This window comes from Mirounga angustirostris, unplaced genomic scaffold, assembly GCF_029215605.1.
Source record: "Mirounga angustirostris isolate CCGP_5_RB_7025 unplaced genomic scaffold, mMirAng1.0.hap1 SCAF_6, whole genome shotgun sequence".
Taxonomy (NCBI): Eukaryota; Metazoa; Chordata; class Mammalia; order Carnivora; family Phocidae; genus Mirounga; species Mirounga angustirostris.
This window is the reverse complement of record NW_026991714.1, coordinates 28841310-28969730: the sequence shown is the minus strand read 5'-3', so window position 1 is coordinate 28969730 and position 128421 is coordinate 28841310. Positions and strand designations below refer to the sequence as shown.

Here is a 128421-nt window from a genome sequence, read left to right as displayed (position 1 = left end):
CAGCTGCCCTCCCTTCCCACACTTCAACCAGCTCCCTCCCCTGGAAAGAGCCCAAGGGGAGGACCCAGCTGCAGCTCCAGATGTGGATCATGCTCTCTGGGGGGGGGGGGGGGGGGACGGGAGTCAGACTCCAAGCCTCTTGCATCACCCTCCAGTGATGATGAAACTATGTCAGAGATTTTGGCAAGGGTGTGGGTTAGGGTCTGAGGATGTATCCGTTGGTGCCATCCTCCTCCCTTCTCTCCCCTACTCACCCGCACAGATAACGTCTCCATCCAAAGTCAAACCAAAACAATGATAACTTCAAGGGCAAATTTCAAGGGCAAATCAACACCCCTCTCTCCAACCTGATGGAAAACAGGGCACCACCAGCAGTGCCCCAAGGGTGGAGGAGGAGAGGGAGGAGACTCTGGTGGCATCCTGCACCTTTTATTAGCATTTGAACCTAGAGGAAGCTCTTTCTGGGGCCAGTAGGTCACCCCTCCCAGAGCAGCAGGCACGCAGAGTGTTGAGTCAGATCCTGGATAGTCTCTCCCCATCTTCCAACCAAAATAAGAGGTAGGGAGGTAGCTAACATTTATGGACCATCTATGAGAACCAGGTACTTTATATGCATATTCTCATTTCATTCTCCTAAACTTGTGAGCTGGGCTTTATTATTATTTTTCAGTTTTGCAGGGGGACAGGGGATGAGTCTCACCCCGCATGTAAGCAACAGACCCAGGATTTGAACTCCTATGTCTTGTTCCAGATTTCCCAGATCACCTCCAGGCAACTGCCCAGAGGGAAGGAAGCTGGGCTGACCCAGGCTTTTGCTCCAGGTGTAGCCCTCCTGGATGATAGTGCTGCCTTTTGCAAAGCTGCTGTCCCGCCCACCAGCCCCTGGATTTCTCTGGGGCTCATCTCTGGTTTCCTGCCTCTAGGAGGTCCCCTCTGACTTCCGAGAGTAGGTGACCCTTCTGACTCACAGCTTCACTGCTGGGAAATGGCGCCAGAGGGGCTGCACCAACTACCCCTCCCCCGCGCCCATTCCTCCAGGCTAAAGGATGTCCAGCCTGAAGGAGCAGGGAGGCGCACGGGGCTGGCAACTCGGGCCACCTTGGCAGCTCCTTCCTGGACCTCCAGGGCAGCAAGATGTCCAGACCCGGCCTCCTGGGCACTGCTGCCCAGAGGTGAGGAGGCAAACTGGGCACAGAGGTCAGAGGGGAATCCAAGTGGCAGGAAGAGGCTTAAACTGTAACTTGGGGAGATTGAGGTTAGATGGGTGACGGGAGGCCGGGGACAATCCCTGCCCTCCTCAGTCTCCCTGCAGCTTCAGCTCAGCCTCTGCTTCCTCTCTCTGGTTTGTTCCCACCCCCACCCTTTCCCACCACTTCTCCCTCCTCCCAGCTGCTCATCTTTCCTTCGCTAACCCTGAAGTTTCTCAGGGAGCTGCTTATACGCCTATCTCCCCCAAACCCCACCCCTTCCCTCTCTGCCTGACAGAAACAGGCAAACACACATACACACTATCCCGGGTTTGGCCCAGAGTCCCCTATTTGGACCGGGGTTTGAGCCCTAGTTCTCGTCCTGAGCTGAGGCCTTTCCTCACCGGGCGTCTAGGGGCCTCCATCATTTCTCTTGACAGGAGCTGTGGGTGTCTGGGCAGATGGGAATGTGGGGGAGCTGAGGAGGACCCTCTCCGAGGCAGGAAGCTCCCACTCATGTAGTTAAAATACTCCTGCAGCAACTTGAGGAAGCCATCTGGCCCAGATCTCTCAGGCACCGCCTAGCTCTCGACAGCAACCCTACAGTAACAAATCAATATACCTAAGAGACACCCTTAGGCTCTAGAAATGTCTCCAGAGGTGGCCCGAACTTGAGTCCTGTTCCCTTTTATCTTCTTTAGGATTAGCACTAGGCATTGACATTTGCAGAAACTAGCTGAGCATTGTCCTAAAGTTCTGGGGGTGGAAAGTACAGAGTTCTGGACCTCCAGTCCTAAGTGCCGGCCCCACCCCAGCAGCTGTGCTTGGTTCCATGGGATAATGGGCATGAGCCCATCCTGCCAGTCCAGCCATGCCCTCCAGTGCCCACCTGAAGAGGGAGCTCAGCTCTGCCACCAACAGGCACTCAGAGCCCTAGAGAGGGTCTACTGGGGTGCAGATTCAGAGGTCTTAGCTCAGGCTTGGGCTCAGCCTAACTTCCTCTGTTACAGAAGGAGACAGACTTAGCCTTAGAGGAAACCAGAATTTGTTATAAATAGAAGGGAGAGAGAGAACTGCTGTGGATTATAAACACCCTGTCAGTCCTAAAAAACCCTACCTATTTTTGGTTTCAAATGTTAATGACAGTTTAATTAATACTCCGTATAACCTCAGACATGGGCTCTTCATCCGCTTTCGACTTTGCCATGCTGCCTGTGAGGGCCAAAGGCAGGAAGAGCAGGTGTGGGCAAATTCTCAATGTCACAGAATGCTAGGGTTGAAAAGAACCCGAAGATCATCTAGTTTTACAGCTTTGTTTTCAGGTGAAGAAACCAAGGCCCAGACAGGTAAAGAGACTTGTCCACAGTTGTACGATAAGCTGGTGAGCGGGGACCATGGGACTAAACGCATGGTCCCATAGTCCCAGAGCAGGGCAGCTCCCTCAACAGCATGGAAGGACCCAGAGGCCACATGTGAGTTTATGGTTTGGATAAAAGCTAAGATTGTGCAAAATAACAGATAGCTTGGAAGCCCACATGTGGCACTCCGAGTCAGAGATCTGGGTTCAGATTCCGGCTCTGCCACTCACTAGCTATGTAACCCTTGGTGAGTTACGGAGCTACTGCAAACGTCCATTCCCTCACCTCAAAATGAGGATAATCACCCTCGCCTCATCGCAGGACTATGACGAGGTTGAGATAAGGTAACCTGGATCGAGCGCCCAGTACTATGCTCGGCACAAAGTGGATGGTAATTTCCTTCACGTTGCCCATGGATTCTCTGCCCCTTCTTCAGTGGGCCTCTGTCCTCAAAGTGGGCATAAAGAAGTTTCTTGCAGGACAGGGAGTCTCCAAGATGAGTGTGGATGAGGCTGGTGCAGACAAGGTGAGGAGGTTTGGCTGGCCTGGGTGCTCCTTGTTGATCCAGGGAGGTGGGAGAGTTACTCAGCCTCTGCTGGCCACTCAGTGGGGCGGCCCAGGGAGGGGGGCCAGGGGAAGCGTTTGCAGAATGCAGGAAGGAGCCTGGCATGCTGGATCCCTTCTGTACACAAACAGTCCTGGTCTCAGCCTCACTGGGGGTTAGCTGGAGGGCAGCTCAGCTTCATTTTACTCACCCCGTGTGCTACGCTGTGCCAAGGATGTTACATAAGACTTCTCATTTAATCCTCACAACAATCTCCGAGGTAAATACTGTCATTGTCCCCATTTTGCAGAAGAGGAAATGGGCTCAGAGGTCACTTGGCCAGAGCAATGGTCGTTAATGCTGTGCACGAAATATTTCCGGCCCTCTGGTTCTGTCACAAGGCAGGACTCATGTCCTCTGTGTTAGCGATGGCCATGTGACTGACTTTGACCAGTGACGTGCAGGCCAAACTGACACGTATCACTTCTCGGTGGACTTTAGGAGCTCCCCGTGCCCTCACACCACTTGATGTTTTGTATGGAGTTTAAGTGAGAAATAAACTTTTATTGCGTTCAGAAATTACGGGCTTATATGTTACCTTGGCATAGCCTAGCCTAAAGTCAGTAAAGGGGCAGAGCCAGAATTCAGAGCCTTGGTCCATAAAGATCCCAAAGGGCCCCAGGACCTTCTAGGACTCCACCTGCATGTCTAGGACCCACAGAAGCCCTGTGGGGCCGTAGGAAGGGGCAGGCAGCCTCTCTGCCTCCGCTTATCTCTACTCCCTATGATTTGACTAAGCTATGGCCATGTTTCCAGATTGCTGGGTACCAAATGAGCGTGGTTCCATAGTAACCGCTTGGGGGCTTGGGGGTCTCCTGGCAGCGGTGCCGAGCTATCCCTTGGGGGTCAGGAGCCACTCTGAGAAGTGGCCCATTGCTTGCCTGGGAAACTGTTCTCAAGTTGGGTATCAGGACGCACCTGTGTGAACCCCAGTTCAGAGCTCCTGGAGGAAGCCGATCGTGGAGTGGATAGATGCTCTCAGGGCACATGCCGAGCAATGACAGCTACCATTTCAGAGTATTGTGTCAGGCATTGTTTAAATGCTTCATGTAGTGCTCACAGCAACCCTAGGAAGTAGGAACAGCTATCATCCCTGTATTAACAGAGGACACCAGGAGTTGCCCAAGGTCACACCACAAGTGATAGAGCAGGGGTTGAACCCATCCAGGCAAGCTGATTTCCTGTTTCATCCTGTGTTGGATTACAGTGAAGAATAAGGATGGATCTAGGCCTTGGCGGCTGCTGAGCTCAAAAAACGAGCGGAGCCCCCTGAGAAGTCACCTGCTTCATAGGTCCACACAATGCCTTGCACACAAATGTTCATAGAAGCTTTATTTGTCATAGCCCCAGACTAGAAACAACCCAAATGTCCATCGACAGATGAATGGATAAACTGATGTAGGTCAAATAATAGAATACTATCAGCAGTAAGAAGGAAAACTATTGGGGATGCCTGGTGGCTCAGTTGGTTAAGCGTCTGCCTTCAGCTCAGGTCATGATCTCGGGGTCCTGGGATCGAGCCTCACATCGGGCTCCCTGCTCAGTGGGGAGTCTGCTTCTCCCTCTCCCTCTGCTCCTCCCCCTGCTTGTACTCTCTCTCTCTCTCTGGCAAATTAATAAATAAAATCTTAAAAAGAAAAAAAGGAAAACTACCAATGGTACAGCATGGATGAACCTCAAAATAATTATGCTGAGTGAAAGAAGCCAGACCTGGGCCCGGGGGGCGGTGAGGGTGCAGAGAGGAGGGAGGCAGGGGCAGTGAACAGAGCAGGGAGCAGCAGAGGAGGGATTACTAATAAGCACCAAGAAATTTGGGGGGTGGTGGATAGATCTATTATCTTGATGGTGGTGTTGGTTCCACGGCTGTGTATACATCTTTCAGAAATAATCAAATCGAGCACATAGACTATGTGCAGTTTATTATATATTAATTATAACTCAACAAACCTTTTTTTAAAAGGTAACTTGCTCCAACTTCTTTGCTCCAACAGGGGTGCAGAGCAGCTGGTAACTGTTCCTGGGTCCTCGGGACAATGAACTGCAGTCCTGGCTACCTAAGGGCAGTTGAGCCCTGTGCCCTGCCTCAGGTGGCCTGTGGGCTCACTGAGGGTCCCCTCTCCCCCAGAAGGGACAGGGGTGGGGAATTAGCAGACACAAAAGGAACAAGCAGGGAGCCAAGCAGGGAAAGCAAAAGAGAGGGGAAAAAAAGAGATGATGCCAAGGAAGGAGGAAGGAAAGGGGCAGAACCCCCAGCCCCAAACGTGGTGGTCAGGAGGGGGCCTCCGAGGCAGTCCTAGCCAGGAACCCAGAGAAGCCATGTTCCCTTGCTTCAGATGCCACCCTGGTAAGCCCCTTCCCTCTGATTAAGTTGACAAGTAAGCCCCACCCTGCCTAGGAGCTAGTGATTTCCAGTCCCCAAGGATGCAGCATTGCCTTGGATTTTAATACATATTTGCTTCACCCAGACCACGCAGAGGAAATTGCCAGCAAACAAACATTTAACACTTTAAAAATAGGAGGAGATGGGCGGGGGGGGGGGGGGGGGGGGGCTGGTGGTGTTAGAGACTTGGAGGGAGGTGGTAGGGGAGATCACAGAAGATTAACCTCTGAAGGACGTCTTTACACAAATATACCAGGTCGGGAATTTTATGGGACAGTAATGAATGCCAGCACACCAGGCTGTGTGTGTGTGTGTGTGCTGAATCTCATGGGATGATTTTAGGAGAATTTCAAAGGCCCTTTGACAATGACAGCCTGCATTGGCCTGAGGTGACATAATCTCTTGAAAAATTAATCTGTGTCTTTTCCCCCACGCCTGTGCTTCCTGACACTTGTCCAGCTGACAGAGAAGACACTTCACCTTGAGGAGAATTAGCCGGGCCTGGGAGGATGCAAAGAGCGTGAAAAGAACTTTTTCTTCCTCTTGAACTTCCAAACTAGGTTGGAGGATCCAAAGAAGAGTTAGACGTCGTAACCCAAATTAGAATGAACTCAGAGGGAGAGGCCATAATCTGTCTCCCCTGCCCCCAGGCTTCCCCACCCCAGATTGACGAGCGGCCCTAGGGCTGGCCAAGACGGGAGGCCCAGCCTGGGGGGAGGTCAAACTCCAAGACCAGAAGACCAGACATGGGGGCACCTGGAGAGACAGCTTCTGAGGGAGCCTGGCACTAGGGCCACTGAGTCCCCACCTGCAGACCCCTCCTTGTGGTTGCTGGGGTGAGCCCTCACCTCCCCGCTCAGAGGGGACATCTCAGAGATGACAAGTGCTGAAAGCTGCCCCCCTCCAATCAACCTTGCTCTGCATGCTGCCTGAGAACAGTCCCACATGGGACACCCACCTCATTGAGCCCTCATCCAGACCGAAAGCAAAAGGTGGGGTCTCTGCCTCCCCCCTCCCCAGAGAGGCAGTGGTGGTACTTGGGTGTCACAGGACGGTGGGGCAACCACCCTCATTATAGTAAGTTAGACATAAAATTGCTGTTTTATAGACAAAAGAGACAGAATATCAGCAATTTCAAATGATTCAATCTAAGACACATGATTTAGCAGTTGACGCGGTGTGCTGTCATGCATTCACCCTCCCTCCCTCCCCTTCTCATCTCTCCCTTTCTCCCCTCCTTCCTTCCTCCCTTCCTTCCTTTGCCCCTTGCTGGGGATACAAACTTGATAAAGAAATTCACTGTCCTTGAGGAACTCTCAGTAGAAAAAACAAACTTTAAACTCCTAGTTACACTACAGGGTAATAAATGCCATAATAATAGTTACAACATAAGAGCACTAAGGAAGAGGCAACAGAGTGTACCCAGGCCGTCGGGGAAGACGGAGGTCGATCACGGAGGCATTTGCTGGGTGCAGAAAGGCACCGCGAGTGGGGGCTTGTGAGTGGGGCCTGGGCCAGGAGGGGCTGCGTTGAGGGTGGGGCCCACTTGGCAGGGTGCGGGAAGGGTCTTGGGCCAGGTAAGCCGGGGACAAGGTGGGGGTTGGGGGGCATTGTCGGGGGGATCCTCACAACAATGCAAGAAGTCAGCAGCTCAAGAAGAGTGTCCAGTGGTCTCCCAGAACCCTGCTATAGCCAGAGATCAATAAAGAAGGGAGACCAGGAAAAAAAAAAAAAAGAGTGTCCAGGCTCTTGTCTGGCCCCTAGTGTCACTATTTCTTGGCCAGGTGACTCTGGGTAATTCACTGAGTGTTTCTGAAGGTGTGTTTCCATCGCAGAATGGGATTCACAAGGACGCCTAGTTTACGGACGGTGCTGAAAGACTGAATGAGATGTCGCCGGCCGGGCACTCAGTGAACTGGGCTCCCTGAATACCAGATCTTACTGTTCTACAGATGAGGAAACCGACATTTCACTGGCCTTTCTGAAGTTCAACAGAGGCCAAGGTCTCTTCCTGTCTCCTCCCACTGATGTGGAAAGTTGGGTGTCTATGGCTCTTTCCTTCTCTGGGGCTTGGTTTGCTTTCGCTGCATGGAAAGAGTCACCTGGCTCCATCAGCTGTCAGCCCCACGGCAGGAATGACATGTTATTGGGATCAGATGCCAGAAAAATGGGGGTCAAGGTCAGCTCTGGGTTGGCAGTGCCTTCCATAGTGGCTTCTCCGGAACCAGGCAGGGCCTGTGGGGGATGCGGTCTGGTGCAGAGATTCCCTGGGCTGACAGTCACATTGCCTGGCTTTCCCTAAGAGGCCCAGGACGTCCCCTGAGCTCAGTGTCCTCCCAACTTAAGGGTCTGGCTCTCTCACTAGCCAGCATTGGACAGAATCAAAGCAACAGCTTCTTACCAAGGGCTGGGTCTTTACATGGTCACCCTCACACCTTTCAACACCCTGGAAGTAGGAACTAGTCCCGCATTTTATGGAAGGAGGAGCAGAAGCTTAAGAGGATTGTGTGAACTGCCTGACATCACAGCATGGAGGTAGGTGAATGGGATTCAGGTGTAAATGGGTCTGGCTTCCAACCAAGTCTATGCTCTGAAACCCGTTGCAGAGAGTAGCCATATGTTTCCTTTAAGAATCACTCAGCCCCATCGAGAGCAGGGTCTACACATGCACCGAGACCAGAGCCAGGGAGCTCCTCCCTACACTGAAGATAGTCTGGAACTGGGCCCACCCTCACTGGTTTTCAGAGACCGTCCATCTGAGCTTCACACCTTCCAGATGGGAGGGTTCTTCTAGTCTCCACGGCCGGCATGAGGCTTTGTGCCCATTCCCTCCCACCAGCGGCACCCCCGCCCCTTTTGGCAGACCCCGCACCCAGCAGCTGGGCCCCAAGTCTGCAGGGAATCAACAAGGAGAAGATAGGGGTCCAGCAGACACTGCCTCTGGCCTGTGTCCCCCGGCGACAGAAGGTGGCCCCCCCCAGCCCCTCCGGGTACACCGTCTCTGACAGTCCTGCTGAGCAGAGGGGACTGTCTCCCCGCACACCGGCCTGCTCCCCTCTGCTCCCACCTCCGCCCTCCTCCTTCCACACTGTTCTTTTCAGGCTTTATGGGAGCAGCCTGGCAGCTAGGTGTGTGTAGGGCTGAGGTGAAGTCCAGCTTGTTACCCCCTAGAGGCAGAGCCCCTCCTCCCTGCCTTCCCTGCGCCTGGACAGACAGCCAGTGTGGCTGGAGAACCCGGGCAGGTGACACGGGGCAGGGAGCCTGTGGAGGGAAGGGTTCGCGCTGCTCACCCTCGTCCTGCATTTATTAACAGTTACGGAGCCACTGGTCTGGGTTGACAAGCGCTCAGCTGTGGGGGGATAACTTCGAATAAAGTGGACCCGCTCCTGAGTTCATGAAGCTAGCCTCTCGCTAGGGTAACAATAAACAAGCAGTTATGATCCCCACTGTACTGGGGGAGGGAGGGCGCCGTGTTTCTGGGTCAGGCTTCAGAGGGCTGTTCAGGGAAAGCTTTCTGCAGGAAGCCATAGCAAAGCTGAGAATTGAAAGATGACTAGGGAGGGATCCGTGGGCTGAGGGTTCTGGCGGCGGGGGGGGGGGAGACCAGGCCCTGTGTGAGGGCCAGGCCCGGGGGGGGGGGGGGCGGGGGGGAGACGTGTAAGCAGAGGCAAGGGTTTGCATGACATTCTGAGGATTTGGGGGTGCCTTTAAGGCTTTTAAGCAAAGGAATAAGACAACAGGCTTCTCCTTTCAGAAAGATCAGAGACAGACTGGGGGGAAGAGAAGAGAGGAGGCCAGGAGGGCAGGCCAGAGGCTCTTGCGATAGAAGAAGTGTGAAACAGGGCTGCCTGGGTGGCTCAGTCGTTAAGCATCTGCCTTCGGCTCTCAGGTCATGATCTCAGGGTCTTGGGATCGAGCCCCGCATTGGGCTCCTTGCTCAGCGGGGAGCCTGCTTCTCCCTCTCCCTCCATCCCTTTCCCTCCACCCCACCCCACTTGTGCTCTCTCTCTCAAATAAATAAATAAAGATGTTAAAGAAAAAAGAAGAGGCATGAAACGCTGATTGAACATATCAGGAAAGTCACTGTAGACACAAAGACAAGCTTGGGAACTGCTTAGGAGGATGAGTCTGTGGGAGCAAGCTGGGAGCCCAGGACAACACCCAGACTTCTGGTTTGAACAGTGGGTGGGTTTCTTTGAGACCAGCAACACCGGAGTAGCAGCCGTCTATGGGGAAAGGACAGCAAGGCTGAATTTGGACACGATGTGCTTTGGGCACTGGTAGGACATACGTGAGTTGTCAGGGAGAAGGATATAGAGATGTGGAGTTCGCTCTAGCCATATGGAATTGGGAATTATCAACACAGACACAGCTGAGAGCATCCAGAGACACTTCCCAGGTAGAAAGAGGGATCAAGGACACAGACCCCTGAGGAATCAGTCCCCCACTGGAGAGGTAGCTGGGCCAGGCGAGAGCTCACAGGGAACCGAGGGGTTGGAGCACTTGAAAGGTAGGAGGAGGGGCGCCTGGGTGGCTCAGTCGGTTAAGCGACTGCCTTCGGCTCAGGTCATGATCCTGGAGTCCCGGGATCGAGTCCCGCATCGGGCTCCCTGCTTGGCAGGGAGTCTGCTTCTCCCTCTGACCCTCCTCACTCTCATGCTCTCTGTCTCTCATTCTCTCTGTCTCAAATAAATAAATAAAATCTTTAAAAAAAAAAAAAAAGAAAGGTAGGAGGAAATTCGGGAGAACCAGGGGTGCAGGCATGTCAGGAAGGAGAGAGAGGTAAGTCGTTCCTAATGCTGCCTAGAAATCAAGGAAGGTAAGGACTTGGGGTCCCCTAGATTGGCAACAAGATTGTGGGAGATACTGGTGAATGATGGGCAGAAGGCAGGCTGCATGGGGATGAGAAATGGGAACTAGGAATGAAAATGTGGATGAGGAGACAACCCAGGGAAGAAGTTTGGCCTTCAGAAATGCACTAGACAGACAGACCGACAGATAGACAGACCGACAGACAGACCGACCCCCTGTAGGTAGACAGGACGGCTGCAAGGACATGTTGTTAAGAGGGAAACACCTCAAACGTGACCTACAGACAGAGGGAGGAGGAGCCGAGGGGGAGACAGGAGACTGGCTGGGGAACAATCCGAGGAGGGGTCAGGAGGGAGGGAGGAGAGCAAGAGACAAAGGGGGCAAGTTCCTCGGTTTGGTAAGAGGAGCTGAGGGAGGGACCCTGTGGCGGCGAACAGCAAGCTGTTGAAGGGGGGCGTGGGGGAAGCCGCTGGTGCTGCGGCTTGAGGAGAGGAGCCCTGACAGAGCCCAGGACCCAGCTCTGCAGCCAGTGGGCGTCTCCCTGCCCTCAGTCTGGGGCCGGCCACGGAGCCAGCGGACCCCACCTGGGGCTTTGCCAGGGGGCTGTGGGGCGGCCCAGCGGTCACCGCGGCCACGGCCAGTGCCGGGCGAGCTCGCCACGCCACCTCTCGGGGCCGCCACTGCCGTATCCTTAAAACCCTTTAACTGCTTAGAGAAGACCTGCTTCGCGAGGCTGGGATAAGAACGAGATGGACATGGTGTGGAAATGCTTTGTACGCAGAAATGCCCGACTGCCCCGGGCACAGGGGAGCGTGGGGCGCCGGCGGATGGGAGCCACTTGGTAAATCGTAGCCACGGGTACCCAGTACCGCTTGGTGCGGGTAAGAGGAGCCGCGGAAACTTTGATCTTTGAAATCCGAGGGTACAAACACTTGAGGGACCCAAGGCCTATGTCAGCAGCGGGCTCTGGCCAAAGAGACATGGTCATAGCTTTAAAGAAGGTTGGCCTTGGCGTGACCCGGGATGTGGGGCCGTGACTTGTAAGGCCACTGGTCCTTCCTGGGGCTACAGGGCCCCAGTGAGTGGAACTGGTGGCAGACCTCCAGGAGAATCCACATTCTCCACGATGGGCCCCTCTTGGCCGCATGCGGGATAACAATCCAGATGGCCCTTCGGTCCTCCCAGGCCCAGGCTCCCCAGCCCATGAGCAGGAAATGGAATGGGGAAGAGGGAAGAGTGAGGAGAAGAAGAGTAGGAAACGTTTCCAAAAAAGGAGACAAGCAGGGGCCAGGTGCCAATGTCATAGGCCTGGAGCCTTTAACGTCCTGCTGGTGGGAGCGGCCTTCTGCCAGCCAGACACTGGCACTGACGGGCCTATTTGAAAGATGTTAGAGGCTCCATCCAACCGTGCTTCTTGCTGGTGAGGAGAGAGGCCTGTCAATCTACTTCTTTTTTTTTTTTTTTTATAAGATTTTATTTATTTATTTGACAGAGAGAGAGACAGCGAGAACAGGAACACAAGCAGGGGGAGTGGGAGAGGGAGAAGCAGGCTTCCCGTGGAGCAGGGAGCCCGATGCGGGGCTCGATCCCAGGACCCTGGGATCACGACCTGAGCCGAAGGCAGACGCTTAACGACTGAGCCACCCAGGCGCCCCATGTCAATCTACTTCTTCCCGACTTTTTGCAGTGGTTCCTGACTGCCCCTACTAAGCCCATCCATTGAGCTGGGGAGAGAGTGCGGGGCCACCATGCTGGGCTAACCCTTCTCTGCCCCAGCAACCCCTCCCTCGCTGTGGGGCTTGCTAGGTCTAAGCCCATGCTGCTGCTGGGCGGGCCTTCACAGCCTGGGGGGGATCAGGGTCTCCTGGGAGCCCTGATGCAGGTCAAGGCTGCCCAGAGAGGACCTGAGGCTCCAGCGTCCAAGGGCACTGGCCAGACCCTCTGGGGACCCTTGTCTTTTCAGTAGCTCTGTGGCTGCCACCTCCACTTCCTCTGGTGCCATCTGGCAGGCATCTGCCAGGGCCTGGCCGGTCGCCAGGACAAAGTCAGCATCAGCCGCCAAGGTGTCCAGGCCCCCTCGAACCAGAGCCTGCAGGGAAGACAGAGGCTGGGTGGGCTCTCCTGCGGAGCTGCCTCAGGGGTCTGCCTCTACCTGCCCGCCCAGGCCAGCCCAGGGCCAGCCCTGAATGCCGCCCATGGCTCTGTCCCCACCCCCACCTCACCTCTTGAATCAGCTGGGCTGTCGCTGGAGTCTGGCACCGAGGACTGCTCTCCTTCGTCCTACGGCTGTGGGTTGCTTCCTCAGGCAGAGACCCTGGGGTGGGGCTCCTCCTCTCCTCAGGCAGGGGAGACTCGGCCCTGGCACGCTGTTCCAAATGCACAAAAGTGAAGACCCCAACAGGGATGCTGGAGCCCACTGGGATCCAGTGAAACTCCAGCTCTTCAGAGGGAGCCTCTGCCAAGACCCACAGAGAGGGGAGGACCCAGGAGTCCGGCCCTTTCTGTTATTAATGGGCAAATTACGGTGGCCCCCTTCCTCTGTATAGAGTTTCTTCCCAGGCTTCTGCCCCATTACCTGGCAAGGGGCAGGAAATGCCTGGGATCTGGTCATTTCTCTCTGGGTCAGCTGTCCTTTTAGCTTTTCCACACAGGATTTGCTGTGGGGTCCTGTGGGCAATACAGAGCAAGGGCAAGAGGGGCTGCTGAGTCCCGCCAGGACCCCTGCGAGCTGAGAGCCTCAGGGCTGTGGAAGGCATCCTAGAGGGGGTACACATGCTGACACCCAACCAAGTCCAGGCCAGGCAGGACCCTGTGTTGTCCCCTGGCCCCTCTACTTGCCCTGGTCTCTGTCCTTGTGGGTCGGGCAGTGGGGTTGGCGGGGGAGGGATCAGGGCCAGAGTTTGACCAGATCTGGTCAAGCTCTTCTTCAGTGTGTCCATGTGTGCTTGTGTGCAGAAGCGTGCGTGCGTGTATTGTGTGTGTGTTGTGTGTATTATGTGCACGCGCATACTCTGGGGAGGGGGGCGAGTGCCCTTGAACTCGGGCATCCTCAGGACACCTGCTGTCACACACAGCGGTCTAGGACTTGCTGGGAGATGGCCAGACCATCTGCTGAAGGGCCCCAGGGCCAAGGGGTCAGTGCGGCCAGGGGCTGTCCTTCGGAGGGGGGGTGCGCGGCAGGTGGGAGTTTCCTGGCACGCCCCTTTCCCACCTCACTCAGTTACCGAGATGGCTCGCTTCTCCTCTGCCTGGATGAGGAGCTGGCCCTGACAACTCTTCCATCCCAGGCCCAGCTGACTCCCATTGTGACAGGCTCCCAAGCCAGATTCCCCAAGGGTAAGGGGAGAGCCAGGCTCCCCAGGCCGCTCTGGGAGGCTCAGCTTCTAGGGCGCACAGAGAAGACTGACCCAGGACCCTTCGGGGTTGGCCAAAGGCTCCTCCTCTGGCAGCAGGCGTCTCTGTCTCTCCAGGGAACTCCCTTTCGTAGTGGATGCTGAAACGGAAGCAAAGCTGGTGAGCCAGAGCAGGCTGCTGGTCCTCCCGCCATCCTGCCCCTCTGTGGCCCCTCAGGGTCTGGCCCCATCATTGGTGTCGTCTTGACTCCAGGGCTGGTGCTCAGCCCGCTCTCTGCCCAGCCAGTCCTGGCCCTCTAAGAGAAAGAAGCCAAATTCGTCCCCTCCTCCTCTCCTTTGCCCAATGGATGTCCTTCCCTCACCCTTTCCACATTCTGTTCATCTTCCGAGGCCCAGCCCCAGCCTCACACCCTCTAGGACACTGGTTCTCAACCTTGGCAGCATACTGGGTCACCTGGGGGGCTTTAAAAACTAGTAGTGGCCGTGTCCCATCCCCAGAATCTGCGGTGAAGCCCCAGGCACTGCAATTTTGGAAGCTCTCTAGATGCTTCTCATGCTCAGCGGAGGCTGAGAAACATTGCTTAGCTCCGTTCTAGGCCTTTCCAGCCCTTGGCGATCAGGATGCCTGCAGTCTCAGGGCACCTGCTCTTTGTGATTATTTGGTCACAGTCACGTCACAGGATACATGTCGCAAGATGACTACAGTCCTTTCAGGGCAGGGCCCAGGTCTGGCGCTTCTGTGTCCCCACCATGGTGACCCAGGGCACAGGGACCCTTCTGGGACTGCGGGTCTCTGAAAGGAAGGGGGTTTAGGCAGCTCTGGCCCCAGGGGAGTAGCTGCTCATGGGGCATCTGCCCTGTCCTGCCCATTTCTGATGGTGTGTGACAGCCATTCCAGGTCCTCCTATCTAGAACGGAAGCTCTGCTGGGACCTCAGCCCACAGGTGCTGATTTCCGAGAAGCTCTCCCCCCATCCTGCTGTTTTTCATGACACTTATGTAACCGCAGATTATATTTAGTCTACAGCTCAGCATGGGAGAGAGAGGACCCACTCAGCAGTGAGATCTCCCTGGAACCCAAATCCAACAGTTAAACTTTAATTTCCCACAGTTTTTTGTAGTAACTCTTCTTGTAGTAACTCTCTCTTCCTAACCTACTACGTTCAATGGGTCCCAGCTCCTAGACCTGCTGCAGAGAAAGAGGAACCACAGAGCATTTGTGCCAATGCTGCCCTCTGCTGGCCAAAGGAGTCTCTGCAGTCCAGGCCCGCGTCTTGCATTAAGGTGGAGGATGGATCCCAGAGGACACAAAGGCAAGCAAAAGGCAATGTATACATTTCAGAATATCCCCCTCCCAAGAGCCTGGAACCCACTAACCATGTCTTCCCAGCCCTACCCCAGGGCCCCTACATCCAAAGCTGGCAGTTGCTGCCACTACCTGGAAAACACCTGCCTGTTGCTATGGTTGCTGTTGCCATAGGCGATGTTGGCGTTGGCATTGTTGGTATTGGCATGAGCAAGAGGGTTGGTGCTTGGATCTTGAGGGAAATCCTCCAAGAAGACAGGCGATTCCAGCTCTTCCATCTCTATCTCAGCAAACTGGAGGGGTCTCTGGTTGGCCATGACAGGGGGCAGGGAGTTGGTCCTTTCCAGGAAGTTGTCCACCTGGCCAAAGAGGCCTCCAGTCCTCTAGGGGCAAGGAGGAGAGAGTAAGGGCTGAGAGCAGTGACGGGGGGATGGGAACTGAGAGTGCCTGGGGACTGCCATCCTGGCATGACGTACTGGGAACAAGTGATATATTAGAAGACAAATCCTGTAAGGCCAGAGGAGAATGGACTGGGCTATAAGGTCAGAGAAGAGATCACGATCTCCCTCTTCAGAGAGTTCTCAATTGAATAGGGTAGACAGGATGCAACTAAGGAACTACATCGGAGACACAGACATCCAGATAGAGAAATACGTTGTCATGGAAAGAGCACCGGATCGGGAGTCTGGAGAACTGGTTCTAGTCCCACGTCTAAAACTAACTTGCTAAGTGATATTGGATATCTCCTATCATCTCTTTGGGTCACTGTTTCCTCAGGGAAAACCCAAAGGCATTCACCACTAGGTGGTCATTAAGGACCCTTTAGTTTTACAGTGTCATAAAAAACACTAGACAGAGCTAAAGACTGAGGACCAGTTAACTGGAAGCAGGTGGGGCATTTGGTATTGAAGGGATTCCAGGAGATGAATGTCAACTAGGGCTTTGGGGGAGATGAGGACAGGAGTGAGGCTTGGTAGAGGAAGGGAAGAGAGTATGTGTCATATTTGACAACTCCAGCAGCTTGGGTCCAGTAGGATTCTGAGTCCCAAGAGATGTGGGCTATGGGTGTCTTCAGTTTCCAAATTCCCCTCCTGTATGGCTGGGCTCCTGGCCCTTGTATCTATGGGATGTTGCTGCTCCCCGTGCCTAGAACACACGAGGTGGTCACAGTCTTCACTTACCCGGAATATCCCTTCCTCCATCGCAGCCTCCACCATGGCTCTCTCCAGCTCCTCTTCCGCTGTCAGGTCTCCTGAGATGGTGCGGCGGATCTCTGGGGCTGCCTCTTCCTCAATGGTCCGCAGTCCGGCCTGGGGACAGAAAACACAGTGACCCCTCCAGTCTAGTGGGGGAGACCAGACTGCTTCCCATGGCCTCACTCATTTCTAGCCCCAGCTCCAGCCCCACTCTCTCCTGGACATTCAATGACCCAGGGCTCCATGAGGCCCTGCTCTGACCTCTGGGATGGTCCAAACCCTAATGGCTCCCAAGGAATCTTCTCTCAACCTCATGGGTGATCTCACACCCTCCCAGGCCTCCAGGTGGAAAAATCTTTTTACTCAGTACAGTCTTCTAGACAAATGATCTCTTTTGATTGAACATGTCATTCATATAATTTTTTGAGTTGATCAAAGCAATGGGACGACTGCATCATTTCTGTGGCATTCCTGTCCAAGATATGTACCCTAAATCTATCATGAAGAAACAGCACATGAACTCAAACTGAAGGATATCCTGGCAATCTTCAAAAGTGTCAAGGTCATGTCAAGGAAAGACTGGGGAACTGTTCTGGATGGAAGAGTCAAAAGAGATATAGAAACTAACTATGTGTGATTCTGGATTGGATCCTTTTACTATAAAGGACATTATTAGGACAACTGGTGAAATTGACATGAAGCCTGAGGATCTGATGGTAGTAAAGTCTCAATGTTTTTTGTTTTTGTTTTTGTTTTTAAAGATTTTATTTATTCATTTGACAGAGAGAGAGAGAGAGAGCACAAGTATGCAGAGTGGCAGGCAGAGGTAGAGGGAGAAGCAGGCTCTCCGCTGAGCAGGGAGCCAGACGTGGGGCTCGATCCCAGGACCCCAGGATCATGACCTGAGCCAAAGGCAGCCACTTAACCGACTAAGCCACCCAGGCACCCCCAGAAGTCTCAATGTTAATTTCCTGATTCTGGTGGTTGCATTGTGATTATGTAGGAGCATTATGGAGGAGAATGCCCTTGTTGCCTATGAAAATGTTCTGGGTTGATGGAACATTATGTTGGGAATTACTCTTAAATGGTTCAGAAAAAAAGGTGTTTGTATTATACATGCAACTTTTAAAATTGTGAGATTGTTTTAAAGTAAAAATTGCAATTGAAATAAGTTTTTGAGCACATAGCTCAAATGCATGTATATTTTTGAATTTGTAAATTGTGTGCATTATGATTAACACCAAAAAATAGAAATAAAAAACAGATGAGATGAAACAAAGTTTTAAATTTCTTTGTGCACCAGTGGATCATTTTAATCACTCAAATTTCTCTTTTGAACAAATCCCATTTCTTTTGGTCCTATCATCCAGAGATGGAGGAGCTCTGGCTCTTCTCCTCACTCACCCTGGCTCCCTCCTTCCCTCTGTGCCTCCATCACTGGCCTTCAAAGCCATGAAGAGGGAGCTGGAGCCTGGAGACCTGGCTCAGTGGAGTCCCTTGGAGTTCAGGTTGAGCTTACCTGGATCTGTATAGTGTCCTTCTTGGGCCGATACCCATAATACTCTTCCTGGCGCTTCATGAACTTCCGGAAGTGCTCCTGGATGAGAAATGTGGCGTAGAACTTCCCTACAGTCACCTCATCATCTGCAGAGGAGTCAACAAGGGATGTCCTGAAGGTGGGTAAAAATCTGAACTGGGTTCATAGTGGGAGCCAGGGGTAGCCAGGACCGGGCCATTCAGGACATTCCTCTCCTTGCTGACTTGGACAGTGGGCAGTTTCCATCCTAAGTCTAGTGCCTGCCCTGATGGCCACCATGGGGTCTATCCAGGTATTTACAAAGGGTCTGGGCTATTCTCAGATTCTCATAGGGCTTCCTGGAGAAGTTCCTTGTTCCTTCTCCTCAGCTGCTTCTGGACTCTGGTCTCCCAAAGCAGCACCCACCTCCTATTGGAGGAATGACCTGGTCCAGGAGCTTCATGCTGGTTCTCTTCCAGATCTTCTTGATGATGGCCCTCAGCTCCTCATTGGCCTGCTCAAAGTTACCTGGGGGCAAGGGACAGGCAGAGGCGGTCTAAAGTCACCCAGCCCAAGTCAATGGCACTTGACAAAGCCACCTAGGATTCTCTGAACACCTCACTCAACAAATGTTGGCTGAGGTTTTGTTTGTTTGTTTGTTTTGTTGGTTGGTTTTGGCAGCTGCTGTGCTGAGCACTGACCATGGGGGGAGGGCATCACCATCCCCCTGGGGTAGCCCAACCCTTGGGTCATGTATTCACGTCCCACAAGCCTTGACGTGTTCAGAGTGGCTGGTTTTGAAGGCTGTCTGTCATCTCCTGCTCTTCTCCCTTTCCCCTCAAAAGCCCTCAAATCCCCATGCCCTATGGTCTTCCCAAGGACCCCCAGGCAGCCTTCCTGCTGCCCTAACTTGGTTTCTCCAATTCTTGACTCTTGGCCTTCCTCTCCTTGCCTTCCTGAGGAAACCTTCCCTGGGGCTGTCTCAGATGCTGACAGAGGTCCTGATGGCCTTCGGGGATGGCTCTGGTAGAGCTGAGCCCTAAGTGAGGGCTCAGGAACAATACCAAGACCCCCACCCTGACTCCTTTCCCTGCTCCCACCACGTCTGCCTTCCTGGAACGGGGGGACCTGCGGGGTTAGTGGAACTGTGTGTGGACTGCCTGTCCAGTGCAACCTGAGGAGCTTCTCTGCTCCCGCCCAGAGCCAGACCTCAGGTGGCCCTCCCCTCTGTGCTAACGCTGCCATTTCTCTGGCCCCATTCAGACATAGCTGTGTGGGAACAGATCCTTAGTGACCTTTGCCCTGTAGAGAATTTTCCAGCTCTCTCGAAGCCCTGAAAGGCATGAGAATGTTGTGGTCATGGTCTGGGGTCCTCCTTCTACTTTTTCCCATGGCTATTGGTTCCAACCTTTAGCTCTGAGAATCTGGTAGAATCTGTACCAGAAAACTCATCCTCTGAGAGAAGGGAGGGGGCTGCACACCAGAAAACCCTCACCTTCCGTCTTGATCTTGAGTGCCGTGCGGACCAGAGCGAAGAGTGTGGCATTGAAGGTGACCGTGCCATCGCTGTTCAAGGGCATGTTCATACCCACCAGCCGCTGTGAGGGGAGGGGCAGGGGCTGGCTGCTGAGTTGGGACGAGGCCAGGCTTGGCAGGCCATCCCAGCCTGGTCTGTGGACCGGGAGGGGATGGGACATGAAGCCTGGGGGTGTGGGTGATTCAGGACACCCTTCACGAGAGAATGGAAAGATGAGTTGGGGGACACTGTTGAGACTTGAGATCCTCAGGGAGGGATTTGGGGACCCAAGAGATGACTGCTCTAAAATGACTCATCCAATCAGGCCCTCCCTCACCAGCTTCCCTGTCCCAAGGTACCTGAGCCTCTCCTTTCCCAAAAGCCACCCCCCCCGGCAGCACTGGTTACCTTACATGCCACCCGGTGGGGGCAGAACTTCCCGAAGCCCAGAGGGGGCTGGATCCGTCTCAGCAGAGTCACCACATCCAAGTGTTTGATTCTGCCCCTGCAGGAGGACACACAGACTTGTATCCCTGCAACCCCACCCAGAACCACCCTCCCTGCTCAGAGAACAGGCCAAGGAGAAGAGAGCCAGGCCACGGGGGAACACTTCCTATTTTCCAAGGAGGTAAAAGCTGAGCTCACTCTTTAAAGAAGAAACAATGTTTGGGTTCACTATTGCCCACCACCAGGAATGGGCTGTTCTTTTTTGGGCAAATGTCCTTTTGAGAGCAGAATTCCCTCAGATGTGGGATCTCCAGGTCTAGAATTTGGACTTCATTTTCCCCATGGCAGAGCCTTCCTTGGGTTCTGTTTGAGCTGACTGGGGGGCTCTTGGGTTATATTAACAGAAGTAGAGACTGTGGATCATTGGAGGTAGAAGCTCACTTCCAGGGACTGGTAGAGAGCTGGAGAGCTGCATCATAGATTGTTGTAAGGATTAAATGAGATAATGAATGCAGTGGCTAGCACAGTGCCTGACGCCTGGGCAACATTCATCAAATATGAGCTTGTTACCTTTTTAGAAAGAATGTAAAGCAGTAGTGCTTCTCAAGGTTTAACATGCATACAAATGCCCTGAGGATGAGGCTAATAACGCAGTGTCTGATTCAGTCAGTCTGGGGTGGGGCGGGGGGCTCTGCATTTTAATCAAGCTAGCACACTGTTGGTCAGTGGACTACAACTCTGACTAGCCAGGGCCTGCTGAGGTGCTGAGTTCCCTGCTCCTGGATGTGTCCAAGCAAAAGCTGGATGATCATTTCCCAGTGAAGTCAAGGGGTTTTCTGCCCTGGGAGGCTGTGGGATCCCTCCAACCCTAAGAAACTCCAATTTTCTGATCTGGAACCTCAGATAATGGAGGGAGAAGAAGCCCACTCATTCTTATGAAACTGGAGAGTGACTACATATAGGACACCAGGATGGGGTCTAGGATGGAAGGGGGGACAGTTGAGGGACGGCCCCGCACAAAGCCTACAGACTGGACTCACTTCGCCTCTGGGTCATACTCTGCCCAAATGGCCTTGAACTCATCCAGGTGATGAGGGCCCAGGATGGACCAGTCCCGTGTGAGGTAGTCAAAGTTGTCCATGATGACAGCAACAAAGAGGTTGATGATCTATAAGAGGAGAACCGAGGGCTCCCAGCATGGAAAAGCGGGTGATAATGGGGATAGGGATGGGGGCTGGGAGGTGTCCACTGGGTAAGGGGGCCAGAGCTCCTTCCTCCCTGGGCCCTTCCTTGCAGCCCTTCTGAATGACCTACACCCCCCACACAAGTAACCTGTCACACCTTTCGCTCCTGCATGGGCAGTATCCTCTGACGGGGATCTTAGGGCTCATCCCTGAAAACCCAGCTCAAGCTCTTCCAATCTCAGCCTCTTGCCCCCAGCCCAGAGAGGTGATCCCCCTCAGTGTCCTCACGGAACCATGCCCCATCACTGCTCTTGCCTTGTCTGTGTATAGCTGGTGTCCCTTTGAACGGCAAGATTTGCTTACACATGGATTCCCCAGGGACCCAGTGAGCTCCTTCAGGGCCAGACTGGGTGTTGGCATGTTTCTGCCCTTTGCACTGAGCCCAGGGGCACACAGATGCTCACACAACAGTTTTGACCGAATATAGGAAAGAAGAAAGAGTGAAGGAGCGACAGTCCCATGGACACCGCTGGCTCTTTGCCTTCCACATGTAACAGACAGCAACCCCGGGGTCTGGGAACAATCTGCGCTCTGCTTCTAACCCCATTAGGGACCTCCTCTGGGACCCTGTTTCCAGAGCCTCATCCCCCACACGGTGGGGCAACTTTCTCTTTGGAGGAATAGGAAGGGGCAAGTGGCTTTATTGGGAGCCCCTATCTATTTAGGACAGAGCCCCATTAGATTCTTCTGATTACTAATTGCGAATCAAAAAAGGTAAAACTTTTTAGCAACCCCTCCGGAGCATGATAAAGCTCTCAGAAAATCAAGTCACGCCCAGGATATGCGGAACAAGGGGCCGTCTAACCAGAGTCTCCTGGGTCCTGGGTCCCCAAGGCCCACCCCTGAGGGACAGAAGCTGACTGGCGGGGCAGGCCCCTCTCCTGGCGCCTCACCAGGAAAGCACAGAGCATGTAGAAGCTGATGAAGTAGTAGTAGGCGAAGTTGGTGCCGCACGTGGACTCCTCACCCGGGGCGTAATCCGACTCAGGGTCACACAACTTGCCGTAGCTGCAGGCCAGCAGGATCTCCTGCCATGCCTCTCCTGTCGCACACCTGGAAGAGACAGGATCCTACTGGTGGGGCAAGGTCGCAGGCCACGGAGGCCCCACCGCTCCTGTGAAGGGACCTTTGCCCCGTCTCCTGCTTCGGCGGGATGACAGCCGGGGGGGCCAGGCCATACTCCACTCAGGACCAGCTACGTCATCTCTGGGGCCCAGTGCAAAATGAAGATGTGGGGCCACTTGTCCAAAACGGATTTAAAAAATGGCATTGGTTGTGCAGTGGGGAGCTCAGCTGACTTCTAGAAGCGATTAGCCATTTCAAGACGGGGACGGCAGAGCCTCAGCGGGTCCGGGCGCAGGGCGCTCTGTAGCCACACGGGCCCCGGGGCCAGGAGGCCGGGGCCTTGCCTCTGGGGCAGAGTAGAGCAAAGCGAAGGCCAAGGGCAGGGGGTGGGGAGGGGGAGGGGGCAGCAGGAGCCTCGCACCTGAAAAGCAGTAGCACAGCTTGTGGAAAGGTCTGGAAGTTGTTGTTGCGGTTTACTTGGGTCCCGTCCACCATGGCGATCTTACCAAACATCTGCAAATCACAGAAGGCTCCCACCTTGGGACCTAGATCACAGCCTCCCCTCAGTCCAGGCCCCACTATCCTCTCCCACCTCACCTCCTCCCCTCTTTCACCCCTACCTCCTCCAAGTCCCCTTCACCGCAGGCCACAGCAGACCGGGAGTCAAATTAATCGGATTATTTTCAAGGTTGGGTGAAGTTCTTCCCATCAAGCCAAGGGGAAGCAGGAGGGCAGACGGCTTTTCCCAGCTCAAGCCAACTTAGGGACTCCATGGGGAACGGGGGGAGACGGCTCGCCAGAGGGTAGACTGAGGCCACCTGAGGCCCTTGTCATGTGGCCCCTGCTGTCCACCCGCATGCCAAGGCTCCTCCTGGGTGGCTCCCAGCCCACCAGTCCTGCGGCCGCTGGGGATAAGGTGCCCAGCGTCCTTCCTCAGTCCTGTGTCTGACACCTTGGTGGCCAGGAGGGAAGAGGCAGGGAGGGTGGAGGGTCCAGCCTCCACGATGATTAGGCCTCTCTTGAGGGCCCCCAGAAGCCCCCTGTCACGTGGCCGAGATCCCTCCTTTGACCTGGGCCCCCCTGTCTCTCACCTGCATGCCGATGACCGCGTAGATGAAGAAGAGCATGACGATGAGCAGAGCCACATAGGGCAGGGCCTGGCAGCGAGGAGGGAGGGTCAGTGCGCAGGGCTCGGCACACCTGCTTGGCAGCCGGTCCCCTCCCTGAGCTCACTGTGCACCCCGTGGCCACCCCGGGGCTCTACCCTGGGCTAACCGGACGTCCCCGACAGCCTCTCTGGGTCCTCCGTGCCGACCTGGCCTGGACCCTGGTCAGGAGGGCTGGGCAGGCACACCTGGAAGGACTTGATGAAGGTCCACAGTAGAGTGCGCACTCCCTCCGCCCGGCTCAGCAGCTTGATCAGCCTCATGACCCGGAACAGGCGAAAGAAGGCGCTGGAGATGCGGGCACTCTCGTCTGGATCCTGCGGGCCAGCAGCCCCAGAGGTCAGTCTGGAGGTGGCACCTCAGAGGGGTAGGGAGCAGGCGGGGTGGGAGGGACAATGTGTGTGTGCCGGGGAGATGCCCATGGCAGAGAGGAGCTCCAGCCCCACCTCATGACCCCTGCTGGGCACTAAGTGCCCGATCCTCCTCAGGCTCTGGGCTCTGGTCTTATTGGGCCAAAAGGAGGGACGTGGGCCAAGCAGAACGCTAAGCCCGTTCTCAGGACAGGCAGCAGGAACTGGGCCCTGGGCCCAGTGAGGCTGCAGCCAGGCCCAATGCCTGTCCTTCTGGGGCCTCCTACCTCATCTCACCTCGTCCTCAAGCTGCCACTGAGCGGAGGACACTTTCAGTGCAGTTTCCCTAGAGTGTGGGTGCTCTGTCCCCGTCAATTCAACACAGCCACTCCACCACCCCACCCAGCACATGGCTGTCCTAAGCCAGGCAAGCCTAGCCTCAGACACCGGGATAACTCTGGGAGGGGAGAGCCCTGCCAGGCTTCCTGTGTCCCCAGAGACCTTGCGCCAGCGAACTGTCACTAAGGTCCTGCACCAGCTAGCAGTCACAGTCCTCTCTGGATGCTCCCATCTGGACGGAGGGTGCCAGAGTGACCCCTCACCCCGTCTCCCAGGGCTCTGAGAAAGCCACTGCATCCATGCACGTTCTGCCGCAGGGCCCCCGCCCCCACCCTCACCCGAACCCTCCAGGGCGCCTGCTCTAGGGAAGGAAGCCCTCGGGCCGGATCCACCCCATGCAAAGCTATGGCCAGGCCTGAGCATGCAAGCTGCAGGGCGGAGAGCTGGCGGGCGTGCGGGGCAGACTCATGCAGCCCGGAATTACAACGTTCCCGCAGCCTCCACCCAGGCAATACAGTCCTCCGCTGGAGGCCAGGAAAGTCTGTGGAGAGAAGAGACCAGGGGAGGGGCAGGGGAGGAGAGGGAGGAGGAGGGACACGGGGGGAGGGGGCAGGTGAGGAGAGGCATCAGAAAGGACACACAGAAGAGTTAAAGAGAGAAAAAGAGCGGCAGGGGATGAAGACCCCAGGTGGCTGCCAATCAGGGGCAGGGGTGGGTGGGTGTGAGGACCAAGCTGTGGGGACAGTGAGGCAACAGGCTGGGGACAAGGGAGCAAGAAGGGGAGGGAAGTACAGACGGGGACAGGTCCCGTCCTGTCTCTGGGACGTGCCTACAGCTGACAAGGGGCCCAGGTTCTTCCTGTGTGTCTGGGTTATGAGATGCTGGGGACACATCCCTGAGGGGACGCATTATGGTGCCGGCCCATCACTCTGAGTGGGCTCACACCCCTGTATCTCCCTGGGTCCAAGGAGGCTGCCAGCTCCCTTGTGGAAGGGCCGCCCAGGCCCTTATGGAAGTCCCATCCTGCAGGGGCAAAGACCCTCCGCGGGAGTCTGAGCCGCCCGCTGTAGGCGTCTCTCTGCCCCTGGCCCGCGAGCACGACCAAGGTTTGCATCCCAGTGGCCAGGTTCTTAAGAACAGGAGCTGCACGTGTGCGAGCAGCAGTTTTTCCTATTTACTCAGCTTCTCTCTTAGGCCACCTTTCAGGAGAAACCCTTGTCCTGGAGTCACGGGACAGGGGAAGTCATTGTTTTATCTTGCCATTATTTGTGGGTGAACCGGTTCCCAGTACACCGGTTTCCCCACCAAGCAACATTCTCTTTCCCCCGGGGCCACTGGTTCTCAAGCCTGCCGGCATATTGGAATCCCACAGAGAACCTCAATAGATGCCTTTGCTGGGTTCTCCACCCAAGCCAATTTAGTCAGCTTCTAGGGAATGGGCCTGGCTTCAGACGTTTCAATGCATCCCAGGGCATTTTAATATGCAGCCAAGGATGACCACCAGTGTTCTAGACCTGCGCTGCCCGTATGGTAGCTTCCAGTCACATGTGGCTCTCTGAGTTACAGTGAAAATTAAATCAAACGAGGAATTCATTTGTTAATTTGCACTCGCCACATTTCAAGTGACCAAAAGACACGAGTGCCCAGCGGCTACCGTACTGGATGGAGCAGAAGATTTCTATCATTGCCGAAAGTTCTAACAGACAGTGTTGCCCTAGTCTGCTCCCTGGTTTGTATGTCAGGAATAGAAATCAAGATCTAAATTTAAAGCCTTAACATGACTTCAAGGAAACATTACTGGTATCTCCGCTCCTAAAAATCAAATAATGACCGACACCCTCTGGGTCCTCCATCCCCAAAGAATTGTTTTGATCTATCCAGGTTTCCTCTACACGGACCCCAAACCTCAAGAAGTAATTACCTTTAATTTGGGCTGTTTATTTTGGCTCTTTAGAGTTCTCCTAACTTTGCTTTCAAACCCTGGGGCCTTTGGGATGCTATTCCCTCCCCAGTGGAAACTGAACATAGATGGAAATATACAACATCCACACACCCACGCACACACATGTGCACACTGGTTTTGCCCAGGACCCACCCTGCCCTTCATCTGCCCCACCCTCTCGGGATCTGAGCAGACAGAGTTCTGTCACTGTCTTTCTGTACATGGGGCTGAACAGGATTCCCAGGCCAAGCCCTCCCCCAGACGGTCTGCGAGGCAGCCAAGTCCCCAGAAGGTGCTACTGCTGCCAGGGCTGAGCCTAAAGGAATCGCAGGCCGAGGGCTTCTTCCTCACGGGCTCCAGACTTTTCCTGAGCTGTCCACCCCCCACCCTGACCCCTCTCAGGTGCCTCTAATGCCAGTCCTCTTCACCTCCCTACCCACCATAGGGTTCACCCCTGGGCTGGCAGAGTCTGAAGTGCTTATCATCGGGCCAGCAGGAAGTTCAGAAGGAAGCCCTCTACATGGGGGAGGCTCTGGCTTTGGGGCTAGTCCCCAGCCACCCCTGAACAGAAGCCCACCATGGCCATGGTTAGGGAGCCTCAGAAGGCTGAGTGCTCTTCTCCACGCCCTTCCCGGGATACAGCTCATCAGGCACTCTGCCCAGAGGGCAGCCATCTTTTGATTTCAGCCTCTGATTCTTGGATCTCTTCTTCCCTGCCCCCCTGCTCCCCTCTTTCACCCTGCAGTGACCCCGCCCCCCACCCGAGCTTCAAATCTGCAGGGAGGCCAGCCTGGAGAGTCCGGCTTCGAAGATCTCAAACACAGACCTCTCTGGCTGAAACCTCCTGCCTGCCCCAGCGCTGTTTCTCACTCCACCCCCGGGGGCCTCATCCCCTCCACCCCACTTCTCTTGGTCCAGCTCCTGGGGCCATATGCCTCCCCGCTCAGCCTGGACCCTTGTCCTGCCATTTCGACAACGCCCTTGCTTGCACTAAGATGCTCCATGCAACGTGCCGCCCTCAAGACCACACCTGGTGTCTGGTCCCTTTCCCCAAGCTCCAGGGCCACCGAGCATGACTCCAGGGTGAAACTGAGCTCACTAGGCCCACCCCAGCCCCATCATTCTTCCTGCAGATGGATTCATCACATCGGCTAGTCCTCAAGAGTCAGTTCCCACCCTCATGCCCACTGTCCTGTCCTCCCTTCCAGTGGAAGATTCTGCCTGCTGCCTTGGACACTCCCATGGCTGCCCAGGGTGAATACCCTCTTCCCTCCTCCCCACCCCCCTGCTCCCTTGCACCCTTCACACTTCTTATGACCTCTGCTCACGCACTTCCTCTTCCAGTGGTCTGACTTGTGTCCTTTGCTGTCACCCCTGAAAATGATCCCTTCCTCAACAATCTGTTCTCACATTGTGGATTTCTCCTCTGCACGGGCTCCACCTGTAGTCTCCCTTTCCCTGAATTAATCAACACCCCGCCACTTTGCAGCAACTATCTCTACTGAACTCCTTGCAAAAGCTGTTTCCTGTGCGCTTGGCCATTTTTTCTCACTTTCTGGTCACTGACTGCTCCATCCTTATCATTGGCTTTGACGCCACAGTCTACCCTGCTCAATGGATGGCTTCGTCATCGAAGACCAAGTGGCTTTGCTGGCTTGAACTCTGCGGGAATCTCAACTCCGCAGCTGGCTGGTCCCACCCAAGGCTTCGACCATCACTTCTGTGCATCAGACACCAGCCCCTGTGGTTGGAGCTGCTCCCCTGATGGATGCAGAGCGACACTCAGCCCCTCTCCTGCATTTCCAACCACTCGCTACCCATTTCCACTTGTGTATCCAGCACCCAAACCCACAGCACTGGAACAGAATCATGGTGAGTGCTCCCTCCAAGTCTTTCTTTTTGGGAGGTACTGAGTCACCCTGACTCCTTCCTTCCTGTGGCTCCAGGTCACCAAATCCTCTTGCCTCTGAAATTTTCTGTTCCTCGCCTGCCATCTGAGCCCCAACTCTCATCGCTTCATGCCCATTTGTTTTGCATCCCCTCTTGCTACCATGGATGAACTGTGGCTTTCTTAAATCCAGCTTCTCCCCTGGGACACTGGGTCTTAAACACTTTCATTTATTCAAAGGCTTTGCTCCTATAGTTACATCCTCACAACCAGATATTTGCAGAGCCTGAGGATATGCTGTCATTTCTCCCATTTTCTTTTCTTTTCTTTTTTTTTAGAAGATTTTATTTATTTTTTTGACAGAGAGGGTGATAGCAAGAGAGGGAACACAAGCAAGAGGGAGTGTGAGAGGGAGAAGCAGGCCTCCCGTCGAGCAGGGAGCCTGATGTGGGGCCCGATCCCAGGACCCTGAGATCATGACCTGAGCCAAAGGCAGACGCTTATCGACTGAGCCACCCAGGCGCCCCTATTTCTCCCATTTTCAAGGAAACCCTCCTTGGCTCCACATTCTCCCCCAGCCTCTATCCTATTTCTCTCTGTAGAGAGAAACACCCTAAAGGAATTGCCCCTCTTTGCATTCTTTGCTCTCCCTCCCTGGTCCACTGCAACCAGGCATTCTTCCCCATAATTCCAATGAAACTGCTCTTGCCAAGGTCCCCCTTGATCTTCCCATTGCCAAAATCAAATCAATGCTCGGCTCTCATCTTCCTCGACTCTTCTGTTCTCCTTTATCTCAGGACACCACTCTCTTTGGGTTCGCCTGCCTCAGCAGCGGCCAATGCTTCCTCAGTCCATTCGCTGGTTCCTCCTCGTCTCTCCAATCACTAAACATGGGAGCATTCCAGGGCTCAGACTTCGGACCCTTTCTCTCTAGATACCTTCTCCCTTCTCAGCAGATGTCATCCCTCCCCCACGACTTTAAAATACCATCTTCAAATTTAGACACCCCCAACCTACCCTAACCTATAAGCTCAACTCATAAATCCCAGCCTACTTGGTGTCTCCATCCAGATGCCTCGTAAGCATCCTAAATAACCATGTCTAAAATAGAAATCTTGGTTTCTGCCCCACACCTGCTTTTCTAGCAGTTTCCATATCTCAGTAAACAGAAGCTCAATTCCTTGGACAAAAATCCTTGCAGTCACCTTCAGTTTGTTTTTTCGCTCTCACTCTAAATCAAGGCCATGTGAAAATTCTGTCAGCGCAACCTCCCAAACAGATTGCCACAATTCTTGCTACATTCACAGCTAGCTGCCAAGTCACCATCACCTCTCATGGACAATCACAACACCCTCCTGACTGCCCTCCCTGGGCCAGCCCCGTGTCCCCAACAGCTTGCTCTCAACACAGCAGCCAGGGGGATCCTTTTAGAACTAAAGTCAGACAAGGGTTAAGCCCTCCAAACGGCTCTCATCTCTCTCAGAATAAAATGCAAGATCGTAACCATGGCCTTCAAGGGACTAAGCCATCTGGCCCCTGGCCTTCTGTGTCTGAACTCATGTCCAGCATTCTCCACGCCAGCCACGAGGGTTTCCTGCAATCCCTCAAACTCACTCGTTTGCACTCACTCGTTTTTCTGTCCCAACTATCCCAACACCTACATGGCTCACTCCTTTGCTTTATTCACATCGTCACTCAAATATCTTCCTGACACCAACGCTTCACTCCCTTCCCTTCTAAGCTTTTATCCTGCTTTATTTTTCTTTGGAATACACACTGGGCCTGCCCACCATGTTAGAGATTTTTTTATTGTCTGCTTGCCCCATGTTCTTGTTCATTGCTGTATCTCTAGCATGGGTAGGAGGTACTCGACAAATATTATGTAATAAGTAAATAAATGACCTACTCCCTAACTGGGCGCTCTCATTTTAATCATTCTTACCTCTTGCCCCTTGCCTCTAGATTAATTTTTTAGAAGAATAGCTTTAATCCTTCTACTGCTCGGTTCAAACACCTCCTGTGACTTCCCATTGCCCGCTACATAAAATTCAAGGCCCCCTTGCCACCCCTTCCCTCTCTAGTCGTACCCCCTCTCCCTTCCTCCGCATGCTCATGTGCTTCTGCTAAACAGGACCTCTCAGTGCCCTGAATCTTCAATCATTCATCTCCTACTCCGTGCCCCTCCTACAGCAGCCTGCGTGTGGTGCTTGCTCTTCCCTCCACCTCCAATCACCAGCGCCCCTTCCTTCAGGACCCACTTCAGTTTGTGCCACCTCCATGAAGCCTTCCCTGACCACTCCATCCAGAGACGACCTTTCCCTTCCACAAGAGCTCTTGCCTTGGGCAGCCTGGCACATGGGTTATGTCCGCCTGGAATCTGAGTTATCTGTCCATTCTGTAGGCTTGTGGCTCCTGGCATTTCCATCTTTGTAAGTCCCCAGGGTGCCATGCTGCACACACAGTGGGTACCCCACACATTTTTGGGGACCGAACAAGTGCCTGCACCCCACCCCAGTGATGGCTCTGTTTGCCTGATACTCACATCGATTTCACTGAGGATGACGTCGATGATGCTGCCGATGACAATCAAGAAGTCAAACACATTCCAGGGGTCTCCAAAATAGCCCTAGAAGGACAGTGATGGGAGAATCAGGGGGTGAGCTTTAGGGGGGAAGGAGTTTGGGTGGCCAGCAGGTGGTGGTGGTCCCCAGCCGAGGTAATGCAGAATGGCCAAGCCGGGGCAAGGTGGGGTGCACGTGGCTCTACTTTCTACCAGGGCTCCCTCATGCCCCCACACCCTGCTACCTCCTCTCCCTTGGGCTCTGTATTTCTCTCCCTCCAGAGCATGATGCGGTTGGAGGGGAGGGAGAAAATGTTGAGAACTCAGGATTCGGGGTCCTGGTCCGGATGGGGAGCTCTTTTTCATCCTCCCCAGCTCGAAGCCCTGTCTGGGGCTCGATGGTGTGGACCTGCCAGCGGCTGGCCAGGTGGGCTGGGTGCAGTGGGAGTGGACTGGGGAACCAAAGACACAGCAAAATACTCCCCCAGCCCTGGGCCTCTTCTTCAGAAGCTGAAGGGGAGGCAGGGCACATAAGACACGCTCAACAGAGGGCGCAGGAAAGAGGCAGCCAACACCTGTTATCATCACCAGTTCTGGCAGCCTGAATATCTTGCGTGCCCTATGTTTGGAGGTGGAAATGGGCCAAGGAGTAAGCAGAGTGGGAGCAGAAGTGCTGGATGAAGGAGCCCTTCAGTAGAACAAGACTGGGGTGGGGGTGCTCCATGAGAAGACCCCCATCCCGCCAGGCTCCACCTGCTCATCTTGTCCTGTATCCCAGGGCTCACCCTGGCCTTGAACGCCATGAGCTTGAGGACCATCTCCAGGGTGAAGATGATGGTGAAGGCCACATTGAGGATGTCCGAGATGTGGTTCATCTCCTCTGACTGGTTGTAATGCTGTGGAGAGGCACAGGAGACGGGGCTGCAAGGACCCGGCTTCCCCGCTCTGCGGGCTGCATCCCAGAGCTCCATGCTCTTCCCAGGCCGCCCCCGATCCTCTTCCTCGGGCTTCCTGCCCAATTTCTTTTAAATCTCAGAATACTAGGTGCCTGCTTTAGCCATTCCCTGAACTCCACCAAGTCTGATGGATCCCCCTCTCCCCCAAAGAGATGGTGCAAGGAGGAGGCGAGAGTCCTGCTGAGCAGGCTGGTCCACACGTGGGCTACAAGGCCAGAGCTCACTTCCAGATCTGTTACGGGACGGCCAGGAGGAGAGGCCCCCAGCAGGGCTCTGGGACAGGTTCCATCTAGTCATCCGAGCACAGGACCAGGAGAGAAGATCATTGGTTCTAGAGCTGGTATTATCAGCAACTGCTGGTACACTGGTGGGCCGCTGAGCTCACCAGGCTGACTATCTGCACACTGCCCCCCACCCCCTGCCCCGTGATGGCGAGGCAGTCGAAGCAAGGACCTCAGCCCCCGTGCCCCACCACTGTGATCCTCCTTCAATCTATTTCCTTATAACAGTTGCCAGGAACCTCTTACTCTTTTTGGAAAGTTGACAAAATCCCACTTTTCCCACAAAACCTTCCCAGGTAGTTCAGAAGGATCTGGTGGCTGCCCCCACCCTACCGTGTCTTGGCAGGACTGCCTAAGTCTGTGCCCAGTTCAGACCCAAACTTGAGCCACTGCTCACGATCTTCTGTAGGACCTGGGCCTGCTGGCTCCGTGATTCCTTTTCCATGTCCTCATCACAGGGCAATGCGGAGTCCCGCGGCCGGGTGTGTCTCAGGGAGCCTAGCTGCGCAATTCTATTTATACAGGCCTCGTGGGATCCGATGCTTAATTAAGCTTTGCTAACAATGCTGCTGATTATGATACTGTCTATAAAGTACGCTCAACTCCTCAGAGACACCTGTTCTGTGAATATTAAATCCATTTTTCTCGAGACCGGAGCCAAAATGCCAACCAACTCCATCGTCCACATTTGCAATAGCAGAACATAAACCGAGAAGGCACTCTCTACTTCCTACGCTGCCTTGTCCTTCTGCTTAGCCATCTCCTGTTTACAGAACTGGGTAGCTATTTGTGTGTGTGCATTCCTTCTTAATAAACCGGTGGGTGCCTGGCAACAAGGCCTGGGCCCAGGGCGCTTCTCTGTCCCCCACGGCACCTAGCAGGTGCCAGGAAAAGTATCTTGGGGGGCGGTGGGGGGGCAAGAGAGAGGAACCCTGCCCTACCCACCTGCCCTGTCCCGGTGCCGGTCCATCAGACCCTTGTCGGCCGGGGGCCGGGGGCCCTTACCTGCATGCCCAGGCAGATGGTGTTGAGCATGATGAGGGCAAACATCAGGTATTCGAAGTAGGAGGAGGTGACGACATACCATACCTGGTACTGGTATGGGTTTTTGGGGATGTAGCACCTCAGCGGGCGGGCCTTCAGGGCGTACTGCACACATTGCCGCTGAGACACAACACCAGAGGGCGGGTCAGCACGGAGGGCCCCTCCCTCGCTCTCACACTCACATGCATGGGCTGGAGGGCCCCCTGCATTCTGGTCAGCCAGGAGCAGCTGTGGCCAGGAGCTCGTGGCCGATGGGCTCTGCTGGCCTGTTTAGGGGAAGAGTCCCAGTGGGCCCGTGGGCTCCCCCTGTGTTCCCCCCAGCCTATTTCAAACATGGCCCTAGCCCCACTCAGGGCTCTGAAGGGCCTCCTCGGGGCATGATGAGGGTTTCATGAGCGGACTCCCACACCACCAACTTGTGTTGCTTCATGTTGGGGATGGGTCAGAGATGGGGTAGAGTGTGCGGAGGCTGGGTCTGGGCATGAAATGGAAGTTCTGGGGTCATCCTTGGCCCCAGGACTCTCACAGTCCAGAGCCTAGGGCTCAGGCTGGCAGAAGGTCTGCTGGAGCTCCGCTCTCCACCTCAGCCCAGGCACCTGGTTCTTGTTCAGCTCACAGTTCTTGTACTCAGTCTCCCCCTGCTCCTGGAAGGTGACGATGACGAAGCCCACAAAGATGTTCATCATGAAGAAGGCAATGAGGATGATGTAGATGATGAAGAAGATGGCCATCTCCACCCGGTTGTTGTAGACAGGACCCATGTCCTCCTTGTATGAGTCTATGGCCTGGTAAAGTAGCCTTGGGATGGGCAGAGAAAAGTCTGGGCTGGACTGGGGTGATGAGGCAGAGTGTCAGTCCAGGAAGGTTGGGTTTTACCCCACTGGCCATGGGGAGCCAAGGGAGCTTTCTGAACCATCAAGCGAAAGGAGGGAAATTAGGACCATGCCAGAAAATGCTGGAACAGGTCCTGGAAAGGGACCGCTTTTCAGTGGGATGCCCCATCTACCCTAATCAACGAGTAGGGCTCCCCATGCAGGCAGAGAGGCCTACACCTGTTGGGGGACGAGGGACATTTTGTCAGCACCGCCAGGCCAGGATGTCTTTGGGGTGGCCAGTCAACATACTAGTCTTCCAAACCCTCCAAGCTGGTGGGTCTGTTGAGCGCTTACCACAGGCCTGGCATCACAGCGCAGCGAGGGCTGCAGAAGGGCAAGATGGCTCCCTGGCATTGCCCGCACCGTGCCCGTGTGGGACCCAGGCCCCAGCCCTCACTCACTGAGGCCATCCCTCAAAGGTGGACACCGTGAAGAGTGACATCATGGCCGAAAGCACATTGTCAAAGTGGAAATCGCTGTGTATCCACTGGCGCGGACGCAGCTCCATCTGCGTGGGGTCCCCATCCTTGTACACGTAGTAATAGCCCCTGAGGTAGGGAGGCTCAGTCACTCCACTGTGCAAGGCTGGGCCGCCTCCTCCCCTCCCACATCCTCTGGGCCTGGGCAGTGAGCACGCAGGAGAAATGAAGGCCAAGATCGGGGACCAGAGGAGACACTGCTGGGCACTCCCTCACTGCAGTTACCCAAGGAATGACACTTTAGGACACCCCTGCTGGGCCTAGGGGCTCAGGTTCCCCAGGTCCCCCTCACACAAGGTCCCCCATCCAGTGGCCGTCCCACCATGTGCCCTCAGCCAGCAGCGCTCAGCCCACCTGCACTCCTTCTCCGTCATCTTGGATAAGTCATTGCAGCTGAAGAACTTCCCCTGTGTCCCAAGAAGGAGGGAGGGAGGGAGGGACACACATGGTCACGGAAACATCATTCCACGGGCTACGGAGGTGACTAGTGGAAGGGAGAGGGGAAGGCAGGGCATGTGGAAGGAGGAGCCTTTTTCTTTCAGAGGGGGCAGGGCCCCAGAATGGTCTTTCTCCTTCCCCGTCATCCGTCATCCGTTCCCTCAGCTACCCTGTGGGCTTCCCCACCAGGCCTGAGGCTCCCAAGGCTGGGAAGCCAGTTCCTTAGCAGGAGCCTTGGCTGCGAGCCCCAGGCTGGGCCTGAGGGGAAGGGAATATGGATACAGCTTGGCCCTGATCCTCCCTCAGGCAGAACCCTGTCCCCCACTGTTTAGGACGCCCTCTTGGGGTCTCCCCACTACAGACCAAAAAGAAGGGTTGCCCCACCTCCCACCTTCCCTCTCCTGCCAATGGGGTGGCCACAGGGCTGCTGTGGGAATGAGAGCTACAGGGATGGAGCCCATTGGGCCGTGATGGTGCAAAGTGGAACAGGGGTCCCAGCACGCCCCTGCCCAAGGGCCTGAACAGACCCCAGCGCTGTGCCCCCCTATACTGATTTCAGGCAGAGCGGTTTCTTTTTTTATCTACATCACAGGCTGGGCACCCACAGTGCCCAGTTTGTTTGAAGAAAACAAGTTGATTGCTAGGTCTTCATGTGGCTAAATGAAGTTTGCAATCCATGGAATCTGGTCGGGTTCCCTCAGAGGCCCCCTGAGGGAAGTGCTTCGGTCGAGGACAGGGGACTAGTCAAAGTCACAGCTGTCCTACCCGCTGCAGGTGCCTACTCTTCCCACCCCCTTTCCAGTCGCCGGAGCAGAAGGGCCAGCACAGGGGAGGCAGGTGACATTGGGGGAGAAGCAGGGAGAGGACATACCTGCCACCGGGCAGGTTTGAGGGGACTTGAAACCAAACACTCAATTTCATATAGAAAGCAAACTCTTGTTGTGATGGGGAATGCATGCGACAAGGGTCCGCGGGGGAAAATGGGAGGTAAAATGCCACTTGGAACTGATGTCTGACCATTACCGGAATGGGCAGTAGCTGGGGGTCTTTTGATAAGAGACTAAAACACAGGGGGTGTTTGGGGTTTGCAGGACAACTGCTCTTGCTTGGAAGGGACACAGGAGCCAAAGGAAGGGGTTGCTTATTCATTCCTTAAGGGAGTGTATCCTGTGGGCTGTCTACAGGCCAGGCCCAGGCTGGGTGCCCGGGTCAGGGATGAGTCAGACACAGACTCTGCCCTCAGGAGGACCCAGGGCCCCTGGCCTGGCAGTGGAGGGGGCAGGAGGATGAGGGAAGGGGGCAGCCCTCTGCTGGAGCTAGGAGAAGGTCCCACGCAGATCACAGTAAGCACTGTTTTGAGGCTCAGCTATCTCAATCTCGACGCGGTTTCCTGGGTGATGCCCCCTCCGCCGCTCCAGAACAGTAACCCACAGGACCCATCTCCCTTCAGGTCATCTGGGAACCCCATCCTGACTGCTCTCCCCAAAGCCTGCTCCCTGCCCACAGGGAGAGACTTGTGAGGTTTGCTTCATGACCCCTGACCCCTTCTCAGCCTTAGCAGAGGCCCTGGCCCAGAGACAATGCTCCATAAATGTTGTTGAATGAGTGAATGATTGTAAGAGGATGCCATTGCCTAAGTCTGACTGAGGTGACATCATCGTGATTATCATGCTCCGGGGGGCAGGAGAAGATCGCGTCGCGAGAGACAGTGTCAAGGGTGTTGGGAAATGTACTCAGATACCAATTTCTGTGTGAAAGCCGGAGGCATCCAGAAATCAGCTGGGTGGGAGGGGACATCCTTGCAGGGCTGATTCCTAGAGAGGAACTGCAGAGCTGTGTCCTCCCAGGAAGGTGAGAACAGAATGAGGCAGCTCCCAGACTAGAATGATGGCCTCCCTCCCTCAGAGGCTCCTGGTAGATAGGAATGATGCCAGACATAGCAGCCGGGAGAATGGGGTGCAGAAGCCTAGCTGACTCAAGAAAGTGGAGTGGACGGGGCTGGAGTGAGGAGCATGTTTAGACAAGCTTGGCAGGATGGGAGGGGCGGCAGGGGTGCTCACAGGGCCCGGCAGGTAGGGGAGGGGCCTCCATCCTCAAGGAGAAGCCACGGAGAGCCAGGAAGACAGCAGGTGCAATGGCCATGGCGGCCAGCAGAGCCACGGGGGCCAGGGAGGGGTATCACCCAGGAAACCGCATCCAGACTCCAGATGGCTTAGCCTCACAACCCTGTGCACTCAAGGACATCTGTTTGCACAGTTTGGGGCTCCCTTTGCTTAGAGGCAAGGAACAGACCAGCTCTGGCCTTGGCCTGACAGCTGGCCCCAGAGCTGGGGAAGGGAGGCAGGTTTCCTCGCGCTGGCGGGGCTCACCTTGAAGAGCTGGACGCCAATGCAGGCGAACATGAACTGCAGGAGGGTGGTGACCAGGACGATGTTCCCGATGGTGCGGATGGCCACAAACACGCACTGCACCACGTGCTGCGGAGGGAGACCGGGTCGGCACCATCCCACCCTTGCTATCCCTTGCTACCTCCCAGCTAGGTGGAGGCAGAGAGACGTTCCTGGGGGACACAGGGCTGCCCAGCCTCCTCCTCCTCCCCCCCACTCCCATTTGGCAAAGGGGATGGAACACACGCTGGGCTGAGGTTTCTAGAGTCAGGCCCTTGCAGCCCCTCTTTCCTGCTCCTGGGGTCTTGCACACGCCCTCTCACCTTCAGGCCTTTGGCTCTGTTGATGGCCCGGAGGGGTCTGAGCACCCTCAGCACTCTCAGGATTTTCACCACGGAGATGGCGCTGGACCTGGGGGAGGGCAGCCGAGGGGTGGGGGCTGAGGACAGCTAGCTCTGGCCTGGCCTAGCCCCCCCCCATCTGCTGCCTCTCCACCTGAAAGCCCTCCCACCGTTCCCCACCCTCCCGTAGGCTGCCCGTGTGCTCTGCCCCAGGGTAAAGCCGCCTTGTGCTAACGGTAAGGGACTCCTCCCCCGCTGGCTACAGGCTCTGTTTCTCCCATCAGAGTGGGGCCCCCCCAAAGGTAGGGGCTGTGCTCCCCGCAGTTGCTGGAGGAATGCCTTCTCCTCGCTGCATCCCCTCCTACTTTCCAGGACACTGCTCTGCCCACTGAGCACAGTCCCTTCAGTCCACTTGGTGACACCCCTGGGGGCCCTGGACCCCCATCCCCGGCCCTGAGAATCCCTCCCCTTGCAGCTTGGGGCCCATCAGCATGCAGTGGGTGGGGCTCCACTCCAAGGAGGGGACCCCCCTCCCCAGGCCGGCCCCTGCCCCTGGCTCACTCGAGTCCCATTGAGATGAGTGACACGGCCACCACCAGCAGGTCCAGGATGTTGAAGTAGTTGCGGCAGAAGGAGCCCTTGTGCAGGAAGGCGCCATAGGTCGTCATCTGGGGGCAGAGGCAGCATCCTGGGTGGGGGGGGGGGCTTGGGAACAGGCCTGTCCCCACAAAGAAGGGTTTCTCGAGGCAAGAGCCACCTGTCTGCTCACAAGGCACTCGCTGAGGCAAATAGCTGCCAGGGGTCTCTGTCCTTCACTCCACTCCTTGCTGCGTCCTCGGGGCTGTTTCTCCCATTCTCTGCTCCCAGTTCTGGAAACAGGACTTCTCACGGGCTGTTATGCCACACTTGACTCTCTGAGCTCATCTCTCTGCTCAGAGGCCATAGGGCGCCCCAGTCTCCTGTCCCCTGGGGCCACAGAGTGGGGAAGCCCCGGCCCCTTTTTTCCCCTGCACAACATGATGAAATGCCTATTCCTCCTCCCCAGAAGGCTTCTTCAGAAGTCGCCTCTGCCCTGAGGATTGCTGAGTCGGGCTGAACAACCCGGCAAGGACCAGAAGAACTTCACAGGCCCCTGACCCCTCCTGTCCCCGTTGCCCCACTTTCTCGCTGGTCTCTCAGCTTCTTTCCTGTGCTCTGTGATAATCTCCCAGGCCCTTTGCACCAACACATTATACCCTTGAAGTCTGATGAGCTCAAAGCCTTTCCAGGCATTGAAGGTGATTTCATCTCAACTTGCCTTCCTGACTTCTGAAGCCAGGCCTCCCGTGCGTTCTGTGCTATGTCCCAGCCCAAAGGGACCACTTTCTCCTCTCTGAGCACATCCCAAACCCCTTCTCACAATGCATGTGCTGTTGTTCTGTCCTCTCGGACTGGCCCTGCTATCTCTCCCTAATGAAGTCCTGTCCAACCTCAAGGTCTAACTCTAATGCCACCACCTCCAGGAAGCCCTCTCGGACCTCAGGGAAGCCACCGTCCCTCTGCTCAACTCCTTTAGTATTCAAGGGCCCTGATGTAAGGAACTGTTCTGAATTCATATTGCATCTACTCTGGGCTATTCTTCCTGCAAAGCCCCCCTCTCCCCTCTTCAGTCATGAAGGTAAAGGCTGGGGCTACTGGGTCTCAGTCACAGATGGGCCCTCCCTCTGCCTCCCACACCCTCTACGGTGGTGAGGGTAACGGTGTGAACTCCGTGTGTCTGCCCGAGAATGGGAGAGCAGTGATGTGCTATGGGTAAGGAGGGGGAGGGCCATGATAGGGCAGAGCTGCCAGAAACCCACCCAGGGTGGAGGTCACTTCTCTGGGGACTCCTGGAGAGGTCATGTGTCACAAAGGTCTGGGAACAAATCACAGCTCCCTGGGTCTATTCTTAGGCTAACTGTGCCTTCCCTCTGGGGGAAAAATGCCCAAGGCTTCATAGGGATGGGTTGTGCTCGCTGAGAGGTGCTGAGAGGTGCACAGGCTGCAGGTTGGTTGTACTTCATGTCCCCACCTGGCCACCTGCTCACCTGCTTGCCCAGCTTACGAGCAACAACCCCATCTGCTCTCCTGGGTCTGGTGAGTCCTTCCCTGATGTTCTCCGCTTTCCTCTTGCTTTTCCCTGCAACCCGGCCTCTGAGTAAGGGCAGCGTGTGTAAGTTGGAGCCACGTCAGGTCTGTTTCCTGGCCTGTAGACACCGCTCACCCAGGCTATCCTACAGCCTTCACTCACCTTGAGGACAATCTCCACAGTGAAGACAGAGGTGAACGCGATGTCAAAATACCCAAGGATCTGGTGACAGCGTAGGGGGGACAGAAGTCAATGAGAGGAAGGGCTGAACAATGATATCATTATTATCTTCAACACCGTCACCACCACCACCACCATCATTGCCATTACCAACACCACCATTACCACAGTCATCATCATTATCACCATTACCACCACCACCACCATCATCATCACCACCACCATCATCATCGCTGTCACCACCACCACCATCACCATCACCACCACTACCATCATTGCCATTACCATCACCACCATCATCATCATCACTATCACCATCACCATCATCACCACCACCATCATCATCACCACCATCATCATCGCTGTCACCATCACCACCACCACCACCACCATCATCACCACCACCATCACCACCATCACCATCACCACCACTACCATCATTGCCATTACCATCACCACCATCATCATCACTATCACCATCACCATCATCACCACCACCATCATCATCACCACCATCATCATCATCACTATCACCATCACCACCACCATCACCATCACCACCATCACCACCACCACCACCCCCATCACCATCACCACCACCATCATCATCGCTGTCACCACCACCACCATCACCATCACCACCACCATCACCATCATCATCACCATCATCATCACCAGCACCATCATCATCGCTGTCACCACCACCACCATCACCACCATCATCATCGCTGTCACCATCATCATCGCTGTCACCATCACCATCATCATCACCACCACCATCATCATCGCTGTCACCATCACCATCATCATCACTACCACCATCATCATCGCTGTCACCATCACCACCACTACCATCATTGCCATTACCATCACCACCATCATCATCATCACTATCACCATCACCACCACCACCACCATCATCACCACCACCATCATCATCGCTGTCACCACCACCACCATCACCACCATCACCATCATCATCACCATCATCATCACCAGCACCATCATCAACGCTGTCACCACCACCACCATCACCACCATTATCATTGCTGTCACCATCATCATCGCTGTCACCATCACATCATCATCACCACCACCATCATCATCGCTGTCACCACCATCATCATCACCACCACCACCACTACCATCATCATCACCAGCACCATCATCATCACCAGCACCATCATCACCGCTGTCACCACCACCACCATCACCATCACCACCACCACCATCACCACCATCATCATCGCTGTCACCATCACCATCATCATCACCACCACCATCACTACCATCATCACCATCACCATCACCACTACCACCACGACTACCACCATTAAAACCATCACCATCATCATTAAAACTCGGCATCAAGAGCCTGTCTGTGCTGCATGCTGTGACAACACTGTTCAGAAGGAGTGGTTTGGGCAGTCTTGGCCCTCCAGGGACTTAAACTCTAAGAGACTCTGATGGCCTACGGCCGCGTAGAGCATACATTGAACTCTGAGCATCAGAGTGAAGTGTGCGGGTGGCTGAGGCCTGGGGTGGGGAGGGGTGCTGTGCTGGCAGAAAGCAGGGGTCCACCATCACCTGATTCCTCACAGACTCGGCCCGGATGGGGTCCTCAGCGGCCAGTGCAGCACTGCTGAGCAGGATGAAGAGCAGGATGAAGTTGGTGAACCAGGTAGCATTGACAATACGATGACACAAGACACGGATCCTGTTGGGGGGACGGCAAGGGGATCAGGAGAGCTGTGAGCTCTCGGGCACTCAGGCCTCTCCAGCCTCTGTCTGGCAGAGAGACACTGGAACCCCCCCTCCCGGGTCAGTGGAGAAGGATGGCCTACATCTGAACAGTCCTCTGGCTGGACACGCGGGACCCCCGCCCCTCATTCGGTTCCTGCAGCCTCAGTCCCCTCTCCTAACCAAACCCTTCCCCCCACCCACCCCAGTACTCCTCCGCCACCCTGTGGTTTTCAGCCAAACAAATGGGGCAGGCTGATCTCCATCCATGAAGCAGACAGATGAAACTCTGTGATGACTATAGTCTATGCATATTTTAAAGGTGTAAAACTGTGAAGCCAGTAAGAACTACAGCTTCACCTGGTTCTCATTCCCTTGTCCTGTCTAAATTTGCCCTCAGAAAGGAACCAAAATATACAAAATATACACCGCTTAGGTGTAAGTAACTGCTAAGGTTTCAAGCACTACTTCTCCCAGAGAAACTAGCATTTTAAACAGGGCGCAAGATCTTAGTTAAGGGAGTCAGTTTCTCACGGTGTAATTGTAAGCCCAGAGAATCAGGAGAAAGGGGTCTTTTCAGAGCAGAAACCAGCCCTTTTTGAGAGCCCCATCAGTCACCCAACACAGCAGCCATGGGGCCACCCACTTGTTGGTGGGGCTGAAGATGAAGAAGGAGCTGGCTTCTGGAATGGGTACTGCCTTCTCTTTCAGCTGCAGCTCAGCTAGGGGGCGTGGTCGAGGGCTCACGGGAATCTCAGGCTCATCTTCTTCATCATCGCCTGTGGGGAGGGGAGAAAGAGAAATCGGGGGCATCTTTACATACTTTACTGCTCCCCAGGCTTCTGTGCTCTGAATGCAGCCATGAACCCCCAGCAACCAGAAAGTGAGGGTGGTAGCAGGTCAATGCTGGCCACGAGGATGTCAGCAGAGTCCAGCCCAGGCATCTCCCTTTCCCCTCAGGGAGTAGGTGTGAACTGTCAGGGAAAAGTGTCGGTCCCAGAACCCTCCTGAAGTGGGGCCAGGAGCAAAGTCAAGGAGCCTTGCTGTTTCATCTTCTGCCTCAGGGCTGGACTCACACCATCCCAAATGCTCGCAGCTGGGAAGTAGAGAGGGGACCCTGCTTCAGTTGAGACCTGAGGTGTGGTCCAGGCTCTGCCCCTAACTTGCTGAGCCATCTAGGCAAGTCACTGTCCTTCTTGGGCTTCAACTTCTCAATTTGTGAAATTGATTAGGGGCAGGAGGCTTGTTGAAATAAATAGACTCTGAGTTCCTCTCCTGGGCTAGGATTCTAAAAATAATCATTTCAGAGAGGAACTGCCAGCATGAAAAAAAAAAAAAATCAATATTCCTTGAGCTTCAGCCAGTCGCCAGTACGGAGGCAGATACCAGGGTGGGAGGGGTAGAGGAGGAAGAGATGGACCCTCTAGGTTTATTGGTAGGTCTTATGGCCTTATGAGACAGCTGACTACCTGAGCTCCTCAGGGAGAAGGGGGAGGCGAGGATTCAGTGATCAAACTGGAGGGCACTGTCAAAAGTCGGGGTGCCCCTCATTGTGCAGGTCTTGCCCAGTCTCTTGTTGCCCTCACCCCATAGTCACCTCATCCCTACCTCTACTGGCCCCCTGACAGAGCCCCTTGGGGAAGCCCAGAAAGAGCCACTATATTCTGCTCTCTCCACTCGATTCTGCTCTCCGCACAGGCTCTCAGCTTCACCACCCTTTCTCCTTCCAGTGTCCTAATGTGACACTTCCCATCTTGCCCTGGGTGCCAAGGACCCTGAAACACATCTTCTGCTTAATGGAAGAAACTGTTCATTCTTAGAGTTAGTATATTTGCTTTCTTTTTTCCCTTGTCTATGCCCATTTTGTTAATTTCATTGTACATATATTTTGTCCTAAGCTTAAGCCATTTCAAGTGGTCTTTGGAAAGAAGCAGGATAAACATATTCAACCTCCTTGGTGAGAACTCTCTTCCAACTGCCCACCCCACATCCCCTTGACCCTCTACCCTCCCCCTTCTTTCTAACCCTTTTCCCTTTCCTTAACCTCCCATTTCCTGGGTCAGCCATTTTCCCCGGCACACCAGCCACGCTCATCTGCTAGGTCATGGTCCTTAGATGAAACAGCTTGAGATGAATTATTTTAAAACCCAAATATTCATTGCTAGCAGACATTTGAAGAAATATTATTAGTCCTGTCTCTATCAACTCCATGCTCCCCACACATTCACTTTGCAAAATCCTTGCATGTGTCCATTCATTCTATTTATTGAGTGCCTACGTGGGTGCCATTTGGAGTACAAAAAGTCCCCCTGGAGCTTAAGAGTCACTGGGGCAAACAGATGCTAATCAGCCAATTCCACAAATAGCCGTGAAATTGCACCAGTGACCCTGTGCTTCGAGGACCCGTGAGTGAGCTAAGAGAGAACCTCAGAGCTCTGGGGCTTTCAGGCCTCTTCCACGTGGCTCTTTCACATGAGCCCAGCCTGGTTCTGCTCTTCCCAAGGTGTTCTCTCCTTGGCACAGATGAATGGTTTTCTGCGGCAGCCACGGTTATTTGCATTTGGGAGACGTTCATAGTTCATCTGTGGCTGTGTATTACCCTCCTGCCCACCCTACCCTTGTCTCCTTCATTTTGATTTTCCCATAGTGCAAGTCAAGATTCTATTTATTCATGTGTCAGTCTAGCCCCCAGCACTGCCGGACACTTTGGGGGCGAGGAACCTGTCCATCTCCTACCCCATATAGACAGACATGTCCTCGTCTGTAGTCTGCTCTGTGTGGCCAGAATGGAAAACTTGAAAATGGAGTCCTCAGCGCTGAAGTACATAATGCACACTCAACAAATACTAGCTGAATTAAATGAAAATAGAATGTGTGGGGTTTTCGATCATGTGTATTGTAGGGAGAGGCAGGCTGGCAGATGGCTTACATGTGTGACTAGGTCAGAAGGGATGTCTCTGTGTCGTGATCCCCTCATGGAAGTGTCCAGGTAGGGGACACGCAAGAGATTGCCCCTGGAGAGAAATCAGCCCCAGGATACACCCCTGACAGTCCCAGGATCCTCACCTGGGAAGTCAGCTGAAGGGTAGGGATCCTTCTCTTCATTGACATTAGATTCAAATTCATCGATTTTCAGCTGTCGGAAGGAATACAATGAAGATGACGAAAGCAAACCTGCAGTTTCCGCTTACTGAGCATTTACTGGAGGGTCAGTGTGGGCGGTAGCTCAATCCTCCCTACAGCCTGGGGAGTAGGGAATATTAGGATCATTCCCTCTTTACAAATGAGAAGCCAGGCCCAGAATGGTCAGATGAGTTGCCAAGACCTCAGCCTGTCTGAGCCTGTGCATGGCACTCCGAGTTTAGTTCTCTGGGGCCCATCTCCCCAACCCTCTGACCTCTGCTTCCTCAGCTTCCAGAAGGGTTGAGCAGAGCGAGGCTGGAGCAAGCAGGAAGTGGTGGGCATCCTGTCTGGGTCTCACAATGGAACAGGAGGTGTCAAGTGGGGCAGGAGACACCCTGACTGGGGTAGGAAGCTGGGACTCTGAGGAATTCTGGTTCCCAGACTGGGGCATCTGTGCCTCTCAGTACAAAGGATTCCTTGTGGGAGTGTAGCCATTGACTTTCTCTCCAGTAGAGTGGAGACAGATGCCCTCACCTGGCTGATAACCAAGCAGATAGTCCCTCTCCACCTCCCTACCCACCCACCAGTACCCTAAGTCATGGGGGTGACCCAGAGGACTTGCAGAGTTCCTCCCCATCCTGCCTCTGAAAATACCCCACATGATACGCTCACCTTGGCGGTGGTAGGGATGCCCTCACCCTTGGGTTTCTGTTCCAGCTTCTTGGCCATCACTGATTTCTCCTCCTCTGACTTGTCTGGGAGACCCCTGAGTTAAAAAACCGAGGAAGCCCACAGTGGAAGCCCAACCAGACAGTTCTCGGGGATTTGCTTAGTCTGATGGCACCCTCAGGGGGATCCTGCACCAAGGGCTCAGGGGGCTCTGTGGAGGATGGAACAGTGTAGGCTGCCAAAAGGGAAAGGTTGCAGGCCTGGGCAAGTCTGTGATGAGAGGGCATGATGCCCAGCTTGGGCCTGTGGCTAAATATGGCTCACTGGTCAGCCACACTCAGTGTTCATTGATGGGTAAATGGGTGGAAAGTGGCTTTGCACCTTTTTCATAAAGAATTCAGTGTGGGAGCATGGTTTGGTCCAAGGTGGGGCTCAACCATTGCTGGTCTTTCTCTCTTTCTCTTCCCAGCCTGCCTCCCAGGAATGGGCATACCATTCCTGCAGGCATGGACACTGGAGGAAGCAGGCCTTTGTCTAGAGCCACTCAGTATGGTTCTCCAGCCCGCAGCATCCACGCCACCTGGGAGCTTGTTAGAAATGTAGACCATCAACCCCACCCCAGACTTCCTGAATCAGAGTCAGTATTTTAACAAGATCCCCAGGTGATTCATTTGCAATTAGAGTTTGAGAAACACTGTCTGGGAGACCTGTCTCCTCCTAGAGGAGAGTCTCAGACTCCGGAGAGTTACACAACCAACTCGCAGAGGGAGAGAATTGTAACAGACCAGAGAAGCCAACCACCACTTCACATTTGACATGCCCCCGGCTCAGCAGAAGGAAAGCAAGAAGCACGGTGACTCAGTGGCAGGGCCGGCTGAATTCCTAGAACTCCCTACTAGGGTTCCCTGGTCCAACCCGCCTGGCTCTGCCGTCACATTTCCTGAGGCCACCTCCAGTTCTGCGCCCAGGGACACCTCATAGGACATCAGCCATCCCTAGATGTGCTGGTTGCAGAAGGCTGCCCCCTGGGGCAGGGGTCATGGTGGCAGAACCCCTGCTCATCAGGCTCCAAGGAGCCGCCTGTGCAGAGCTGGGAGACCACCACCAAGCACGCCACGTCCCTCCCTGCTGGGGATGTAGCACTCACTTGGACATCTTCCTGCGCTTTCTCTCCTCAGCCTTGGCCTTCTGGGCAGAAGTCAGGCTCTCGGCCTCAGCCAGGTTGTCCACAGCAATGGCCAGGAAGACATTGAGCAGGATATCTGAGGGCATCCCGCTAAGGAGTCTTGGGTTGTGGATGAAAGGGAACCTCTGGGGCCAGGATCCCACCCTGCCCAGGGGTTGGCAGGACTTAACCCCACTCCCTTGGTGGGCTTGTCAGAGAACCTCTTGCCAGAACTACCACATGGGATGGCATGGGCACGAGGACATGGGCGAGCATCCTCAGGGAAGCCTGGCTGCACAGGGGTGCCCATGATGAGCCTTGAGGGCCCCCCATTTCCCATCCAGGACTGATCCCCCCTCCCACACGGGGCTGTGTGGGGAGCCAGTGAGGCATTGTCCGTGAGCGTCATGCTCGGCACACATGAGCTCAAGGAACACTGGTTCCCTCCCCACCCCCTCTACTCATAATACCAAATTCCATGTGCAGACATCAGAACCCCCGGGGAACTGCTGGCTCTTCCTGCCCCATCCACCTCACCTCCCATCTGCTTGCCTCATTCTCGGGCTCCTCTTTGCTCATTCCTCCCTCCCTCCCTCCCAAACCTTTGGACCAGGCTGCCCACCATCTTCATGGCCCCACAGCCAAAACTTGTCCTTCCTCCTGCCTGCTCCAGGCTCACCAGCCTCTCTGGGATGAAATCCTTCCGCCTATAACCAGTCACCTCTGTAGTCCTTGAACTTTCCCAGTGGAAGGAATTATCCTGCACTTGCTATATGCTATGTCCTAGCCCCTGCCCCGCACCATGAGTCTGGGGGCGCCCCTCCAGCCAGAGGGCCTGCTGCCTGGCATATGCGTGCCCTTGACCCCCTGTTTTCAGACCGTCTCTCCCACCCCCTCCCTCAGCTCTTTTCTGTGCCCTCTTCCTCCCAAGGGGATACAATTGCCACAGACGAAAAGGATGATGAAATAAACACACACTAGCACCCCCGGGTAGGACGGTCCGCCGTAGGCCATGATCCCGTTATACATCATGGAGTTCCAGTCTTCACCTGTCAGGACCTAGAGGGAGAAGGAACACAGTGGGGGGTGGCACAGAGGGACTCGAGGGTCTTCTCTCGGGACCACATGGCCCAAAATGCCCCTAGACCTTTCCTCTCTTCATCCACGGCCAGGATGAAAGGTCCCGGCTCTCCTCCTGGAACCTCTTCCAATGGTCAGAAATATTACTGCTGCCTCTCCAGGGCCAAGGAGTTTGACTGTGGGGTCACCACCTCCCTGTCTCTGTTCCTAATGCCCAGGCTTAACTGTACTGAGCCCACCCAGGCCTCCCGGCCTCCCAGCCTCCAGAACTAGTGTGAAATGTCAAGTGCCTTGTCAGACGTGATGGCCGACCAGCCATGGGGTGAATGGAAGAGAGGGTGAGGTCATCTATAAGACCAGCTGATGGCCACACACTGCCCTTCTCACTGGTGCCAACAAGGTGATGTTCCTCGTGAGTGCCGGCTCTAACATAGGGGAGCATTTCTCTGCCCTACACTGAGGAAGCTCCTCCCGGAGGCCCGTGGCTCTGGAGGCCTCAGGTAAGTCACAGCCACGCTCCTTTGGTAGCTTCTAGAGAACATTAGCTGAGCCATGTCTTCACAGTGAGAAACGGTTGGTATTTCTCTGGGGCTTTTTCAGTCTTGTTGGGGGAGAGCTCACTGTCTGACTCTACGCTCAGAGAGAGGAGTAGTGCATGGGAGAGAAACAGGCCCCTGGACGCCATTCAGTCAGCATCAGTGACCCTGCTATGGGCCAGAACTCTGCTAGGTACCAGGGACAGAGACAAATAGGTCAAATTGGGCGCAGCTCCTAGGTTGGAGGGTGGAGGAGACAAATAGCAACTATTGCAATGGAGAGGAGCACAGGGGAAGACGGAGCCTGGATAGGGACCTTGAACTCAAACCAGCAGATCCGAGAAGGCTTCCTGGAGGAGGTGATGCCCACCCTACTCCTGAAGGACAGAAGTGCGATTCAGCACCTGCAGCACCGCCTACCTGGAAGACACTGATGAGGGCCTGCGGGAAGTTGTCAAAGTTGCTGCGCCGTACCTCCATGTCCTCAAAGTCATACCTGCCCCCGAAGAGCTGCATGCCCAGCAGGGCGAAGATGATGATGAAGAGGAAGAGTAGCAGCAGTAAGGAGGCGATAGAGCGGATGGAGTTGAGCAGGGACGCCACCAGGTTGCTCAGAGATGTCCAGTACCTGAAGGCAGAGGGTCACAGGTAGAGAGGAGCAGCGCCCCCCTCCAGCGCCCCCTCCGTGGACTGCCTGAGGTCTGGCCAGGCTAGGGCAAAGGCTCAGGCCTGAGGGGACACAGAGGGAGAAGGGGCGTCACACCACCAGACTGCAGACCCCATGAGAGTAAGGACCACGTCTCTCCCATGCACCCCTGCACCCCCTGTGCCTAGCACAGTCCCCAGCTCAGGAGGGTGCCCAATAAACCCTGGGAAACCGATGAGCACGTCTCTGCTCCCTCACCACGCTCCCTCCCTCCTTATTCATTCCGCCTCCTCATTTCCATCGCCTTTCCCCACTTCTCCTTTCCTCTCATCTTCCTCTCCTTCCTCCCTCTCCCACGCTCTTCTTATCCTCTTTCCTCTCTCCTCTCCACGCCCCCCAGCATCCCGGCCCTGCCACAAGATGGTAAGAGGTAAGGAGGAAAAAATAAAGGAATGAGGTCAACAGGGGAAAGTCATTTCTTTCAAGGAGGGAGGGAAGTCCTGGGCAAGAGGCCACATGTGAACTTGCCCAGACCCCAGACCACAGGGAATGAGCCCGTGCGGACCAGACCAGGCACGCTGTCCTCTTGGGTCCCCCCGGGAGCCGCGCCTGCCCGCCGCCCGGAGCTCACTTGGTGATCTTGAAGATCCTAAGGAGGCGGATGCAGCGCAGCACGGAGATGCCCAGGGGGCTCATGGCGCCCCATTCCACGAGCAGGATCTCCAGGATGCCGCTGCACACCACGAAGCAGTCGAAGCGGTTGAAGATGGACATGAAGTACTGGTGCAGTCCCAGCCCGTATATCTTCATCAGCATCTCGATGGTGAAGAGGGCCAGCAGCACCCGGTTGGCCACGTCTGCAGGGTGGGCGACCCAGCCTCAGCGCTGCTCTCTCCCTCCCTCCCCGCCCTGCCTCCAGGCCTCTGCCTTGGCCGAGCCCTCCGCCCCAAGCACCCTCACCATGTTTCCAAAACATCATCCCTTTTCCACTCCCAAAATCCGTAAAACCTGGCGAATGTTTGCCCACTGAAGGAACGCTGATGTAAATTTCTCAAACGCTAAACCATACCACATTTAACTCAAGTGAGTCTTATTACTTTTAATTTCACTTAAGTTAATTAAGCTCTGCCACTCTCTCATTACTGTACACGTCCTTCTCTCCTGCTGGAGGAGGGGGTCCTCCACCTATCCAAAGCCAACCTGTCCACCTATGCTTTGCCCACCCCCCAACCCCCACCTCACAAAATCCACTGTCAATGATCCCTTTTCTTTCTTGTGTGTTTAACTTCTTTCAACTGGATTCTCCCATCACCATTTTTAAATGCCCAAGTCCCCATTTTCCCCGTAGCTGCTGCCCTAGCTCTCTCCTCCCTATCACAGCCAAACTTCCAGAGAGTTATCTACTTGGATCCCTTCACTTCTGCCCACCCTGCCCTGCCCTATTTGCTCTCTAATTCATACCTAACTGGGTCCACCTGATCACACCACCAACAAACTCTCTCAGGCTTACCAATGACTTCCAGGTCACTAAATCCAATGGGCATTTTAACCCTCATTTTTTCCTGACCTCCCAGAAGCCCTGGGCACAGTTGACCAGCTTTGCTTTTTCAAATATTCTCTTTCCTTAGCTTCTGTGACCCCATATCCCTCTGGATTTCTTCTGCTTCTCCTGCTTTTCCCAAGCTTCCTCTGCAGATGCAATTCTTTACCTAATCTTTGGATGCTGACCTTGAGCTGTACATTTAGCATATGCTATCCTCTGCTGGTCTGGTGCTATCTTCTAAGACTGTCGCTTCAATGGCCATCCCTGCCAATGACTCCTGAATTTTAATTCTTCAACTCAGACCTCTCCATTGAGTTCCAGACCTGTTTTTCCATCTGCCTTCTTGACATTTCCATTGGGATATCTCAAAGGTACCTCAAACTCAACATGCCCAAGACTAAGTTGCTGAGTACTGCCCATCCTCCCCCACCCCCAAACACACCCAGCCATTGATTGCCTTCCCCATCTCAGTAAGTGGCGCTACCACCCATTTATCTGCATAGGTCAGGAACCTCAAATCTCTGACTCCTTTTGGTGGACAGTATTCACATCTTGTCCACATTTGGGCATTGACAATGCATTGGCAATGCTTGGCAAAGTCAAGGGGATCTCGAGAAGATTGGTGGCAATGAATGCATGCATGCATGCATCTCATCTAGTGCATTTTTCCCTAGCGCCTTCCCATAGGAAAAGACAGTCTTCTTTTCTCGTTATATCCCTTCTTTTATCTTTTTCATCACTTTAAGCATAGTGTCTTTTGTACTGTTCTACTACTTTAGGCTCCTGGGGTTGCTAACTCCTGTTGGTTGTGCTTGATAATTCTTCCTCAGGGTGGCCCTCTTCCTAATTTGGTTTGCGATTGTTTTGTTGTGAGCTCTTCTTTGGGAAACATTTTCCCTGCAGGAATTCTGTATGCCTTGGGTTGAGAAGCATCCCTAAGGGGTGGCTTGTGTTTGCTTCTGCTGGGCACCACAGGGGTTTCACTTGCCTGTGACTAGTTTTTTATGTTACTATCTTAGCTTAGGGTCCCTATACCATATGGAACAGTGCAAATTGGACCCCATACTTATACAGGGCATAGATTGGGTTTCAATTTTTCACCTGAGACATTTTTCCTTATTCCCAGAGCCTCCAGCACGGATAAACTTCCACCTTCTTTCCCTGGCCCAATGTGGTGAAATTTTTGCTTCCCTCACATAAGGGCAGCCCTAGGCTCTGGCTCTATGCAGGGGGTCAGTTCTGTTCCTCACCTCACCCAGGCTGTGGGACCAGTCTCCTGTCCCTGCATGCGCATTAAGAACCCAACCACCACCCTTTAGAGTTTAGCTCTAGGTCTAGAATGTTCCTGGAAATCAACTCATGAGCTCCTGCTCTGGCTTTCAGTGGTTTCTTTATTTCTGCCATCCAGAGACTTCCTTGCCTTTCTTTGAAATATTGTTATTATGACTTAGGCAGCATTGCTATGTGTCTACAGTGGGGAGCGCACTTAGTTGGTCCACCATGTTGGGACTGGTCTCCCGGTTCTCTTAGTCTCTGCCTTTTCGCAGTCCAGAGCTCCACATGCAGAGGCACATCTATCATGGGGATGAGGCTGACTTGACTTCCACCAAAGCTGATCTTTCAGAAACTCCAGTCTGATCGTGTTCTATTCCTGCTGACAACTTTTCATTAGCTTCCCATCACCTGAGGCTTAAAGTCCCCACATTTTACTCAAGTATTTAAGGGCCTCTATGAGCAAACACCCCTCCTGCTGCTCTCAGTCACATATGAAGTTCTTACAGCTCCCTGAATTCTCCATACTGTTCTATATCTGCACATCTTTGCACATGCTGTTCCTTCTGTGGGAATCCTCCCCTCCCTTTGACTGCTGGGGGGCTCATCTACTTATTCTTTAAGATCCATGGAGCTCCAACATTCCTCCCCTGTAATCCTTCTCTTACTACCTCATATTTGCCTCTATTGTTGCCGTCCCTATATGGATTTGACATTATTCGTGAGCATCTATCTTCTCCTCTGGCTAAGAACGCTCCTGGAAGGCAAAAGCAGTATATTAATTCTCTCCGCATCTGAGTTCTTTTTCTATGCCTTACATATAGTATGCATGCAATAAATAGTTGGTGAAAGATTGCTGTTTTGGGAGTAGAATTTGAACGTGGATGCTTGGAGATCTAGATTGCTCGTAATCCTTATGTTCGGTATCCGAAATTGTGATCCTCTACCCAGACGCCTGGGCTTCCCAAAGCGTTGCTCTATCCCCTGGTAATGCCACGAGGAAAGAAGTACTACCAGCCTGTAATTTCTAGAAAACAATGTCAATATCTGCCTGACGTCTTCTGCCAAACCTGAGCTGCTACTGGCTGGCTTTGGCCATTGGCCTCATCTGTCCTCTTCCCGGCTTCACTCTGTTGTGTCTCACCTTGCAAGTGGGTCAGCCACAGAGGCTGGTTGTGGTGCTCGGAGGCGATTGACAGGGTGTTGAGGGCAATGACCAGGATCACCAGCCAATAGAAGACCTTGGACTTGATCACGTCATGGCACTTCCAGCGAAAGATGCGGTTCCACTGCCTCCAGTGGCGACTGGGAGAGGAGACACGGGAGGCTGGAGGCAAAGAGCGGACTCACTCCGCGCACCCGCCTTTCTGGGAGCGCCTCCAGACGGACTCCAGCCAGACTTGGTCCGGTGGTCCCACAGGGGAGACGCTGTGGGCAGGAGCCGCAGGGCCAGACCGATTTAAAGTCTTGCCTCTTACTGGTGAAGTTCTTCCTCTTGCAAAGGAGAACGATAGCGATGCCAGCCTCGGGGGGGAGTTAGAGATAAGGCAAGCGCCCTGCTTAGCACCGTGCCTGCCAAACAGCAGGGGCCCCCCACACTTCCATTTTAATTAAAGCCCACGGCGGGGGTGGGGTGGGGGGCGTGTTGCTCATGATAAAAGCAATTCTGTAATGGATTAATCATATCTGGTGTTGGTGAGGGTGTGTGGAAAGGGCACTGTCATAGTCATTGTAGCCTTTTTGGAGAACAGTTTGGCAGCGTTGACCAAGGTTTAAAATTATACACGCTTTGACCCAGCAATTCCATTTCTAGGAATCTGCCTGGTGGAAATGTTCATACTTATGCACGACTGTTCCTGTGGTGTTGTTGGTGTTGCCAAAACCTGCAACGATTAATATTTTATGGCACATTCATAGTGTGGAATACTTCACATCCGAGGATACACCAAACAAAGGTGTGAGCCATCCAGCCATGGAAAAGTCATGGGGGAGACTTAAAGGTCAGTCACTGAGTGAAAGAAGCCAGTCTGAAAAGGCTACATACTGTATGATTCCAAATATATGACATTCTGGAAAAGGCGAAACTATGGAAACGAGAACAAGATCAGTTGTTAGTTGCTGGGTGGGGGGAGGAGGGATGAGCAGGCGGAGCACAGAGGGTTTTTAGGGCAGTGAAAATACTCTGAATGATGTTAGAATGATGAATTCATGTCATTATACATTTGTCATATGTATATAGAGAGCGTACGACACCAGGAGGGAGCCCCAAGGTAAACCACGGCTTTCTGGTGGGGGGTGTTGGTTAATGGGCTGTGCATGTGTGGTGGCTGGGGGACATGAGAAATCTCTGTACCTTCTGTTCAATTTTGCCGTGAACCTAAAACTGCTCTAAAAAAAAGGCTTAAAAAAAAAAGACGTGTGTGTATGTATAAAGTTGCCCCAAATAGATAATTTTAAGTTAAAAATAAGTTACTAGCTACTATGTATATCATATTCATTTATTCATCAAATACTTGGCAGTACCTCCCGAATGCTGGGCACTGTTCTAGGCTCTGTAGTGACCGTAGTTAACATAAAGAACCCTAGCATGTAGGGCACCTGGGTGGCTCAGTCATTAAGCGTCTGCCTTCGGCTCAGGTCATGATCCCAGGGTCCTGGGATCGAGTCCCACATCGGGCTCCCTCCTCGAGGGGAAGCCTGCTTCTCCCTCTCCCACTCCTGCTGCTTATGTTCTTGCTCCCACTATCTCTGTCTCTATCAAATAAATAAAATCTTAAAAAAAAAAAAACCCTATCACGTAAAAAACCAAGCAAAACAAAAAACCTGGTGTGTATGTGTGTGTGTGTGTAAGAGAGATAAAAGCATAGCAAAGGTCTTGAAGGGATACACATCTGTTACCATGGTTACCCCTTTGAAGGGCAGTGGGGACCTTCATCTTTTCTTTGATGTATTTCTCTATTGTTTGATCTTTCAAAATCACAAGTATGTATGAATTTGTGAGAGGAAGCAGCCAACCAGACAAACACATCTTCCTCTTGAGACAAAGGTGCTTGAGCCTGGAGCCAGACTCCTGGGGGGGGGGGGGGGGCAGCCTCCTTCCTGCAAAGCTCCCCGTGCTACCTCTTTACAGCACTCACCTTCCCTCTTCCCAAGCAGAGCTTTCCAGGACTAATTACCCTGCCAACGCCACTCTGATCAGAGGGTAGTGGCCAAATTCTCTCCTTGCCCTCTGGCAGGCTCCCACTTTCTTCCTGAGGTAGTATATAATTAGGTCATCTGCTGAGTGCCCTCTGGTTGCACTAAGGGACAGGAATGTGACTCTAAAGCCCAGTAAATGGGGAATAGTAAATGGGTTCTAACTCCACATCTCCAGGAGATCTGAGGCTGGGAAGACTCTGAGGAGAAGGGTGGATACTCACACGAACTGGATGATTTTGTTCAAGCCCTCGATTTCATACAGGCTCTCTGTGTCGGAGCCTCCTTCATCCAAAGACAGCTTCCCTGGGAACAAGAGAGAAAGAGTGGACCAGTCTTCTGGGCCCCTCTGGGCTGGACACACCTAGTCTGGGCACACTGGGAAAGGGACCATTGACTGGAGACACCTGTGACAATGGGCCCTAGGTGGGCCTGAATCCCTGTGCACTCCCGGCCCTAGGAAGAGCCCACACCTGCAGGGGGTTGGTTATGGACAGGTGGCATGGTTCTTTGTACTCCAGGAAGAAACCCGGGCACCCCTGGATGCTATCATTTCCAGATGTAAGGCTTTAGGCAAGTCACTCACCCTCTAAGGGCCTGAGTTTTCTTGCCCGCAAGATGGCAACGTTATACCTGCTCCATGGGCCTCCCAGGCTTACAGGAGGTTACCTGACGCAGTGCTCCCTGTGGGCCCTGACTGCGAGGGGGTGGGGAGGGCATGCTGACCATGCCTTTGGGCCCGAACCTTCTCTCAAGTCCTCAACGTCCATGACCTCGCCCTGCGTGATCCAGCTCATGTAGCCCCGGAGGTCCTCCTCCAGCTGCTGCTTCTCCCGGAGCTTTTGGAAGGTTCCCCTGGACTTGGCCTTCTCCCGCTCCTTAGTGAATTCCCTGAAATGGAACAGGGGAGACAGGGGAAGGAGGAGAAAAAAGAAAGGGGGTGAAGGAGGATTGAGCTTCCTAAGGACAGAGAGAGCACATTCTGTGGCTGGGTGTGTTTCTGCCTTCTGGTCCAGGGGGTCATCTGGGGTCCAGGTGCCCTTCCAGGTGATGGAGGGGCAGGCTCTCTCATGCCTCCTCACCATCCCCTCCCATGCAGCCTGCCTTTCTCATTGCTTTCTGCTCCTCCCATCTGATATTTCACCCTACCTCGTCTTGGGATTACCTTGGATATTAGGGGTTAACGACACGACAGCCCATTGCTCTCACAGAATCAGCCACGGATCCTCACATTTTCCATGCTGCCCTGACCTTGAAGCTACTTTAGAATGTAGTTGTGCTTACAGACCTAAGGCCTGGAGGGAAATCTCCTGAGTCTAGAAGAAACCAGGTAGCAGCGCTAGAAGGAAGGGACCTGAGGGCCAGCGAGGGGTCTTCAGACTGGTAGAGGCAGCCCTCCTGCCCCAGCAGGATGGGGAGAGAGGGAGGCTGGAGCACAATGATGGGCTTGGGACGTGAGCACCTCGGCTCTCTGCACCAGCCCCCCGGGGGGCAGGCCCCGGCAGGGCCTCTGCCTTTTCGTGCTGTGGGTCGTTGGGTAGTCCCATGAAACCTATGGGTCCCTCCTCAGAATAATGTTGTAAAACACACAAAATAAAACTATCTCATTACAAAGGAATCGATCATATTAAAATACAGTTATTGAAATATAAATTGTGATAAAGCACCACGTATGTTTCTTTATTAATTAACTAGCAACATCTAGTTGCCGATCTAACAACTATTATAGTTTCAAAGTAGTAATGAGTGTAGGCACTATTTGCAACATTTGTAATGTGACGTGTGGTTTCTCCTGGGACAAGTCACAGTCAGCGCTAAAACCACTACTGTGGCATGTTGTCTCCATGCCTGATGAAAGGCAACATTAGGGCACCTGGGTGGCTCAGTTGGTTAAGCGACTGCCTTCGGCTCAGGTCATGATCCTGGAGTCCCAGGATCGAGTCCCGCATCGGGCTCCCTACTCAGCAGGGAGTCTGCTTCTCCCTCTGACCCTCCCCCCTCTCATGCTCTCTTTATCTCATTGTCTCTCTCAAATAAATAAATAAAATCTTTATTTTATTTATTTATTTTTTAAGATTTTATTTATTTATTTGAGACAGAGAGAATGAGAGACAGAGAGCATGAGAGGGAGGAGGGTCAGAGGGAGAAGCAGACTCCCTGCTGAGCAGGGAGCCCGATGCGGGACTCGATCCTGGGACTCCAGGGTCATGACCTGAGCCGAAGGCAGTCGCTTAACCAACTGAGCCACCCAGGCGCCCCTAAATAAAATCTTTAGAAAAAAAGAAAGAAAGAAAGAAAGAAAGAAAGAAAGAAAGAAAGAAAGAAAGAAAGAAAGAAAGAAAGAAAGAAAGGCAACATTAAACTTCAAAGAGAGTTAATAAAAAAGAAAGACAAGTTTTTCTTATTCAAGTTCACAGGACCCCCTGAATTCTGCCTACACAATGCCTGGAGGGGAGCTTCTGGAGGGGGTTGATGGCAGTGGGGGAGGCGGCGGACTGTCACTTCTAGACTGTCCGCTGTGGGTGGGTGGAGCCGTCGTGGAGAGAACCTCTCTAATAACGACCGTTAGTACTTAGCCCTCATTATGTGTTGGACTCTGTTCTAAGTACTTCATATGTATTAACTCATTTAATCCTCCCAACAACGCTATGAGATTATTCCCATTTGATAGATGTGGACTCTGAGGCACAGAGAAGTTAGGTAATTAGGCCAAGGTCACACAGCCACCAAGTGGTAGTGCAAGGATTTAAGCTTGGACGGTCTAGCTCCAGAGTCAGGTGCCTCACCTGAAGGCTACACTGACTCCTAATGCCAAGCATCAGCTCAGGCACATCCAGGGACAGGAGGCTGGGATCTTAGGGACTTCACTCAGAGGGAGTGTGGGTGCAGAGGGACAGAGGAGGAAAGGATGGGAGAAGGCTTGAGGAGAAGAAAGAAAAATTAAAAATGAAGGAGCTCTTACCTTTATTTTCTATATCTCCCTTGCTAACCCAGGAGCGTGCTCTTGGCAGAAGGGATAAGCAGAGGTTCTAATCCACATCTCCCTGCCCTCCTCTTCCTCTTCTCGCTCCTCTTCCTTCTCTACCCACTACTCTCCTTCTCCCTCTGGCTCTTTTCCTTCTTCTCTCCTCTCCTCTCCACCCACCCCATCCCAGCTGCCCCTTCTCCCTCCCACCCTCTATCCCTCTTCTCCTCTCCTCTTCTTCCCTCTCCTCCCAGCTCCCTGTGAGCTTCCTTACCCGCTCAGGACACCCAGCACCAGGTTGAGAATGAAGAAGGATCCCAGCAGAATGAGGGTGACAAAATAGATCCAGGGCCACTCGTTCCCGATGGCATCATTGACCTGGTCCAGAGAGAGGTGTGAGTCCCATCCACTGACCCGAGGGCTTAGGTCCCCTTCCAGACTCAGGGCGCTCATGCTCCACCTGACCCTGGGGGAGAAGGAGAGAGGCCATCTGGGCCCAGTGAGGGGACTTTCCTCCCTCTCCAAAGACCTAGGACCTGGAGTTAGAAGGACTTCTCAAAAAGGAGCCTTGCTGACTGTCCACTTGGCCCAGACATGACTGACCCATTTCTCCCTCCAGCCATCCACATCCCTGGCTGGAGTCTCTCATACACTCTCTCTCCAAGTGGTTTCTTTACAGCTAAGATCTTTCAAAGCAGAAGAAACACTAAAAAGTCTTGGCCTAAGCTTGGCCAACTTCTTCACGAACAAGCTCTGTGACCCTAGACAAGTCACCTAACATCTCTGAATATCATCCCATCTGTCCATGGGGATGGTGATATGCGCTTGCCCCCACAGACTTGTAGTAGAAGTGAAATAACACATGTGACAGGCCTTTGAAATGTTTAATAATTTGCTCCCATAATATGAGCTTACAAGAACTATTCACACCAATCCTTTCTGTTTGCAAGCATCTGACAGTTGGATAACCTTCCCTCAAAAGGCAGTGTCACGTTGTGGTTAAGATTTTTGGGATCGGAGCCACATGGATGAGGGTTCAATTCTTGGATCTATTGCTCACTGGTTCCATAACTGCGGGCAAGTTACTGAACCTCTCTGAGCCTCAGTTTACTCATCTGTAAAGTGGGAACAATGGCTTCCATGGTTGGAGGATTAAATAAGAAATGCAACCTATCTCCGGAGAAGACCAAATAAATAATACACTCCAACAAGAAAACTAATATAGCACTGCATGTTGCTGGCACTGTTGTAATTCAATTAATCGGCCTAGTAACCATCGTAACTACCCTATGATGTAGGTAGTATTTTTATTTTATAGACAAGGAAACTGATATCTAATAATATTTATATCGGAAAGCAGTCTTGCCCTGGGGCAAAAAGAGACTCAGAGGGCCCTTCATCCCTCAGGAAATCTGAGATTCTAGGTCATTCAGGAAATCTGAGATTCTAGGTCATCAGGAATGAGTCACTCTCTGGCAGGCTTCAGAAAAAGTTAGAAGTTGAGACCAGAACCCATGGATTCCTTGTTTTTATTCCTCACCCACCTCTTAGGTCCTGCACAGACAGGTTGTACCATGGGGACTGCCCAGAGGATGCTGGGACACACACTGGGGACAAGAAGGGGGCCATGCACCCTGTGTAGGTTTCCCAAGGAGGGGTGAGAAGGAGCAACGGACCCTAGAGTCAGTGACAAACAGGCCCCACCTCCTCCCCTGCCAGGTGAGCCTGTGGATGAAAGGAGGGGGCTCTGCAGCTGCGGGGCCAGACCCACCCAGTAGAGGACGTCGGTCCAGCCCTCCATGGTGATGCACTGGTACACGGTGAGCATGGAGAAGCCGAAATTGTCGAAGTGGGTGATGCCGTGGTTGGGCCCCGGCCAGCCGCCCCGACACTCGCTGCCATTGATCGTGCATGGGCGCCCCGAGCCCGTCCTGGCGCAGGGTGAGGGCTTCTCGTTCTCCACTGTGGCCACGATATCTGGAGGCAGAAGGCAGCGTGAGCGTCAGATAAGAGGCGCAGGTGGACAAGAATGGGAGAAGAGTAGTCTGCAATCACTGAGGACTAGGTCTAGAACACACTCAGCTGGAAACACAAAGGAGTGCTCCCCGGGAGCATATGGTGCTAGAGAAGAGGACTGCTTGGGCATCTACAGGCAGCAGTGATCATATCTCGGGCCCCAGGGCCTCATCGGAGGGTCGGCTTCGTGCCCCCTATGTAGCAGGTGTAACCTGAATGTCATGTCTACCCACAGAGCTTTTAAAAAGGAGGCACCTGTGTGGCTGGGGCGGAGGTGTGGGGTGGGGCCACCCGTGTTCTGACTTGAGTTCTTTCTGGGAGCTGACATTGAGATGTCCCAGTGGGACAGAGATGAGCTGCACGAGATGTGAAGCTTTAGGGGCGGGGGTCTGCTCTTAGCAGGCGTTCCCAACAGGCTGCAGTCCCCTCCGTGTCCCTGGATGGTGCTCTTTGGATGACATCCTGGATCCCCTTTTATCTCAGGATGTTTTAGTCTCCTATTGTGTTCAGAGATTCGATTAGCTCATCAGAGCTGGAATGCCCTACCTTACCCATATTTACCATATTGGTTCAGTCTTCTGGCGATGGGAGAGGAGAACATCGATGAGTTCTGAGCTCTGAGTGGGTCCCTGACCCTTCAAGTCAGGTAACTCCCATCCCAGAAAGGTTCTTGAGCACTGTTGGCCGGCACTGGTCAAGAACGCATGAGAACACCAGAGGAGACCTCCAGATTTGGTTTGAAGGCTGTGATAGAAAGCCTCCTCCTCTCTGTCTGGATAATGCTAATTATAGGACATAGATTATTGCAGGAACATGAAGAGGCTGAGCTGGGAGGGGACTAGGAATGGAACCAGCAAAAGCTCTATCAGAGTTCACTGTCTTGACTTGGATTTGGACCATGTGTTGCCTGTCCCCTTGTCATGGGCCTGGGGTAAGTGAGGAGTCTCCTGAGATACTGCAGATCTTGGTGGCCTTGTCCATCCTGGGTTATTCTGGTGAGTTAGATTCTGGGCTTTTGGTGGGAGAGATTGTCCTAACAGAAGTCACTTCTTTCTTGTGCTGTGTCCAATTCCCGTAGACCCTGGTAGAAGCTAGGCTCCGACCGAGACAGACTGACACAGCGGGCTGGCAGCACTGAATCTTGGAGTGGGGGACCCATACCCTTTCAGGGCACCCACCTGGTCCAAATTATTTTTTTTAATTTTTTAAAAAAGATTTTATATATTTATTTAACAGAGAGAGAGAGAGAGAACACAAGTAGGGGGAGTGGCCGGCAGAGGGAGAGGGAGAGGCAGACTCCCTGCTGAGCAGACAGCCAGATGTGGGGCTCGATCCCAGGACCCTGGGATCATGACCTGAGACGAAGGCAGATGCTTCACCGACTGAGCCACCCAGGCGCCCCTGGTCAGAATTATTTTTATAAGAATGCCAAGACATTATTTCATCTCCCAATCTTTCAATGAATGCGGAGTGGAGTTTTCTAGAGCCTTCATGACATGTGACTTCACAACAGACTGAACACAGAAGTAGCTGTGAGAATCCAGCAGATTCTATTAAGCTAAGTCATTAAAGAGATTTAGATAAAATGTAAGACAGTACCATTCTTCTCACTAAATGTTCTTGGTTTGGGAAAATATAGTTATTTTTAATAAGATATTTATGTTCATAAGTAATGGGCTAATCACTGTTCTTTTAAAATGAATTAATAAATTAATATTATGACATTCTCCTCAGTTTTCCTATTTATGAATATCAATGAATATCAATAAGTAAAATCCATATCAACAAAAGCTCTTTGGGGTCCTTAAGAATTTTTAAGAGCGTGAAGAGTCATGGGGCAAACAGTTTGAGAACGGCTGGTTTGGAAGGCTTGGCTCAAGTTCATTTGGGCCTCAAGATATGTTCTCTCTGATAACCCCACAAATGACACTTTGGCTCTTGGGTGCTTTCTTGAGCTCCCCTCTAGACCCCACTCTGTGGGCCCCTGCTCTGAGGGGCTTCTTAGATTAAAGCTAAAAGGATGGCTGCCTAGAAAAGTACAAATAGAAATTCAGGCTTGGGGCGCCTGGGTGGCTCAGTTGGTTAAGCGACTGCCTTCGGCTCAGGTCATGATCCTGGAGTCCCAGGATCGAGTCCCACATCGGGCTCCCTGCTCGGCAGGGAGTCTGCTTCTCCCTCTGACCCTCCTCCCTCTTATGCTCTCTGTCTCTCATTCTGTCTCAAATAAATAAATAAAATCTTTAAAAAAAAAAAAAAAGAAATTCAGGCTTGTCCTGAGCCTGCATCTCAATCCACAGCTGGCCCAGAAAGCCCAAAGATACCACACTGATCTAGGGTGGGAGTACTTCAAAGCAGCCTGTGGCCCAGCCCTCAGCCCTCTTCCCCTGATCACTGACCCTGGCAGACCTGTCCTTCCTCCAGTTTCCCATGACCAAGAGAGACCCATTCCTCAGGGTAACAGGTATGGGAGGAAAGGACCTAGTTCTGGGGGTTCTTCATGGCTGAGGCGGCTGTCCCTTTGAGTTGCCCTAGGGCCACTCCCACCTCCCCAGTCCCTTGGGGGCTCACCTGTCCCAATGAAGTAGCAGGTCTTGTGCATCTTGCCCTTGAAGAGCTCCAGCCCGATGATGGCGTAGATGATGACCATAAAGAGGACAAGCAGGGCGATGTGGAACAGGGGCAGCATGGCCTTGAAGATGGAGTTGAGGACCACCTGCAGGCCTGCAGAGGGCGAGCAGGGAGGAGGAAAGGGAAGTCTTCTTCCCTCTTGGACTCCTGGCCCTCCCTCTCTCTATATCCTGGGAAGCCTTGGGACAGCAAGGTGGGAGGGGGACCCAGAGCCCGGCAAGGGAAAGGGTTGGGAGAGGAGGAAGGGCGTCTGCAGGGGCACTAGCACCCACTCGGCACCCCGGACACCAGCCGGAGGGGTCTGAGCACGCGGAAGGCTCTCAGGGCCTTGACGTCCAGACCAGCCCCTTTGCTGCTCATTGGGGCTGTGTTGCTTTGGATGACGTTAACCTGTTCCAGAATCACGGTGAAAACCCTAGAGTGGAGAAGAGGGAGAGAAGAGGGCCCCATGGTCAGATAAGCCCCTGTCCTGTGGCTCTGGGACCCCGTGTCCCATCTGTGCTCAGGGGACCTGTGGAAAGGCCTAGTGGAGAGGTGACAACTCTCATCAACAGCTAACTCAGATTTGGTGATGTCTGTCTGGAAAATTTTATTAGAAAAGATTCCGAGGCAAGTTCAGACTCAGGGAAAAGAGTACAGGATCCATCTGAGATGTCTACTCTGGGAGCTGAAGGGAGTTGAGGTCCATGTGCCACAGGCATTCACGGTCCCCAGCCTGCAAGCTGAGCGTACCCCACGGTGGGCGGTGCCCTCCGTGGGGACCCAGAGGAGAAAGCCCGGAGCTAGGTCTCCCCATGAGTGTTCCTCATGCTGCACTTCCCGACAATGCCCTTTTATTTTCTTTCCTGCTCATCTGCTCCTCCTCTCAATTTACTCAAAGTCCCATTATCCTTTGAAGTCCATCTCCAACCCTTCTTTATGAATCCTCCCTTTGACAACCGAACCCCTGGGACACTCTGCCGTGGCAATGACGCACTGGGTGGTACTGTTTTCCGATACTCCGTTATTCTGTATACATTGGTCCTGGCCTCCCAGCAAGGCAGCTCATTAAGAGTGGAGGCTGATTCGCAGAATTCTGTTTTCCCCAGGGTGCCTAAAGCAGCACAGCATAATGAGTAAATAATCAACATCACGTTTATTGAATCGAAGGGCAGCGTCGTGGTTAAATAGCAGCCTCTGGAGCTAAGATGGCCTTTGTTTGAATCCTGGCACTGCCGCTGGCTAGCTCTGTGACCGTGGGCCAGTTGCTTGACCTCTCTGAGCCTCAGCCTCCTTAAATGGGAAAACTGAGAGTGTTGAAGAACCTAAATGAGATGTTACATGTAAAACACATAGTCAGTGCTTAATAAATGCTCCTGTTACAATGGGGGTTATTCTGTTATGGACTGAATTGTGTGCCCCTTAAATTCATATGTTGAAGCCCTAACCCTCAGGACCTCAGAATGTGGCTGTATTTGGAGACAGGGCCTTTTGAAAGAGTTAAGTTAAACGAGGCCGTGAGGGTCGACCCCAATCCAGTCTGACTGGTGTCATCGGAAGAAGAGGAGATTTGGACACGCAAAGAGGCCTCCGGGGGAGCGTGGGCACAGAGGAAAGCCCACGTGCTCACAGGGAGGAGGGAGCCACCCACAGTCCCAGGCCACAGGAGAAACCAAACCTGGTAACACCTCGATCTCGGACCTCCAGCCTCCAGAACGCTGAGCAAACAAATTGCTATTGTTGGAGTCCCCTGTCTGTGGGACTTTGTTATGACAGCCCCAGCCAACACATACAGTTTCCTAAATGTCTATCTTTGTGAACCCAAATAACAGGTACTTAGTATAGGTCCATGGAAGAAATAATGGATGATAAAGGTTGAGAAATTTATAAACGTCCAGAAACTGCTGGCCACTGCAACCACGTATATCATTTCCAATTGTGTGTGATGGGAGAAGAATAAAGGAACACGGAGTGCCTAGCTGGGGAAGGGCTGCGTGAGCTGGCAATGCTGCGCTCTCCCCCAACCCTGGCCGCATCTCTGCAGGGGCTGGCCCTTCCAGAGGCCGCCCCCTGGCACAATGCTTGGGGTTCCATCCTGCCTCTGGGATGCTGGAGGGAGTGGTGGGCACAGTAGCCTCAGAGAGCCCCTTTGACCTCAAACCCGACCCCCCACACGGGGGCCTCACCCCAGGAAGACAATGATGAAGTCTAGCACATTCCAGCCACTGCGCAGGTAGGCATCCTGGTGGAAGAGGAAGCCGTAGGCAATGATCTTCATGGCGGCTTCAATCGAGAACACAATGAGGAAGAAATACTCCAGTTTCTCCTGTGGAAGCAAACACAGTCACCCCACTCTTCTGTGCATCCTGAGTGCACCCTTGAGCCACCCTGACTTCCCCTCCAGGCACGCCGTTCCTCCGATGCGCCTGCCTCAGGACATTTGCACTGGCTGTTGCCTCTGCCTGGAATTCCTCTACCCCCATCCCCCACATCTCCACCACACATCCCCACGTTGCCAGCTCCCTCCCTTCCTACTGGTCTTTACTCAAGATTCATCCCTCACCCAGGCCTTCCCTGGCCCCACTTGTACAATTTGAGGGACCTCTGACATTTTCTGTTCCTCTTGTCTGTTTTAGTTTGTCTTCTTAGCACTTATTCCTAGCTAAAAATACCATATATATATTTTTTTATCTCGTTCATTTCCTATCTCACCCCCTTGAAAACAAACTCCATAAAGTGTGGGGATTTTTGTTCATTTCTCTCATTATGCTTCTTCCTGGGCCTAGAATCGGATGAATAAATGAATGGTCTGGGCAGTCCTCAAAGGGAAGGTCCCCAGGTGGTTTCCGGTTTGGGCATCCTTCTTCTCGCACCATCCTGGGGACTGACGGTGGGCACGGTGGCGGAGAGGGGGAGCGTTTCTCAGAACCCCAGATGGCCCTCTCCGGGCTGATCTTACCAGGGTCTGACCTTTAACTGAGTTTTCTGTAACCTCCCCTGCGTGTCCTACGGCCCCACACCAGCTGTCTGCAGACAGCCACACGCTATCACTCAGGGTGAGGGGAATCGGGGCTTGTGGGGGCGGAGGAGGCCCCGCAGGTAAGAGGAGGCCCCGCAGGTAAGAGGCGGGACTTCAGCTCAGCCCCGCCCTGCGGAAGGCCTCGCTACCCCTCCAGGTTCTGCCCCTGGAGCCCGATCTTCTGATCCTCTCAGTTACCCCATCCGGGGCCCAGTCACCCTTCGCCCTCCTCGGGGCCCAGGAGAGCTATTTGTAAACGAGAAGGCAGAGTCCCGTCTGCCAAGACTCCAGGCTGAAACTGCTCTCCTTGCAGCCGTCCGAACCCTGGCTTGGGGGCTTCCAAGAGCCCTGCGTCCCATCCCTCCAGGTCTCCCCAAACAAGCACAGTCTCCCCAGGGGGTGTCTGCCCAGCCTGCTGCTGGTGGGACCGGAGGCACTGCAGGACCCCGGGAGGCATGTAGAGGGAAGCTGGCTGGCCCTCCGGAGCTGACCAACAAGGGGGGCTGTGCCTCACCCCAAGCCTGCTCTTACCATTAGTCACCAACACCCACACCCAGGAAAGCACTCCCCCCAACCAGAGCCTCTCTATCAGCACACTAGGGAGGCCTATCTCATACTATGAATTCATAGTTCCTTCATTCTGGATGGAGCCAGATCAGGAGACAGACCACCTTATTAATGATTTGGAAGAGAATTTATTTTTACTTCCAAGTGGTAAGTGTGGGAAGCAAGGGAAGAGGTCGCCAAATGGCCCATTGATATGGATATGGTCCTAGAAACCTCCCAACTTGTCATTCAGAGAAATTTCCTGAGAGCATAATTTCCCCTTCTCTATAGAAAACTGAGGCACAATGGACTGGGCCTACTTTCCTTAACCTCACCCCTAATTCCTCCCACCAGTTTGTAATACCAAAGCTTCCTTTCTCTTCCATTCTTTTTCTGGAATGCCATTCTACTAACGGGCCTGTTTCTCTTTGTTTGTTTGCTTTAAGATTTATTTATTTATTTGAGAGAGAGAAAGAGAAAGAGAGCATGAGCAGGAGGAGGGGCAGAGGGAGAGAATCCTCAAGCAGACCCCCCGCTGAGCGAGGAGCCTGCCGCGGGGCTCCATCCCAAGACCCCAGGATCATGGCCTGAGCAGAAACCAAGAACTGGACACAACGACTGAGCCACCCAGGCGCCCCTCACGGGCCCGTTTATAGGAATTGTGCTCAACTGAACATGAGGTGGGAATCATGGGGCACCTCACTCCAGGAAGAGCTGCAAAGGGCAGTCTGGGCAGCTCCCTGCTGAGGTGGAGTGGGGGGCAACCATGGAGGGTCTTCTTGGAATGGGCTGGGTCCTTCCATTCCTGGGAAGGGCAGGCTTCCTGGGAATCAGGCACACTAGTGAGGAAAACTCCTGGGAAGGGGCTGAAGTCAAGTCAGCATTTACATATTTAAGTGGCTGCAACCCCAGGGGCAAGACAGTTGAAGTGGGGTTGAGAGGAGGGAAAACAGAGCCCAAAATAGTCATGGTGTTCACAGGTTGGGCGGCCAGCCACGTCCACGGGAGAGCCGCCCGCACCTGCTAGTGGTTGTCCCGCGGCCACCCGGCCCTGAGGACGCTTGTCCACCGCGGGCCACACCTGGGGTCTGGGCTTCCACAGCCTTAGCTCCGAGGCCCAGCTCTCCCTAAGCACTCCCCCGGCCCGATCCTGGAGCGCCTGGAACTCCCCCGGGTGTGCACGTAACATGGGCCCTCACCCAGGATATGCCCCTTCTTGAGTTTTGGGACAGCATTGTCCATGTCTCCCTGGGTTGCCCCGTGGCCCCGCCAGCCGGGGCTCAGTCTTCCACAGAGGGATGAGGCACATTCATGCCACAGATATTTATTAAATGCTGGACTGGAGACAGCAGGCAAGCCCCGGCTCTCTTTCCCTAAGATCAAAGTTATCGACCTTCCCTAAACCACCCCAGCTCCCTCCGGCGCCCCCTCGAGGCCACCATCAGCAGGTGGGAGGCCGCAGGTATGCCGCTCGCGGTTTCTCATCAGCTCCGCGCCTTTGGACAAGCTCCTAACCTCTGAATCTCGCCTTCCTCACTGTACAACTGAGATAAGCCCACTCCCCGCAAGAGTCCTTTTAAGGAATAAATGGCATCCAGCAAGGAAGTGCCTACAGTTGCCTGGCAGGTTCCAAAAGCTCAGTACATCACAGCTATTCTGATGAGAGACCTGGGCCCCTCGTGGAAGTCTGTTCCCTGCTTGCGCCCTGTTCTCTCGGTTTCCGCAGACCTGTTTTCTGAGGTCACATCTGCGGGTGGCTCACCAGGTCTTGGCTCTGTCCTACCTTGAATTCAACATGCTTAAAACTGAACTCCTCTTGGGGCGCCTGGGTGGCTCAGTTGGTTAAGCGACTGCTTTTGGCTCAGGTCATGATCCTGGAGTCCCGGGATCGAGTCCCGCATCGGGCTCCCTGCTCGGCAGGGGGTCTGCTTCTCCCTCTGACCCTCCTTCCTCTCATGTGCTCTCTCTCTCATTCTCTCTGTCTCAAATAAATAAATAAAATCTTAAAAAAAAAAAAAAAACTGAACTCCTCTTGCCCCTGAACTTGCTCTCCCTCCTTTGTCCCTGTCTCAGTCAATGGCACCAAAGTGGAACCCAGGGTCCTTCCGGGCGCTTCCCATCACTCTCCGCTGGGTCCCACCGCCCACCAAGTCCAGACCTTTTTATTCCGACGGTTCCTGAATCCACCTCCTGCCCTGCTTCTGCACTGCCCTGGCCTTGCTCGCTCTCACGCTTACCCACCCTGCTGCCCTCACTGCCACCCTGGTCCCCTCTCTATAGAGATCTGACCATCCGCTGGCCTGCATTCTCCAATGGCTCCATACTGCTTACCAGAAAAAATCCAATGCCTTCCCGTGGCATGCAAGTCCTTCTCTGACCCAAACCCTGCCAACCCCCCTGGCTTCCCCGTGGCCTGCTGCCTCCCCACCAGTCACGTGCAAGCACGTTCAGGTCCCCTAGCTCTCCCCAGTTTCTGTGCCTTCGCTCACAGTGGCCCCTCTGCCCAGAACCTACCTGCGGCCCGTCACCCAAGCAAGACCTGTCATCTAAGAAGGTCTTTCTAATCCCGCACAAGGAGAGTGAGTTCTGGGTGTCCTCACCTTCCCCTGTAATACTATGCTGTTCTTCACCGCCTTTCACCAAACTGCAGCCTTCTTGAGACCATGTGTATTCTCAACCGTGGATTCTCCATGGTTTTTCTGCCACGTGGACGGGAGAGATGTACCTTTCCCCCTCAGGAGTGGTATTTGGGTAGGGGGGGCAAGGGTCTCCCCGTACAGAAGGCTGCTCAGAGTCTCTGGTGGTGGTGGGTGGGGGAGGTTTTGTGGTTGGACCCCCACCCCCACCGATGATTCTGATTCCCTGCCCCTACAAGTGTGTGCTCTCCCCATGTGCAGCTGAAATGAGCTCAGGGCTTTTGCCCCTGCTCTTCCCTCTGCCTGGAATGTTCTTCCCAGATAACCGCTTGGCTCACTGTCTTCTTTCTTTTGGATCCATTTGAATGCCACCTTATCACTGAGACGCACCTGACGCCCCTCGCCCCCTCGCCCCTGTCTATCTCCTTACCCTGCTTTGTTTTCCTTTTTAGCAGTGATCACCACATAGTACACCATATCATTCTTTTTTTCTTTTAACTCTTTCCCTTGGCCTGAATATAAGGTCCATGAGAGCAGGGCCTTGGCTTTCTCCACTGCTGTGTCACCTGCATCTAGAACAGTAGCCGCCACACCAATCTTTGTGATCAGAGGAATGAGCGGTGTCCTTAGTGCATTGCTTCTCCAGATCCAGGCTGGAGACCGGGGCTGTCCACAAACTGTTGTTACCGCTCTGAGACAAGTGCAGCCATGGAGAACAAGCATCTGGAAATCGTTATAGCAATTCACCACAACTTCCCAGCACATGGGTGGACTACAGGCTCAGTTTGGGCCCAGTGAGTCTCACAGGGTGCGCGCTGTGAAGCGGTCCCACGGAGCAGGACCCCCTCCCAGTCCACAGTGGGCTGCAAATTGGAAGCAACAAATTGGTCTTTCCCCACAAATCATCTGAGAATCTCTGCTCTAGAGCATTCCATGCTGCCCGGCACGGAGCAAGCGCTCAAGAAATGTTTGTTGAATGAATGAAAAAAAAAAGTCAAAAATCATCATCTCTCCTGCAGCAAAATTTAAAGGGAGGTGCTGATATTGCATTTATAATGTGAAATACATATTTGGTCTTCATCCTTGTTAATGGCACAGAGTTCCTAAAACACTTGGAATTTTCTAAGTGATGAGAGTGACAAAAGTGTCTTTTGTTATGTTAATAGGGTAATGACTTGTGGAACTCACCTAAGGTTGGGGACTGGCCACCAGAGGAACCAACCATGTAATTAGAAGGTTGGAACTTTCAGTCCCACCCCCTTAACCTCCAGGGAGGGGAAAGGGGAGAAAGGTTGAATCCATCACCAATGGGCAATGATTTAATCCATCATGCCTATGTAATAAAGCCTCCATGAAAACCCAAAAGGACAGGGTTCAGAGAGTTTCTGGGTTGGTGAACAGTGGAGATGCAGGGAGAGTGGAACACTCAGAAAGCATGGAAGCTTCGTGCCCTTTTCCTCCATACCTTGAGGCCCCGGTATACATCTCTTCCATCTGGCTGTTCCTGAGTTACATCCTTTTATAACGAGTCAGTGATCGAGTAGGTAAAATGTTTCTCTGAGTTCTGTGAGCCACTCTAGCGAATAAATCAAACCCAGGGGAGGGTCATTGGAACCTCCCATCCATAGCCTGTCCGTCAGAAACACACATAACAACTTTGACTTGCTATTGGCTTCTGAAGTTGGGGGTGGTGGTGTCCATCTTGTAGGACTGAGCCCTTAACCTGTGAGATCTGGTGTTCTGTCCAGGTAGACAGTGTCAGAATTCATTCACATTGTCGGACACCCAGCTGGTGTGAGAGCGTTGCTTGGTGGGCAAACCCCCCATATACGCGTTGGGATTGGGTGCAGAATCAATACAGGCTTAGCCATGGGGTCTCTATTCCTAAGAAGGGACACTACACCCAGGCTCTGAAACGGGGAGATAACTCTGATCCCCTGACCCTCCTGACCTCGTGGGAGGACCGTGAGCCCGTCTGACTTTGTGAGATGAGCTTTGTTATCAGCTTCCTTCAAGGGCCTTCATTGCCACATGTCCCTTTCAAGGAGTTCTGGTTTCTCCATGGACAGGCCTCTAACCGGGGCTTTCGGGGGCCCCTCTTGGCCGGAGGTAGGCCTGGTGTATGGCCCTGACCCACAGGCCTTGCACCTGCTCCTGGGGCTGTTAGAGCTGGACACTCCCGAAGTCCTGGGCGGGCTGAAAAAGGCAGGGCTCAGATGGCACTCCCCTCACCGTCCTACCGCCTCTATTTTCAGGCTGTCTTCCAGCCATAAGGATCAGCCAGTCCTGCCATGGGGACTGCTCCTCCCCCTGGCTTGTACTGGGCGCCGAGGGAAGGTGGCAGGAGCTGGCTCGTCCCTGTCTGAGACCACAGAGACAGCTGTTACCGCACCCTCTTCCTCCTCATCCCCGCCCCAACTCTGTGGCCGGCAGGAAGACTGGACTGGGCTCCAGGCGCCCAGGCCCCCAGCGGTCCCCTTGGAGGGCTCAGAGAGAGCCATAGCATCCTAGAGCAGGGCTGACAGAGGAGTCAGAATGGCTCAGTCAAAGGGCTCCCTGGGAAGGAGGCCTGCCCCCACATGCCCTCTCCATCACCTGGGCCTGGGTCTCCTTCCTTAGGGTCAACCCCTTGTGATCTATTAGGATACAAATCCTCCCGGCAGGAGGGCATTCTTTCATATTTGTTGTTAACTCTTTAAGGCACATTTGCTTCAGGAGCCGAAGTGGGTTTGGCCAAGGGAGAGGGAACCTGGTGCTTGGAGAGGGCTCGGGCTGGGTGGGGCGGGGCTCCGGATGGGCGTCCGCACCCAGCCCTTCGTGCTTGCGGGCCTCCCAGCAAGTGTTCGAAGCAGGCTGGCTGGGTGCTGCTATTATAAGATACTTTCATAACATTAATGATTGTTTTCCTCCTGTATTCGTCCCCTTTCTTGCTCCCTTAAGCAGACAGAAATGGTGGGCCTCCTGCCTCAGGAGAGGTTTGTGCCAGGGCCCCAGGCCTTTGCCTTCTAAAGGCTGAACGCACCATGTGGAAAAGGGTTGAGGGGACAGAGCCATCTCACTGGGAAAACAGAGATTCCCCCTAGGGTTGAGAAGCCTCTAGGGTAGATTTGGTCTGCGGTCTGCTTCCTCATCATGCCCTAAAGATGTAGCAGGGTCTGGGAGGAGGCCCCAGGGCCCCCCGAGAAAGCAGGGTCCCACCTTGCCAAGGATTCCCACCCCTTCAACTTTGCATGGAGACAGTGGGGGGCAGACCTGAGGGGACCATGGGCCTGGAACAATATGGCCTCATCTGGGGTGGACAGAGCACCTGTAACCCGGGACCCTTAGCACTGCCTGAGACACAGAGCCTGGCCCAAGCCCAGGGCAGGCAGGCTAACAGAGAGCACCGAGAATTACTGAGGTTGAGGTTCTCCCCATCCAGAGGGATGCAGGCTCAGAATCAAGAGAACGTTGATTTCTAGGAAAAAGGATGACATTTCCTGAGCACCTCAATTGTAGAGGAAAGTTCAGCCCTGTTACACTGTTTTTCCTACTTCCCAGATGAGGAGAATGGGGCTTAGAGAGGGAAGCAGGCTGCCCGAGGCCAAGAGGGCTTGTCCCACCTGCCGTGACTGAGTCAACGACTTTTCTACTAAGCCAGCCTGGTGTCCGGTGGCCACACTATTCACGGGGTGACCAGGGTCCTGGCGTCTATCTCCATGACCACCTCAGCCTCCAGGTTTGGAAAATGACCCGTTCAGGAGTGAGGAATGTGGCTATATTTAGCCTGATGGACTCTTACCCAAATAGATGTGATCTGAGTGGGTCTCTCCTGCCATCCTACTTCCCCTTCACTTCCCACGCAGGAGAACCAGACTCTCCAAGGTCCTGGTGGGTCAGACATGTCAGGGCTTTCTACCCAAGCAAGACCGTGGAGCCGAGAGTATTAGGAGGAGTCTGCATACTTGCGGTGGTGGTGACAGGGGGGATGAGGGGAAAGCGGGGTGCCCAAGCTGGGAGGAGTTGGGAGACCAGTCCTGTCTTAGGTAATCATAATGATAGCTAAGATTTATTAAGCACCCACTTATGTACCAGGCTTTATTCTAGCCACATACATACATTTAATCCTCACAGAACCGTATAAGGGAGGTACTCCTACCCTCATTTTACAGATGAGGAAACTGAAGCCCAGAGGGGTTAAGTGATTTCTCCGGGATCATACAACTACTACGTGATAGAACCATAGTGTGAAGCTAGACAGTTTGATTCCAGGGTCAGTGGTCTCAGCCAGCAGGCCACGCTGAGGAGGGAGAGAAACAGCATGCCTGGGACACCTGGAGGGGTTTGTCAGGTCCTGCCCCCCCAACCCCGCCCAGGTCTGCCATGGCCCCATGCTTGTGGTCTGGGAGGGCTGGTCGGGCAGAGAAGGAAAAGAATGAAAACCGCACAACCCCTGTGTGCCAGGTGGGACGTGATGTCGTGGCCCTCATCGATGTAAGAGTTCTGCAAAGGTTACTATCGTGGTCCCCTGTGAGGTGACTGGGGCACAGAGAGTTTAGGAAGCTGCCAGAAGTCCAGGTTGGAGGCAGGTTTGTGTGATGTGAAAGACCTCTGTCCCCCCTAACTCCCCCAAAGTCTGCACAACTTGGACGGGGCGCCCAGGGTTTCTTCCAGGCTTCCGTTGTTCACTACCTCCCCGTCCACAGCCCTGCTCTGTGCGAGGGGTGCAGATTAGGGTGGGGAATGCTAAGCCCCCAGAAGGGGAGCTGAGTCCCTGAAGTGGGAGAGGGCAGGCTCCGAGGTGAGGCCGAAAGGCAGGCTTTCATTTTACTTTGCCAGACCCTGTACGGTGACCCAGGCTTGATCACCTGGGTCCGGCAGGTTCAGATCTCCGAAGAGCAAGGCCAGAGCTGGGGTCCATCTGAGGCCAGAGCCTCCCCAGATAGTGAGGTGGAGTGGGCTGCTGGCCGCAGGAGTTGGCAGGCACATTCCAGACCCTATAAAAAGACAAGTGCCCTGGATGCCAGAGGCTTAGGCTGAAGCCTTGTGCAGAGAACTGCACAGGAACCTGAACCCCAGGAATGTACTGGGGCCTGGCCGAGAGTCTGCTGACACAGGAGGGCTGGCAGGGGTGGGCCCACTGCTCTCCGAGGGCCGGGGATGGGGAGGCCAGGGATGCGGAGGCCAAGGACAAGCTGAAAGGCTGAATCCCGCTAAGCCTGGCCCTGCCCCGGGCACCACCAAGGCCCACCTGACAGGTGCACCAAAAATCAGCCAGAACTTAGAAATTAGGCAGAGGGAGGTCGCCATGTCCTTGTAATGTCATGTTGGAGCATTTTATAACAGGCCTGGCCAAGGACTATTTCATGATCTAGGACAAAGTTTATCAGCCCCGGCCTTATTCACATTGCAAGCCGGAGAATTCTTTCTTGGTGGGAGGGGGCCATCCTGGGCATGGTGGGATGTTCAGCAGCATCCCCGGCCTCTACCTGCTAGATGCCAGCAGTGTGGGAACGGTCCCCACCGGTTTCCCAACATTGCCTAATATCCTTCCCCTCGCCTGCCCTTGTAACCCACTGAGCTGAGGGAAGGTACCTGTTCAACTCTCACAGTTCGGTCCTGTGGAGATGCAAATGATTTCTGCGTGCCAGAAAAGATAACCCCAACGGGTTACTGCTTCACTGCCCTGTGGGACATCAGCCAGCTTGGTGTCTAACCTGGTAATCTTATTCCATCATTTCTTTCTCCAATATCATACACTTCTGTTCCTCTAATTCTCTTTGAATCAGCTTTACCCTCCTGTTTGTTCTCTTCTAGGTTGAATTGATCTTTGACATGCGTTCCTTCTTTATTTTAATCAGTCATGTTTGCATTGTTTGAAAAGCGTACTTGGACACAGGATTGCTTTGAGGATGAAGTAAGATAATATAGCAAAAGCAAGGGGCGCCTGGGTGGCTCAGTTGGTTAAGCGACTGCCTTCGGCTCAGATCATGATCCTGGAGTCCCGGGATCGAGTCCCGCATCGGGCTCCCTGCTCAGCTCGGAGTCTGCTTCTCCCTCTGACCCTCCTTTCTCTCATGCTCTCTGTCTCTCATTCTCTCTCTCTCTCAAATAAATAAAATCCTAAAACAAAAAAGATAATATAGCAAAAGCAATCGATTCCCAGTCTGTGCCCAATAATTAGTAACTCTGATCCTTGTTGCTTTTCCACATGGGTTCCCTCGGGCTGCTCAGGGCTGAAATGGTGACCCTTCCAAAGAGGACTTGAACTCAGTCAGGGGTGCCCCCTAGGAGCAGCATTCCTTCAGACCTCAGGGAGCAAGTGGGACTTCAAGGAGCAGAGCTGGCTTGGGAAGGTCTTGGTCTGGGTTGGAGGCTGGGGCCCTGAGCTCTGGCCTTGGCTTCCAACTGCCCTTGGGCATCTCACTGCCCTTTTGCTGGCCCCCGTGGTGACTCAGTGTCTAGTCCATCCTCCTGCTTCTCTGACAAATGGTGTCCCTTTGTGACCTGCATCCCCAGCCTTCACTCTCCTGGGAGAATTCTGGGACAGGGCTGTGTTAGACTCAGGCTTCCCAAGCCGGAGGCAGGCTTCTCTCTTGGGCAAGTGGAGTCCGGCCCAGGGAGAGGCTGAGGCTGGATGCTCTGAGTGTCCATTCTGGCCTGGGCAGGCAGCAGCTTCACAATCAGGAGAAAGCAGGGTTACAGCGAGGGGCTGGTGTCTGCTCTCGTGGGACTCCTTCCTGTGCCACTCGCCAGGGAAGCAGGGATGGTCATCTCTCCTGATACCAACAAAGCCACATCAAGATGCCCAACACAGGGTACAGGCCTGCCCACATAACCAGCTGGGCATGTGCAGTGCTTTAACCTCTCTGTGCCTCAGTTTACTCTTCTGTAAAGATGAGAAAAATAATACAACCTGCCTCGTGGGGCTGTTGTGGGCAATAAACGAGATCATGTATATAAAGCATTAGAATAGATCCTGCACATTTGTGAGTGCTCAACAAATACTGGGTGCTGTTGAGGAGGAGGAGGAGGAGAATTTGCTGGAGGAGGGGGTTGGGGTGGCCAGGAAAGCCATTCAGATAAGTTGGATGTTTCAAGGAGTGAAAATGAAAAATCTAAGAGAAATCCGGGACAGATAGCGGGTAGGATGAAGAGGAATTTTTTTATTTGGAATAATCCTTTGGTCATAGCCTTTGAATCTAGAACAACCCAAGGGTCTCTGTGACCGGGGCTTTGTGACTGGGGAACCTACTCTGAGGCACTGTGGTTCCTGCATAATAAAATTCCTTATGTTGAGAGAAAGGGCACTCCAACACACCAGGTCTTGACTCATCCAGTAACTTCTCTCAAGTATATGATGTTACCCCCATGTTACAAATGAGGGGACTGAGGGCACAGAGAAGTTAAATAACGTGTCCAAGATCACGCAGCTAGTACATGAATGGTCCTGGATTCAAAAGTATACATTGGTAGCTCCAGAACCCATTCTGCTTCCCCAACCTGGCTGATGTCAGAGCCCCTTTCCCCCTCCGCCATGATGCTACATGGCTGGCCAGGACTTCAGCATCCCCGATCCTCTTCTTGCTGTCCTCTGACCCACCGTGTCTCTCCAGAACTCCCCTGCCCTCTCTGAGCCTCAGTGTCCTCTTCTGTTCAGGGAAGACCCAGGTTTCCCCACTGACACAGAACAGGCAGAGTTGGGGGGTAGCTCAGCTCCAGTCCATCACCTGCAGCAAAAGCTGGGGGGAGGGGGAAGGAGATGGAGAGCAGGAGAAAGCTCCTGGAGGGGCACCCAGACCTTGCAGGGGAGTCTGCTCCACAGACAGGGGTCGGGGTTTCTTTCCCACAATGGAGGGTGCCAACTGCCTCCCGACTCTGTTCTGCACACAAAGCACCTGTGGGAAGCCTTTTTCACCCCCCTGACCCGCCCTGCCCCCTACCTCTCACCCCCATCAAATGCTCAGACCTGCAAAGCCAATTGCCCAGTGAACCCCGGCACCTGTATCTCAACATGATTGAAACTGAAAATCAGTGTCTCCCTCCTCCCACCTCAGCCTGCTCCTCCCCTGGTGCTGCCTGTCTGGGTAAAGCGATATGGCCATCCACCCTGTCACCTACTCTGAAACCCAAGTGTCATCCTTGCCTCTTCTTCCCCTTCCCCATGCCTCCATCCCCACATCCATCAGGCACCAAGTCCCACTGAGCCATCTCTTCACTATCTCTCAACGTCATCCTCTTACCCATCATGCCTCAGTTCCAGTCTCCCCCATTTCCTGCTTGGACCACTTCACGGCCTCCTCCCCCCTCTCCCTGCTTCCTTTTTCATCCCACCCGAGTCTACCCTCTACATGGTGACCCGAGAGATTTTTCTAAGTCCCAAACTCATCTCTCAACCTCTTGCCTCCAGCATTTCGCTCATGGGGCTCCCTGCTGAGGCTTCTACAGCCTTTCCCCTGGTGTCCCCAGCCCTCCTCCGGGACCAGCTACATAATCGATGGGCCCAGTATAAAATGAAAAATTGTTCAAAAAGTAGGAAATAAATGCCATTAAAGGTATTAAAATATAAAGCCTTTTCCTTCCTTCCACAGTTTCCTTTTCCTTCCCACATGTTTTTTTACTGCCTATTTACTGTTGTGGGGGGCAAGTGCAGACCCTCACACGCACTCCCTGACCTCCTTCATGACCCACTGCATGCTCAGTCCGCCACCATCCAGCAGCCAGACATCCTGTCCCTTGGCTAGAGGTGGGGAAGTGGAGGCAGGCATCTCGCTTCCCACAGGCTTGCTGCCTCCACCCAAGATGGACAGCCAGCACACAAGGGTATGGTTACCTCTGCTCCAGGAGACACTAAGTATCTGGTTGGGGGATACCATAGGCTCCACCCAGCAGTCATTCACTGAGTGGGCTATGATCCTGTCAGCCCAGAGTGGGGAAACACCCAGAGTCTTGAGACACCCAAGACCCACGTGTACCCAACCCTGAGCCCAGCTCAGGACACCAATGGGGAGAGACTAAGCAGTGTCTGTCTGTTGAGGTGGGAAGCTGGTAGGAGGTGGCAGGGGGGGAACTGTGAGGGGGCCATGGCTCCAGGCTACTGGGGCACGTCCCATTGTCCCATTGGTCTTCACTCACAAAATAAGGATTCAAAGATGAAATTATTTAAATTTTCCGTACTGTAAGCACAGATCATTAAACTCCAAGCATGGGGCCCTTCTGAGTGTGGGCCCCAGAGCGACCGTATAGGTCACATGCCCATGAAGTTGACCCCGTCCTCATCCTTCACATCTCAGGGTAAACATCTCATCCTCTGGGAAGGACTAGGTCCTCCTCCAATATAATATCATAGTGTCCCAAATCTTATACATTTCCCATCTCATTTTAACTACTTGTGTAATTGGTTTAATTATAATTATTTGTTTAATTGACTTAATTAATTAAGCCCTGTGAAGATTGGAACTATGTCTACTTGGTTCCCAATTATACGCCCAGCGTGTGCCAGGGATATAATAGGCACTAAATAAATATTTGTTAAATGAAAGAAAGTTAATGAAGAACGGGTCCTTGGGCCTTCCTTCTTAAAAACTATGGGTTATTTTGGATGACCTAAAAGTCCCTAACTTTTCTCAGAAACCTACAAAGCAGCCAATAGGTTAAGAGAGAGATTAATGTCTGATTTCCCTTCCTTCTGGTCTAATTCCTCTCATTTCCCTCCTGCTGGATTGTACAGAGATGAACATATAATTGACATGTGGGAATAAAGAGGCCACAGCTAGAAACTGGCTCTGTGACTCTGAATACCACCTACCCTCTCTGGGCTTCACCCCAAAGGGATCAGATTAGGATCCTTCACTGATAATAGTCTGTCCAACTTTGATATTTGAAGTGATGTTCACTGCTTTGGAAAGGTTTCTGGTCAGGTTTTCGTCTTCCAGGGAACTCACCTGTGCCTGTGAGCTCAAGACCTTACCCAAAGCTTTGTAACTCCATCCCACAAGCAAAAGGAAAGCTCACAGGACCAGGCAAAATTTTTAGGGCAGCCATTTTGTTTCAAGATGGAAGACGACAGTGTAATTTAACACCCCACAGAGGGCAATTTCTTTTGAAAGTAGTCAACTTCTTAAGGAGTTGAAGTGGAACGAAGGCCCAAAAATATGAAATCACGAAGAGTGGGTTGGACCCAGAGCCCTCCTGGATTCAGGGACATGGAATATGAGGCCTGTCTTGTGGAAGGCTCAGCTCCCCCTCCCAGCCCTGGTTGTATGGGCCCTGCCCACAGTTCATCCCACTCTCCTTCCACACTCAGGAGCTCAGAGTTTTTTCTGTTTATAGCCAAGCACACACTTAAAAATCCCAGCTTCTTACCAGCTCAAGATAGATTCCCATGGAAACCGGCAAAAAGGAGGAGAGGCAAAGATAAATACCTTTCTTTCAGGCCCCGGATGCATGTTAATTGGCCTCCTCCCTCCCACCCCTGTGGTACAAATGCAGGAAAAAGCCTGTTGAGATGGTGGGTCCATTGTCTTGTCTCCTCGGGGGCCTAGACAGTAAATGCCTGAGAGCCCCGTTTCTATGATGGCTTCCCCTAGAAGTTCTCATGCTGTCACCACATGGGCAACACAGGGCTCATAAGACCAGGTCCTAAAGTCAGAGAGGCCTGAGTTCTGTGGCAGGACTTGCATGTGGGGCAAGGTACCCAAACTCTCTGAGCCTCAGTTTCCTTGTCTTTTACATGGATTTAATGGTGTTACCTCACGGGGCATAGTTAAGAGAATTAAGAAAGACAATAATGTAAAATATTTAGCACAGAACCTGGCATCCAATACGCACATCGTAAATGGTAACCATGTTTACTATTATCTAGCCATTAGGTCAAGTCAGCCCTTTACCTCCACAGGGCTCGGTTTCCTCATCGGTAAACCAGTGAGGTGGGGAGGGGCGAGGACAATTCGATCCTGGAAAATCCCTTCCAGATCTGGCATTTTATGGTTCTGTGTCCATGTTATTGGTGAAGGAGCGAGGAGAACGTGGTATAGAGCTCTAAAACATGTGCTCTTTTGGAATTCCTAGATCCCACTCTCCCAGGAGACAAGTTCCTTCTGGATGAGATCCAGGAAAGGGAAAGTAGCACTAGGCCTCCATTGCTGAGTAGCTGACTTTACTAAGCCTCAGTTCCCATAACTGTCAGATGGCACCACTTTATAGGGTTGTTGTGAGGATTTTCTGAGCTTCCTCTCCTCAGGGGCTTAGCACAGGGCACAGTGAGTAGTCACTCAGCGCTGGATGGTAATATTACGGAACCCAGAAGTAGCAGGTTTACCCTGCAAAGCTGTTGAGTCACCCCGTCAGCCCCGCAGGTGGCTGGGAGGGTGAGGTCTGTATCCTCAGGAGACCATCCACCAGCTCCAGCACCATCCAGGAGCATGCAGTCCACCAAGGGGGCCTCCCCCAGCCTGGGGCTGCAGGCCCACAGGAGTGGGGGAGGAGGACCTCTCTTACCAGGCCAAGGTTCAGAGTGTTGTTGTCATCTTCTGGCATGGGCAGGTACACAGCCAGGGCCACACAGTTGGCAAAGATGGTGAGCAAGATGATTGTCTCAAAGGGTCTGGTGTCAGGGTTAAGGAGACCCCTTGAGTGAGGGATTGTGGGATTGGCCGCTTTAAGGGGAGTGGTACAATACAGGCTGATGGGCACCATATTGCTCCTTCCCTGCTCCCCTGCAGGTTGTGGAAATGGCCAGGTTCTCCTCGGGAACAGGTAACTTCCACTTAGATGTGATGGGAGCTCAAGGCTCTGGCTGAGGGCTGAGGGCTACTCAGCTTCAAGGGCCAGGAAGACTTAAGACTCCACAGCAAGCACCTGCCCATCCCCCAACCCTACCTGCCTGGCTCCTGAGGAGCCATGACTTCCCGAGATTCTCACCAGACAACTTGAGGGGCTCACTCAGAGAACTGGCAAGGGATGCTGGGGGCTGAGTATCCGCAGGACAGGACGGGGAAAGGGGAAACTGCAGAGGTGGTACCTGAACACCCCCCTAACCGGAGGAAGGAATGGATAAGCCGACTGAGATAGCAGCCCACCCCGCCCCCTCCCCAGCCACGCTCACACACTGGCGTGCGCATCCCACACCCACTCACGCCTCGCTCCCAGGCACACCCACCCCCTTCACAGTCATTTCCCAGGGGGCACCCCCAGGCCCATTCCTTTATGGGTGAGCAGCCCAACCCACCCCATAGGCTGAGCCACAGGAAAGCCAGTGGTAGAGGTGGGGACAGGTTGGGGTGGGACGCCCACGATGCAGAAAGTCTGGACTGACTACCCCCTTCTCTTCCTGCTGGGGTTTGAGAAGAGGTGGGCCCCAGCAGCAGAGGCCTGCAGAGGAGAAGGCGCAGAGGTGCCGAGGATGGAGGAGAGAGAACCCCTCCCCCGGGGAAACCCGATCCCCCAGGAGACAGGCCAGGAGGAAGAGGCATGGGGTGCTCCCTGTCACCAGGTGCAGCTGTGGGCAGCAGGGCCGACTCTGAGCCCAGCCATTCCAATTGGTCCCATGTTTTTCTTATCCTTCTGATTAGCCCTTAGTCCCCTTTCTTCTAGGGAACAGCTGGTGGGAGCCCAGTCTTCCAGAACCCTACAGAAATATTTCAAATATTCCTGACCTCTCTCTGAGAAGGCACTTGACACAGACGCTCCCCCCAATCTCCTTCCTCCCTTCCCCAAATAACCCAGATATTTTCATCATTCTTCCTCTCAGAGCTAATGCAAACAGAGAGAGGGATTGCAAGTCCCTGTCCCCAGGGTGGTATGTCTGAGCTAAAACTGCCAGGCATCTCGGCCTGCCCCCAGAGCCCCTCACAGCAGCCCTTTGTTCAAGGCCATTTCTCCCTTGACTCCATCCTCAGCTAGACTCCCCTCACTCGGCAATCTCTTCGCCTTCACACCCTCCCACCAAGGGGGGGAATTTTCTTGCAGAGGCCCCTGCTTTTTTCTCTCCCATCCTGTATCAAAATGAGACTGTCGCCTCAAACCCCTCAGTGAAGCCCCACGATAATGGGATTTGGGCACACCTGCGAACCGCCCCCGTGAGCCATCCAGGCCCCTTCCGCAGATGGTTGTCACCAGGCCTTGGGCCGAGCACTCAGGCCGCAGCGGCCCCGCCAGCTACTCTTTCCTCTCAGCTGAAGCCTTCCTTCCCAAAGGCTCCTTACACCCTCCTAGGGCAGTTCACCCCGTCTCCAAGTCCCCAGTCCCCTCGGCCCCCAAAGTCTGTGATCTGTGACCATGCCCTGCCTCCCTCTCCCATATCACACGGGCTCTGCCTAACACCCTGGAGGTCCCAAAGGATACTTCCATTCCACGATGTTGATGCAGGCCTTCCTCAGAGGATTCTGGAGGGTCAAGCAGAACAAGGCCCGGGGTGGCCTTGGCAGAATCTCAGGAACGGGCTTCTTGGGCTGTTTCTTCCTCAGGCCCTCATCCTGGGGTGAGGACGGCTCCATGGCTTTCCTGGTGGTCTCACTGTCTCCTGCTCCCCCACCCCGCTGCTCTCTCCTCCCTGCGTCCCCAGTGCCCACCGCCTTGGGGACTGGACCGGCTGAGCCTGCTGGGCCAAGCGTGCCCTGCTGAGCCAGCCAGGGGGCGGGGGCAGAAGGATTACTCTCCCTGCTCCCAGCAAGTAAAATTAGCCTCCACTGGCTCCCTGCTTGCCTGGCCTGAGCTCCTGAGGCCAGGCAGCTGTCATTCCTTCCCAGCCCAGCCAGTGACATCCCAATATGTCCCTGAGGAGGTTGGTAGGGGGTGGCGGAAGGAACTTTCACACAGGCCTGGGATGGGCTCAGTGGGAGACAGGATGGAAGGCTTCAAGGCGGGGGCAACAGAGCGTTCAGGAAGGGGGTAACCTATGATATGGAGCCTCAAACTGTGGACGGGCTCCCTTGTGCCAAGATGAGCGTCCCCCTGCTCCCAATCCCACAGCACCCTCCGTAAAGGTGCTGGGTGGCCTAGTTTGGTGTATCTACACCACAGCCCCGTCCATCTCAGAACCTGTGGCTAGCTATCAGGCCAGACCTCGCCAGCACGTGCACAGCCCTGTCGGGGAAGGCCAAGTCCTCCACACCGGGGTGAAAGGCTCCCTCAGAAGAACCTCGAACGCGCACACTTCAGGCACCGTGTGTAGTGACTGTGCGTTGTACCCTCCTCCCTCCACCCCTCCAGCGCCTAACTGTACAAGGGTTGTGTCTCCTGCCTGGGACTCTGGCCCCTCCCTGACATTGTCCCTGGGATACACTAAGCTCTCTGTAAATGTTAGTTGAATGCAGAGCTAACCAGAACACCCCCGACACGGCACCCAGTAAGTGTTCCGACCCGCAGGTGGGAGTGACAAAGGGGCACCAGCGAAGTGAGGTAGACAACGATCTGGAATCACACAACTCAACAAATCTTTTATTTAGCTTCTTGGTACAAACACAGCGCCATATGGTCCCATTGCCCACAGAGGGATACAGTCTGAGGGGGGAAAACGCAGTCCTCAAGCAACCTGGGGGGAAAAGGATGAAAAGGCCACCCTGGGGGCCAGGGGTGGGGGTGGGTAATCGCCCTCCATGGAGGAAGCCGGAGGGCGCCACCAAGGCACGCACATGGCCCCCTCCCAAGTCTGATCTGGGCGGAGTGCAAGCCGCAGTCTGGCCTCCTTTCCTCCGGGGGTGGTGGGGGTGGTGGGGGGGGGGTGGGAGGCGGGGTGGCAAGCAAGCTCCCAAAGTGGACGCTAGGATCTGAGGCCATCTCGTGGACAGCAAGGGCATGGCTCATCCCAACCAAAGCCCGGCCGGCCTCCTGGGGAGTCGCAGACACAGGGCTGCACCCGTGGCGACGGAGGTCGAGGTCGGAGAGGCCCCACAGCGGGGGGTGCACAACCGGGAGCTGAGCTCCGACTTTCCGCAGCGCGGGGCTGAAGCCGAGCGGGAGGCGGACCCAAGGGATGGCCGTGCTGGGTTACCCTCCCGCGGCCTGGAGCGGGCGCGGCGCGCACCCGGAACTTCCCCAGGCCCTGCGCCCTCACTGCACCGACGGGGCTCCTCCGGTCTCTGTGGTGCCCCTCTCTCCCCCTCCCTGCACCTCTGCCCCAAGCTGGAAGGAATGAGGTCGGTGGTGGCGGTGGCAGAAGGACGGCGTCGCAGACACCCGAGCGCCGCGGGCCCGCAAACGCCAGGGGCCTGAGCCGCACCGCGGGTGACCCGGCAGTCCCCGGGCTGCTGTCGGGAGTGGGACGGCCCTGGCGGGTCCCCACCCCCACCCCCACCCCCACCAGCCCCCGTCCCGATCAGTGGCTGGATTCTTCAGACTCAAAGAACGGCGAGGAGGAGAAGCAGGAGGACTCGGACGAGTCGGGCACCAGGGAGGCGGGCGCCCGTGCCCCGCAGTCGCCGCGGCAGCCGGGCGGGGAGGCGGCGGGCGGCGCGCCGTCGGGGGCCGCGCTCAGCAGCTCCTGCAGGTGCTTGATGTAGCGGATGGCGGCGCGCAGCGTCTCCACCTTGCTGAGCCGCTTCTCGGCCAGCGCGCCCGGGAGGTGGCCGCGGAGGCGCGCGTAGCCCTCGTTGACGCACTTGACCCGCTGCCGCTCGCGCTCGTTGCGCTTCTGGATGAAGGCGGGCTCGAAGGGGTAGTCGTACACCCCGAAGGCACCGGCGAAGGGCACGTAGGGGAACACGCCCGCGTAGGCATCGTAGTACTGCGGCTCGGCCGGGCCCGGGTACAGCAGCAGGGGCACGTTGCCCAGGGGCTCGGCGGGGGGCAAGGGCGCCCGGCGCGGAGCGGGCACGACGCCCAGCTGCATGCAGCTGGGGGGCGCCAGGGGCCGCCGGTCCACCAGGGCCCGGCAGAAGTTATTGTTCATGGTGCCGCGTGGAGCTGCACCCAGAGGCAGACCCTCCCCGAATCGGCGCCGCCTGGGCTCTGCGCGGTCCCGACCACCGGGACGAGTCACATCGCCAGCAGCGGCCCCGGGGTACCAGGATGGGTTAGGGCTCCTCTTCGCCCTCTGGGGTGGCCTCCGAGATCTCCCTGACAGAAGTCATTGCTGTGGCCTTAGTGTGGCTCCTGGCAGAGGCTCAGCGGTTCCCTCTCCGATCCAGCCGTGGCGCCGCAGAACTCCGGGGACCCCTGCCTTCTTCCGTGGCGCCCATGGGCAGGGCAGCAGGCCTCGGCACCCCGGCTCCTCCTGAGCCCAGCATGGGCACCTCCCACGGGCACTAACCCTGGGACTTCATACTTGGGGCCACGGGTGCCCGGTTCTTGTTCCTCACGGCCTTGGGGATCCCCCCGCCGCCCGGGGCCTCACAACGGCGGCTGCTGTGAGAAGTGTGCCCGCTCAGCTCAGGGAAATGTTTCTAAAGAAGAGGAGAGTGAACGTATCAATTAGGAATTGTATTATGGGCTCTTCTGTGTCACCCCCACCCCCACCCCCCAGGGGGATCATAAGCATCCCGAGCCGAGGCAGTGTGGCTGCTGAGGAGGAGGAGGATAGGGGCAGAGCTGGGTTCAAACCTGTGTTCATCCTTTCATGGTTGGGGGGCCTCTCTGCGTCCTGGTTTCCACATATGGAGATAATTCAACATCCCTCACAGGAGATTAATAATAATATGTGAGAATCAAATGAGAAAAAATATGCCAAAAAACACCTCCTGGGCCTGGCTTATAAAAAGCGCCCAATGACCCTATGATTTAACAATTGCACTACTAGCTATTTACCTAAATGACACAAAAATACGAATTCAAAGGGATTCATGCACCCCGATGTTTATAGCAGCATTCTCTACAGTAGCCAAATTATGGAAAGTGTCATTGATAGATGAATGGATTAAGAAGACATGATGTGTGTATATATATACACACATATATAATGGAGTATTACTCAGCCATAAAAAAGAATGAAGTCTTGCCATTTGCAACAACACAGATGGAGCTAGAGAATATGACGCTAAGCAAATTAAGTCAGAGAAAGACAAATACCATATGATTTCACTCATGTAGAATTTAAGAAACAAAACAAATGAGCAAAGGGGAAAAAAGAGAGAGAGAGGCAAACCAAGAAAGAGACTCTTAACTACAGAGAACGAACTGTTGGTTACCAGCGGGAAGGGGGTGGGGCGATGGGGGAAACAGGTGATGGGGATTAAGGAGAGCACTTGTGATGAGCACCTTGCATTGTATGGAAGTGTCGAATTACTATATTGTACACCTGCAACTAGCATTACACTGTATGTTAACTAACTGGAATTTAAATTTAAAAAGGGGGGGACCTGATGACGTCATTTCCTTTGAGAGTGGGCATCAGGTCTTGGGAGGGATACCTTCCAGGGCCTTCCATCTAAGGGCTCAAAGACTGCTTATTGAACTAGCACAGTGGCCACCACAAGTCCACCAAGGGGGGTAACTCTTTCCTGAAGGAAGTGAATCCGATTCCGAGAGACTTGGGTGTTGCTGGGACTTTCACAGCCCTCTGCCCGGCGGGGCGGCGACACCAAAGCCTTCTGTGCCCCGTGCCCGTGGATCCAGGCTGCACCCTCCCACCCCGTCCTGGGCTTCTCCTTGCGGCACTTAACGGAAGTGTCTATTCTCTCACCTCTGTGTGCCCAGAGCCCGGCCAGCTCCTGGCCTGTAGCAGACGCAGCACAAATGCTCGTTGAATAACCGGCCGGAGGGCTAGGCAGCAAGTTGGGCTTGTCCGGGTCGGGCTCGGTTACACTCAGCCTTTCCCAGGCTCTAGGAAGCTGCTACCTCAGAAATAAGTGGCCCGCGTCGAATTTACAACCCTCATCCCATGTGGTTAGCGGATTCAGCCTGAGTGTCATTTCCTCCAGGAATTCTCTCAGGCCCTGTTCTCCCTACTTGTGTGTGTCCCCAGTGTCCTACAAATGCCGTCTTAGCCCCTGCAACACTACTCTATCATCGTCCTCCTCATAGAAGATGGAGTGACTGAGTGAGCTGCACCCACACGGGGAGAGATGGGGCAGCAGGAGGTCTTGGACCAGGCCTTTCCATGAGACAGAAAGGGGCTAGCTCTCTCCCTGACAGGGGGAGGTTGGTGACTCAGATTCCTGGGGGAGTCTCCTTCTGCACTTTCTCATCTTAGTCCTTAATTGGGTCCCAACTCTGTCGCCAGCTAGCTCTGCCCTTGCTGAATGAAAACTGGGAACAATGAACAGCGATTCTAAGCGTCATGGAGACTTGCATCTGCTCTCAAGAGTGGAAGCAAATGAGCCAGACATCAGGACAAATTCACATATCCCTCCCCTGCTCAACAGCATTTCAGGGCTCCCTGCTGCCTTCGACGGAAGGTTCTAGAAAATCTCTTTCCAACAGTCTCTCAGCTCCATCAGGACCAGTCTCCTCCTGTCACTCTCTGCTCATTCCTGACCTCTCTCCTTGGCTTCTACTGACAGGCCTTGGGACCCTTTTCATAGCTTTCTTGATTTTCCCCATTCCTGCCAACCTTTGAGGGAGCTCCCGCCCATGCTGACTGCCTGAGCTCAGCAGCTCCCAACATGGACTCTCAGTTTGTGCCTTCTGAGTCTTCAGCCAGACTGTAAGAAGCCACCAGAGGGCAGGGGCTTGGCCCTTCATTCTTAGCTAATGCTCTCTGCCCCTTGCCCAGTGTTGGGTACATAACACTGCTGAAAATTATTTGCTAGCAGTGCCCTGTTTGGGTAAAAACATGAGATCCAGACTGTACCCTCCCACGTGACCCCTGTCTATTCAAATTTGATTTAATTATTTAAATTTAATTTGATAGAGGTCAGAAATTTGTATCTAGTGACAATTTTACAAATATAGCTTAATATCTATTTGTGTTGACTCAATATTCAATACTTATTTATGTTCCAGACATACTGTTCCCATTTTTTTCATAAAACCATTCAGACAAGTGACAAACAAGAAACCTCACAGCCTTACGGCCCCTGAGGCACTTCTCTCTACTGGCAGGAAAGGCTCGTAACCTGGCCGGGAGCCCAGGTGAGGACACACCCGCCACTGCATTGTGTTCTTCTTCTTCTGCCATCGAACCCCCCACCCCAGACCAGAAGCCGAGGACACAGTGTGGTAGGTTATCCCCGAGAGGCAGGAGAACCGTTCACTCAGCACTTATTTACTGGGGCCCTTGTGTACACGAGGGGTCGCTCTGGGCGCTGGGATAGAGCGGTGAACAAAACACTGTAGTGAAATAACAGTAATGATAATTCTAGCTGTTATTTATTATTTGTGATGTGCGAGGCACCGTGTTACGTGCTTTCCATGGACCGTCCCATTTAACTCCTACACCATTCTCACGAGGTCAGTGCTAAGATCACCCAGTTTTAAAGGTGAGGAACCTGAGGCTCATAAAGGTTAAGGTACTGGTCCAAGTTTCCACAGTTGGTAATTTCATAAACTAACAAATCTAAATGACCATACCCTTCCTCACCCCTTCTCCCAGGATGTCTCCCCGCGGCTTCACATTTGAACCAAAAGATCAGAGGAGCTTGTTTTGACCTAACACAAGTATCTTATTAAATTATGATTCCTGTTGGAGGGGATGTCCCCCTGCAGATCCGAGTAATCCTGCTGTGATTGAGCATCTGCTCTGGTGACAGAGGTTCCGCAGGTCACCTTGGTCAACCTTGGGAAGGGAGCGCCCCCTTGAGGATATTCTCAGGAGGGTGGCCGTGGAGCTCTGCTGGTGGAAAGGCAGGTAACTGGGATGTAATCAGACTGAGTCAAGCACCAGGAGCTGTACCCCAGGGAACCTGATAAAGAGCCCCCTTGCCTGAGCTCAGACACCCTGAATAGTGGGATGGTCCACACTCAATGATCTGCAGCCTGGTCAGGATCTGATCAGCAGCCAAGAACTGCTAACCCTTCCGCTCAGGCCGCCGGACTGGGCAGAACCATTTGCTAACAGTGCCACCGTGTGGCGAAGACAAGCAATGGCAGTAGCTGATCGATGAAATTCCAGGTCAGGATCTCATGACTGTGAAAGTTTTAACCAACTTCCTGTTATAACTCCCTTTGGGAACTGTGTTTCCAGATCTTTTGGAAATCTAGGGGGACAGGAAGACGCTCCCCAATGAAGAGTCACTCAGTTTTCTGTTAACATGCACGAATTCTCTTCCTGAGTTTGTGGATCAATTCGCATCCCTTAAACTTTCATTATATACAGATACATAAAGTACGTATAATCAAGCATATTTTGTGATTTGTTTTGAACAGAAAATAGCACATTGTGTTAGTATTAGGCAACTCACTAGAGAGAAGTGTGGTTCAGAAGTCAGTGTAGGAACTCCCCCCACCCCCACCCCCTCATCTCCCCCACCACGCCCCCCATTCCCGCACACCTTAGCATTGGTGGTGACTATTGACTGGGTCAAGTTCAACCAACCCATAGGTTGCTTTAAGTAGCCACAAAATAGCACCCATGGGCAACACTGTCCATGTTTCAAAGGGGCCCTGGCTCCTCTCTGGGACTGAGGGCATTCCTTGCCTGTGGCATTCCCCCGCCTCCACAGTTCTGCCCCACTCCAGTTTAATTTCACCCTGGCATGGCAGAGCAGATGTGCTTGGCGAGAGGCCACCTGATATTCTTCCATGAAGCTCACTTCATGACACAAGACACTGAGCTTCCCCTTTTAGGACCTCGATATGTTCACACCATACAGCTGCTTTGTTAAAGGCCGACTGTCATCAAGTTATTATACAAAGGACTCCATAACCCCCAATCCAACTTGTAACAGAGAGAGTCAGTTGCCAGAGGGGGTGTCCTGGGCTTCCTCCCCAAAGTCTTGCTCTTCCTAATTGTGCAGCATGTAGCATTAGCCCCACCAGTCTTAGCTACTTGTCACAACCCCCCGGGATGGCACATTATTATAACTCCTTGCTGATGGTGTCATGAGCACTGCCTGCTGACCCCTGTCCCAGCCTTGCCCCAAGTGTCCAGTGGCTACCTAGCCCCATCTCCCCACTTTGCCTCCCGCTGTACTCTTGGTGGCCCACGGGCAGCCAGCGGGCGCTCTCCCCAGAGCACCTCCTGACACCGCCTCCTGACCAGGTTGTCAACTGGAAGCGAAAGAATGCCTGTCTTATACTTCTAAGACAATAGTACATGCTCAATAAATGTTTGTTGATTGACACTCACTGGGAATCCCTGGGGAGGGCTGAACCATCATTTATCAAACAAAGGGAGATGTGAACTTCCAAAAGGCTGGACCACTTAAGGAGCAGGTAACCTACTTTTCTACCTTTGTAGCTTCTCTCACTGTCTTCACTGGGACTGGAGCCAGAGGGGGGAGTCTGAGGTCAGAAACTGGCTGGACATGGAACGCATGGCTTCAGCAGTGGGTTTAGGGGAAGTGAGTTCACGGTCCTCTGCTTCTCCTACCACTCTGAGAGATTCCTACAGTTGACAGATCCAAGATGGTGCTTTTCAACACCTGAATCGAGACTTCTTCCAGAGCCCTGCCACCCCCTGCTGCCAAAACCTGGGAGGATTTATAAGAAAAGCAAGCACTCAAAATGACAGAGTGGGGGGCCTGGCTGACTCAGTCGGTGGAGCATGCAACTCTTGAGCTCAGGGTCGTGAGTTTGAGCCCCACACTGGGTGTAGAGATTAGTTAATTTAAAAAAATGTTTTTAAGGACAGAACTCATTGGCTTTGTGCTGTCGTCTTGCACATCCCCCAGCCTCTAGCAAGGTGGTCAATAAAACTTTTCCCCAAAAGCTCCATGGTCAAATACTTGGAGAAATGCAGCCCCCTTTATTCCCTTTCCAGGAGATTCACAGAGTCCATTAGCATCCCAGAGAAAGCCCTGCAGTAAAGAAAGCTGTTTTTGGTTAACTCAGAAATTCCCAAATGGACCTCAGAACACTTCTTTTTCCCTCAAGCCTGCTAACATCAAATAGAATACATTTCAGGGAATTGTACTTTAAATCTCCAGGACAAATATGTACTTTGTCTTTTTTAAGTAAGAAATGTCACAACCTTCCTTGGGAGTCTGTCTTATAGCCTCTAACTCTTTCTAGAAGGATAACCTCACCACTCCCACCATATTCATATGCAACACCCCCAAATATACGTATAACATACATAATCATTTCAGAATCTCAATGATATGACACTGGATCTGACCAAGGAGAAGGGGCAGCCAGGCCCAGTGACCACACGCCCACACTGTGCCTTTGGAAGGTTAGAAACTACCTTGTCCTCTGGGCAGAAGCAGAGCTTGTGTGGGCTGATTTCAGCCCCTCTGCCCCCACCCCTGCACGGGACGAGGCAGCACTGCAGTGGCCTCAGCCCCAGAGCTGCCTAGCCTCCCACTGCCCGCCATGCCATCCTTCCTGCCTCAGGTTCTGGAAAGCTCTGGTTGCTCCCGAGCAACCTGTGTGCACCACTTCCAGCGAGAGAACAGCACTGCAGACCTTTGGCACGGGCTGACGGAGACATGTGCTCAAGCATGGCATCACTCTGCTGAGCATCTCCAAGGAGAGGAAAGGAGTGGGGAAAGGAAGCCTGATGGGGATTAGGTGCCTTCTGACGTCGGATACTTTGCTTGCTGCTCTGCTCTCCCTGGCTTGTGTAACCCTCACCCCCCTCACACTTCTACTTCCAGAAGAGGAAATGGAGGCTCAGAGAGGTGAAGAGAGCTGCTCAGTGTCACACAGCTTGGGTGCAATTTACCAGAGTTGGGTCAGGTTGATACAGCATGTGTCCTGCTGTCTGTCAGTTCACCCACCGAACACCTCCTAGGCTCCTTCCAGGAAGCTGCTGTGGGATGGGGCCCAGCACAGGACAGCCGCAGGAAAGACTGCATGTTGGTAACAGTGCCCATCACATACCTAGCGCTCTCCTATGTGCCAGACACGGTTCTCAGTGTGCTCTCCTCAGCCCCAGGAGGCCAACACGGACAGTATCCCGTGTTACAGGTGAGGACGAGAAGGCTCAGAGAGGTTAAGCGTCTTGCCCAAGGTAACACAGCTGTACAGGACAGAGCTGAGATTCATATCCAGGTATCTGGGCTCCTGAGTAAGCACCACTCACCATAGTACTTATAGGGAGAAATCCCACCAGAGAGGCAAAAGCAAACGGAGTTGAGAGGAGAAGGTAAAGGCACCCAGCATGACGTGAAGGAAAATGCACTGTGCTACTCTCTCAGCTCAGCTCCTGACTTCCCAGAACTGGGACGTGGGGACAGGAACGTATGCCTGATCTGTTTGGTGATCAAATGGGTAAGTTTGTAAAATCACTCTGTGAACTACAAAGTTCCAGACAAATGTAAAAGGATTATAATTATTAATTATGTGATTGCCATTTTAAAAGAAGCGGCCACCAATCGGGTGCCATCTCTCTCTACATGTTGGAAGGGTGAGAGCTAAGGGGTCGGGAAGATTCTCAAATATCCTTTCAAGCCTGCAATGAACATTCTTGCATTTACCATCAAGGGACCCGCTAGATCTACCTTCAGAAACAGTGACCTGCTGGCTCAGGAGCCATTGAGAGCTTGGAATTCAGAGCACGGCTGGACAATAGCTAACTTATAAGATTTCCTCCATCTTGGCCACTATGGTAAATGACACAGATAGGTGTGCTTGCACACACACACACACACACACACGCATGCACGGCCAGTGATTTAATCCTCACTACAAGGTAGGTACTCTTATTATCCTTATGTTGCAGATAGGAAACTGAAGCACAGAGAGGTAAAGTAACTTTCCTAAGGTCACACAGCTGATAAATATTAAACTTGGCACTTAAGAGAAACTGGCATACACCTTGAGACTGGCTAGGCATCATCCTTTTGTCCGGGGGTGGCATTTTTAACAGCCTAAGAGAATGAGTAAAACGAAATTCAAAAGAAGAAAGACCATTCCAGTCATTGCTCTGTCTACCCACACTCCCACCATTGTCCCCTGCTGTCAGTGACACCCAAAATGGGGAGGAAAGACGCTACAGTCTAGAAGCCAGGACATCTGGAGTCCTCTGGATCCAAAGCTACCAGTAAGTACTAATGTGACTTGGTGGACAAATCTTACCATCAGACAAAACTGCTCCTTCCCTAGCCTTCAGAGAGGGTGTGAGTAGAAAGAGCTCAAAGGAGCCCAACCACCTCATGGTGGGGGTAGGGGTGGTGTTAGGGTTGCAGGAGGGCAGCTGCAGAATGAAAGGCAAAGGGAAGGGACCCTGGTCAAAATTTTGAGGGTAGCCCCGTGTTTAAGCTGATTCCCCTGGCTGAAGGAATACCAACTGCTTCCAAATGCAAGTTACTCTGATTCCTGCCTCGACCATTACCTGCACAGAGCAGGTGCTCAAGAGCATTTCTGAACTCTTGTGATTAATCAGTGCTAATTTCAAAGACAAAAACAAGGAAGGAAAATCATCCTATGGCTGCCTTAAAGGCATGGGGAGCATCAACCAGGCAATTCTGCAGGAAAGCTCAGACCGAGAAACTGGAGCTGGGCCTGAGCTTCCCCCAGTGGGGAACAGTCGGTTGCAGGCTGGGCACACGGGCCGAGAGGGCACCATGGAAGATGCCCCCAAGGGTGCTGCTCTTCAGAACCACCCCCTCAGCCATGAGCGTGGCAGTTGCCTCCCTGGGCCTCCTGCCCTGGGCCCAGCACCCACCTCAGGCAGAGACCTGGGCTTTAGGGCCCGTATCACTGCCGACTCAGGGAACAGAGGAAAAAGAGACTCTCACCCCCTCTGCCACAGAAGAAAGTTGCCCTCGTAGGCGATGGCTATTTCATGGGTAAAAAGTCCCTTTGGGCCACCGAACAGAAGTCTGAGGTTCCAACCTGAGGCCCCTCCCAGCCAACTGTGCCTTGGGATCCTGGCTTTGCCACTTCCCAGCTCGAGCAGCCCGAGCCACCCTGTTCTATTTTCTCTTCTGTAGGTGGGGGACAGCGGTGGCACTCACTCCCTAGGGTCACTGTGCGGGTCCCAGAGGCCCTGGGTGAGAGCGTCGTTGGGTGCCGCCGGACTGGTCAGCTGCTGCCACTGTGGGTGGAAACTGCTCTCCAGGCTCTGGTCCTGCCCCTGCAAATCCTCCAGATGCACGGAACCAGTTTATCCCCTAAAACGTTACTTCGATCGTGTTGCCCCCCGCCTAGACAATTTATAACTCTTACAAGCGTACACCCTCTTGCCCGGCACTGAAGGTCCTCAGCGGTATGCTGTCCTCCTCATCCTCCGATCTTCTGTCTCAGCACATCACCAAATCAGCCCTCGCCTCCAGTATGACCCATTTTGCCACACCAGCTACCTTCTCCCCACGACGCCCAGGTCACTCCCCTCCTGAAGCTTCAGCCCCTGCCTTTCTACCCATCCAAACTCAACTCCTCCTCTGGAACCAGTTGGAGTCTGTCCTTGTCCGTGGAGACTTCTCTGCCCCTCCCATTCTGTTCTATTCTTTCTCTTTCTCCCCTGAATCCTAAAGCCCTTGCGTGTTGGTCCCTCATTGGCCATCATAGGCTTGGGGACCTCTCTCTCTGCTTGCTGATGACCTTGCTGATGACCTTGCTACAGGTTTGCATCTTGGTCTCTCAAGGAGCAAGGCAGGATGGTGTCTCATGAACCTCAGCATCCTGCAGGGCCAATGCTGCTTCTGACACCCGGGAGGTGCCCCAGAAGGAGCCTAAATGTGGAGGGGCGATTCAGCGGCCAAGCGCGTGGTCATATGTGAGCGCCGCCCTCGTGATCCACAGAGCATTGCGGGGACGCAGGCGCTCACGAGCCACGTCTAGTGTGTCTCACGCGGGGGGTGGAGCAGCTACACAGACCTTCCGCGCCTGAAAATACAAGACTTTTCAGTCCAAACTGCTTCCTCTGGCAGCAGGATAAAAAGCACAGGAACCAAAGGGAGGAAAGACAGTGTTTTAACGAGGACAGAATCTTGGCTCACTTCACAGGGAAGGGGTCTGCAATTTATTGGGCACCTACCATGTGCTAGCAACGTATTTAATCCCCTTGTGCTAACTTTTCTTCCCTGTGTGCAGATGGGGAAACTGAGGCTCGGAGAGCTTCAGTGAGACCACGTTTCTAGGAAATAGCAGGATTAAAAAAGAAACTTATGTAGAACTTACTCTGTGCTAAGCACTGGTCTAAGCACTTCTCTCGTTTGATTCTCACAGCAGCGCTGTGAGGTAGGTATTACTGACCCATTTCACAGGTGATGGGACAGAGACCCAGATAAGCAAATGGCCTGTGGTCACACAGCTACTAAGTGATGGAGCTGGGATTTGACCCAGACCGTCTGCTCGAGAGGCCGTGCCGCTAGCCACTGCCCTGTACCACCTCCAGCCTGCTCCCACGTTCAGGCACAGGATCAAGCTCTCCCCTGTCCAGACCCTTCCCATTTTAGCTGCTTTCCAGGAGACATTACCCCCAGCTGATTTCCACCCAGAAAACCCATACTTTAGTCTCTGGACACTGGCAGGCATCAGGCATTGGGCTAAACCCAGTAGCAACGGACTCTCCCAAGATCAAGTCCACGGAAAAATTCCCAGTTGGTGGCAAAGCCCTTGGCAGCACAGCTAATCTCGCCTGCTCCCCTCAGAGATGGGCGCTGTTACGCCAGCCAGCAGGTGGCTCAGCTCTGCCTTCCTTTCCTTTGGGGAGGAAAGCCATCGGGGGCGACTAAGCCCTGAGTAAACTGTTCCCAGCCTCACTCCCCCCGGCCGGGTGGGGCCGGCGCTGTTTCGGCACAAAACTCAGCCCCGTCCCTCAGCCCCGACCTTTGCACAGTTACCTCTCCGGCCAGGGATCTGTGGCTCGCGGGCCTTCAGGGGGACAGAGGGATCTCCGGGGCTGCCCACCTGCCCTGCGGTGCCGTCGGCAGCCTCTGGGCCGGCTTCCCTGCCACAGCACCAGGAGCCAGGTACACTTTCCTGATTAAGCTTCAAACGGCGACACACCCAGAAGGGGAGGGAGGAGGGCGGTGGGGGTGGGGAGCCCCTCTGATCTGGGATCCACTCCCAAGGAGGAGAGAGGGCCACTCTTGGCCTCCTGTGATTGGCTGCGCTGTGTCCAAGCAAGACAAATGCAGCTCCAGCTGGAGCCAAGGGCGAGTGGAGATGCTGTCTTCTCAGGGTCCTGCCCAGCTGAGGGCCAAGGGCGCGGGGGGGGGGGGGGGGCGCGGGGGGGGGAATGGCACGCCTGGCCCGGGCTGGCCGGGAGTCTCCAAGCCTCTAAAATGGAAATCGGTCTGGAATTAGAGCTTAGGAAATGCCTCCTGAGCGTGCAGGGCGCAAAGCCCCGGAAGGCGCAGAGAGTCTCTTCTCGTGGGGGTGGTCCTTATGCTTAGGGGAAGACAACCCTCTCTCTGGAGTGGCTTTATGACCCCAGTTTGGGTGTTGGGAGCTGTTGTGATCACTGGGCACTCCTGGGGATGAATGGGGCACTCGGCGGGGTGCAGTGGCCCTCCAGGGACACGGTTCCAGGGCTGGGCAGGACGCTTACTTGCACTGCCGGGCTGGGTACTACCGGGCCGCAGAAGGCTATTCCACAAAACTGCCTCGTGCCAGAGCTGGAGGGGGCCCTTGGAGGCCGCCCAGGCCATGGAAACTGGCACCCAGAGAGGCAGGGCTTGCCTTAGCACACAGCCAGCTAGTTTAGTCTTCTGCAAAGCAAGAGCCCAGCTCCGGCCAAGCTTACTGACTTAGACGAGGTAGAAGCGTGTGTTCTAGCCTCTGCCTCATCACCCTCACCTCTGCGGTGAATCCCATACTGTTTCCTTGCACGAAGTGACTGGGGAGCCCACGGGAGCCCTCTCAGCAGCAGGGGAAGACACTCCTTTCCCTCAAGTGGTTACAAACTACACCACGGAGCACTTACTACTCGTCAGGCCCTGTTCCACTCACACACGCACACCGACCCCTTCCAACACTCTGCGAGATAAGCTAATATTCCCACTTCTCGGTCGAAGAAACGAAGACAGGTTCATTTGCCCAAGTTCATAGGGCTTGGAAGAGGCAGCGCGGGGACTGGGCCCTGGGCGGCCTGGCTCCCGTGTCTATGCCCCTGACCACTGCGCTATAGTGTCCTTTGGTGGGTCCCAGGTCGAGGGTTTCCAGGCGTGGGCCCCTTGGTGCCTGCTCTGAGCTCCCCTGGCCCTGCTACACCAGTAGAAGCTAGAGAAGACCCTCCTTCGCTACTGACTGGCACCCCCCTTCAACCAGGGGGAGACTGAAATCTAGGGAGATTGGGTGGCCTGCAGATGTCAGGTCTGAAGGTGCTTGAGAGAGCGACCACTCCAAGGGTCCCAAACCAGCATCATCAGCACCCAGCCTCTTCCAAATTTCTGCCATTTGTACTGACTGTTTCACTAACATTTTCTTCACATGCACTCGCGTCCCCCCTTCTCACTTGTACTTAGCACCAGATTCCTCAAAATCACGAAATTTATGTGCTGATTGCGTTTTTTTCCTAATACTCATTAAAATAATTACATAACTACTAGAATGAAAAGTACTCTTTGGGGAACCCCTACAATCACCACGCTCACATGAACTGCTCTTTGGGCAACAATGGGCTGGGTGTCCTCATTCTATCTGGAGACGCTCAGGCTCAGACAGAAGGCCTGCTGTTTGAGGTCACCCAGCAAAGAGCAGCAGAGCCAGGGCGGGACCAGAGCTCCTGACTCCCAGCCTGGAGCCTTGCCCTCCGTGTCCACCCCGATGCAGTAATCAGAGGAGCGGGGGCGCACAGGGTCGGCCTGCCTCTGGCCTTGACTCCGAGCTCAGCTCAAAGCCTAGGGAGCAGAGATGTCACTGGGCAAGAGAGCCACCAAATAATCACCCCCAGGGAGTTCTGAGCAGAACTTCAGGAGTGGGATTTAGCTGAGGAGGTCAGGGTTTCCTGGAGCCCTAGGGGCCCCCATCATGCCAAGTAGGAATTCCCTGGTGAATCTACAGAGCCTCGACTGGATGGGTAGGTTATGCTGTACTAATAATGACAGTGAAGTGAGTAAGAACAGCCAATACTCACCGGGTGCTTATTTACGTTCGAGGATTGTTCTAAGTGTTTTATACACATTAACAATTTATTCCTTACAACAACCCAAGAAAGGAGGTAATTACCCCCATTTCACAGTGAGCAAACAAAGGCACGTAAGGCTTTAAATTGTGCTCACAGTTGCCTGGCCAGTAGGTGGCAGAGTTAGCATCTGCACCCAGGCTACTGGCTCAGAGGTCATGCTCTTAACTGCCCCGCTCGCTTTACTAAATGGAGGACTGATCTTAGGGGGGAGACTTTGGTGCAGGCCCTCATAATGGCAGCCATCTCCTGAGGAGCGCTTGCCACGGGCTAGGCCCTGGGCCATGGTACTATTACAGAGGGCGGGGCTGGCTCAGAGGGGTGAGGGGCTGGCCAAAGCAGCCAGGTCCTTTCCAGCTTCTAGGCCCACACTCTGACACCCCACCTGCTGACTCCCCGGAGCCCGGCGCAGTCCCCTGTGCCTGGAGAGCAAATGGTCAGGAAGAGGAAGCGAAGCAAAGGTCTAGGCACCCTCCCTTCTAGCCCTTCCATCACTCCAAGCTCTGCTTCGGCCTCAACCCCCCCAGGGCGAGCTAGCGACAGTGGGAGCTGGTGAGAGGCTCGAGCAGCTTCTGCCAACGCCTCCCGCCCAAGACACTGAGCCTCGCAGGGGACTTAGGATGAGCTGTGTCCCTGGCAGCTGCAGCCCACATCCCCGAGGTGAGCCCATCTGTGGAGGACCCATCAATTTCTCGCTACCAACGGCCCCACCAGGCAACTCCACCAGTTTGCTCTGGAGCTAAAGGCCGAAGTATGGGCAGATCATGGCCACAAGCCTTAGGAAGTGGGGGAGCCCTTTATGGTTCTGAGGGAGGGAAGTGGCATGATCCTGAGAGAAATGATGAAGGTGTGAACTGGGGAGTGGCAGCAGGGGCAGAGGAAGGGGACAGATTCCTGAACTACAGTTGACTCTTGTGCAATGTGGGAGTTACGGGCGCCGACCCCCCTTCACCCCGCGCAGTTGAAAATCCACATATAACTTTCGACTCCCCCAAAACTTAGCTACTAATAGCCTGCTGTTGATTGGAAGCCTTACTGATAACATAAACAGTCGATTAACACATATTTGGTATGTTATATGTACTATATACTATATTCTTAGAATAAAGTAAGCTAGAGAAAATATTAAGAAAATCATAAGGAAAATACATTTACAGTACTGCGCTGTAAAAAATCCACATATAGGTGGACCAAAGCAGTTCCTGTTGTTCAAGAGTCAGCTGTACTTGAAGGTCAAGTTGGTGGGACTTTGTGAATGACTGGGCATAGGCATCGCAGAAAAAGGGAAGAATCAAGAATTGAATGACCTCCAGGTTTCTGGCTTGAACAAGTTGGTGGGTGGGGCTACAACCTATTCAGATAATGAATATAAAAGCCAATTAAAGATGAGCTTAATCTTGGACATGCGTATTTTGACAGGCTTGAGGCACCCAGTGGGAGGATCCAGCTGAGGGTAGACGAACCTGGAGCTCAAGGGTCGGGTCTGGGCTAGAGAGAGATTCTAAAGTCAATACCAGAAAATCACAAAGGAGAATAGACTTTCAGGGAGAGTACTTAGACATGAAATATTAGATTGAGTCATGTAAGCTGGGAATGGAAGCCTGAGAAATAGCAAATATTTAGGGAGAAGTGAAGGGATGGTCAGAAAGGGCAAGGAGGACCAAAGAGGCAAGGTCCCAGAAGCCAAGTGAAGAATTTCATGAAGGAAGAAGGATCACAGTATCAAATGTAGTGGGGGGCGGGGGCAGAAAGAGAAGAACCAAGGACATCCTCTGGGTCTGGCAATTAGTCATCAATGACCTTGCCTCTGGAGGGCTTGGGGTGAAGGACCGAAAGGGCAGGAGGTGGATGTGGAGCTCATGGAAATTTCTTTGTAGGGCAGAAGACCTGAATCTGTTAACAGGCTGAGAAGGACCAGGAAATAAGGTGAGGTTGAAGAGATGATAGAGGTCCCAGGAAGAAGGGGATGGGTGAGTTGGCTTTGAACAGGAGGGACATACTATTCCCAAGACCACAGCAAAGGTGGCCAAGATAAGTATGAAGAAAAACTTGCAGAGGGGAGTAAGGAAGTTGAGAGATCACAGCCACTGGTCTTGATTTTCTTGAAGTAGCAAGGTAAGATCTTCTAGGGTAGGGAGAAGGGGAAATACAGGAAGGTTGCCTAGTGACCTCCAGAAAGAGTGAACCACGAGAAAGGATTCATACCAAAGGATTAATGCTCTCCCACCCCCGCCCCAAAGGTAGGGAGGAGGTGGGGGGTGGAAACTAGTCTCTCATAAGCAGAGCAGAGCTACCCAGGGAGGAGCAGAGAAGTCAGGCTGGGTTGTGGATCCATGGTTGGGGTTTTGCTGGTGGATGAGTATGGTGGATACAAGGAAACAAAGAGTACAAGGGAGATGGAGTGGGTCTGAGTGAGGAATAGAGGAGAATCCACCAGGAAGCGTGCTGGCCTCTCCCTGTCCGTTCCCTGTGTGTCACTTCTCTTTGAGCCACACGAGGATAAGTGCTAGCCTTAAACCACGGAGACCGATTCTAAGACTAATCCCCGAGGCCAAACCCAACCAGTGTCTTCCAGGTAGGTCCAATCCATTACAGTATGTCTGGTGGGTTTGATGGGAAACACAGGATTTCTGAGCACGACGCTAACATTCATGTCGCACCACATGAGATGGGATAGCATGTCACTTCGGCTCTTTTCTGTCATCAATGGCAGGGATCCTAATCTCTGTTCCAGGTGACCGGCAAAGCAGTAAACTCTCCTGCTGGGCCCCCTGTTCTTTCATCATCCATAGAAAGATGAGGTACACTCTTCAGCAGTCGTCTAAAAGTCAATTTTTTGTGCGTGAGGTGAAGCATATTTAGGTATTTGGCTACTAGGAATTCTTATGTAAAGTGAACAGTCATTCTAATTTTTTAAATTATTTCCAGATATTTGGCTTATTTATGGTGACAACTGCTTGCTTCATATCAAATCCTTAAAACCACCAAAACCTGGTTGGATCATCTGCAGGACTTAATCAAAACTCAGAGACACACAGGACTCAAGGTTTCCCCTAGGCGGTGTGGTTTAGTGGGGACCCAACAGCGTTAGACACCCATTGCTGGATTGGTTATTCTCAAGTTAACACACCCATCTGCCCACTTTAGAAAAGACCCAATTTTGTCTGCCCCTTGAAGTGCACACAGCCCCACTGTGAAAGAATCCCATTGGCCCCCTCCACCGGGCTTCGAGAGCAGCGGGTGGCCCTAGCGGGTGCTGCGTCTCTACCAGGCAGACAAACACGGTAGAAACCAGGGCTGGCTCCTCTGCCTGGCCTCCCGTCCGGCAGCTCCTGTAGCTCCTGTCAACCCCACCGTAAACCTTCACGCTGGCTTAGCATATCTGTGCAGGATCCCACAATCATTCTGGTCCCTTCTCAGCTGTGTCCCTCACTTGCTTCCAAGGCCAACTCCCAAGTCTCTGCTCTTCCCGGAAGCCCCATCTGCATGTTCACCCCCTCCCATCCCTTTTAGTGCTTGTACTGGACTTCGAACTTGGGCAAATCTTGGCAAACTGAAATCCCCACCTCATGTTTGTTCTCCTGGCCCCCACCTCTCACCAAGAACCAGCATGGGGCTCTGCACACAAAGCTTCTAAATACCTGTTTGTTCGCACAACTCAAGGGCAGAAACTTCAGTTAGACCCCCCTGGTCCCTCTAGGTGCACTGTTTCTGCGGGGTCTTGGACGCACCCTGCGCTGCACTTGCCAGGAGGGAATGGGGGGTCCCTGACGGTGTGCACATTTGCTGCTCCCAGGCCGTTCTGTTTTCCTGGCTGCCCCAGCCCCTCTGAATAGCTGTGGGTTTTCATCAGGGAAAATGTATGGATTTTGCAGCGAGCACTTTTTACTGTATCTGAAAGATACTGACAGCAGGCCCTGTTCAGAGTTTAAGGGGGAATCTCCCACAAAGATGAAACACAAATCAAATCTCAGGCTAATTCCCCAGGGTCAGTGGATAGAGCTTGTGAGGGGCCGGTCCCCACCCATCAAGCGAGCAGGAATCCTGGCGAGCCCCGGGCCTCTGCTGGGACCCCCCGTGGGCCCTGCCACAGCCACCGGGACTGTCTAAGCTCTGCTTCTCTGCCTGGACCTAGTAAGGACCACGTTCTCTGTCCGCTCTCTGAGAAGCAGCGTTTATCAGATCACTTGCGAAACACTCCCAGCGCTCTAGACCTCTTGAAATCCAGAAAGTGAGAGAAATCAGACAATTTAATGATGGCTTCCTTGGTCTACAGACAACGGAAGGACAAACGTTTCTCTCCATGCACTGGTACAATGAATGAGAGCCGAGCGACAATCCCAGGACAGGCGCCGTGGTATTCAGACCCGCTGCTCGGCCTCCTGGTCGCGTGGTCCCACCAACCGTGTGGCTCAGCGACTGCAGACCTGGGGAGGCGGGGGGACGGCCTGGCCCCCTGAGGTGGGAGTGAGGGGCCAGGGGCCACAGGGAGCGAGGCGCAGCGACACTGCTGTACGCTGGTGGAAGGGTGTTGGGGGGGGGGGGGGGACAAGTGTCTGGGTGTGCCCTGAAGACAGGGCAGCTCAGTGGCATCAGCTGCCCCATCAGAGCCATCCTGAGGGATGGAAGCAGGCTGAGCTGGGGCTTAGGTATCAGGGTCGGGAGGAAGGTGGCCAGAAGAACCAGGCAGAGAAGGGGTACATGCTGACTGCTTCCCTCCCACACACTGAGTTCTTGATGACCCGGCTCCATCTTGCAAAGGGTAAGGACACTCCCAAGATTTGGAGCTGAAGGGGTGTCAGGGGTGAAGTAAGGAGGTACAGACTGTTCCAATCCTGAGGCCACCTGAAGCGTCTCCGCTCCGTTCTGGCCTGCCACCCCCTCCCCTCAAGCCCGAAGACTGGAGCAGGCAAACCCAAGATCAGGGACCCCACCACTCTTCCCAGATTCCATCAGCAGACGACACCTTTTCTAAAGAGAGAGAGAAGAAGGAAAAAGGCCATGGGCTTCTAAAGAGAAATCCTGGGAAGGGTGGCACCGAGGGCTGGGGAAGGGGCCTCTGGCTTTGTCCAGCCCTGGAAGCTGGCAGCCGTGGCCTCTGGTCCTTGACCCAACCTCGCCGGCCCACCTAGCTGAGCATCTTGTGCCGATCGAAGACTGTCTTCCGCTGCTCCTGCACCTGCAGCTTCCACCGCTGCTGAGCGCCCTCCACACGCTCCAGGACGGTGTTTGCTCGAGGGCCCCCCAGGGAGGCAGTGGTGGCAGCCACAGAGCGAGCATCCTGCGGGGGTAAGAGACAGGAGAGAAGGTTCAGCACGGTGAGCCAGGGCGGGTCTCGGAAACCCGACACGGAAAAAATGCCCCTACAGCAGTCCCAAAGGCTGAGCGCCCCCCACCCGAGACGGGGAGGCTGGACCTCCTCCACGGCTGGGGGCTGCTCGAGGGCCTCGCCCAGCGCACCAGGCCAGTGGCAGGCTCGGTGTTCAGAGAATGTGTAGGGCGCCCTGGGAAAGGGGGCACTCTGGGAGGAGCATTATCTAGGGCCCCAGTTACCACACAGCTGTAGTTCAAATTGGGTCCCCAACTGCACCCCACTGGCCAATTTCTAGCCCTCAGGAGGAATACTGAGTGTTGGTCTCAGGACCTCACGGGGTCAGCGCAGAAGCCCTGATGCCCTTTGTGGCTTGAGGAAACGCATCGGTGAGCGCCAGGGCGGGCACCAGGCTGCAGAACCCCCCCACCCTGCCAGCCACCGCCCGGGCACTAGGGCCTGGCCTCCCGGGGCAGGGAGCACATGGGTACCAGTGGGGAAGATGGGCCCACTGAGGAGTATGCACGGGCACTGCTCTGCCAGGGGCTGGGACACCCGGCTGACTAACCCCGGCAAAGAAGGCATGTCCCTCACTCAGGGAGTGTGGCAGGGATGGAAATCCACCCCGCACTCCCATTCCAGAGCCTGCCTGGCCCACTCTCCTCTGACAGGTTAGGATAGCTCAGCTCCTCCTCTGTGTGCCTGGCTGATCCCCTTCCCCTCTGCTCTCGGAACCGCTTCTGTTGTCAAAGGCAGCAGCTCCCCTAATTACCACCTCTCTGCCTCTGAAGCTCCGGAGCCCAGGCATTTCCTGCAGGACCCCAACCTGATCTTTGGGGGGAATTAGAGCCGAGGGCCAGGCCCACACCCCCGTGGGGATTTCCTCCCTCGTTCTCCCTGCCTCTCATCTCCTGCCACACATCTCTTAAGGGATTAGCACACCTCTCTAAGCCCAGAGCCGCCCAGTAAATGCAACTTTGCTTCTAATGCCCTGCGCTGGCACGGCTTCTGTCACCTCGCAGCTGCCAGGCTGGGGAGAAGGGAGGGGTGGGTGAGGCGAGGGGAGGGGAGGGGAGGCAGAGAGCTGGCAGTTGCAGAGAGGTGGCCGGCTAGGGCTGAGGCTGGCAGGCAGTTCACTGTCGCCGCAGAGCTGAGTCACTGTCTCATGAGGGACAAGGCCTCCCTGGGGGGTCCGGGTCCAGGACCCTGAGGAAGGCTTCCTAGGCCCGCAGAGCTGCCGATCCCAGCGATACGGAGGACGCAGGTGCTGACAGCCTCAGGCAGGGGGCGCACTGAGCCCAGAGTCAGGACTCCTGGGTTCTAGACTGGGCTCCGAGGGGCCATCTTCTCCCTGTCTCAGGCCCCACGCCCCCAAGGGGGCCCATCTCCGAGGCCTACAGTGGGAGCTGGGACAGAGGGACAGCCTTAGCCACCTGGCAGCTTTGGGTCCCTGGACAAGTGACTATTTCTCCAAGCTTCAGTTTAATAAAGCCAGTCTTTGCAGACTTTTTTGACTGTACTGTCAGCAGAAATTAACATGTACCTCATGACCCAGTGTGTGTGCACAAACATATGCATACACAATAAACAAGTTTTATAAGACACTTAAGTATGAGGCATTCTGATATTCTTTGCTCTGCTCTCCGTCATTTTTTTAAAACGCTGGTTATGACTCACAACTGATTTCATGACCTAATGGCTTGTGACCCATACTCTGAAAAACAAGGTTTAGGGTGAGGAGATGGGTACAGCAAGGTTAAATAAAATCATATATATAAAGTTCTTAGTACTCTGACCGTCACGGAGTAGGAGCTCAAGAAACGTTTCGTTTTCTTCTTCCCTGGCAGTTCAGCTCAGGGGTTGAGAACACCGTGGAATCAGACAAACCCAGCTCTGAATCTTGGCTCTGACACCTACCGGAATAGGACCCTGGGCAGGTCAGCTCATTCTCAGAACCTATGTCCCTATCCGTAAGACGGGGATAGCAAGAGATGCCTCTTCATGAGACCAGGAAAGCAAAGCCTTTGGCGGCGCCTGGCAGACAGCAAGCGCTTAATTCACAGCAGACTAGCTGTGGGGTCTCCGAGGCGGGAGAAAGGGGGAGAGAGTTGGCAGACTGCTGCCAGAGGGAGCTGACTTTGAAAAAGGACCATGGCACCGCATCACTTTTCAATCCCGTCCCTTTCTGGTTCAGCTACACCAGCCGGCTGCTACCGGGGGCCAAGGCCAAGCCTCCGGGTGGCCGGGTAGGGGAGATGGGCACTGAAGCCCCACTGGGACCTGGCTGTCCTGGCTTCGGGGGCCCAAGGGGCTTCTCTCCCTCCCCACCTCTCATCTTGTCCCTTCCGGGGCCCACGAGGAGTGCTGGGGTGTGAGCCCCGGAGGCAGGCTTGGAGGGATGGGCCAGCCTCAGCCCAGCTTCTCCTTGAGGGCTCTGCAGCTCAGAGAACGTCTTCAGGAGGGGAAGGCAGAGGAAGCCAAGAACAGAGCATTAAGGGAACTTGCTGAAATTCACCGCATGACCACAGTATCATTTGTTTCCCCTTCATGTAAAGTCTTAACAAACAGCTCCTAAGTGGGGGAAAGCTGCTGCTGAGAGGCTCCGTGTTTCCACTGCTAATAGTCTGATTAAAAGGTATTAAAGCTTCCACGTTTGTTCTAGAGATGGCCCAGAGTGGGGCCTCATCCTTGCCTGTTCTGGGGCAGAATGGCAGCTGGAGGCGGGAGAGAAATCACACCATTTCTAGCCCCTTCCCTCTGAGGCAACTCAGGGAGGCAGGAGGGCAGCTACGAGAGGAGGAAGGCGCCTGGGTCCCGACAGGGTGCCAGGGGGTGACCGGTGCGACCAGACTAGCATGGCGATGACAAGTGTCACTTTGTGCCACAGGCTCTGTTAAGTCCTTTACGTGGATTCTCCCCAGGCTTGGGGGTACTGGGTAACATTACTCCCATCTGCAGACGAGGAAACTGAGGCCCAGGTCACACAGCCCTGTGGTGGCTGAGTGGGGGCTGGAACCCATGTCTGTGTTCTCCTACCCCAGCACTCTGCTGGCTGCTTCTTTGGCTGGTTGCTCCTAAGAGGGATCCAATGTGGAAAAACAAAGAAGCAAGCCGGTATCTTTCCACGAGATCAGAGTAAGGCACCAGGAATCAGGGACCTCAGGCCAGGCTCTCCTCGCCGGGCCTGGGAGGCCCCAAATCCTGGTGTGCACAGGCCAGAGCTGACGACCACCGTCAACGCGGCCCAGAGGAAAGCTCCCCGGCCCGAGCAGGAGCACCGGGCTGAGGACAAGAGGACAGAGGAAAAGAATCCCCACTTAGAGCTGCGCTCCCTCCACCCTTCCCCCAGTCCCGGGAGTCGGGGCAGGACGGGCAGCGCTGTCACTTACCCGGTCACGCAGCTCGGAATGGCCCAGGTACAAAGCCCTTCCGGAAGGGGACTACATGGCCGCCCTCAGTTTTCCAAGTTTAACCCAAAGCCTTCCCGCCGCGTCTCTGTTGCAAAGCTCTCCCTGACTCCCACTCGCTGCCAGCCATGGTCCTAGGACATCCCATAATGCCGTGCCCCCACGCAGACACGCTGCCTGCTGACTCGGCTACTCAGACAGAACGCGTGTGGGCACAGCATCAAGGCCTCTGGGCTGGCTGAGGCGCTCACCCCCCACGCCCCCCAGCCCTGCAGCCACCCTGGTCCACGTGGCGGCCCCTCACCACCCAGCCTCTGCCCGCGCTGCCCCAATAATCACCGTGCCACTGATGTGCTCAGACCGCACAGAAAGGTCTCACTCTTAGGAGTGAACAAACACTTGTCAAAGTGGCGCACACATTATCACAGCGATGTTGAGGTTAGAACAATTACAGCCATTCCACATGGAGAAAAGTACACTAAGAGATTATGCGTCACGGCTAGTAACTGGCAGAGTGGGACTCCGACCCAGAGCTATGGTTCCAAAGCCCGGCTCCTGACAACAGTGCTGGGAGCCTCCCACTGGACGCTCTAGAAATGGTTAGTGGCTGCATCCCACAGGAGAACTGTCCCCATCAGTGTGTCTTCTTCAAGTTTCTCCGTCAGCCTCCCAGGGCCAGGGCCCTCAGCTGTGTGCTGCCCGACCATCCCTGCACAAGAAGGGCGGCCGTCCCGGGGACCCTGAACCTTCTCATCACTCCGGCTCCTTCACGACCCCAGATGCCCTCATCACCACCACCATTCTTCGGTTCCCCATACGTCCCTCGCGCATCGGGGGCCTAGAACTGTACCCAGCCCCCGCAGGCTGAGATCTCTGAGGACCCCTCAGAGCCCAGGGTGCCCATGCTGCGAGGAGCAGAGACACCCAGAGCCGCATGGAAACCCTTATTTCTCGCTCTTCAAAGAGGGCCAAACCCGTACATCTAAAAAGCTCTGTTTGCCATTTCTGTCCCAGCAAACATGCTTGCTTCCTCCTTTCAAAGGGTGTCTGAGCCTGGGGATTAGGCCTAATGCTGCTGGAATCCCAGGGGAGGCAGTGCTCAGCAATCAGGGCCCACTGAGGCCTGCCAGCACTTTCAAAGGGAACACGACAGGCTTTCATCTCCCTCCTCGGGGGTGCTGGGGCTGGGGCTGTGAGGGAGGCCTCCCTTCCTCTTCCAGACCTCTCGCCCCAGGGCAGGAGAGCTCCTGGCTACAGGAATTGGGGAAATGGAGCCAAGGGCCCCCAAACCTGGGAAGTGATCCAATCCCCAGATCTCATCTCTGATTGGATCCCAGACTTGGGGTAGGGGGTGAGGCAGGGGCACAGAGCCTGGACAGTTTCCTCCCCAAGGTCACTGAGTTATAGGGGCCTAGGCAAACTTCCAAAGAACCTGAGAGGTCCCGTTCCAACTTTCTTCCTTTTGGAGTGAAAGCTAGATCCCTTACCCCAGGGGAGACCCCTTCCTTCTTAAGGGAAACACTCTCCAGACCACTAATACCCCAGAGACACAGCTTCAGCCCTGGCTCTGCCGCTGTTTGGCCAGGTGGCCTTGGGACCTGCTCTCCTTGCCCCCCACCCCCCCTCCCCGCCCCATGTGCACTGAGAGAGGTGGGTCAGCAGAGTCCCCCCCACCATCCAAGGCTGGGACACTGGGTCTCTGGAGAGACGAGATCATTGGCGCTGACTCCAGTGTCCCTACAGCAGCTGAGCTGTCACTCTCCCATGCGTCTTCTGAGCTGGCTCGGATGACCCCTCTGCCAGGAAGCCTTCCTTCCCAAACTAACAGGAAGAGGAGAAGTCCCCAGCCCCTGTCTAATAAAGAGCTTGCCAAAGCACCTAGCTTTCTCCCTGACTGCCATCTCCTAACACCTGATCTCACCCACTGCTTTATGGCTCATTCACTTGGCTTGGGCTCTGTCTTGGGGCTTCAACCCCTGAGAGCAGACATGAGCTCTGTAAATCTACACAGTGCGGCCCGCACGAGTTGAGAGGCCAGAGGGAAGAAGAGAAGCCCCGTGCACGGGAAAAAAACGGAGCTGCTGAACCTCCAGGAGGGATGACCTAGGAACACCTAAGTTGGGGGCACCACACAGAATCATGAGGTGAGGGGATGGGGAGCCAGGCCAAGTGCCAAGACTAAGGGGCAGTGCGTGCTATGGGTGCTGAGCGGGTGAGCAGACCCCACTCACAGCTGCCCCAAGGTGTTCCCCTAACCACCCTCCAGGTACTGGGGAGCTGCACTCTGTGCAGAGATGGCTGTACCTCAGGTCAGGGCATCAGAGACTGACCACCTTTTATTTCCTTCTAGAACGTCGGGGTAGCAGGTGAGGGGTGTCATCCCTCCCACTGCTCTTTCCCAGGGCAGGAGATCTTCCCTAGAGTGTGTAGCATGGGCTTGCCAGCTTCAGCTTCAGAGCTGCCTAAGGCACCCCACTGCCCCCGCAGGCCCCCAGGGTACGTGGCCAGATAGCACTTCCTCGTAGGGCAATCCTCCTCATTCGGCCAAAATCTGCACCCAGGGAATATACGCCCTTGGATCTGGGATCTGCTCTCAGGAACTCGTTGGCCACATCTAACCCCCCTCTCCCCTTAAAGCCCCCCCACACAAAGAGAGGCCGCTCTGATTTATGCCTCCGAGTGGGTAGCACCCCGGGTCTCCTGGGGGAGAGGGGCCTGGGCCTAGACCCAGAGATGGCAAGCTGCCCTCCCCTCTGGCACCACATCCAGGGCGGCAGGAGACACAAGGCCATGCCCAAGAGCCATGCATTCCAGAGAAATCGCAGGACGGGCTGTGTAATCACGGGGCTGCATCTCTCAATTACTCCCCCAGCCAGGACTGCAATTACCACATTACCCCTAATCACCAAGTGTTTATTAGCGATGCCCCTCCCCATCAGAGCTGCTATTACTGTACATTAATAACCAGGTAGGCACGCAAGGTTTCCTCTTGAACACAGACCACCCAACTGCCAGGGCCGCCACCTCCCAGGCCCCAGCTCCAAGGGGCGAGGCTCATCCTCTCTGCTCCCCCTTTGGCCAAACTCATGTCAGTGGGAGACTGGGGGCAGACTGGGATCGGTGCAGCCACATACCCAGGAGAAGCAAGAGGGCCCGTGGGATGGCCAGGCCTCCCTCTTTCCCCGGCCTCATCCCTGTGCTTGTGCTGGCCCAGACCCACGACGCCCCATGGCTGCACACGGCGATCTGAGCCCTGGACCCTCTTGGCGGGGGGGGGGGGGGCGGGGGGGGCTCGCCCTTTCCCATCTCCAACCCGGTGCTTGACATGTTCTAAATTGTGACAGCTTGGGTGCCTGGGTGGCTCAGTTGGTTAAGCGACTGCCTTCGGCTCAGGTCATGATCCTGGAGTCCCGGGATCGAGTCCCGCATTGGGCTCCCTGCTCGGCAGGGAGTCTGCTTCTCCCTCTGATGCTCCTCCCTCTCATGCTCTCTGTATCTCATTCTCTCTGTCTCAAATAAATAAATAAAATCTTAAAAAATAAAAATAAAAAAAAAAATAAATTGTGACAGCTTGGTGGCAGTTTAGCCAATGCCTAGTGATTTCCAGTGACCCCAAACACACTCACTTACGAGGGAGCCCACCCAACTCATTATCAACTGTGTCATCTGCAAGAAGACTTCTTAGATCATGTTAAATCTCCCTCTCCTAACTCCCAACTATGGGTCCTTGTACCCCTGGCTTTACCGGGGGTGAGACTAAGCTCTCTCCCACCAACACTGGAAGGCTGCTATCATGTATCTCCTTGAGTCTGGTTTGGTTTTTTTTTTCAAGCTCAACACCTCCCAGTTTCTTCAACTTATTCTCCCAGGACATGGCTGAGATGCTTCACCCTACAAGCCCCTTTGTATGTGTGCTCGTTCCCGCACTCCATCCCTCAGTCTGGAGATATGCAGCATCTTCCAGCCGCAGGGAGCACTAAGGTCCGAGCTGACAGACTGGTCTGTGCTTTCCACAACTGCCCAGAGCCCACCCCTCAGGGCAGCGTGGCGGCAAGGCCTGCCCTGCCTTCGCATACCACTGCTCTGAGGCTGCCCTGGCGGCTGTGTGGTCCCACAGAGGGCGAGCTCCGGGCACAAGGATGAGGAGCCTCCCTGGGAGAGCATGCTGGCTCACGGCACCCCAGCTGGGCCAGCCGCACACGCGCACCGCCTCTCGCTCCCACCAAGAGCTTCTCACTGCAGCCCACCTCTCTCCCACCCAGGGCTTCCTCTGCAGGGCGCCCGTAACCCCTCAGCATGGGGACAGATGGAGGAGGGTGACAGTGGCTGCTAGCCATGCCAGGCCTGGCCTGAGCCCCGCCAACCCTGACCTGAGGGGTTCGCGGGCTGCCTGGGGTCAGTGGTTCCCTTCGTTATCTAATGGCATTGAAACTCCTTAGCCTGACATTTGAGGCCAGTGATAATCTGGTCTAAACTTACTGGCCAGTTCTATTTGCCACAATTCCTACATGCCTACCTTATCCTCGAAATGCTCCAAATTCCTCAAGCACCTCAGCACCACTATCTACCTTACTACTCATTGGCCCTTAAAATCCTACTTTTCCCTTAAGGGGCCCAGGTTGCGCTTTGCGTCGAGCAGGCACTTGGCAGATGTCTACAGAATCACTAAAGAATAAACGTGCTATCTCCAAGTCTACCACCCACTTGACACCTGCCCAGTGTCTGAGCAACCAAGATATGACGTGTGTCTACATGTGACTGGCCCTGGTTGGTCCATTTCCCCTCAGCCCGGAAAGGCAGGACTACGCAACATATGCCCCCGCCCCCACCACCCCGACTCATGCATCCAGGCTGATGCCAGGCATCAGGAACACTGCAGGGCCACCTCCTGCTTCATGTGTTAGTGCAACGGGCGGTTCCCTGCCAAGGAAAACTCTGGAGTCTGGGTGACGTGTAGGACACTGAACAGGAGAAGAGCAAATTGGAGCATGGGGGGTGAGGGACATGGAGCCCCACCTAGGCCTCCGCGATGCTATTCTGGTTCTGCCCTGGGGACTCACAGGCTCGGAGCCCAGGGCCCTGGCACCCAAAACCCCAGTTACCTCATTCTCCTCCTCATTGTGCAGATGTTCGGTGTACGCATCCGGCTTTCGAATGAGAGGGTCCACCAGCATCAGGAAGGCCATGTAGAGCAAGAGGGCCCCCACCACTGACAGGTAGATGACAATGATGACCTGAGGGAGAGAGCCAGCCGGCCCTGTGAACCAACACTCTGGTCCAGGACAGCCATGCGCGTGCGGCGGCGACAGGGGCTGCCTCGAGCGCCACACTGGGGAAGGGCCCAGAGGCTGTGGGCTTGCAGGCAAAGACAGAAGGGACAGGGGGCCCTATTCCACATATTTGCCAGCTCTGCCCTAAACTGAGGGGATCCCACAAGAATAGCGGACATAAAAACAACAGATTATGAAGGAAAGCACCTGGATCCTGACACCCCAAGATGCTCCCAGGGGTGCGGAGTGCGGAAGCGGGGCCTACCTGGCTCTCCCCAAGAAAGGATGAAAAGCAACGGGACACAAAGTAAGAGCAGGGAAGAACCGGCTGGTGGAGAGGCCTGAGGCTGAGCCCCAGGGCACGAGGGCTCCCTCCCCACTGCCAAGTGCGGGCAGACAGGTGGGAAGGTCCAGTCCCAAGAGGGCACGCCAACGGACGGAGGGAGACACGCTGGCAAGAAGGTGTGCCCTGGAGGCCACATCTCCCCCTCCCGTCAGTCACCCTGCAAGGAGGTGACAGCCAGTGACAGAATGACAAATCTCTTCCGTACACGGAGAGGCTCACAAGCTGCAGTAACTTCCGTTTTACAGAAAAGACAGATTCAGTGAGGCTAACTCAGTGCCTCCCAGTGTGGTGCTCTGGACTCTCCACGCCCCCCAGTAGCCACGGCGGCGTCACTAATACACCTCTGTTACCGGGACCACAGAAGCACCTTCACTGGTGTCCAAATGCCTGCTGGGCAGCCAGCACTCACCTGACTGAGAACCATGAACCAAGGTCCCAAGGTTAGCAAATGGTAGAGGTTTTTAACCTGAACACAGATTTACTGACTCCGGCTCACATGCTTTTTCTACTTCCACAACGCCTGGCCATCACTGGCTTCTGATCCCAGCCTTGGCCCCAAATGGACTGTGATGAGTGATAAAAGAGAGAAACCTTGGGACGTTCAGGTCAAAGTCCAGCTCAGTCAAAGGTCAAGTTCAACTGGACCAACTTCCTCCCTGACTGGGGCACCAGTGTTCACGCCTCTTTAAACAGGGCCAATGGTCAGACCTCTTGCCTGTACCCCGGGAAGGGCAAGGGGAATGGAGATTGAGTCTCTAGTCGGCTGACACTGGGGGGTGGGGGGATCCTCCTAGGGAGGAGGACTGGAGGGAAACTTGAGGGATTAGGAAGTGTGTCTGATGAGCGCCCCGTGTCGGGAAGTCCCTTTCTGCCAAATAGGGAGAGGCGACACCTGGCTCAGCACTGGGTCTCAGCCATCTGGTCCCCAAGGGGTGGGGGCCCTGAAGCATGTTCAGAGCAGGAGAAAGACGCTCCAGGAGGGGCTGGCTCAGGCGGGAGGATAAAAGGAGTTGAGTCTGCACAGCCTGATGGGGCGAGGACTGAGAGGTGGCGGACAGACAGCTGCTTCCCATCAGAAAGGTGAGAACACGGGAGGACAGCAGGACTGGGAAGGAGCTGCCAGCTCCCTGGTCTGGGCAAGACAGCAGGGAACATCACCTCCCTTCCTGAGCCTCAGGAGAAACGGGATGGACTAGACAGTGCCGTTAAACTCCTCAATTCCTTTCTCGATGCTATTTCTAGACTCTCCAGGGGACCAGCAGAAGTAAGCTGAAAATCTGGCCAGGAAGAGCTTAAGTCAGAAATCGGGACGCAGGGCCTGGCTCAGGAGTCAGAATCCGGACTAGGAGACCCCGGGGGAGGCTCCGGGTAGATGAGCCTCTGCTAGCGTGAGCCGTGGTCCTATGGAGCCCGCCTAGTGGCAGAGGAAAGGCCAAGGCCCCTGCCTTCACTTGCTACGGTGGTGGCCATGTCTCCTGCTTCTCTCCCGAACTCACCCAACAGTCTTTGAGAACGAGGTTCGGGGCCAAAGCCCCTCCTGCCCAGGGGCCACCACGCCCCAGACACCCAGTCCTGATGCACAGCTCTCAGGGGGCCTTTCAGGAGTCTGAGGCCACTCTGGAAGCTCAGTCCGACTGGGTGCTCTGGGAGGGCGGCCTTACTGTCCTATTAGCAGCACCCTGCATGTTACCTAGCACATAAAAGGCACCTGAAAGAGGCTTACTGAGCGAATGGAAGAAAGAAGAAGGGGGAAATCGGAAAGAACAGGAGGAAAAAAGTGACATGAAGCACCTCGCCCAGGTTCCCTGCCCCCCACGTAAGGGGAGCCACTGGACAGATGTCAGAAGACAGAGCTGGCTCCAAGAAGGTGTGGGGAGCAGGCCCCTGTGTCTGTGACCAGGCCAGCCCAGGAGCCAGTCCCACAGCCACTTGGAATGTTCCAGAATACAGCAAGAGATCACGGGTGCCGGGCAGCCAGGGAGCAGGGTGGGCCCGAGCCCCGAGCCCCAGGCTACCTTGATGGTGGTGGTGCTGCGCTCCTCGTACTTGCACTCACACAGCAGGCAGTAGGCCTCCACGTCGTGGCCGGGTACCGGCATGGGCTCCACCACGTGCAGGCAGTTGCTGGAAAGAGACAGACGGGGCGGTGGGAGCAGGGCCCCTGGCAGCGGGCAGCCCGGGAGGGGGGGCGGGGCAGGGGAGAAGGGGCTCCCAGGGAGTGGGGAGAACAGCCTTCCCACCCACCAGCACCTGTCCCCGGCCCGCCCGAACCAGCTCCCTAAGGTGCACCTTTGATGCTGGCACCAAAAATGCCAACATTTCCCAAACTGCTGCCCTCAGCTGCCTTCTTACCTCATGCCGTGCACCCCTCCCCGCCACCCCGACTCCCATGGGCTCGTTCAGTCCAGAGATCTCCAAGTCAGAGCTGGGGAGGCCCGGACTGGAGTCTTAGACGAGAATCCCTAGTCAGGACCGCCCCCCGGCACCCTTCCGTCCAGCTGCCCGCTAGTCACCACAGGAGCGGCCACAGGGACGCTCCACGGCCACCCTCCCGTGTCCCCCTGCCCCAGCTCCCTGGGCTGTGTCCCCAACGGCACAGAGCACCCCTACCGTCCACTCTGCTGACCAGGTCCAAACCTGGCAATCACCTTTGACACCACCTCTTCCTCTCACCTATGAATCCATCAAATGCCAGTGACGTTTACCTCCTTAAAAACTTCTAAGACCCACCTTCTCTACTGGCTCCCGCTGCCCTGTCTCAGCTCAAGGTCTCATTGCTGTGTCCTCGGACCAGTGGCCCAGGCTCCCCATTGCCCTCGCGCCTCTCATCTAGCCCTGTGCCTCTACTACCTTCTCCACCCAGGAGCTCAGTGGTGTTAGCAAAACGAAACTCCTGTCACATCACCTACCCCCGCTGAAAGCCTAAAGCTGGTCAAGGCCTCCCACAGGGCCTCTAGGGTGAGGCCAAATGAGCTGCTCCCCCTGGGGCACCCACGGCTCCACCTCACTCCAGGCTGCCTCCCTGTCCAGTCCCATCCCCTGCCACGCCTCACCCCACTCCCCATCCTCCAGCTCTGCTGATCTTCTAGACTCTTCTCTGAATGAGCCGTGCTCCCCTCCTTGACACATCTCCTGCCTTCTGCCAGGAATACATGGTTTTGCCACCTCCCCTTCCCACGCGTGGAATCCTACACATCCTTCAAGATCTGACATCTCCCCACGGCAGCCAGCTAATCCTACACATCCTTCAAGATCCAGCCCAAAGATCTGACATCTTCCCACGGCAGCCAGCTCCCCACACTCATCTCTATCACAGCACTGACCACACTGTGCTGCATTCCCACTTTTACTTGTACGGTCTCCCCCTGGGGACGCTAAGTTCGTCAAGGACAGAGGCCATCTCCAGCTTCCCAGCACCCAGTGCAGGGCTGGCAGTGCAGGGCTCGGGGAACAAGCTCAGGGAACAAGCTGCTGCCAAATGAGTCCCGTTCTAATGGCGCGCCCGCTTAGCCCGCCTTTACCTAACAGTGCTCTCGACCCAGGAGAGCTAAAGATCACAGGCCCCACATTTAAAAAGACGGAAGTGAGCTCTGGAAGGCAAAGTGGCATCGCCACCACAATGAGGTCAGGACCCAAATCCCGATCCTCGGCTCGTCTTTCCATGTGACACTCTGTCTCAGTGGGGCCCGTGCCTGTGCTCAGCTCTTTACTTGGGCCTCTTGATCGGGCTCAGCCTTCTTCAGATCAGGTTTCTACAGGTACAGTTCACACATAAGCAAGTGCCCTCGAGAATGCACCTTGATCATTACCACTGGGGAAAGTCAACCACTCTCGGAGGTTCGCAGAGGTAAACCAGGCATCCCACTGCAACGGACGGCCAGGTCTGGGGCCCTGGGCCTATGTCCTCCTCTCTGGGATACAGGAGTTGTACCACTTGACAGACCTGACAGGAATCCTGCAAGAGCCAATGGGGAGAACTTGGAGACAGTTCCATTAAGGGTAGTAGGTGGAAACTGAGGCTGGGCAGGATTCTAGCACCCAGTGACAACACGGGCGACACCCCGGTAGCGGTGGGCGTGGGGGCTAGACCTGCGGTCAGCAGGTCAAATGTACAGCAGGGTGACTACAGTTAACAACACCGTATTATAGGTCTTCCAGGTCTCTGAAAAAACAAGCCTGTTCTGAGCTATCCCAGGGTCCTTCTAGACTCAGGCTGGGCTTCTTTCTGGCTGAGGCATCAAACACGTGTGATATGAAGATCAGGTGTGGAAATAAATATGAGATGTCCTCTAAAAGCCTCTGTTCCCCTTAAAAATCCAGGATGTAGCCTACGTGATTTTCCCTAAACCCCGATGATTCCAGTTTCACCTCTGGGTAACAACTTCAACACATCACTCCTTGCTGCGTGAGTGGGTCTTCTACGTAACTAACTACACCATTACCAGACCCCGCACGCTGCCACCTCTGGGAGGAGCCGATGGACAAGGTCAGGTTCATGCACAATACTGGTCATCACTGCTGGGACCGTCTCTTCTCCAGAAGTCCCTACAAGCCTTCTGAGGACCAGATGCCTCCCTTTCTGAGCCACACGGGGTGCCAGTTTGGAAGGCCACGCCAATGCTACAGTGCGATGTGCGCACTCCCCGCCAAGGGCAAGCAAGGTGGGGGGGCAGGGGCAGCGGGAGGAGCGAACCCAGGTTCTCCAAACTGGAATCCTGTTACGGGAATAGGCTGTAAAGGGGTTAGGGGAACAGTAAATGGAAGTTGTAATCTTTCTGTTGTCTCTGGCCTCTTGAGAGTCGGTAAAACCCTAAACATGATCTTGCTCTCTAAGGATTTCATTTACCTTCCTGGGGATCGGTGGTATCAAAAGACTCCAAGGACTGGTGAGAGGACATTAAGGGACAGGTTGACGGAGAAAGATAAGCTGGGTTTAATTCTCTGCTCCGCCACGTATTCTGTGATTGTAGTAATTTATTTATCCCCTCTGGGTCCCCGTTTCCTCAATTATAAATGGAGGCTGAACTCATCCGTGTCTTTCAGGCTTTGTTCTCTTAGGTACCCCAGGAACTACTGGGCAAGGAGGTGGTGGAGGGAGGGGCTGAGAGACGGGTCCCTCTCAGCACCAGGTCTGATTTTGTTTCACATGTTGTGTTTCCAACACAGATTCCGTCTCTAGAAAGGTTTAATTTCTAGAAGTCGGAAAGACACTGAACTAACCTACTTGGTTCCTTCCCACCCTCGGACTGCCTCTGCAACGTATCTCCTCGGCAGACCCACCAACAGAGCATCATTGTTAGGGTTTCTGCCCTCCGACAGGCGTGTGGTTATGAACTCCCACCACTAGATGGCAGAACACCAGCGGCGCAGGAACATAAATGCGGTGACCTGTGAGGCCCGCAGCTGAGACAGTTCTGGCTTTGCTCTGCACAACAAAGGGTGCAAGTATTCCCCCAGCCGTGGACCCAGGGGACAGCAGAGCAGCGACAGTGGCAGAGACCTGAAGATGTAACTGGTCTCCTCTGACCCTTGCCAGAGGGCTGGAAGACCACAGGTCAAGCCCCCCCCCCAGTCCCCACCCCCACCGGGGGGTTGCCAATGTTGTCGCTGGGTCCTAGAATCCTGCCCAGCCTCAGTTTCCACCTACTACCCTTAATGGAACTGTCTCCAAGTTCTCAACTTAATTTTGTTCATTGGGTAATCCCCTAATTCTGACTTCTAAGGAGAAGAAAATAAACTACAGCCTGAGCAGGACTCCTTTCTCTGCGGGCATCCAAGCTTGGGTTTGCAGGCCATCTTATCACCCCAGGCCAGAGACAGGGCTACTAAAATCTGCTGTTGCCTGTGGGACGTAGCCTTACTATCTGCTGTGGGGCTCAGTCTATCAATTTATTTACTGATGTTATCTGAGCTATAACCGCAAGATACAGGGAGGTCACAGGGGCTCCTCCCAGGACTTCACGTCTTAGGGCTTTGTGAATCCATCAGGACAGGCGAAACCAGAGGGAAACATTCTGCTGTGTTGTGTGAACCAGAGGAGCTCGTTTTCTGGGGCTGTGCTCTAAGTCATTCCATGAGTACCTATGTGGCCTCTAACAAGGCATGATAATATATATTAATATTAGCTAACATTTATACAGCACTTACTACATGCCAGGCATTGTCCTAAGGGCTCTGACATGGGCATGTACAAGCACGCACACACGCACACACACACACACACATTCAATATTCAATATACTGCCATCCATCTTACAGATGAGGAAACGGAAGTACTCTGGACATGAAGTCACTCGTCACATAATGAACAAGGGGCCAACCTGGATTTGAAGCCAGGCAGGCCAGATCCCGAGTCCGCACATCTAGCGAGCCTGCCTCTCGGAAAATCACTCAGACTATCTCAGAACTGGAGAAGTTCCAAATTCCCAAAGGCTGCTCGTAATCACCTAAGGAACTTTAAGAGAACGTTACTCCTGCCCCCCCTGCTCCCCGATATTTCCTGAATCCGAATCATAGGGGGAGGAGATCGAATGTACAGGAGGGAGACTACAGTTAACAACACCGTATTATATGCTTGAAAGTTGTAAAGAGAGTAGATCTGAAATGTTCTACACACACACACAAACGGTAATTATGTGAGGTGACGGAGGTATTCATTAACCTTATTGTGGTAACATTTCACAATATGTATGTGCATCGAACCATCAGGTTGTACACCTTAAACTTACACAAAGTGCTATGTCTAAAGGACCTCAATAAAGCTGGGAAGAAAGAAAACAACAAAACCCCAAATCTTAGGGATAGGTGGTGCTGGGAATCTGTATTTTCTCAAAGCCCACCTGATGATACTAACCTACAACCAAGGAGGGGCCCTGACCTGGACACCCCCTCCTTGTGATGCGAATCCCTTCCACAGTGCCCTTAGCAAAGAATCACCCCATCTGTGCTCAGATCCCTCCAAGGAGCGGGCTTCCCAGCTCTTAAAATAGCCTGGATTAAAAATGCTTCCTTCGCTCACACTTATAGTTTCCCTGAAGTCACCCTTAAAGCTGTTTCTACTGACTCCAATTCTACACCAAAAAACCACATTGAACATAACTGATACCACTCCCATGTGCCCCACCTCCCAAAGCATGCCTGCCCTGCTCTTGGTCTTTGTCAGCCACCAGATGTTCCCAAGCCCTCTCCTCGTCGAGCCTCCCTTCTAGGAAGCCACTCCTTCTAGGATATGGTGTTGAAACTTCCCTTCACCAAGCTGGTCTCCTTTCTCTGAATGAATCTGTGCTTCTTTTTCTCCTTTTTAAAGGGAAGCATCCAGAAATGAATTCAGGACTCCAGGAGTATAAGTGAAATTTCCTCTTTGGGTTTTAGTCTCTGCAATTATAAAAAGGGAACACTACCTATCCCATCTACCTTACAAGGCGTTAATGAGACTGGTACAGAATAACACACGTAACAGAGCTTTGCAAAAGTACACAAAAGGTCCCATCGTATGTGGGCATACTATCTACCTCGCCCAATCTCTCTACTACCATTTTGCATTACTGATAAACACCCAAATCAAAGCAAAATATCAAAATCCACTTCTCTGACCAGAAACCCCTCAGCTAGAATTCAAGACACCTGGGTCCTGTTCCCAACTGGCTGTGTGACCATGGACAAAACAGTCCTTTGTAGGCTCTAGTGGGAAAGCAGGAGCAAGCTCATCCTCCAGGGATCTAAGAACCCCAGTAAACACTTGTACTTTCAACTAGTTGTAGCAGCCACGAGCCAGGCTGTACAGCGCCTTACCAGTCCTTCTGTGACACATTCTGGTTGTAAATGTGCCCACTGATGTTTCTATATGGTGGACAGATGCATTTGCAACGAATATCTTCAGAGCTCTGGAAGAGAAAGTACATGGTAGGCAGGTAGGCAGGGCCCCTGGCTTTAGGTTCTAGCAAGACTTGTTCATATATGAATGCTCTTGACCTTGCCCATCCCCAAGTTCAGTAAGGAATGACTTCTGCAAAAAGGATGCTAATATCACAGGATTCTCAAGACAGAAACTGTCCAGGTGGCAAACGAGACTCACAGAAAACTGCCTAGGGCTGCCATTCCCCAGAAGGATGCCTGGGGGCTGCCATTCCCCAGAAGGTGGCAAGCAAAGTGACAGCCCTCTACTTTGGGCCCCACACTTGCTGTGTGCACCTCTGCCCAGCAACCTTGATGGTGAGCCCCTTCCCGCCCCCAACCCAACTCCAACTTCCTAGGTTAGGAATGGGGGAAGGTAAAGGGCAAGGGTACACAAAAAGTGGATCATTTCCATGGGAATACCCAAGCAATCCCGTAGAAAGTTCCTCCTCCGTGAAATGAGTAAGAAACAAAACCACAAATAATTTTCATTCCAATCAGGAATTCCCCAGAGGGGCTGGAACCAAACCCTCAGACTCAATCTCACTTAAAGTCTTGATGACCTTCAGAATTTTAAATTCCACAGAGCTACCCAAGCAAGCCCAGTTCTGGGTCATTTACCCCTAAAGAACGGAAATTTCTCAGGAGTCCCAGCGCTTAGGTTGGTCACCCTCCGTGTAACAGAAACTTCCAGCTGTGCAAGACTTCACACTTAAGGAGCATTTCCACAAACTATATTACTTGATTCTCCTTAAGTAGAGTAGTAGACATTATAAGCACCCCGATTTTACCCAGGAGCAAAGGAAGGTATGGGGAACTTGGATAACTCCTCCAAACACAAACTCCCCCGCTGGAATCTCACCTAGGTTTCCACTCGGATCCGGAACGTGTGCTCTGTGCTCCACCCCTCTCCCTTCACTCCACCCTTACGGAGGAGGCCTGCAGTCTGGCGCCCGCGAGAACACTCCCCAAAACTACGGTCCATTGATGAGTGAGGGGCAGGGCTGGAGCAGCAGCTACCTCGGGCGGGGGGGGGGGGGGGTAGCCCTGTCCGCAGGCAGGGTGGTCGCGCACGAGGTGCTGCTGGATCACCTCCCTCACCTTGTTGGCTTGAGCTGGGGGCAACAGCAAGCACCCGACCACGGCCACCAAACATAGGAGCTTCATGCTGATCGGGCTTGGGAGGCCAGCCAGACCGGACACCTGCATAAGAGATAGAAGTAGGGAAGGGGAAGGGGGCCACACCATACCCCGCACTCTCGGCCCTTCAGCCCTCCCGCCAGGACGTAGGAATGGGGTTAGGAGCTGGGTTCAGCATTCCAGGGCCTCCTAAAACCCTGTGGCCAAATACGGCCTTCCGTCTCCAAGTCTCCGGCTCTCCATCGCCCACCTGGAGCGCCCGGGAAGAGGGGGCCTCCCGGGGACTCCGCGGCCGGGGACCTCGAGTTCCTAGGACCAGGCCCCGCTCTGACCCTCGCGGCGCGTTCCACCGCCCTCCGCCATCTCCGCCTCCGCCCGCCCGCCCGGCAGCTTCTCCCCACTCAAGGCCAGATGAAAACTTTCGGTGTACAGGCTGGGAGCCCTAATCCGACCGCCAAGGCCAGTACCCACCTAATCAGGGGTCTCGGGCCGGCCTGGGACCCCCGGGTGCCCCAAAGACCCCCGCACCCCTCCCCCAACGCCCGGTCCGCTAACCTGCGAGCCCCGCCACCGTCGCAGAAGACCCAGCTGGTCCCGCCCCCTCCCGGCCTCTATTGGCTGCTGGAGCAGCCTCTCAGCCCAACCTCGCTATCGCCAAGGTAACAAGGCCCACCTTCGCCTGGGCTAGGAGGCTCCCGCGCAAGGGAGAGGAAAGCATTTCTCAGACTCGACCAAACAAGAAAAGGGAGCGTCAACTTTCCAGACAGAAACGGGGAAGGGTCTTGCCTTTGTGTGGCCTGTAAAACTCCCACAGCAGTGCTTTGCCCCTCCTCGTATTACACAACTCGGGGGTCCGGAGAGGGGCTAAGTTTGTTTCATCTTGTAGTTTTATAAAGAGAAAGCACTTTATACACAACAAGCTAGTAACAACAACAATAGCCTTAAAAACCCAGTAAGGGCCTTTGAGCTCACTCCCAGTCTGAATGTTAGTTAGGGATGCACATCTTGGCTGCACAGGACTTTACCAGGCCCCACCTCTGCTCTCCCCCGACCCAGCACCCTGAGAAGGAAACCGGCGGGGGCAATGAGGTGGTGGGCTGGGCCTGGGAGGAGAGTGCACAGCCACTCACCCTGTCTCCCTGCCCCCAGCCCTGTCTGGACCTGGCAGACTGGGGCAAGGTGTGCAAGGCCAGCGTGGGGAGTGGGAAGCTGGTGGGGAGGGAGGGAAGTCTGAGGTGCTGAGGGGCAGATGTGAACGTCTTGCAGCTGTGAAGGAAAGAGGAGCCTTTTGAGTCCAGGGTACCAGACGCAGAGTGAGGACACCTAGGCTTTGGCCCTGGCTTTGACACTAAGCAGTTATGTTACCCTGGAAAAGCCACCTCCCCTTTCTGGGCCTCAGTTTCCTTATCTGTAAAATTGGTTGGTTGGATACTAAGGTCCCTTTCAGCTTTGAAATTTTGGGATTCCTGGGAGTGGCCCACACTTGCTGTTGGTGGCTGGAACCAGCATATGGGCTGGGTGCAGGCAGAATTAAACCCCTCTCGGGCACTGTGGACTGCGTCAGGTTCCTTTTGTGGAGGTAGTGGGGTTTATATTTGTTTCTCCTACACATGTCTTATGCCTCTTTAATTCCTCACCACCTGGGAGACCACCCTACCCTTGGTGGGTGCTCAGGAAACATGTACTAAATGGAACTGGGTAGAATTAAATTAAACCTCATTGGACAGCAGGCAGGAGGCACAATGGTGTGACAAAGTCATAGCTCAGTGAGCTCAATGACTAGGGCACAAATCCTGGTCCCCCCCCCCCCACCTTCCTAGTTGTGAGGATGTGGGTTGTTGGCTACTCCTCTAGGGGAGCTTCAGTTTCCACATCCATAAAATGGGGCTAATATCACCTACCTTTCAGGGTTGTTATGAGGGTATAATGACTTGGAACAGTGGCTAGTACAAGGTGGGGGAGGGATCTATAAATGGAAATGTTAGCTCATTCTGGGGGACAGAATGTCTGCTTTGGTGAATACGCTGGGGCAGAGACAAGATGCCTGCCACATGGGAGCAGAAGGGACAGTTCAGGCCCTGGAAAAATACCCTCCTTCTCCCAATTCATCTGCTGTATGGAGATGAGGATCTTCACAGGGACAAAAGCAATGGGGCTGAGTCTCAGTCACCTCCAAGGCATGCCCTTCTGATACCCAACACGAAAGTTGCCCAGTGCTGAGTTCACCGTCTTGCTCATCTAATGGAAGCCAGGCCTCCATCATCCTGCTTTTCTCAGGCCCCAGATTGTGGTGTCAAATTATCTTTGACTCCCCACTACCTCCTGTCTCCACATCTAGTCTGTCTAGGTGTCCCTGTGGGACAGCTATCATCCCCCTGCCTATATCCTGCTGCACTTTGCTCCCTGAAATATACTCCCTGTCCTGTTTCCATCCCGTCTTCCTCCAACCCTGTTTTCAGCATAACGCTCATTGCTCAGTAATCCCCAACAGCACCCTGTCGCATCAAATCCAGACCGCTCCACCTGGCATCCAAGCCCTGGTCGCCATTTCTGCCCTCCCCCACTCCATCTCATCTCTGGTTACTGCCCCCCAGCTGTCCTTCCCATATTTGACTTGGCTCACACCTCACACCTTCCAACCGCTGCCCCAAGGGCTTCTCTTCCAGAAACTTTTCCTAGGGAGTTCGAGTTGACCCAGGGCGCCTCATCCCCACACATTCCTCCCTGTGCCCTTTGTTTAAGAACCAGACCACTGAGATGAGTCTGAACCTATTTATTCAATTCAATTCCACAAACATGCCCTGAGCACTGTCCAGATGCTCCAGGGGATACAACAGACAAGCCACATGTGAACCCTGCCTTCAAGAAGTGTGTAGTCTCACAGAGGAGAAATCATATGGCCAGGATGTAACTTAAAATAGAAAGTGAGCTGTCATAGAAGTTTTCCCCCTCAAAATATTGTTGAGCGCTGTGTGCCAGGCAGTGTGCTAGTTGCCAGGGATATGTCAGTAAACAAGACCAACCCTGTCCCTGCTCTCATGGACCTTGAAGCTTATTGCAGGAAAATGACCAATCGACATGTAATTACAATTCCAGGTGGTAAGAGCTATGGTAGGGAAGATCTTCAGAAGCTGGTGGGAAACCTAGACCAAGGGCCAGAGGAGCCCAGAATGGTAGAGAGGAGTCTTTGAAGGTAGTGGGGGCTACTTGAGCTGGGCCAGAGTGGAAGGCAGAAGAGTGGCCTTGCCCAAAATGTCCACATCTGAATCCCTAGAACCCATGACTAGGTTGCTTCCCATGGCAAGAGGGATTTTGCAGATGTAGTTAAATGAAGGTCGTTGGGCTGGGGAGAGTAGCCTGGATTATCCAGACGAGCCATATCTGGTCAGATGAGTCCTTAAAAGAGGGAAACCTTTTCTGGTTGTGGTCAGAGAAAGAGATGAGACAGTAGAAGCAGAGTTGGAGAAATCGAAGATGGAAGGGGCCGTGAGCCAAGGAATGAGGGCGACATTTAAAAGCTGGTAAGGGGGCGCCTGGGTGGCTCAGTTGGTTAAGCTACTGCCTTTGGCTCAGGTCATGATCCTGGAGTCCCTGGATCGAGTCCCTCATCGGGCTCCCTGCTCGGCAGGGAGTCTGCTTCTCCCTCTGAGCCTTCCCCCTCTCATGTGCTCTCTCTCATTCTCTCTCTCTCAAATAAATAAATAAAATCTTTAAAAAAATAAAAAAATAATAATAATAAAAAAAAGCTGGTAAGGGCAAGGATCAGATTCCCACCCCCCTCGAGCCTCCAGAAGGAACTTCATTTTAATTCAGGGATATCTGTGTGGACTTCTGACCTACAGAACTGTAAGATAATAAATTTGTGTTGTTTGAATCCACTAAATTCATGGTAATTCCTTACAGCAGCAAGAGAAAACTAATACGGCCAGGAGGATGGGCAAGATTTGGAACAGAATTCAAGAGCATGGTGATGGTGGGAAAGGACATTCTGAGTAGAGGGGGTGTAGGAAGAGCAAAGAGATGGCACTGGGAACACACAGGAGGGGAAGAGCAAATGGCTGTTTGGCTCAAACTCAGGGCAAATGAATGGGAAGGGAGGGCAGAAAGATAAACCAGGACCAGAACCTCATGACAGCAGAGGGTTGATGTGAGCCAGGGAATGAGCCCAGGCCCCTGGCTCAGGGGTCTCAGACAGGGCTAGGACCAGGCAACCTCAGGAATGTGCTCCCTCCAGCAGAATGAAGCTGAATGAAGCTCCGAGATTCCTGCTGCTTCCTCCTGGGTCTATTGGTCTCCATTCTGCACCTGGCTCCCTACTCCCAGATTTGGAGCTCTGGGACTTAGACCACAGCCCAGACCCTTGGTTTCCCTCTCTCGTACCTGCCTTTACCCCAACAACCCTAATATCAGTTGGCCTGAAAAGGCCAGGTCTTGGCATCTGTGCCAGAGCTGAAGTTCTGGGGTCCTCTTCACTCCCTATCCCCACTCTTGGTTCTCCTGGGGAGGGACTGGACTGCTGTCATCAACCCCAAACTGTGCCTACTCTCCCTGGCATCAGCTATATGGCCCCGCTCTTCCTCTACTCCCCAGCAAAGCTTATCTATCCAGTGCCTTACAGCCTCCAGCTCCTGTAAGCGGATTAACTTCCCAATTGGTGTACCGGCACCCATGTTTAGTCCCCCCAGGGAATAGCTACACTAAAGCGTCATCCAACCTAAGCAGAGAATAAAGCTCAAAGGCTAGAATTCAGACACGTGTAACAGGCTCCAAGGGGTGGTGATTGGTGATTTGGAGTACAGAGAAGCCCTACCTAGATCCACCTCTAATGGGAAGTCATCACTCCGCCCCTAGATGGCAGGTCAGGGGCCCAGGGATATCCTTGAGATGGGGTGGGCACCATCCTCAGATACCCTGAGTAGGTCCGCTCTCTGACCACGCAGGATTTCTCAGGCATCAGAGAGCACAGAGCTGAGGGCAGAGGGTGCCCTGCTGCGTAACACACTCTCCCAGCTCGGCATCGGCCTGAACATGTGTTCTCTCTTTGTCTGGGCCCCCAGAGTTGCCTTTTCACAGACAAGCTGCTCTCCCAAAACCAACCGACTAAGACGACACCAGTCAAAGAAGAATTATATTTAATTGAATAAAACTCTGAATGAAAGCATTATTCTATCTAAAGTGTAACACATGACATTAACTTTGCCCAGATATACACACACACACACACACACGCATATGTATGTAGTACACACACATTAAATTCTGGACCCACTTTATTTTATTTTATTTATTTATTTATTTGACAGAGAGATACATAGCGAGAGGGGAACACAAGCAGGGGGAGTGGGAGAGGGAGAAGCAGACTCCCCGTTGAGCAGGGAGCCCGATGTGGGGCTCCATCCCAGGACCCTGGGATCATGACCTGAGCCGAAGGCAGACGCTTAACGACTGAGCCACCCAGGCGCCCCTGGACCCACTTTATGGCAGGCATTCTCCCAGCAGTTATTAATAAGGCACCATTCTGTGTGGGATCTTGCACTAAGTGGTCCCTCTCCCTCTGTCGTATCTTTCTGGGCTCAGCTTCTGCCACCATATGTCCTCTTCTGGATTCAGGCTTGACAGCACCGCAGAAGTATAGAACAATAGTTCACTTTGGGTTTCAATTTTCTTTTTTTTCTCAAAGATTTTATTTATTTATTTGAGAGAGAGAGAGAATGAGAGATAGAGGGGAGAGGGTCAGAGGGAGAAGCAGACTCCCTGCTGAGCAGGGACCCCGATGTGGGACTCAATCCTGGGACTCCAGGATCATGACCTGAGCTGAAGGCAGTCACTTAACCAACTGAGCCACCCAGGCGCCCCGGGTTCCAATTTTCTAACCACATCAAGTATCTTGGATTCTGTTTGATCAGCTCCCAAAAGGACATGAGGCAGGATAGGGTTTAGGTAAGTCCCTTGGACCAGAAATCACAAGGTCCGGGGTCTAGTTTGAACTCATTCCTGTCCAGGCACTAGCCCGGTAGGGCCTCAGTTTCTCCCTAAAGGGATTTGTTTGAAACAGCAGCTTTAAATCTTTTTGGTCTCATGTCCTGTGAAATAATAAGAAATATATATATTGGTCTCTGCCATGGTTCCTAACACAAAATTCCTAAAATCTTTTAATTTTCTGAATGACAGCAACATCTGGCATATACTCCCAAACCCTTGGGAATTCCTGGCTGATAGGAACATCTTTTGTTCTGATGAAGTGACTCTTGGTGGGCTCCTGGGTGAGGGCTGATCACTAGGAAGATCAAGCCAGGATTAGAAGCTTGGAACGTTCGGCCTCCTCTGCAGAGGGAAGAGGGGCTGGAAAAAGTTAATAATTAAACATGTCTGCATGATGAAGCCTCCATAAAAATCTTGAAGTATAAGGTTCTGAGAGCTTCCGAGTTCCTGAACACATAGAGGTACTGTGAGAGAGGTGTGCCTGAAAAGACCAGAACACTCTGCACGCACATCACCACACCTTACCCTCTGCATCTCTTCCACCTGGCTGTTCCTCAGTTGTGTCCTTTTATAATAAACTGGCACTCTAATAATGACAGTGCTTTCCTGAGTTCTGGGAGCAAATTACTGAACCTGAGGAGTGGGTCATGGGAACCCCAATTTATAGCTGGCCAGTCAGAAGCACAGGTGACGGCAGGTGACTTGCAACTAGCATCTGAAGTAGGGGAAAAAGGGGCAGTCTTGTGGGACCAAGTCCTCAACCTGTGGGGTCTGCACTAATACCGATTAGTGTCAGGATTGAATGGAATTGTAGGATATCTAGCTGATTTCGGAGAATTGCTGGACATGCGCAAACCCCACACATCTGGTGTCAGAAGTGTTGATGTGTGAGTGTGAGCAGAGAAGGGGAAACAGACTTCCCCTATTTTCATATCCCCTTTACACTTAATATTATCGAGGACCCCGAAGAGCTTTATGTGATCATACCCATCAATATTTAGTATTAAAATTAAAACAGAGAAAATTTAAAAATAATTTATTTGTTTTAAAATAACAATAATAAACTCATTGGGTACATAAACATCTTTTGATGAAAAAACCCTATGTTTTCCAAAAGAAAAAACAGTGAGAGGAGTGGTATTGTTAAAAAAAAAAAAAAGAGAGAGAGAGAGGTATTGTTTTACATTTTTTGCTAAACTTCCTTACTGTCTGGTTTCATAGAGGACAGCTGGATTCTCACATCTGCTTCTGCACTTAGTCAGTTGGGAATTACGAGTCCGCACAAGTCATCTGCCTCCGCCCCACCCCGCCCGCCCCCCACCACCGCCATACGCCTGGAGGAAAATTAGAGTGGAAGAGGTGATTAGGAAAATTGTTTGACCTTGTGATTGCCCTGAGTCTTGGGGGCCCACATGGTCCTCAGACTGCATTTTGAAAACTGCTGACCTAGAGACCCTAACATGTCCACCAGATCTGACATTTTGTGGTCTTTCTAAGACAGCTCTGTGGTAGTGTTTTTCAGAATACATTTCAGGGATCCCACTCCCAGGAATAATTTCATGGGATGTTACTGTCCGTGGGGAACTGTGGTTTCTACGAGTAAATTAGTTTGAGAAGCCTTAGTTGAAAGTAAATTATGTCATGGATTTTACTGCAGGACTTTTTAGATGCTTCGATATGATAATACATGTTATGAATCTTTCAAAAATACAACTGTGTATAGGGTTTCCCCATGGTTTCAGCCAGAAATGCTTTTTTTGAGAAGCATCTTAAAAGACTAGTGTAACAGGGAACATAGTTTGGGAAATGCCGCTCCAGTGACTCCTGGGTATTTGTTCTGAGTATTAACAGATCAGTTTCTATCATTTGGAATCCATTTTTCTCAAAGTAAAAATCTGCATGCACACTTTTTGATTCTTTTAATGCAGAGACTTTATGGTAGTCATGTCGAGGGCTAAGAGAACCT

General features: G+C 53.8%; 3 protein-coding genes across 6 annotated transcripts; all 3 read right to left on the bottom strand.

The window, feature by feature from the left end:
- Positions 1-11806: 11806 nt before the first annotated feature.
- CACNA1S (calcium voltage-gated channel subunit alpha1 S) lies at positions 11807-81704 on the bottom strand. 2 transcript variants are annotated; one of them, XM_045877067.3, is made up of 44 exons: positions 81398-81704; positions 79553-79658; positions 64060-64199; positions 62167-62309; positions 61835-61987; positions 59022-59227; positions 57525-57628; positions 55031-55176; positions 54510-54591; positions 52235-52395; positions 48907-49132; positions 48050-48257; positions 46952-47072; positions 45996-46110; positions 44852-44945; positions 44123-44192; positions 41703-41835; positions 40904-41033; positions 39299-39358; positions 37591-37697; positions 37012-37099; positions 36671-36778; positions 34218-34270; positions 33786-33932; positions 33106-33307; positions 32471-32629; positions 31014-31124; positions 30211-30294; positions 24323-24379; positions 23338-23466; positions 23075-23140; positions 22405-22496; positions 21812-21971; positions 20715-20842; positions 19636-19732; positions 19207-19309; positions 18138-18239; positions 17715-17839; positions 16181-16309; positions 15132-15382; positions 13749-13834; positions 12917-13008; positions 12564-12707; positions 11807-12430 (listed from the first exon to the last, which is right to left on the bottom strand). In XM_045877067.3, exons 1-44 carry the CDS (start codon positions 81547-81549, stop codon positions 12179-12181), a joined length of 5622 nt encoding a protein of 1873 aa, XP_045733023.2. In that variant the 5' UTR covers positions 81550-81704; the 3' UTR covers positions 11807-12178. The 2 variants fall into 2 exon arrangements, with proteins under 2 accessions (XP_045733023.2, XP_045733024.2); XM_045877068.3 differs by having other exon boundaries at positions 15147-15382.
- Positions 81705-82485: 781 nt separating this feature from the next.
- On the bottom strand, positions 82486-86979 carry ASCL5 (achaete-scute family bHLH transcription factor 5). Its single transcript, XM_064594027.1, has one exon. The coding sequence runs from the start codon at positions 83940-83942 to the stop codon at positions 83370-83372; it is 573 nt and encodes a 190-aa protein (XP_064450097.1). The 5' UTR covers positions 83943-86979; the 3' UTR covers positions 82486-83369.
- Positions 86980-102076: 15097 nt separating this feature from the next.
- Positions 102077-121130, bottom strand: TMEM9 (transmembrane protein 9). Of its 3 annotated transcripts, none has more exons than XM_045877066.2 (6): positions 121029-121130; positions 120435-120536; positions 119232-119323; positions 113456-113564; positions 110927-111058; positions 102077-102387 (listed from the first exon to the last, which is right to left on the bottom strand). In XM_045877066.2, the coding sequence occupies exons 2-6, from the start codon at positions 120498-120500 to the stop codon at positions 102235-102237; spliced, it is 552 nt and encodes a 183-aa protein (XP_045733022.1). In that variant the 5' UTR covers positions 120501-120536; positions 121029-121130; the 3' UTR covers positions 102077-102234. The 3 variants fall into 3 exon arrangements, with proteins under 3 accessions (XP_045733022.1, XP_045733021.1, XP_045733020.1); XM_045877065.2 differs by lacking the exon at positions 121029-121130 and adding an exon at positions 120945-121023; XM_045877064.3 differs by lacking the exon at positions 121029-121130 and adding an exon at positions 120724-120824.
- Between the last annotated feature and the right edge of the window lie 7291 nt (positions 121131-128421).

Bases quoted from the DNA above. Each gene is read 5' to 3' on its own strand.
- ASCL5 (XM_064594027.1), bottom strand. From the start codon at position 83,942: ATGAACAATAACTTCTGCCGGGCCCTGGTGGACCGGCGGCCCCTGGCG.
- CACNA1S (XM_045877067.3), bottom strand. From the start codon at position 81,549: ATGGAGCCGTCCTCACCCCAGGATGAGGGCCTGAGGAAGAAACAGCCC. The intron at 59,228-61,834 runs GTGAGCCCCCAA...TTCTGCCTCCAG, and splicing joins CTGCTACTTCATTGGGACAG to ATATCGTGGCCACAGTGGAG. The intron at 22,497-23,074 runs GTGAGAGACAGG...TGTGATTTGCAG, and splicing joins ACGCGGTCATCGGCATGCAG to ATGTTTGGTAAGATCGCCAT.
- TMEM9 (XM_045877066.2), bottom strand. From the start codon at position 120,500: ATGAAGCTCCTATGTTTGGTGGCCGTGGTCGGGTGCTTGCTGTTGCCC. The intron at 113,565-119,231 runs GTAAGGCGCTGT...GTCTCTTTCCAG, and splicing joins AATGTGTCACAGAAGGACTG to CAACTGCCTGCACGTGGTGG. The intron at 102,388-110,926 runs GTAACTGGGGTT...TTACCCCCGCAG, and splicing joins ACAATGAGGAGGAGAATGAG to GATGCTCGCTCTGTGGCTGC.